At 38.1% G+C, this 144179-nt stretch overlaps 1 protein-coding gene across 3 annotated transcripts; it reads right to left on the bottom strand.

The window, feature by feature from the left end:
* Positions 1–40381: 40381 nt before the first annotated feature.
* Positions 40382–121666, bottom strand: LOC143435228 (uncharacterized). 3 transcript variants are annotated; one of them, XM_076916775.1, is made up of 5 exons: positions 121546–121666; positions 51532–51682; positions 45931–46211; positions 44804–44932; positions 40382–44619 (listed from the first exon to the last, which is right to left on the bottom strand). In XM_076916775.1, exons 3-5 carry the CDS (start codon positions 46148–46150, stop codon positions 44405–44407), a joined length of 564 nt encoding a protein of 187 aa, XP_076772890.1. In that variant the 5' UTR covers positions 46151–46211; positions 51532–51682; positions 121546–121666; the 3' UTR covers positions 40382–44404. The 3 variants fall into 3 exon arrangements, with proteins under 3 accessions (XP_076772890.1, XP_076772891.1, XP_076772889.1); XM_076916776.1 differs by having other exon boundaries at positions 46128–46211; XM_076916774.1 differs by having other exon boundaries at positions 44804–46211.
* Between the last annotated feature and the right edge of the window lie 22513 nt (positions 121667–144179).

The following is a 144179-nucleotide window of genomic DNA, read 5'->3' as shown; positions in this document are numbered from 1 at the left end:
GCTACCCCTGTCTTATTATCCATTATAATATATACATATTATTAATATATGTATGTTATAATATATAATTATTATATATATACACACATATACACAGAGATACACATATACATACATGATATGTACACTTGTCATGTATGTTTGTGTGTGTGTGTGTGTGTGTGTGTGTAGAATATATATGTATATTATAGTATCTAAAGCCTCATAACTTCCCTCTACTCAGTTTCTTTTTGGACAATTTTATGTACCCACAGGAGAAATTCTGCTTTCATCTGTAAGATATAAGTTTGGAAATCATTGCTCCCTCACAACCAGGAAAACTGAAGATAAATAATTTTGCAAGAATTTATTAGGTAACAAAGAGAACATTGCAAATTATAATCCTAAAATATAGAGAAAAAGATCATCTAAACCTAGAGCTGCTTATCGGAGACAGAAACCACTGGAAAGAAACAAAAACAAAGGCCGGGCAGTGATGGTGCACGCCTTTAGTCCCAGCACTTGGGAGGCAGAGGCAGGTGGATTTCTGAGTTCTAGGCCAGCCTGGTCTACAGAGTGAGTTCCAGGACAGCCAGGACTACACAGAGAAGCCCTGTCTCAAAAAACCAGAGAGAGAGAGAGAGAGAGAGAGAGAGAGAGAGAGAGAGAGAGAGAGAGAGAGAGAGAGAGAGAGAGAAAGCTGGTAAAACTGGAATGATTACTTTTAACAACTCTTAGAGTTTGAGGTAGGAAGACCTCCATGAGGAGAAACTTTACAATTGCAAATTTAACACCAGAAAGCTGCAAAGAGTCAATAAAACTATCTTTGCACCTTTGTCATCCAAAAAAGAAACACTGTAAAATCAGTCAAGAGCTTCCTCAGTAACTTTTGTGTTCTATATTATAGGAAAAGACTGTCATGTATACCATCTCATGGAGGAAAAATGACATTTGTCCATCTCCAGCCCTTCTTCCCTTCCTGTCTGACTGAAAAGAGGCAATGAAAGCAGGAAGTTCTGTTGAAGGTGGGCTTGTAGTCCACTAAATCTAATGGTTACACTTAGATCATAAAACAGTTTCTCTCCCCAACACCTTATCACTGCATTAACAGAATTACAGTAGGTAAATAATTCATTAGGTCTGTAAGAGCTTTGCAGCATAGATTCTATATGAGGAATGTGTATGAAAATATGTACATTAAAAATGGAAACACAAGGACACCTGGAGTATAAGATGAAACAAACAAATAAATAAGAACTAATTTTCTATAATGTATTTCAAATCAAACAGTAAAAATGAACTTCATGTTCATGGTGCAGTTAAATGGTCATTTCTATACAAGAGATCAGTGAGACCCATTTCATAGAGTTTTTCTCTGCTTTCCACACACCTATAAATCACATCACCACCATCACCACCACCATCATCATCATCATCTTAAATCACATGGTATTAAACATATATTTCATCCTTTCAGCCATCCTCTTCCCATCTGACAGAACTTTTCAGCCTGTAATGCCAATTTTAAAAACCTAGAAATTATGCTTAATACTTAAGAGTCCTATTTTTAAATCAATTCTAAAATCAGTCCTGTTAATTTTACTTCCACTGTAATCTAAATCTACATGCTGTCTTATTTCCCTGGGGCTCCCACCACCATTCACTCTGGCTTCCTTCCATGTGCAATAACCATGTCTCTTTGTCCTTGCTGTTCCTCTAAGTGCATGCTCTATACTTTAGCAAGAGGACTTGCCACTGAATCAGACTTGTCTCAGAACAATTCAGAAGCTCTTTTTACTACACTTATGTTAACATTCAGTAATACACGTGATCTTCAAATCTCTGCTCATTTCAGCTTCTGTCTACTTCTCTCATGCTATTTTTTTTTTTTTTTTACACTCCAAATTGGACCACATTAAAGTCCACACACTGCCGACTAGGGAAAGCAGTATATTCACCTCAACTTCCATTCACTCCCTTCCCTGCATATCCAACTTTTACTGCTTCTGGATCAGGCTCAAGTTAAAGAAAAAAATTCCTTAGTCACCATTTTTCAAGAACATTCTCTTCGTTTTTTTTCTCATGAACTCAGCCTAGAAAAGGAGAACAAGCTACTTGGTTTTGTTTGCTGTCTGGGGTTGTTTTGGCATCTCTTTGATCCTGTAAGGAATCCCTTGCCCTTACTCCTGTTGGTTACACCAATAAAAACTCATGTTCTGTTGTGTGCAGATGCCTGCCAGTGCAGGTGCTGCTTCTCCTCAAGAAAAATATCTCAGAGGGCACAAAATTAAATTAGTTTTTGCTGTATACAGGCTTACAAGCATCAGAGTTGTTTGAGATTGTGATCTTAATTTCCTCATGGAGTCAAAAGCAGAGAAGAATAATAACCAAAATTCTGAAATCAGAGCCTTGATTTAAATTCACACAAGTGTACCAGCCTCAGTTTCTACTTCCTTTAAAAACATGATGTCATCCTGAGAGATGCTGAAACATACCCCATGTATATAAAGGTCATTTGGTGAAAGAGGTGACCAGTTAATGGCTTCATGAATCTTCCCTTAGTAAACAGTATCTGTTCATTCCTTTATTTAATAGTCTTCATTTACATTTAATAAGCCTGAGTACTTCATCCATATATGATAAATCTGAATAGTTCATCCATATGTAATAAACTCAATCACCTTTCCCACACATAATAAACCCCAGTATTTCATTCATGGAAGCAATGATATTATGTAAACACTAAAAATTTTAAGTCATTTTGTTTCAGCCAAAGTTTATAATGGCAGTTTTGATATTTCTTTAAATTTAAAGTTAGATTCTTTCTTTTTATTCCTATGTATATTTAACTACATTCCAATTATGTGTATATTTACACTCTTTAACACTAATATACATTTTATTTCAATAATTATTTTAAGCATTTATCTTTTATAATATGACACTTCTATATATTGTTGACATAAAATTTTTTACTGTAGTCAGGAAAATTAATATATCATCTGTCTCTTCACAAAGTTACTTTTTAGGAAAAGAACCTGAAATCTGAACAAATTTCCACTATGCACTACATACGAACTTCCTGATTTCCTTCTAATGGTTTCAGCAAATCAGAACAAATTTAAGTACTCAGAACATATTTAGCACACAGTTACTATTTACCATGAGCAAGAAGCCGGGTGGGCATTGTTTAGCTCTTGCTTCAGCTCAGTCTCTGAAGATTAAAATCCAGCATCGATTGAATGAATTCTGTCTTGAGCTTGAGGCAGGAATTTTCTAATCTTACCACAAAACTGTTGGAACTCAGTGACTCATGTGTCCCCCATGTGTTTTCTAGCAGTTGGACAAATCATTCCTCTCCAAGGATGTATGGCATGCATACATTCAGTCAGTCAGAGAATATCTGCCTGAAACCATATACTGGGATAAAGTCAATCCAAACTGCCTGTGTGAACAAATCACTAATTTGAAACTGTTACAGCTTGGATAAGTAATCTAATGCACTATGTGCTTGGTTCCCAAACAGTGGTACAGCTAGAAGGTGGAGCCTTCAGGATGTGAGTAACAGACTGTTTGAGGTCACTAGCAACAAGCTTCAAAAGAGGATAGTGATATCCTGAATTCTCTCTCTCTCTCTCTCTCTCTCTCTCTCTCTCTCTCTCTCTCTCCTCCCTCCTTCTGTCTTTCTGTCTCTGTCTCCTCTGTCTCTCTGTCTCTCTGTCTCTCTCTGTCTCTCTCTCTCTGTCTCTCTCTCTCTCTCTCTCTCTCTCTCTCTCTCTCTCTCTCTCACACACACACACACACACACACACACACACACACACACACACACACCAGATTCTCTCTCTCACCACAGACACAATCAACAGGGTCAGCTGATGATGCACTGATACCTCTAAACCTGTGAGCCAAAATGAATCTTTTCTCTTCATAACATTATTTCACCATCTTGGATATTTGCTATAGCAACAGAAGGTCGACGAACACATTAATCAAGGAATAAATATAGAATTATAGTTAACAGTCAATCAACATCCCATGGATGAAGATTGTATGTAGCACATAAACCAGGTTGTGAAAGTACTAGAATTATTGTAGAATTTTGTCTACCATATTCACTACAAATCTGTTTCTACTCCTGGCCCCTTCCTTACTGATTATTTGTACTTTATTAAAAAGCCCTATCAAAAAAAAATACATAGGTCAGTAAAATGGTTTAGTAAAGACACCTGCTGCCAAGCATAACAACCAGGCTTCAGTCCCTGGAACATACATAATGGAAGGAGAGACACAACCCTGTAAGTTATCATCTGTCTTCCACGCATGCACACACACAGACACAAACATGAACACATACAAAATAGGTAATTTAAAAATACTAAAATGGGTTTAAAAAAAGATTATAGGAGACATTGTCCATCCACGGGGTCTTTTTTGTATAAGATGGTCTGCCAAAGTCATTTGTAGAATAAATGATAGCTTGGCTAAGTAAACATTCTTAGGTCATTTTTGTTTCCTCTCAGAATTTTAAGTACTTTCCAGATGGCACTGAAAGCTGTTAAGAAGAGCTTGTTGCTTTCCTCGGCCCCTCCCCTCACAGAAGACAAGAAGTTTTCCAAGAGTTTATATGGCTAAAGAATTCTGGGATTTGTACCTACAATTTGCCTAGGATATATGTTTTCATCTGTCTAAATTTGGTAGATATTTCTTCATTTTATGTTTCTAAATAGTTTTCCTCTTCGATTAAATAGATTCTCTACTTCAAGGATAGTAATTGTCCTTATATTAGATCACCTCTGGCCTGGGAATTGCTCACCTTCTATAATTTTTAAGCCTCTATGTTTATATTTCTTTATTGAATTTATCATCCTAACTTCTCCCCCAGGGCTGAAATTCAATATTTTCTTCTCTCTTTCTGGCCTCGTCTTGTTTCTAATTTATTTATTAGAGCTATAAATGTTGATGCTTTGAACTTGATTTGTTTTACTAGCTCTGAAATTTCCCCTTTCATTTTATTTGCGTTTAGCGCCGTGTCTTTGACCTGATGTTTTATTGATTTTGGATTTTTATTAAGTTTTTTATAGCTCAAAACATACTTCGAAAGTTTTCCCTTTCTTCGACAATATATTTTCCTGACTGTGTATTTCATCGTCTGGCATTGCTGTATTCCATTCCCCTCTACTTTGTCATTGTATATTTGTCCAGCAATTGGTAACCCTTGGATATCATATTATTTGTTGGTCATGGATATATTCCTAGTATTGCTGTTAATTTTCTCTGAAGTTAAGAGAGTAACTTCTCCTTGACACTGCTACATTTATCCAAACTGTGGCTTCAATGCAAGATTTTGTTTTCTGTACATTTAAACTGTCATTTAGTTTGTATGTTGAAAAAAAAAAAAAACCAGACCTGAAAATAAATGCAAACCTCAGACAGAAGTCCTCCATCTTAGCATTGGAACTCTTCTGAAAGTCTTTGTTGATTTTTCTTTTTAAATAAAATCTCTGCAGAATGGAGAATACGCTTGAGCATCGGATCCTCCTGTTCTTATATCCCAAGCTCAAGAATTATAGGAACATCTAGTTAGTTTATTCCTTGTTTATTTATTTCTGGAGATCAAACCAAGGACATTGTTTGTGCTAGATAAGTATTCTACCAATGGAATTATTATATGCCTTACTCTGAATATCTTTACAAAGCAAAATCACATAACAAGGGCCATTTCTTGCTCTGAAACACTTTGTCTACTGGAGAAAAACCATTTAAGATAATTTTTCAGTTCAACTGAGACTGTTCTCCAGAGACTTATTTGGACTTCCTGCAACCTAGCTTTCCAGACTGCCCAAACCTCTCCATTCTGGATCACTTGCATATTCCTGCTTACTGCTCAGACACAAAGAGTGTGGCAACAGCAGAGCCAGAAGCCAGTGGATGATGGCTCTTTAGTCCTGTCTTGGGAATCTTTTCTTCAACTTTGTTGTGTCCCAGTCCTGGCACTCTTTAGTTACCGTATATCAGGAGAGCTAACGACCGTGATGAGACCTCACCAAATCATCTTTACCTTAGTTCCCATCTCCTTATACTATAAAATGTAGATGTAAAACGCTTAAATATCAGTGTCTAGAAACTGCTGAATAATCTATAGCTGTAAATATAAATAAGAAACACAGATGTGTTTCTCATTAATATCCTTTTATACTAAAACCATAAACACAGACTTCAAAATACTATGGATATTTAGACTTCTCTCCCATTTGGTCACTTTTTCTATTAGGTAGACACTGTTACTTCTAGTATCATGTCTAAAAAGTGTCTATTGATTGTTTGAAAGACATAAAACTTTAAATTATTTATATCAGTGAATAAAATAATACTTGAAACATCTATGTACATGCAACTAGGTTAAGATTTTTAAAATATTCATTTAAAGGAGTCAATGATATACATTCTCATTATTTTTAATAAAAAACACAAATGTGCATATATATGTATTCCCACATATATGGGAGTGTATATATACACATATATGAATATTCATACATTCATACATACATACATACACACATACATACAGGAATGGAATCAGTGGTGGATCCCCTGCCTAGCATTTATAAGGCACAAATTGTACCCTCATTACTAAAAAAATAAAAACCTGTACAACATATAGTTTTTTATAACTGTTAACATAAAAGTTATAGACAGTAATTTGTCATTTCAGCATATGTATACATTGTGTAACGCATAAATCAAGTTAAATATATTTATCATTTATGGCAAAAATTTCAAAAGTATATTCTTTAGCTTATAGAAATGTACACCATGTTATGGAAGCACATGCACACAACATAACTCCATGCCCCATCTTAGTGTAGTTCAGTTCCTATCATTCCTCAGATCAACCTGAAGAACTCCCTACTTTCCCAAAAACACTATTATTATACCCTCAGCTGGCATGAGGTCAAATCTTTCAGAGTCCACATAGGAATAACGTCATGGTAGACTTGTTATTCTATGTTGTCTTTATTTCAGTTAACATAATCACTTCCACTTTCATCGCTGTGACTACAAATAATATGATTTTATGGTCTCATATGTAAATAGTAGTCCATAAATAAAATTTTAATTATCATTACATGTCTTGATAAACACAGAGATTTCTTCAGCTCCTTATTTATTCGGAATAGTGCCACAATGAACACAAAAGAACCAATAGATTTCCTTGGAAGACAAGGTCCCCATAAAAAATTTCCTAGTATATGTGGCACTTTATCTTTCTTTAGGAGCTTCCTTGCTCTATTCCACAATGCCTTAGTACCATGAACAGTTAGTTAGCAAGCATTCCTTTTTCTCCATATATTTGCCAAAAGCTTGCCATCATTAATTCTTGATCACTGCCACACTATGAGGGTAAGGTGGTGACACATTAGCATTTAATTTGCTTCTCACTGATGATCAGTTATATTCAATACTTTCCCATGTACCTTCTGGCCATTTGTGTGGTTTTCTTTGAAAAAATGTGGTTTCCTTTTTTATTGCTTATTTTATTTATTTACATTTCAAATGTTATCTCCCTTCCTGGTTTCCCCTCTGGAAATCCCCTATTCCATCCTTTTCCCCTGCTTCTATGAGGGTGCTCCCCCTTCTACCCACCCACCCACTCCTGCCTAGCATTCCCCTATACTGGGTCATCAAGCTTTCAGAGGACCAAGGGACTCCCTCTGCTATATATGCAGATAGAACCATGAGTCCTTCCATGTGTACTCTTTGGTTGGTAATTTAGTCCCTGGGAGTTCTGGGGGGGTCTGGTTGGTTGATATTATTGTTCTTCCTATGAGGTTGCAAACCCCTTCAGCTCCTTCAGTCCGTTCTCTACATCCTCCATTGTGGTCTCCATTGTCAGTTCGATGGTTGGCTGCAAGCATCTGCATCTGTATCCTTAAGGCTCTGGCCGAGCCTCTCCTGTTGTGCCCATTGACTTCCTATCATACGTATTTTGTAAATTCTCATTCTATAGGGAGGCCCCATATCCCATTGCTGTGCTGCTTATTGCAAAATAGCTTTTATGTTTTATTTTATCACAACCTCCTTCCTGTGCTTTAGGAGTATTTTTCTAAAAAGACAGACAGACAGACAGACAGACAGACAGACAGACAGACAGACAGACAGAAGAAAGGGAAGGAAGAATGGAGGGAATAAGAGAGAGAAGAGGAAGAAGAAGGAGGAGGAAGAGGAGGAGGAGGAAGAGGAGGAGGAGGAGAAGGAGAGGGAGAAGGAGGAGGAGGAGGAGGAGGAGGAGGAGGAGGAGGAGGAGGAGGAGGAGGAGGAGGAGGAGGAGGAGGAGAAAAAGAGAAGAAAGAAAGGAAGGAAGAGAGAAAGAAACAAAGAAACAAAGAAAGAAACAAAGAAACAAAGAAAAAGTCCTGCCACCTTCAATGTACAGAAACACTTTCCTACATTTTCACATCTTCAGACCTCTCATGTCTGCTTTTAATATGTTGTGAACTTATTTTCATAACAGGTAAGAGATAGCAACTCTCGTGTTTTGTTCACTCTTGAAACTGCTCTTTTGTTCTTGAGTTTTTCATGACATTCTGCTGTTTAGCTTTGCATATTTTAAGTTCAAGTCCCTTGACTGTACAATGGTTTCTGCTCACGACTTTTGCTTATGAACCACTATTTCTTTATGTATGCAGCCTTGTTGATAGGTGTAGCTAAGATTTTCATTTTCACTGTACAATTATAATCTGTGAACATGACATGATGCATTCATTATTTAAGCTATTTATAAGATATGCATTACACTCTGTAATTTTGGCTTCTGAGATTTTATGGCAGGATGTGTACCACAAGTTCAAGCCTTGCATGGACTAAACACTGGGGCAGCTCTGTTTCAAGAAGGCCAAACAAGCCAAACTATTGATAAATATTCAAACTAATCTTTTGAATGTTTTCCTAACACTTTTATATAAATTAACATCTTGACAGGGCTCGGTGCATTTTTAGAAACCAAGAAACCAAGCTTATAGGAATAAGCATCCTCAATTTTACCAAAATCCTGATGTCTTTCCAAATTAGCTGCATAAGGGTATGTTGCACACAGTTTCTCTCACATTATATTTTCTGGACTTTTATTTTTGCCCCTTTTTATGTGTTCAAATAATACCTTATTGTGATTTTCATTTGTGTTTATAATGGGTTTTTCTAATGGTGATGTACATATCTTTTGTCCATTTGTATTCTCTCACTTAAAGATTTAGGGGGTGTTTTATTTCTTTTTTCTGTTCTAATAATTTTTAGAGGAATGTGTCTATGTTTTCTACATTTTATATTCTTTGCATAAAGTTGTTTACACATGTTCCTTTGATATAAAATTAATACATGCATCATTTATAATTGATCAATAAATAATATGTGGGCTTTCACTGGAACTGAAAGGTTTTCTATGGCAAAGGAAACCATCATTCAGATAAAGAGCAGCCTATGCATGGGAGAAGAATATATTTACTGCTTACACATTGGATAGAAGGCTAATATCAAAAATTTATAAGGAACTCAAAGAACTACATCAAGAAAATGACTAAATTAAAAAATGAGCTACATATATAAACAGAGAATTCTCTTTACAGGAAACTTAAATGGCTAAGAAACAAATAAATATAACACATCCCAAATCATCAAGGAAATACAAATTAAAATTACTTGGAGATTCAGTCTTAACACCAGTCAGGATGGCCAAGATCAAAAAATAAATGTGATGAGGATTTTACACTCACCCATTTCTGGTAGGAGTGCAAACGTGTACTGTCAGTCTGGAAATCAGTGGATCATTCAGAGTGGATATAAATGAGAGGGAAATTGGGGAGAAACTGGAAGGCATGGGAGGAGGACCTTCATCAGGATGTATCATGTGTGTTGGAAAGTATTTGCAATAAAAGAAAGAAAAAAAAAAGAAGTTGACATAGCTTCACATAGCGGCTCATTCCTTTCACCCCAGCACTTTGGAGGCAGATTCAGGAAGATCTCTGTGAGTTCCAGGCCAGGGCTACATAGTGAGACCTTGTCTCAAATACGGAAATGCCACACCAATACTTTACCTTTTTGAATTTTTCTCAACAGATTTTGACATTCATCTGCCTATAAATCTCATAAATCACAATAAATATAAACTATTATTATTAGTACTTTGGTGAGATTCTTCCATTGTTTTGCTCTAGTTGTAATACCTAATTATATGTCCTCAAATAATACAGTTTAGTTGAAAGTGCTTGTAAAAGTCAAATTATAGTGTAAGGGAGTATGCATAATGTTGTAGATTCTTTCTTGCAATTCACATTTTCACCGCCTTCCATGCTAAGAATGGCTGTAGTTATATTTTTCTTACATTGTTATAAAAAAAAAACCTGTTTGTTATAGAAAGATAATTAATGCTGTATAGAAATTTTGGAAAGAGTATTCTAGTTGGAGAATCTAACAAAGTGTTTCTCATCAAAGAAGTAAACTTCCCTATGCAGTCCAAGGCCAGAGACTTTGAATTAAGTGTCACACAAATGTGGTTTCTGTTGTATGTAAATAAGAAAATACAAAACTTATTTCACTTGTGTGTATAAAGACTATTGGCCATGCTTGCATGATATGATACAATGAGTTAAAATTTGGAAACACAGTAGTGAGTAACAAGAAAATGGAACTGGCTTTCATGGCATTGAAATCTAATTAGCAGATGTAAATGGAATAAGCACAGCAATATCCATGTGATGATAAGCTGTGAGAAACTATATGACAGCTTATAGCACAATACTGAAGAGATGACTGTGCATCGGACTTTAGCCTTGTGTTTAAAGAAACTCTCTTCTTATTCTTTTTACTGTGACTGTCACTCAGGGATTCCAAATGTCATGTGTTTTCATGGAGGGCTGCTCAAAATGACCATGCCATATTATTGAAGGCTGTCAGCATCTGAAAGGGTGAGGCAGGATTGCAAGTTTTATGCCAGCTTGGGCTACACACTGAGACTTTGTCTTGACAGAAAGAAGAGAAGAAGAAAGATCTGAGAGGAGGAAGGAATACGTAGGTAAAAGACAGAGGGAGATAAGTATGACGAGATGTTGGTTAGTTGGTTCTGAATAAAGAACAGGACTTATGGCATGTGTAAGAAGTCTTGAGGAAAGTGACATTATCTTAGCTGGAAAATTGTTAAAACTTGGTGGATATTATGTCATACATGTTTTGAGTAAGAAAAGAATGTAAGCCACAGTACTTTATAGAATATGTCACCATGTATTAATACAAAAAGAATAGACGAATATGGGCAAAATAAGACTGCTGATAGTTAACAGATAAGCCAAGCGAAGTTTTTTTTTATCTGCTCTTAATTTTCATATCTAACCATGATCACTAGAATATCATCTTATACTTTTAAGCATCAAAAGATAGCTTTTCTTTTAGATCCAGTAGAAGCAGCTAAGATCAATGAACTTCATTTTTCAGCACTCTTATTTCATATTACAAGGCTGCAGAAGAGCCTTCTCTTCAGTTTCAGCACAGCACTTGTGTGGAGTTGAGTTCCACCACTCAAATACAGATGCACACACTTAAATATTCACTTTCATCCCATCAATTGCAAATGAAACCCACAGGGATTTAAGCATAGCTTTGCATAGAGCATACCAACACAAAGGGGAGCCATATTGAGATAAGCACTGTCATATTCCACCCTTTCCAGACACTTAGATACAAATGCATGCTGAAGTATTTTCCTGTTCATGCATTGCCCTCCTTCCTGGCATTTGTCAAGATATGATTGAAAACAGCGGTAGAGTATTAAGGTTCAGAGAAAATCCTGACACGTAAGGGATTAGGGAGAAAAATTAGTTAGCTTTCTCATGATCCTCGGAGAGCCCCTGCAACTGCTTATCTTTGACATACAAGTGAGCAGAATTGAGATAAATCTTTATCCTTCCCAACAGTGCACACAAATGTCCATGCTTGGATCAACTTTCCAGAAAGCCTGCATGCTCTGCTAAGTCCCATTCTGGAAACAGGTATCAGTTAGAAATCATAATTTCCGAGTTAGGTACTTAGCTACACAGTAGTTCATGTTGGTATTTCTCTCTGAGTCTTCTCTCTCTCTCTCTCTCTCTCTCTCTCTCTCTCTCTCTCTCTCTCTCTGTGTGTGTGTGTGTGTGTGTCCCATTTGGGTAATAATAATGCTCAGATTTATTTCCCATAATTTAGAGCTTGCCTTATAAAATATTAAAATGCTTATTAATGTTTGGAAACTGGCAGTACTAGCATATCTTGCTAGCAGCACGCTTCTGTTCTTCAACTACATACTAATTAGCACACATAAAAATACCTCACTAGAATTTTGTCTCCAATTGTTTAGAGGCCACACAGAGAAAGGTATAGAGAAACACATTCACATCCTTTATAATATACCATCTCTTACATGCTGAAACACTGACCGTTAACTAAAAGGCATCAAATAATACTTATGAACATATGACCATTTTAAAGGTTTCTTATATTTTCATTCAGAAATAGAAGTAAATTCTCATTCTTTGCCAAAAGCATACATTTTCAAATTATGAATCCTCTAAAGGTTTTAGTTGCTACTGCCAGATTTGGCATTTCACCAGGGAGGAATGAAAAGTACCTTCTGTTTAGTTTGTCATCTCTGATATCTATAGGCTGCATTTTCAAGGTGACTAACAAATTGTAAATGTACCCTCACCCACAGAGGAACAACCCGGAACATGTAACATATCAGTGGATTTAACTAATCAAAACTAAAATTGTTTTGTGAAAATACATGTCATTGTGTGACATTAATACTTTTATAAGCAAAAATCTAGTAATATCTTTTCCCTTTTGCCATTAGTCACTGATTAGGAGTCAATAGAAAGCAACCTTAAGAATAACTTATACCACTGTCAAAGAATTATTCTTCTTAGTTCATTTTAGAAGCAAAATGTTTTTGTACATATGCTTCAAGAGAATTTTGCATATTAATTCTATTTTGGCCTCTTTTCTACTTAAGAATCTTTTGCTGAAATAAAAGGAAAACAAAGTAAGAAAGTGAGCATGAAAAAAAATAGATCCCCACTGCAGGAAATTCTGACATTATTATGCTATTTTCGACAGCAATTTTAATTATGTGAACTAGTAACAGGCAAATCCATCTCTTGTGCTTTGCTGGCCTGGGGACAATTTCATCTTTTCACATAATAGAGCACCTAATTTTTTTTTCTTATTAGTAAATGACAAGAGCAAACAGTTCCACCTTTGTGAACCAAATTTTTCAAGCTAAAAAGTAAAAATAATTGTACTTTCTTCAAATAATAAAGTTAAATGGAACCACTTATTGGGGCTCAGATATTAGCTCTCACAGTCAGGTCAAAGTGAGTGTTGAGGGAGGAATATTGGCTTCTGCTGTGGCAAATCGAGATGTTAAACTTTGACCTCTCACATAACAAAGTAAAGGTATTTGGGGACAGGATCTTCTGGAGGTAATTAAGTAATAATTAATAATAGAGCATATAGCTCTATGGATGGGTTTTTCAAGGAAAAAAATATGAAAAAGCCTGCCTTTCAATTTATTTTCTGCCTGTAAAGATACATTTCAAATTCATCTTTAAACCATCTCCAGACATTGGCTTTTGCTTATTTGGTTCATGGTTTGCCAGGCACCAAAATTGTAAGAATGGAGTAGTTGTGGTTTAAGTCACGTGGCGTCGCATTTTGTTAAACGAGCTCAAAGTAACCCACATATGAAAAGCAATGATTTCTGCAGTTATTGCATTTAGTACTTGGATTGAATTAAATATTGGTAGAATTTTTAGGAAACTATTCAAATAATGATGAAAGGAGTAGAAATTAGGAATCAGAAGAGACACTTGGGTGAGTATTTCCTGCACAGCCTGAAGGGCAAAGCAGAAGTTCTGAAGGTTTGTGCTGACTGTTTCTTTTCATTAAGGAATTTGTTTATATTTCTGAAAAACACCATGTTTTAACAAGATAGAGTACGTAGATAAAGGCCAAGGCTAAAACACAGCGCTTCTCAACCTGTGTGTTCAGCCCCAACAGCCCTTTCTCAAGGGTCAGCCATCAGACATCATATATATCAGATTTTTACATTAGGATTCATAACAGTAGCAAAATTAGACTTATGAAGTAGCAAAGAAAATAATTTTATGGTTGGAGGTCACTACAATATGAGGAACTGTATTATCAAAGGGTCACAGCTTTAGGAAGATGTGAACCACTGCATTAATAGAGTCTCATAAGAATTATAATGTGTTTTTACTTACAAAAAGTAGCAACTCATCTGGTTTTGTTTCTTTTCTCATTGCTCTGTTAAATGCCTTGCAAGAAGCAATTTAAGGAAGGAAGGTTTTATTCTGGTTTTCTTTTCAAACACTCAACACTTATGCATTTGATTCTATAGACAGCTCAGGTTCATTACCAGCACTCAAATGGGGGCTCATAACTGTCCAGAACACTAGACACCTAGAATTTCTTCTGACCTCAGAGAGCATTGAGCATGCACATAGTGTGCATGCATACATGCAGGTGAAACTCTTACACATATAAAATAAAATATTTTAAAGTTATTCTCAGATAATTGACCGAATAGGAGCTTATCATAAAAATATTTTTAAAATACAGTTATTGCTCTCCCAATATGTAGGAAGTCTTTAATGCTTCTCTTTGTTTTTATGTATAAATACATTTAAAATTCAAAGTACATAACTTTGCATGCTCTTTTATTTAAGTCTTTTTCATTGTGTAAAGCCTTCTAAAACTGTTGTTTGCTTCAGGGGTCTTTTATTACTCTAATACTAAATAACAGTGTCCTTCAACATTAAAACCTTCTGTTCTACAAGGAAGCTCTTTAAGACAGAGAATAAACATCTCAAAACAGTTTCAGGAAGTCCCTGAAACTGAGCAGATTCCTAGGTTCAGTTTTTGCCAAAGAAAACAATAAAGACTGTTGAAAGACTCTGAGACAAGACAAACTGCAAAGAAAACTGAGATAAGATAAGTTGCCTAGAAGCAGAAACCTGTCTACCTGCCTGGAAGAGTATAGATCAACTGAGTCACTAGGGAAGGACATGTTAACTGGTTAGGCTGCATGCAGTTTCTGTGCAGTGTGCTTCAGATTCCCAGATTTTGTGGGATGCCTTCCATGACAATGTGAGCCTTGGTGACCCAAGTGTCTTTTAGTCTTTTCTGCTCCTGTAAGTAAGCCCAATAAAATTCATTGGTTCACCAAATTGGGCTTTGGAGGTATCTGTACTTTGGTCTGTTGTATGTTTCTCATCTGTTGTGGTGATTATAGTTGTGTGTTATGTCTCCTCAGGAAACATCTTGTAATACAATGTATAGAGAAATATTTTTATTTATCTTTTTAAAGTTGCTGCGTGCTGTTGAGAGTTGGTGATCTGGAGTGTGCCACCTTAAGAGGTCTTTTTCATAGCATGGGCACATGGCTTTATCCACATCATAGATAGGGAAGGGAGAAGGTAAACACTAATAAGAGCCAGTCCAATAAGTAGGCTAACAATAACACTCACATACTTGCTACAAAGCTAAAGGGTTCTATCATATATTGAAGCCAGGACCAGGAAGACCATGTAAGAAATCTTGATGTAGGGGCTAATTCAATTTGAGGCTACACACACTGTGATAATCGAATGTATGATACTTATCCAAATTGCACCTGTTAATGAAACCTCCTTACATACAAAATAAAGGTAAATTATCTGTAAACTATCTTTCTACCTAAAATTGTCTTGATCTAAGCAAATTATAAATTTACTTAAGAAAAAAACTGTATTTTACATTTAGAAAAGATTAATATATACTATGAATAACATTTTGTAGTTTTAAACTATTTGTCATGCATGTAAACCTGCATGTAGTTAATTAATATAATTTAATTAAAATTACCTGAAGTTTAATAAATTGACAAAAGAAAAAATATTGTTCTTAAGCTCCATGTTCACAGATGATAATCTGAATCATGGTTTCACATGTTTTCTTTTTCAGTCTAGGGTACTTGAGAATACTGACAATAGTATAGCTTGAGGTCAGGGGTGGTGAGTCCCCCAGAAAATCTTTTATTGTTGAAAATAATTCTCACTATCCTGGGTTTTTTGCTATTCCAAATAAATTTAAGAATTGCTCTTTCTAACTCTGTGAAGAATCGAATTAGAATTTTAATAGGGATTGCATTGAATTTGTAGATTGCATTTGGCAAGATGGCCATTTTTACTATATTAATCCTGCCAATCCAGGAGCATTGGAGATCTTTCCATATTCTGAGGTCTTCTTCAAATTTTTTCTTCAGAGATTTGAAGTTCTTGTCATACAGATCTTTTACTTGCTTGGTTAGATTCAGACCAAGGTATTTTATATTATTTGTGACTATTGTGATGGGTGTCATTTCCCTAATTTCTTTCTCAGCCTGTTTATCCTTTGAGTAGAGGAAAACTACTGATTTGTTTGAGTAAATTTTTTATCCAGTCACTTTGCTACAGTTGTTTATCAGGTTTAGGAGTTCTCTGGTTGAAGTTTTGGGGTCACTTAAGTATACTATCATATCATCTGCAAATAGTGATATTTTGACTTCTTCCTTTCTAAATTGTATCCGTTTGACTTCCTTTTGTTGTCTAATTGCTCTGGCTAGAACTTCCAGTACTATATTGAACAGGTAGGGAGAGAGTGGGCAGCCTTGTCTAGTCCCTGATTTTAGTGGGATTACTTCAAGTTTCTCTCCATTTAGTTTGATGTTGGCTACTGGCTTGCTGTATACTGCTTTTACTATGTTTAGGTATAGGCCTTGAATTCCTGATTTTTCCAAGACTTTTACCATGAAGGGATGTTGAAGTTTGTCAAATAGTTTTTCAGCATTTAGTGAGATGATCACTAACCTACAAACCTATGGTCACTTGATTTTTGACAAGGGAGTTAAAATCATTTATTAGAAAAAAGACAGCATTTTCAACAAATGGTACTGGTTCAACTGGAGGACAGCATGTAGAAGAATGCAAATCGATCCATTCTTATCTCCTTGTACAAAACTCAAATCCAAGTGGATCAAGGACCTCCACATAAAACCAGATACATTGAAACTAATAGAAGAGAAAGTGGGGAAGAACGTCGAACACTTGGGCATAGGGGAAAAGTTCCTGAACAGAACATCAATGGCTTATGCTCTAAGATCAAGAATTGACAAATGGGACCTCATAAAATTGCAAAGCTTCTGTAAGGCAAAGGATATTGTCAATAAGACAAAACGGCAACCAACAGATTGGGAAAAGATCTTAACCAATCCTCCATCCGATAGAAGGCTAATATCCAAAATTTACAAAGAACTCAAGAAATTAGACTCCAGAAAACCAAATAACCCTATTAAAAATGGAGTACAGAGCTAATCAAAGAATTTTCAACCGAGGAAACACGAATGTCTGAGAAGCACCTAAAAAAATGTTCAACATCCTTAGTCATTAAGGAAATGCAAATCAAAAGAACTCTGAGATTCCACTTCACACCAGTCAGAATGGTTAAGATAAAAAATTCAGGGAATAACAGATGCGGGCAAGGATGTGGAGAAAGAGGAACACTCTGCCATTGTCAGTGGGATTGTAAGCTGGTACAACCACTCTGGAAATCAGTCTGGTGGTTCCTCAGAAAATTGGATATAGTATTACCTGAGGACCCAGCTATACCACTCCTGGGCATATACCCAAAGATTCTCCAACATATAACAAGGACACATGCTCCACTATGTTCATATCAGCCTTATTTATAATAGCCAGAAGCTCAAAAGTATGGGGAGCCGACAGAAGAAGGCTATTATCCTTGCAGCCATCTTAAGCCATATAACCTGACAAGAGACTTGATTACAACAGCCTACAACAGCTGAGAACACTCTGATAACATCTTGTTTTAGATACCCAGGATCTTCCCTTGGGTGTGTGAGACTTAAAGGTGTGATTTACAGCCAAGACTTAAGGGTGTGCTTAAGGTGTGATTTAGAGATAAGACCTAAGGTCGTGACTTAAGGGTGTGACTTAGAGGCGTAGCTTAGGAGTGAGACATATAAAAGGCGAGAGGCAGCTTGAAACTTGGGGGCACTAGGGACTAGGAACTCAAGACTTGGGACTTGGACTGGGAAGAGAGCCTGAAGAATAAACAGGATTGAATCACACTCTGTCTGGTCTCCATTCTTCATGACCGTCCTCACTCTCTCTCTTGCTGAACCCTGACCCGCAGACCTGAGGAGCTTGGGGTAGTACAAGCCAGAACAATTTAGGCCCCGGGCTTTTGGCAGTGCGGGTTCCAACATTGACAGAGCAGTCTGGACATTTTGATTCTCAAACGTGGGGTAGCTCGGGCCGCAACACAAAAGAACCCAAATATCTTTCAACAGAGGACTGGAAACAGAAAATATGATATATTTACACAATGGAGTACCACTCAGCTATTAAAAACAACGAATTCATGAAATTCTTAGGCAAGTAGATAAAACTAGAAATCATCCTGACTGAGGTAACCCAATCACAAAAGAATACACATGGTATGCACTCACTGATAAGTAGATATTCGCCTAAAAGCTCACAATACCCAAGATACAACTCACAGACCACATGAAGCTCAAGAAGAAAGAAGACCAAAGTATGGGTGTTTTGGTCCTTCTTAGGAGTAACAAAATACTCAAGGGAGCAAATACAGAGACAAAGTGTGAAGCAGGACTGGAAGAGGGGCCGTCTGGAAACTGCCCTATCTGGGGATCCATTCCATGTGCAGTCAAAAAACAGTCAGTGTTGTGGATCCCAAGAAGTGCATGCTGACAAGAGCCTGATATACCTGTCTCCTGAGAGGCTCTGACATATACAGAGGCTGATGCTTGGACCTAACCATTGAACTGATCATGGGGTCCCCAATGGAGGAGGTAGAAAGAAGACTGAAGGAGCTGAAGGGGCTTGTGGCCCCATGGGAAGTGCAACAATACCAACCAACCAGAACTCCCAGGGTCTAAACCACCAGCCTGGGAGCACATAGGGAGGGACCCATGGTTCCAGCTGTATATGTAGGGGAGGATGGCCTTGTCAGGCCTTGATGGGAGAGGAGGTCCTTGGTCCTGTGAAGGCAGGATGCCCCACTGTGGGGGAATTCAAGGGCAGGTAGGGGGAGTGGGTGGATGGGTGGGAGCTCACCCTCATTGAAGCAGCAAGAGGGGAACTGAGATAGGGAATACCTGGTGTGAGGGGGGATAGGGAAAGGAGATAACATCTGAAATGTAAATAAGTAGAATATCCAATAAAAATACATTTAAATAAAAAGAATACTGATGATATAATATACTTGCACTTGAATGAAAGCATATGACTGAATTAACCACTGAGCCTACAGATTAGCTGAACACTTACAAAGAATTGTTGGCAATCACTGATTATTAATGGTGACATGACTTTCCACAGTGACAAAGGAAAAATATGTGATACCACCACCAACCCCAGTAGCCTTCGGCCAATTCAGAAATTTGAAAGGACTTTTCAAAGGAAATTGGAGAGGAGTAACTATATTCCCAATAAGCAAATAAAAAAATGACACAAACACCTTATAATGATAAAACTAATTTACATAAACTGATTATTGTGTATTAATGTGGGCAAATGAGTTACTGTTATTTATGAATAAAATTTCACAGCACAGAATGCAAGCATGAAAGAAATAAAAATTAAAATCTTTAAACTCAAATTAACACACTTCTTACACTCCAAAAAAAATTCATCAGTCTTAGAAATTTATGTAAAATCAACTCTAGCTATAAGTAACATATAGCTTTTAAAATATTTAATTGCTCAAATTGAATATAGCAGAAAATGTAAAAAAAAGTTGTAAAAAATATATTCACCTTTCAAGAAAGAAAAAAACCAGTGGATGGCACAATTAGCATAATTGTGAAGACTTAATAATTGGATTATTACTGAACAATTCCAGGGAATATAAAATAAAGAAAAACTTAAACACTGAAGTTATGAGACAACTATGAAAAGGCATTGAAAGAAATCTATAAAGAGGTCATGTAAATACAAACACATTTTTTTCTCGTGGATACTAAAGCAGACATGTAAAGCACTGCCCATGTGAGTCCACTATTTTACTGTCCCTGACATTATCCTATATTAATGTGGTTTAATGTGGTATACAGTTTATACTCAATAAGCCAATGAGACGCATTATTGTTAAACAAAGTCCACAATGTTTATTGTTTTATTCAATAATATTTTCTGTTCTATGTAGTCATGTATCCACTCCCTGGGGCCTGCAGTATCTTGAGGGTTAGGTGCAACTTCTCTCACTGAGTCAAGACCCAGCAGTCCTCTGTGCTGTATATGTGTTGGGAGCCTCATATCAGCTGATGTGTGCTGCCTGGTTGTTGGCTCAGTGTCTGAGCAATCTTGGGGGTCCAGGTTAGTTGAGACTGTTGGTCTTCCTGTAGGGTTGCCCTCCTCCTCGGTTTCTTCCAGCTTTTCCCTAATTCAACTACAGGGGTCACCAGCCCATTGTTGGGTGTAAATAACTGCATCTGACTTGTTGGACCTTTGGGAGGAGAGTCATGTTAGGCTCCTGTCTGTAAGTACACCATAGTATAGGTAATAGGCCTTGGGGCCTCCCCTTGAGCTAAATCCCTTGGGCCTGTCTCTGGACCTCCTTTCCCTCAGGCTCTTCTCCATTTTCAACCCTCCAGTTCTTTCAGACAGAAACAATTCAGGGTCAGAGATTTTGACTGAGATGGCAACCCTATCCTGTCACTTGATGGATTCTTTATACTGGAGGTGGACTCCCCCTTCCAACGGTAGGACATTTTATCTAAGGTCCCTTCCTTTCAGTCTCTCACCTCCCAGGTCTCTGGTACATTCTATAGTCACCCCACCTCCTACCTTCTGAGGTTGCCAATTTCCTTTCTTTCTGCTGGCCCTCAGGGCTTGAGTCCTGCTCACCACCCACTAATACCTGAACATGTTCTCCTCTTCCCTCTCTGTCTTCTTTCCCACTCAGATCCCTTCCCCCCTCCCTGCCCCACCTGTGATTGCTTTCTTCTTTTTCCCAAGTGGGATTGAGGCATCCTTAGACTTGTTAACCTTCTTGAGTTCTGTGGATTGTATCCTGGGTATTCTGTACTTTTTTGGCTAATATCCACTTATTAGTGAGCACATACCATGCATGTCCTTTTGGATCTGAGTTACTTCACTCAGAATGATATTTCCTAGTTCCATCCATTTGCCTACAAAACTCATGATGTCTTCATTCTTAATAGCTGAATAGTATTCCACTGTGTAGATGAACTATGTTTTCTGTATCTATTCTTTTGTTGTGGGACATCTGGATCATTTCCAGCTTCTGGCTATCACAAATAAGGCCACTATGAACGTAGTGGAACATGTACCCCTATGGCATGGTGGGGCATCTTTTAGGTATATACCCAAGTGTGATATAATTAGGTCTTCAGATAGATCTATTTCCAATTTTCTGAGGAACCTCCAGATTGATTTCAAGAGTGCTTGTATCAATTTACAATCCATCCAACAATGGAGGAGTGTTTCTTTCTTTCCTCCACATCTTCATCAACATATGCTGGCACCTGAATTTTGGATCTTAGCCATTCTGATTGGTGTAAGATGGAATCTCAAGGTCATTTTGTTTTGTATTAAATTTCTGAAAATTGCTTTTTCTTTTTATCACAAATAATATATGTATACTGAAAAGTGTTTATGAATTCACCTATTCAAGGATGTCTTGCTTACTTTCAGTGTTTCGTACTTAGAAATAAAGCTGCACAAATGTTTGCTTTAAATAAATTTTCAACTCAGTTGGGAAAGGGTTAAAAAGTATGATTTCTAAATCATAGTAGTAATCTTATGTTTGCACTTATGAGAAATGCCCAAACGTATGTCCCAAATGGCTTTACTGTTCTATATGCCCATCAAATTTGTAGGGGCTATTGTCCATTCTTCTGTTGTCCCATCGTCTCCAGGATTCTTACTGTCTTTCCAGTAGATACATAGTAGAACCACTTTGTTTTTATTGCAATGTCATTGTTAGGCATAGGTCATATCATCTTCATGTGATAATTTGCTATCTCAGTGTCTTGATAAATTAAAATATTATTCCATGTCATGGATTTGAATACTTTTTTCTCATGCAATAATCCATTGTACATTTTGGATACAAAATTCCTCATTACAAATATTTCACAAATATTTTCTCCTAGTCCATGGTCTGTTACTTTGTATTATCAATGCTCTTTTCAAGACAAAATATTTAATTTTAATAATTTAAAAAATTATTTTTCTGTTCAATTATTATGTTTTTTTTAAATGTTATGTGGTGTGTGTATGAGTGTGTGATTGTGCAGGTATACTACATGTTTGTATAAGCTCATTGGATCATCTATGACTCAAGTTACAGATAATTATGAACTACCATGTGAGTACTCAGGACAAAACTGCCGAGCCATCTCTCTAGTTCTATACCATGCTTTTTATTTTTAAAATTCATTATTTAGAGAATTTTCATATTAGTTTCCAAATTTATGTATTTGTAGTAATTTGCCCTTGGCTATTAGAACTCAATTTGAGTCCACACTTGTGAAACTCATAGTCTCAGGCTGTAATCAATTTTATATAAATGTCCAATCGTCATAGCATCATATGATGAAAAGGATATGTGATTTGTGATTTATTCTTTTATATTTAGGTTTGTTCTGGCATCTCATTTTTATCCTGCTGGTGTTAGTATATCATCTACCACTTAGCACGACAGTGTCTTAGTACTATAGATTCACAGAAAATCTACATATATCAGGCAATGTCCGTCTTCCACCTTTGTTCTTCTTTAATATTCTTCTAGTTAGTGTGAGTAGATAATTTTGCTGTTTCATTTAAACTTTGGAATTAATCTGATAATATCTACAAAATAGCTCACTAGGATTATGTCAAGTATGTATTTAAAGTAATATATTAGCAGGTGTGATGGAACATGACCATAATCACATTATTCTGGAGGCTGAAGCAGAAGGATTGCCAGTTGAAGACTAGCCTGGTTTACATGATAAGTTCCAGGCCAGTATGGATACATATTAAGAGTTTATGTCACTGGGCAGTGGTGGCACATGCCTTTAAGCCCAGCACTTGGGAAGCAGAGGCAGGTGGATTTCTGAGTTCAAGGTCAGCCTGGCCTACAGAGTGAGTTCCAGGACAGCCAAGGGTACACAGAGAAACCCTGTCTCAAAAAAAAAAAAAAAACAAAAAAAAAACCAAACAAACAAAAAAAGAGTTTATGTCAAAATATTCAATAGATAATGTGGGTATTGTGAAAACTGGATAAGGAGATACTTTGATTTTGCTTTTATAAAGCTTATGCCAATTTCCATGTAAGTCTTATACATAGATTTATGATTTATCTTTATGGTTTTATTTTTATACTAATTCAAATATTAAATTATTTTCATTTCCAGTCTTCCTTGTAAGTGTCTCAGAAAATATTGGTTTTTGACATTATGTATGTCATATCTATCAATTTTGCTTCCTAATGAGTATTTTGATGTTGTTGCTGAATTTTCTGGATTTCTAAAAATAGTGATGTTATTTGTCGCCAAAAATAGTCTTATTTTTTCCCAGTCTGTATATTTTCTATTTTCTTTTCTTTGACTTATTGTTAATAGATAGATTTTGTGCAAAGTTGAGTAGAAGGCAGTGAGAGAAAATATTTTTGCCTTGTTACCCACTTTCAAATTAAATATCATCTTTCTAATGATTATGAAAGCTGTAGCCTTGTATAGGTGTTCTTTTCCAAGCTGGGAGAATTACTTTATATGCATTACTTGCTCTGGGCTTCTAATCATGGTTTGATATTAAATTGTCTCAAATCTTCTTCAGTATTTATTGAGATGATTGGATTATTCTTCATCATTAGGATATTGCTGTGGATGTTAGCATTAATTGATTTTTAAATATCAAACTAACAGTGTCCACTTGATATAAATAACATTTAATCATAGTTTATAATTAAATTTATATCTTCAATTCAAATTGTCAATATTTTATTAAGAAGTTTTACAAGTATATTGTGGGATATATTAATATGTAATTTTTTTAGGTAATATTTTTATTTGATTTTAGTATGAGGTTAATGTAACCTTTTAGAGCTAGGAATTATTCTCTTTGGCTCCTTCTATTTATAAGATTCTGTATAAAATTGATACCATTTTCTGTGTTTGAAAGAATTTACTGGTGCAAGCATCTGGGCCTGGTATTTTCATTTTAGTAGATATAAAACTGTTATGTATCAAATTAATCAGAACAACAGAACTATTCTGAGTTGTCTGTGAAGATGACTTGGATTGAGAATAATATTTAAATTGGTAGATTATTTCCAATAAATTAAAGGTCTAAATATAACAATGGGCTTCCATCTCTGAATAAGAAGGAATTGCTCCTGACACTTTGCTGTAGGAATATTAGATTATTCCTGACCTCAGACTTCAGAGACATGAGGTCCTCCTTGGTCACAAGCCTGGATCTTTTCAAACTGGAGTTTACACTGTCAATTCTCCTGAGTTTGCAGATTTCTGACTCTAGATCTTGAGTTATTAAATAATAACAATTATAACATATCTCTTATAATCTATCTTTATATGTATTCATTTACTTGTTCTGTTTCACTGGAGAACTTAAATATACAAGATTAAATATGAGTGACACAAATTGTGTCATTGACATCAGCTTAGTTATTTGTTTTTGAAATATTAGTTTTCATCCTTCAACAAACTCATCCATCACATCCAAGCTGCCAATTTGTGGGTGTAAAGTTGTTTGTTATCTTTATTATACTTTTAATATCTGAAGGATCAGTGTAATACCCTCTTTAATCAATGATATTAATAAATTGATGACTGTTTTTCTTCTGAATTATCCTGGATAGAAGTTTGCCAATTTTATTGTCCTTATCAACCTAGTAATATTGCTTTTTAGGTACATTAATTTTCTAAATTTATCTGTCAATATTTTTATGAATAGCTTAGTGATTTTGTTCATGCTAGCTTTTCTTTTTGACTTACAGTGCTTACGATGTCTGTGTTTGAATGTATCAACCTCTTATGACCTGTATATTATTGTTTCAGAACTTCTTTTCAACCTCACCTCCTCGAAGCTACTCAAATAATCAAATAATAAATAACAGTGATAAAAATAATTTGGGGTAACATTTGACATTTAGACTTCAACCATAACTTGAATGAATGTTATGAAATATATTTCTTCACCTTATTATAGATCAGAAGCATGTACCAGTTAGTACATTAAACATTGTACTAACAGGGACAAACTAAGATTTAGAAATAAAAAATTCAATGTTTCATTCATATATGAAGGAAAAGTTTTGTCACCTAAATAGATAACTTCATTTCTGAGTTATTGAGAATTAGGTTTCAAAAGAACAAAGAAAGAGGGGCCTTGAAGTCCACTGCAATCCATGATGACAGCAACATCCAGCTTGGTACAGACTAGTATCTCACCCTAATGTCACCTTCTTTCCACTTATTCACATGTCAGTGTATACACAAAGCAGTCTAAACAGTGTAATATTTATCTAGAGAGTCTTGCACCTGCCCTGACACAACACAAGAATAAACAAAGAAACACTGATGTGCTGCTAGTTGCCAAATGTGAATGCCTTTCTCCTTCTAAATTCAATTGCTAGTTAAATCTTTATGTAAGGTATATTCCTTCTTCTCCCTGAACTTAACTCTTTTTCCACAGATGTTTGTTCTGTTGGTATAACAACATCATTTCTTGCCTTACAATTGTTTTATAGTCAAGTGGCTTGCCTTTAGTGATATTGGTTTCTATAGCCATTACATTAACTTTTCTTTATTTTTGTTTTAATTTTTTAAATTATTCCAAATCTAAACTGCCAATATTCAAGAGTTATATTCAGGATAGCTTTCAGTGATAGTGAAGACTTTAGAATTGAGAAATCCATTTGATTATGAATGCTTTTAGTTTTCAGAATAGACTTGCTTAATGCAAGTACTGCTGACATTTTCCATGCTTACATACAGCATGGGGGTTGCTTAAGAATCATAATGCTAATCTTTGTATCTATCATCTTCCGCTATATTTTACTGCCATATTTTTATTTCTCCACAAAGTTCAAATATTCATGCTTTTATTCTTTTGGCATATATTTGCCCTCTCTAGAATTTCTTTTTTTTTTTTTTTTTTTTTTTTGGTTTTTCGAGACAGGGTTTCTCTGTGTAGTCCTGGCTGTCCTGGAACTCACTCTGTAGACCAGGCTGGCCTCGAACTCAGAAATCCGCCTGCCTCTGCCTCCCAAGTGCTGGGATTAAAGGCGTGCGCCACCACCGCCCGGCTTAGAATTTCTTATAGTAACTAAATTTCACCAAGGAATATTTCAGTGTAGAAATAGGAACTTTCATATTTTTCTTTTCATTTTGGTATTCATTCTTCATGAAAATTAAGTCACCATGGTTTTGAATTGTTGCGGTAAATCTCTTGCCCATAGGGAGTCCATAGAATAATGACACAAGTCTAGCAAGAGATTTACTGCAACATTGAATAGTCTTTTTCTTTTTTTGTCATGCTTTGTGTATCTGTTGGCATGGAATTGTCTTTCAGTTTTGACTTCTTCTTACACTATTTGTAAGTTGAATTTGTTTTTCCCTGTGACTCTTTCTAATAGAATGTCTGCATAAAGTTGGTCTATGGGAATGAATGAAACTTGGTGTTGATTGTAAAATGGAATCACAGTGGTGATTTTCTTTTGGCTATTTGCCAACAGGACCAAGCATAAACCTATACCCTGACTACTAAGGAGAATGGAGTCAAATCTCTGGTCATTCTTTGATTCTGTGAACCTACTCAGAATAGGAGTCCAAATGTTAGACCTAGTATCATCTGTGTAGTTTCTGTAGATGTGACAAGAACTGCAGGCCCAAAGTATCCTTGGGGACCCCAGGAAATGAGGCTTCCATTCTTCCAGTGACAACTGGTATGCCAGAAATCACTATCTCAGTCTTACACTGTTCTTTGGGATGCCAGGAACCAAAGCCTGACCTCACTGCAGCTGAAGCTCTAACCTGACTCTGATATTTGGGGACATTAGAGCTGAAAGCCCCAGAACATCAGGAGGCCTGGTCTTGAGGTGGTCACTGCACACATCTGAGCCAAAGTTGGAGTCCTGGGCTAGTGGTGATTTCTAGTCCCACCAGATCCAAAGACATGGATGCACATCATTAACAAGGTGATCTTGTTAAGATACTTGTGGTGATCTACTGACACTAAGTTTCTTTATATTTATAAACACATTTAGCTAATACTTAAAGAAACAAGGTATGTGATGTATTATAGATGTTGGTTTTATTTCCTCAGAGAAAGAAATTAGATGAGAACTGTTCTGAGCCCCTCTGTGTCCCCTTCGCCCGCGAAAAAGACATGTGAGGCAGTGTTCGGGTGGTTACTACAGCGAGGCTTTACTTCTTGTATAAGCAGAAGCAGAAAGACGGAGAGACCGGAAAAGGCACTGCTTATATACACCCTAGAGTGATGTGTTCACTTCTGATTGGCTGTTCACTCATTACCCATAATACACCCCGGGATGGGCAGCGACTTTGGCGCATTTTTTGCCTTTTGCACCTGCACAGTCAGTTGTTTACTAGTGGGAGGACAGGATGCCCGTGCCATCTTGGAATGGTGAATGCTCATGCTGCTCCCAAAATCTCCCCCTATCTATATATTTAAGATGGAACAGCCTATTGCCTATCAAGCGCGGCACCAACTCAGTGAGGGAAAGCAGAGGCCTGATCCCCTGTGCAAAATGAGATATTGTAATGGGTTTACTTCCCATACCCATCTCGATGCCTTTTGATGGGGAAAGTGAGCTTCCACCCTGGGGCGCCACCAGGGGAGGTTTCTTGGCATCAAACCTTTGTGCAATCAGGCATACTTTCGGGAAATCTATCCACACTCGTGGAACATTCCCTGTCGAGGACCCACTCACAAACACCTCTAGATATTCAGGTACCACAGTTATTCAGGCAAGGGCTGGCTAGACTTAGATCTCTCATCGACCCAGTGCAATGGGCTGAACCCTTGGGGTGCATCGACTGAGGGTCTCAGTCATCAGCTACTTTCTTAGCCTAGATAGCCAAATTTCAGGGGGAGATGCTTGTTCAAGGCTACGAGTGCTTGGGCAATAGCGACCTTGTCACGTTTTTGTTGGACTCTGAGCTTACAGACCAACCATCATGAACACTAATCCACAACATAGGGTTGCACCAAACAGGTCTATCCCCACCATTTAAGAAAAAAGGAAAGAGCAGAGGTAGGCCAAGAAGTAAAATCACCAGGGGTAACGGGGTCAACTCGTGTTCCATTAAGGCTCGAAATCCGGATCTGCAATTGCTGCTGAACCTGGTCCAACTCCCTAGTCCACTTCCCTTGTAAATAAGCAGAAAGATTATGGCTTTGAATAAATGTATCATTCATAAATCTCAGAGGTGTAATACCTAGATGTGGGGTTGTTGACACGCAGCTCCTTTGAACCACATCCGTGAGCTGCTCCTCATGGGCTTGGAGCAAATCAACTCTGATTGACCAACAGAATGTCTGATGCCAGGTATGCATCCACTTTCTGTAGAATGGTCAAAGCCTCAGAGATCTTTTCTGAAATTTGATTAACAACAGTAGCTGCTGTAACTTTATTAACCAAGGCTATGCAGACTGTCACACCTGTAGCTGCAGAGATGGTAATAGCAGTGATAATGGCTGCAGTAATGCAAAAGTCTCTTTTATGTCTCAATAATGATGTTGCAGGGAAAGTTTCAGGATCAGCTTCTACTGGGATGGGCACAAAGGTAGGCACGTGCACAGCCAAGGCTAGGTCTAGTGATCCATTCCAGAATTGTGCCAAAAGGCATGTAACATTCTAACAATCCAAGATATCAGAATTATTCTGAAAGTTGGATAACATAAAGAAAAATGGGGGGTCCACACACACCAACACCGGTTGTGCAGATGCATTCCTAAACACCTTATAAATTTTAATGTTATTCAAATGGCTAGAGATATTAGATCGTGTAGCTGAAACATTTTGTACTTCATGAAATATACCATTCAACAAGACAAAGACAGATACACCTTTTTTAACATTCTAAACAGTGGCTACAACACATAATTTAATTGTGTTGAAGCAGGGTAAACTCAAGAAAATACACATATGATTTAATTACATATACTGTCTTCTCAATAGATGAGGCATCTGTAAATATAGCAAACATCTTTTCTATGGTCTGCATGCATAGTAAATTTTAGGAAATATAAAAGCATGTATAGAGAAAAACTGTAACATGATTATCAAATTTGTCTAAAATGTTTGTCATGTAATAGGCCAAATATCACTATTTTTCAATAACCAATTTAATTGCTATTTGGAATAAAGGAATAAACCTTTTATCCAAAATGTTTTTAGGATTTTATCATATAATCTTGTATAAATCCACATTAATGGTTTCTTTTATCAAAGGGCTGCTGTGGACATATGAGTAGTAACAACACAAACAGCCAACAATTTATTATAGTCTATATAATTTATCTGTTGATAACTAACAGCTTACTTTATTTTTAGCAAAGCTATCTCTCCTTTATAGTTAATTGTCAAGGGGAATTAGGACTTGCATCCCTTTTAAAATATCAAACAGAGGTTTAAATCTTCCTATGGTAAGCTTAAGATGAGGTATAAGCCAAATAATATCTCTTAACAACTTTTAAAAATCACTAAGAGCAAATCAAGATTAAAAGTAAACCATTTTCTTTTGTATGTACACTCACAAGCCAGAAGATGGCGGTAGATCCCCACCACAAATGGTTGTGAGCCACCATGTGGTTGCTGGGAGTTCAGCTTTTATATTTTAAAAGTCTAGCCTTTAACGGCTGAGCCATCTCTCTAGCCCCAACTTGTCTCAAATATTGAAAAGAGACTGCCTTTGAATCCTTTCTGGAGCAACAAGTAGTCCAAAAAAATTTTTAAAGCAAAAAAATTTTTGGAGCAAAGGCTTGCGGAAAAAACTTCTTTAGAGAAATCCACTAATAAAGTATCATACAATGAATAATATACACTAAAAGATTTAACCTCTTAATTTTTTGTATTAAAGCAACAACAATATTTATATATATAAAATGTAAAACTATTAACCATTTTCTGAAGCAATTATTTCTAACAAATATCGCTTCATGGGCTCTTAAAAATTATGAATAAATTTACTGCCTGGAAACCTTTCACCTTTACCAGAAATGTAAAGGGATGGTATAAAAACATCTTTTATATCGATAATAATTCTATAAGCATTTACTGAAATGGCAGCTGGAGTAGGCAAGTTAGGCTGTATAAATCTTAAATTTGAACTTTATTTTGGATTAATTTAATAACCAGTCTTTTTTTAGTCCAATGAATATATCAGATAAAAGCCAATCTTATTCTCTAATAATTGTTACATATATTAGAGGAATCCAAAGCATCTCATTTTTTAACAACTTTGAATATAAAGGAATTAAAACAATTTGAACGATATTTTATCAGCAGGTACAGTTATACTCATGGAGGGAAGTAGGCATAATTTTAATGTCTCCAGCATAATCATAACTTTTAGCCCACAGACTGTTGTAAAATCTTTGGGTCTTAGATTTATCCCTCTTCTCACAAGAAACAATGAAGACAAAAGACGAATTCTGGTAAGCACATTTCTAGGACCAGGTCGTGAAGACCCAGGACAAAAGGAGTTTTTAGCACCTGAGCTGCAGAGCTCAGTCTGCATTGTCTTAATTCAAATGTAAATGCACTTAACCTCCCTCAGGCCTGTTCTCTGAGGCTTGGCTAGGCCTGAACTGTGTGATTTTGACTTTAACTTTAACTTTAAACCTTAAATTTAAACTGTAAACTTTAAAAGACACGTGTTGTATCTTTTCTCTATAAACATAGGCAAATCAAAAATTTTCAAACTCTCGGTTGAACTACCAACTGTAGCCAATGGAATATTGGCAGTTTAACTATGTTTTTAAGCCTCTTTTGTAATATTAGAGTATAACCATATTTTTGAGAAACAAAGCCAATCTTTAACAACGATGTAAGCAATCTATTTTCTCTAAAATCAACACCAAGTAGATTACCTTTATGCTATAAAGTTTTGCTGCCACAAAACCAAGTGTAAAATTTAATGGAAAACTTGTAGCATTATATAACTCAGACTGTTGGCGGGTGCGCCGTGAAGACGGGGCAACCAAGTAACACTCAATAGCTGTAAACAAAGGCAGCACTGCAGAATTTGAATGTACTGGCATGGGAACAGGCCAAGATCTAACTATGGCCCATAGTGGTATACTTATCCCCAAATCGAACATCAGTATCAGGAGACTCAGAACCGTCATCTTGCAATCTAGCTTCATTCTTCACAATCTGCACCAGCCTCGTAGGGACCCAAATTGGATTGTCTTCACCTGTGGAATAAGCACAAACAGCTCCCCACCCCGGCCATGGTGGGGGCCTATCACTTCCCTGACCTTGGAGAAGGGCCACAGCAAGTCCTGCCTTAGTGAGGAGGCCTCCCTGGCCACAGCAGGCTCTCAGCCAGTCTTGTATCCCCTTGTTTCTACGAGGGGCAATGGCTGCACGGCATTCAGCTGTGGCATTTTCAAAGATCATCTGTTCTATCACTGGCATTGCTTGCTCTGGTTCCCCAAAGATTCTGCCATAAAGGAGGGCCCTTTTGTCCTCCACTCTCTCTCCACCAGCCAGTGGAGGGTCCTTAACCTTAACAGGCCCTACAGTGGCCCCTGTTCCTTTTGAGTACTCTTTCCTTTCTCCAGGCTCTTTGGCCTGATCCCAAGGCTCCTTGGCCTGATCTGTTTCTCCAGGCTCTTTGGCCTGATCTCCAGGCCAAATCTTTGGCCTGATGCCGGCTAACACTCTCTGGTTCTGGTATGCTAGGGTGGCCCTCTCCTGAAACCTCTTGACTTGCACTAATAGCTGAAAACAAAAGCAACGCAAGCAAGAGGCTAGCTAGTGGAGCGGCGGCGGTAAATGAAAGTCCGCTCCCAACAAAGGCTTCCACCCCAGGCATATCTCCCAGAGACATACCTCGATTCTGTAGTCTTTTAACCCGCCCCAAAACTTGGGGGGGTCTCTCCGTGGCGCCTTGAAGATCCCGGGTTTCGACGCCAGATGTTCCGAGCCCCTCCGTGTCCCCTTCACCAGTGAAAAAGACACGTGAGGCAGTGTTTGGGTGGTTACTACAATGAGGCGTTACTTCTTGTATAAGCAGAAGCGGAAAGACGGAGAGACCGGAAAAGGCACTGCTTATATACACCCTAGAGTGACGTGTTCACTTCTGATTGGCTGTTCACTCATTACCCATAATACGCCCAGGATGGGCAGCGACTTTGGCGCGTTTTTTGCCTTTTGCACCTGCGCAGTCAGTTGTTTACTAGTGGGAGGACAGGATGCCCGAGCCATCTTGGAATGGCGAATGCTCACGCGGCTCCCAACAGAGAACCATATCCAAGCTTTATGAATAAATGGCTTTCGCTGAGCCCAGAATGTTTTTATCTAACTATCCCTACACATAAGCCTGGAAGCTACTAGTCTCCACACAATCAAATTTTCTGCAAGTCCAGACCTTGAAGGCTTTAGCTTCCAGAATATGTCTGCTAATCTAGGCCTAGAATGTTCCAGCATACAAAACTTACTGCTGAATGAACTCACCCTTTCTTGCTCTTTCTGAACTCTGCCGGGCTGGTTCAACTCACCTGATCTGCTTCAAACTCCTCTCCAAGCTGACTGATTCAAATTGGCTTTTGCTGGTATCTGACTAAATTGCTTCACCTGGAAAGACTGCCTCTAAACTCCAGGAACTAAACTGCTCTTAACTGAACTGCTCTGCTCCAAACTGAACTCTTCTCTCTGCCTCACTGTTCTTAAGTAGCCTTCCTTTCCTGTCTGTTCTTGTCAGAGTTGGGCATATCTTATCTCTGACTCATTCTGTCCAATCTCTCTCTGATTTGTCACTTCATCTCCCCTCATTTAGACATCACTGTTTGGGATTAAAGGTGTGTACTAAAAGTGTGTCTGTATTTTAGCCAGGGAAATTACAGGTGTGTATACCAGGCAAGTCATATCTTTGCATAGAATCTTTTCCCGGAACAGCCAGTTGCTGCATTAGAATTCCTCTACAATGAATTTTTACCAAAAATCTCTAAATAGCTATAGTATTGTTATTACTGCTGTTTTAATATATGTAAAAGCTTCATGAAAATCATAACTCAATTTGAGAACTATTAATTTTCATATATTATAATTAACATAAATGACTCTGTCCTACAAGTGTAATATTAAAATCATAAATTGCATATGAAAACTTAATTTCATTTATCTTTTTAAAATCACTGGTACTGGGATAGGCAGACATTTGTTGGAAAAGAATCCTTGACACCCAGCCTAAAGACCTGAGTTTGGTTCCCAGAACTCATATGAAGTAAAAGAAGAAGAAACTCCTCTAAGTGGTTCTGTGACCTCCACCCACACACATGCTGGTGAGCTCATACATACACACTAAAATTTTTAATGTAATAAAAAAATCACTTCTACCTTAATGAAAATCTTTGAGCACATACACTAAAAACAAAAATGAACACACCTTCAAGGACCTGTGGGACAATGGTAGATTGTTTAAGCTAAGTCACCAGAGATAGATAAGGAAAAAGAATATGATATTTTTAAAATGTTGAATAATGATTGAAAATATTGCAAAACCAGTGAAAGACGCAAGCCCATAAATTATCAAAAAGAAGGTAAACTGAAGTTCACATACAAAGATCATAATCAAATGGATGAAAACTAAAAGCAATCTTTATTGCTACCAAAGGAGATGGCATGTCACTTACAGGGAAAGAACAGTATACATGACTGTAGATTTGTCCTGAAATAGTGCAAACAGGAAAGAAGTGGAACACTGCAAGGGCTTTAAGAAAATAACTGTGATCCATTCTGTATTTTTTCAGTGTGAGATGAAAAGGTATTTATGTTAATCCGTAGAACTATATTATTATTGTACATATGCATGTATGCACACACACGTGTCACAGTATGCGTAGAGGTGAGATGGCAACTTTTTTAGTCAGGTGTTCTGTTTCTCATTTATGGGAATGAGTTCAGGTAAACTGAGAAAAATTCTGACAAGCATGTTTACTGTTAAAGGATTTATAAATCATAGATTACTATCTAGAAAGAAAAGAATAAAACTAATAAGTGGGGAATAAAAGAAACAATGAGCAATAACAGTGCTTGTCTATGGTACGTATTTATAACAGTAAATAAACAAAACAGTAAAAATCAATCTATTCTTAGTTAATTTTTAAGTACCTATTTGTCAATTAAATACAAGGAAATACAACATTGTTTCACCAGAACTTCAATATCTGTACTGTACATGGTACAGGGAGACTAAAATATACCTATGAGATAAATAAATGACATTTGAAAAGACCTATCCAATGTAAAATCTACATTTTATTTGAAGTGGTAACTTATTGATTGTAAGTAGACTTTCAGATGTTAAATATTCATATTATAATTTCTAGAGCAGCCACTAAAAATAAGCAAGAATTCATAGTCAAAATAAACGACTAAAACCAGAAAGAAAAGATGTTCATGAAGGATGACAAAAAGTTAAATCAAACAACGAAAACAGTTACAAACTTAAACACCTCTGTCTGCATCAAATGGGGATGAAGTATAGCTGTAGAGCACAGCGCACTGCTCTGATGGCTAATCTTTGTTGTCAAGCCAACAACAACTGTAATCAACTAAAAAATGCAAGTTGCTGCTCATTTTAGTGAGAGAATTTGGAAGCAAAAAGACCCACTCTAAATCTGGATCAGTCCTTCTGTTGGCAACAGAGGTAAAAGGATATGAAAAGAAGAAATTTTGTTTTGCCTGCATGCTTTCACTCTCACTAGCAAGTTCATCTATATTAATGGTTCTCAACCTTCCTAATGCTGCAATTCTTTACTATAGTTCCTCATGTGTGGTGACTCTTAACCGTAAAATTATCTTCATTGCTATTTCATCACATTAATCTTGTTTCTGTTATAAATTGTAATGCAAACATCTGATGTTTAGGATATCAGATATGTGACCCCTACAAAAGTGTCATTCATGCTCTACTCCCCCCACTCTGCCAAGAGGCATCGTGACCCACAAGTTAAGAATACTGTTGTTGATGCATTTCTTAGCTGTTATTAGAACCGATATCCTTGATACTTCAGTACAGACAGAAAGAAGATCAACATCTCTCTAGCACTCTTGCAGGATTCCAGCAGCAGATTAAGACTGCTGAGACAGCCGGGCGGTGGTGGCACATGCCTTTAATCCCAGCACCTGGGAGGCAGAGGCAGGCAGATTTCTGAGTTTGAGGCCAGCCTGGTCTACAGAGTGAGTTCCAGGACAGCCAGAGCTACACAGAGAAACCCTGTCTCAAAAAACCAAACAAAAAAAAAAAAAAAAAAAAAAAAAAGACTGCTGAGACATCCAGCCTTGTGGATCAAGAGACTCTCGATTCTTGGCCTTTCTTTTTTCAGACAGCCACTGTTGGACTACCAGGACCACAAATTAAAATACAGTCTACTAAATTGTGGTGTGTGTGTGCGTGTGTGTGTGTGTGTGCGTGTGTGTGTGTGTGTGTGTGTGTGTGTGTGTGTGTGTAAACATTGATAGAATATTTATTCATCAGTTCTGTTCTGTTCCTTTAGAGAATGCTGACTAATATAGATTCACTGGGTATTAAATTGAAATGTATGTAAATACAAATTAAAAGAAAGGCATAGTCCAAATGGACATGGATATTATATAGAAATGCATGCATAGATACAACTTATTACTACTTTAAATGATAAAAACCGAGTTTTCTCTTTGTAAATTTTAGGCTCACATTCTTAGGCAACTAGGTTTTTAGAATGGAAAATCAGTAGAAGACAGGTAACAAGAAAGGAGTCGTGATGGTAGATGAAGAAGGTTCTGAAGAAGAATATATGGTAAAAATATTGAAGAGGAAGAGGAAAATACTAGAAAACCTATGATTTAAAAGGAGATGGAGAAGGGGAATACTGGAAAGTTAGGGTGGTCAACCAAAACAAAGGATGTTTGAAAAAGCCAATGGAAACCTATGATTAATAAGCTAACTAAAAAGTATGATTATTTTAAAGGAGCATGAATAGAAGTGTACTACCTAGGTAGTTAATGTTTTTCCAAGTGTTGGATAAATGAGCTCTATTTATGCACTATTGACCAGGAAGCCCTCATAGGCTCCCTAACACAGGCTATGGCTCTGTTCTTGAATGCCCACCAGCAGTGGACAGAAATGCCTGACTGCTAAAGACACCATACACACTCGATACACAACATGGAGAAATCAAACTGGAAATAATATAGATGTTTTCTTCCTTCTGGCTAGCCAAATGGTATCATGGAGACTGTTGGGAGGGGAAAGCTATCAATGATCACATGCAGCTGTATACCCTGTGTGCTACAAAAAATGAACTACCTGGGAGTTATGCCCATGGGTGCAATAGTGGTATGAATATCTGAGGGGGGGAGTCAACTTTTGCTGATTGGAACAGAGACCTGCACCAGGGGATGGGATACAGGCTTGGCTCTATAAAACTGGCCAAAGCCTGTGGCTAGGGAGATAATAATAACAAGCCCTGTGGGTAAATTAGCTTCTGATGTTTGCCAAGAGGCCAAATAATCAGAGTGCCTACCCATGGAGTAGTACAGCTTTCAGTCTTCACCAGATAAATCCCTTTCAGCATCGGGTGATAGTCAAACCTCCAAGTACTGAAAATGGCTTTAAACAGTACATTTATGTCAGCCAAGGCCGAATAACATTGTGGGAAAGGGAATTGTGAACCAAAGGGTGGGAACGAATATGATGGGGTGATGCCTTCTGGATACAATGACATAGCTACTGCTATCATGAATGTAGAGCAACTGTGACAGCTTGCATGAAGACTGAGGACAGAAACACGTGGAGGCATAGGGAAGGAAGGAGGGAGGGAGAGAAGAGAGGGTGGCTGGGGCAAATGTAATCATAGTGAATTGTACACAAGGTATGAAATTGTCAAAAATGTAATTAAATTTAAAACAATACAGATAGGATTTAAATACTTTCTCTACTTTCATATAAGATGTTATATGTAAAAATCTAAATTCATGTGTAGAAAAACTTCTAGGACTAAGACAATTTAATGAGTTTGCAAAATATAAGTCAACACAGAAAATCAATGCCATTTCCATGTAAAAGCAAAGTACAACTGAGAACTACAGTGTGGAAAAGGATTAAATTTACAATTATTCCAAAAATAAAAATTCTTACATATACATGAAGTATGAAGCATGAGCAAATGCATGATGAAAACTATAAAACTAAGCAGACATTAAGAAGATGTAGACAGAGTTGCAACAGCTTCATGAACCAGAAATCTGAATATAGCAAAGGTATTAAACTCTCCCACCCCATGAATCTATAAATGTAATTTAATTGCAAATGAATTCTCTCACAGAGATTCTGTCAATATGGACAATCTGATCATAAATAAAACAGAAATATACAGAAGTGAAGCAGACAGAGCAATTTTGAGAAAAAAACCTGAAAATGAAGAAAGCTTGCAATACAGATATAATTTACTTCAGGATTATTATAATCAAGGCAGTGTGAGACCAGCAAAGTGTATAAATATAGTCTAATAGAACAGTTCAGAATATTCAGGAATAGACCTCATGACAGGAATACAACTCATGATTCTGTTATAAATAAAATTTCTATCAATGTTAAAAGGTTGTTCAGTGAAGAAGGTGTTACTCTTAGCACAAAGACACTCAGAATCATTGAACAATCATGTGTGAACAAGGAATAAAATACTAGCTTAGATTTCATCATTTGCCCCCAAATTAGCACAAAATAGAGAAACTACACATAAACTTAGTGTATAAAAATTTTAAAAGAAAACATTGAAGAAAATGCTCATGAACTGGGGTTAGATGATATTTTAGACACACTAAGAAACTTAAAAAGATAAATTACTTTATATTAAATTTAAAAGTCATTAAGATAGGAGACAATCTATAAACTCAAAAAAAAACCCTCAAAACACACACAATCAGAAATAAGATATATTTTTTTAAAGGTCTCAAATTCAGACGTAAAATCATAAACCACATAAAAATAGTTAAAAGACGGGGCAGATCCTTCGCCAGAGAGAGTATAGAAAGATATGAAAAGATATTCTTGTCATTAGTTCTTATGGAAGCAAACATTAAAATTCTAAGATAGCACCACATGCTGTCAGGAATCGTAGCATACAAAGCACAGGCAATGGAGGCTGCAGGCATGGCTCAGTGGGTAAGAGTACTTGCTGCTCTTCTAGAGGACCTGAGTTTGGATCTCAGAACCAACATCAGGTCAACTAGTTCATAAGCACCTCTAATTCCAGCTCCAGGTAATACAACATCTTTTCTGGCCTCTGCAGATACTACATATCCATAGAACACACACACACATTCACACACACACATCATTTTTGGATACAGAAATGTGTAAAAACACTTTATTCATTTTTGTCAAAAACTCTGAAATAGCTCATGGGTCCTTGAATGATTCAAAGGTCAAAGTGTGGTTCATTTCCACAGCTCATCATCAATACAAACATGTGTAGATCCCAGATCCTTGCACCAATGAGTTAAGCCAGTTTCAGAAGGTGGTACACAAAATTACCCCATTCTATGATATTCTAAAATAGAGAAACTACAGTCGGAAACAGCTCAGTTGTTTGCAGGAAGTTAGTGTGAAAAAATACATTAGATGCAGTGAAATTTAGCTCAGAGGTTAAATAGTTGCCTCTATGTGCAGCTTCTAGAATCCATCCTCTAGTACAAAACTAAAGTTTAAAACAAAAAAGATACAGGAGGGAGGTTGAGATGGGTAGTCATAAGATTCATCTCTATCCTGATGGTAGTAGTGATTACACAAACCTCCATGTACCTTAAAATTCAAAAGAGTGGATTTTCCTTACATTAAAATCTATTGAAGAACAAGAAGGGCTGAATAAAAGACAAGATCCAGATATTAGATGTGAAAGAAGAAAATAGCCAGTGGATTAAAGTATGATCTCAAAGCTTAAATATTTGTCAACTTTCCTTTTCTGGCCATCAAATAAGAACATGTACTCTGCTTCCTATGAATATTGAATGTAATATTTTCTGTGCCCTGTGGATACCCCAACACATGATACCTGATGGATAGCTATTGTGTCATATATTGTACAACACTTAAACACTCTGGGACAGGGTACAAATTTCTGTTTGGGGACTTTTCTGCCTGCTTCTATGGCTTTTGAATTACAAGGTACAAACTACCCTCATGTCTTTTTCTATAAATCTGGTAATAAATTCTTTTCCCATCTGAGCTGTACATGGGAACAAGAACATAAATGCAATGCATTCCAACACAGGGCATGAGTGGGCATAGACTGGAGAATTACTCATTTCCCATTTCCCTACTTAGTATGGCTAGAAGCAGTAACTGTTGTTCTAGACAAGCTCCAGCCCAATTAATTACTTTCTCCCCAAATTTCACATTGTATTTTTAATTGAACACTTACAAAAATGTCCTGCCTTAAATTATATGCTTATTTTTCTTTTCCACAATTGCCAATATTTGTCTACACTGAGATGAAATTCAAAAGCATCTGCAGGTGACCATTTTCATAGAAAAATTAGTGTACTTCTTTAAAGGGCATTATATTCTCTTTCTAGAAGAAAATAAACTGAGAAAACATATGGTAAGAACCCCCTGGTTTCCAAGGGGAAAAGAGGTAATTGGACAGACTGTAAAATAGTTGATGTTCTTGAGTTTTCCTTGTACACAAAAGTGAGCAAGGCAGAGGACTTGTTAACAATGATGCAGAGGTGCAACATCTGAAGATACATAATTTCTGTCTTTTATTATCGGTGTCTGCTGCTGACCAGCCACACCTACTGCTTTTCAGAAATGTCTAAAGATGCTTTATTCATTCTTATCAGAACTCTGAAATAACCCATGGGTCCACCAACGAATAAGTATCAAGACAATGTAATTGTAAAGGTACTTTTAATGTTTTTTCTTTTTTTTAAATTCAAAACACTTTATCAGTATTTGTTTATACATATATACATATATACATACATATATGAACAATAATTAAATAATAAGATGTATTTGAAAAGTATGAGGGGTTGGGAAGAGTGGGAGGAAGAAGAGAAAAGGAAAAATTATGTAAATACAGTGCTCATATATGAAATTCTCAAAAAGGAATCCAGTTTTTTAAAATGTTCAACAGATAAACTAGTATTTTACAATATGAAAATAAATATGACATATAATTATGTTGAAGGACATTTTAACTCACTACAAACTTTGAAGTTTAAAATGAAATCAATAAAAATTATTTTACCCAGCATACTAACAAAAACCACAATAACGTTTTATAATTCAAAGTATTTCTGAGAACAAGAAAATGGATTGTCAGAAGCTAAGTCAGCAGAGCCAGGGGGACACTGTGTGTTATTTCTTTCTTTTTTTCTTATTATTATCAAATCATAATTTTTTACTTTTTAACACAGGGGTTATAAGCACGAAAATGCAGGATGTGGGGAAGGGGATGACACAGGAGCATAGGTGTTCAGGAGGAGTACAGATATCTTTCAGAACAGGGTATCAGCTGATGAAGGTTCAAGGGTCAGGTCACTATGCCTCTGCCTATGATTCACTTGTCCTTATCTAATTTGGTACTATCCACCAAGGCTTCCTATTTACAAGGTCTATGACTGCTCAGGCTGGTAGATTTCCACAAAAGCTGCCTGTTTACAATATAGACATCTGTTTCAGTGTTTTTCCATAGAGACCCAAGACTTTGTGTTAGCAGGCATGTATGTCAGGCCTATGGCTGATTTTAGGCTTATGGCTGATTTTAGGCCTTTAGTGTATAAGCAGGGCTACCCGTGATATCTCCTCCCTTCTCCAAGTATAGAAGGGCTATGGCAATTCTAATCTTGCCAAGGTGGGGATAGAGGCCTGACCTCCAGTAATTAAAGGGGACCTTGTAATGGCTCCAGTCCTCCTGTCATTGTCTAGTGAGGCATGAGGGCCATACCCATCCCAATGTCTTTTTCTTGCAGAGGGGATACTTTTGACATCAACCCCTATGCAGTCAGGCTTGTCCCTCTGGGAACCCAGAAACATATTTTTAACTTTTATTTATATTCCCTTGCAGTGCTTACCTCACAGCCTAAGCAAAAATTCAGATCGCCAGACAGAGGGGGTTCTGGCATGCACTCACTGGTAGGTGAATATTAGCCCAAAAGCTCACAATACCTAACACACAATGCATAGACCACATGAAACTCAAGAGGAGGAAGGAAAACCAAAGTGTGGGTGCTTTGGTTTTTTGTTTGTTTGTTTGTTTTGTTTTTTGTTTGTTTGTTTGTTTGTTTTTTAGAAGGAGTAGCAAAATACTCAACCAGAGCTCCCAGGGTCTAAACCTCCAGCCTGAGAACAGAAAGGGAGGGACTCATGGCTCCACTTGTATAGTTAACTGAGGGTGGCCTCATTAGGCAACAGTGGAAGTGGAGAGCCATGGTCCCCGAAAGATTGGATCCATAGTGTTGGGGAATGCAAGAGCAGGGAGGCGGGATTGGGAGAATGGTGGGAGCACACCCTCATAAATATTGGAAGTGGAGGTATGGGATAAGGGGTTTTGGGGGAGAAAGGAAGAGGAGATAACAGTGAAAGGTAAATATGTAAAATATCCAATAAAAAAACAGATAATTGGTCTGGCAAAAAAAAATAATATTCTCAAGAGAGATGCAAATTCTAATTTCCCTCAACAATTAATTGACAAAAAAGAAGTAATTTTACAAAAAGTAGAAGAAGCTCTCATTAATTGATATATAGATTAATCAATTGTTGGCTGTTTTATAATAGTCCTTTAATAAAAGAAATTATTAATAAATAATTATATTTCTTTAAATAGTGTCTTCATGACTCTCTGAGGGTGGAAGGAGCAAGCCTTGTTTACTCTTAACTTTCTAAAACTGAAAGCTCACGGCAAATCTGCCGTTGATTGCCTTTGGCATTGCTGAGACCAATAAAAACAATGCCACAACTATGTGGAAGGACCCTTTTACCCTTGAATCGAATGGCCAGGACCCAGTTCCTATATGGGGCCGAGGATTGATATGCCTGTTTGATACCACAGAAGGTATAGCTAAATGGCTGCCAAAGAGATTAATGAATTAAATAGATACCCCCACAAAACCAGGCCCAATTATAAATAAGATGAATAACAGTTGACATCCAGGGAAGAGAAATTTCCCTGAGAATTCCCTTCTTTTTTCCTTTCCAGGTAAAAATGAATCACCCGTGATGTCTGCTGTTAGGAGTTCTAATCCTGATTCTGGACTTCAGACTTACACTACTTAGACCTTCAATGGGCCTTTGACAAGGACATCAAACAGCTAGAGATTGACATCACTAATCTGAAGAAATCCCTCATTTTGCTGTCTGATGCAATCCCCCAAAATTGCAAAGGAGTTTATTAGACTTGATTTTCTCTTTTACAATAGAAAAGACTGTGTACAGCTCTAGACTGTATACATCCCTCAAAGAAGAATGCTGCTTTTACATAGACAAAACAGGGATGATTAAAGAGAGCATGAAAAAGGCCAGAGAAGGTCTTGAGAAAAGACAGAGAGAAAGAGAAAAATGAGAGCTTGCACAAGAATTGATCTTCAACCTCTCCATGATTGTTAACCCTACTTCCTTCCATCTTGGGACCATTAATTGGGTTATTTTTGCTTATTTTCTTTGTTCCCTGGGCCTTAAATACGCTGACTAACTTTGTGAAACAACTAATAGATAATCTGATAGCAAAATCTATTCAGATACATTATCATAACTTAGCTATGGAGGACCATGAGACTCTAGATGAGGATGTTACTCTATCCAGGGTGCTCCCAAGTCCCATCTCCACCCAACCTAAAAGAGGGGACTTCTGCCCCTAGACCAAGCAGAGAGGGGCCACTTTTAATGTTTTTAAAGACACATTAATATAGTAGCTAGATATGACCATCCATTGTTGAAGATGGGTTAGGCCAGCAATTTCTAAACATGATTAATAGTTATTTAAAGCATTTGCTAAAAATACAGATAATATAAGCATTATAATATCTATGTAAGGAGTATGGCCTAATAAAATCTCCCCTCTTCTCAGTGAGATTCAAGCATGCCCCCTTGGACCCTCTTTGTATTTTAGTTTCTTAGGGTCTGTAGTTTCCAACAAAGTTATCTGTAACCCGCGCAATCGTCTCGCCAGCAAGAACGCATGAGGGCACCAGGATCCTTCTGCAGCAAGCATTTATTGTGATGGAAAGAGGAAGACAAAGAACCCCAAACGGTGCCAGCTAAATAGTCCTTAAAGTGGCGTGTACATACTTGATTGGCTGTTCGCTCATTACCCATATGATGCCCCGGGTTGGGCCGTGAGTTGGCGCGCTCCTAGCCCTTGCGCATGCGCATGGAACCTATCCACCAAAATCATCAGCGGATGTGGACGACACCCTGCAATAGCGATTATTCGTAAGCCCGGGCGCGGCTCTCTACATCTCCCCCTTTTTGTTTTATTAATTGGGTAGGGTGAATCAGTTGTATCTGAGTGTAACTGTACAGTGAGGGAAAAAAAGAGGCCTGATCCCCTGTGCAAATGGAGAAATTGTAATGGGTTTCTTCTCTTGTCATCGCACAATGAGTAATACTCCCCATACCCATCCCAATGCCTTTTGTTGGGGAAAGGAGGCCTCCTCTCCATGACACCCGGTGGCCATCCGTGTGCATAGAGGGGGCTATGGCGTCAAACCTTTGTGCAATCAGGCATGTTTTCGGGAAATCTATCCACGTCCGTGGAACATTCCTTATCGAGTGCTCACTTGACAACCTCAACTGGTAATACGGCACTCCTCAAGGGCTCACGTTAGAGGCCCAGTAAAGGCCAGAAACACCTATCCCAGTGCAATGAGGCGAAGCCTCGATGGGGTGCAAAGGCTGTTCGTGGCTAAGCAGTAAAGGCAACTTTTCACCGCTACTTGGAGATGTAGATTCAGTTTTTCCTCAGCATAGATAACCACACTGCTGGATTGGCTCCCTGTTCCATGGCCATAAGCGCCTGGGCAATGACGGCCTTGTCACGTTTTTGGTCTACTTGCAGACCAACCAGAGCATGAACACTAAACCACAGCATAGGGCTGTACCAAACAGGACTACTCCCGCCCACTCCTTAAAGAAGGAAAAGGCCGAAGAGATCCAGAAGGAAAATCCTTCAGTCAGCGACAGGTCAACTCGTGTTAAGTTGATGGTCACAATCGCTGCTCTCAATGACTCCATGGTTTCCTCAAATCCTTCAGACCAGTTTCCTGTAAGATATAGAGACAATTTTCTAGACAAATTGGCAGCTCGAGTAAAATTTTCATACTGTACGCTAGTAATGCAAAGCACTCCAAGCTTTCTTTCTTTCACATCCCAATTGGGCCAATTGAAAGAGGATGTCTAATCTCTCATCCACTAAATCAAGGTGCTGGTTAACAACCATCAGCCCACCTTTAAACTGGGCTGTAGCAGATGCATGGGTATTCATAGCCTCCGCAACTGTAGCTGATAACTGGTTGAGTGTTGTACTTGTTTGTACTGTTGTAGCCATGGCAAATCCAGCAGTGGTCGCAGCAACGGCTGCAAGAGATATAGCCGTTACAATGGTTGCAGTAATTCCGAAGTCTCTTTTCTGTCGAAATAGGGACAAGGTAGAGGGGGTCTCCACTGGAACTGGAATCCATCGTGGAACTCTAGCAACCATGGCCTGGGACGCCCATCGGGTATTCCAGCATGGAGACATTTCACAAGTCTTGTTGGTGCAGTCTATAAATGAATTATTTGAAAGAATAAACAAGAAAGGGGGATAAACACAGACAGGGATAGGTAAAAAATCTGTCTGATTAATCAGGGTTTTATTCACTCCGGTGACCAACTGAGTTACATTTGTTAATTGTGGAGCCTGATCACCTTCCTGCTTCACCATGGTTGATTAATAACTCCCATAAAGGATGGCCTTCCAGCCGCCCCACCTTGAAGAAATACTAGGGGGTTAAGAGCAGTACAACTACCATTAATTCCACAGAGTAGCCATTTGTGAAAAGGGTTCATATTATGAGAGAGGGCCTTCTCTCATTACCGTATCAGCTTTGGGGTCCAACATCATGTTATGAGAGAGGGCCTTCTCATAACATGATGTTGGACCCCAACATCATGCTCATATTATAAGAGAGGGCCTTCTCTCATTGCCGTATCAGCTTTGGGGTCCAACATCATGTTGGGTGAGAAAGAGAAAGTCCTATTGGTATCTGCCCATCGTGTTATACGTGACTGACATTCAGACCAGGGCAGAATTCCTCCCTCATCTTCTACGCTACAAAGAGGGGAGACTTTGGGTTGACGGGGGTGCTCCCCATCTGAGAAGTTGGGTGGTAAAAATGTCCCGTTTAGCCAAACAGCCGGTTGCCAAAAGGATTGTGAGAACTCAGTATGGTTATTGTTTCCCTTAATTGTCAGTTTCACCCATCCTCTCTTATCATAAAACCACCCCAAAGCCCTCCTCAAGAGAGGTATACAGTCTCTGTCCTCAGTTGTTTGAAAACAAAGAGAGCCTCGTTCTGGCAAGGAGCGATTCTCACCTAATGGGGCCCTTGTAGGGTCATATGGCAAATAGGGCAGATCTAGAGTCTTATTTGTTGTAAAGATTTTAGGAAAAACTGCTGCATCATGTCTGACCGGCATAGGTTTTGGAAAGGCAGATAGAATAGCCCAACGATATTCTCCACATATACTAGGAACCCAATTCTGGAGAATCATTGTGAGAACTGGAATTAACTTCCAAGGAATCCATCGGTTCATTTCCAGGTGCTAGGATCTTTCTCGTCAATCTTTCAGGTAACCAGAACGGGTTATCTTCCTCCTGTGGAAAAACACAAACAGCTCCCCTGGATCTTATTAAAATGGGATCCGGGCCTTTCCATTGACCAGTCAGGACATCTTTCCATTTGACCATCTCCTTTGGCCTATCAGGCTCTAAACAATGATGGTCAGCCGCCGTATGGCTCTGACTGTCCAGATTTAGAAAATTAAGAGTAAAGAGTGCTATAGAGATGGTTACTCGTGGCACTGAGGGTAGAGCCTCCTCAACTCCCCCTTTTTGTTTTATTAAATAAGACTTGAGAGTGCGATGAGCCCGTTCTATAATGCCTTGTCCTTGAGGGTTATAAGGGAGACCCGTCAGATGGGTCACTCCCATTTGGCGACAGAATTGTCCAAACTTTTGAGAAGTGTAAGCTGGTCCATTGTCAGTTTTAAGAATTTTAGGCTTTCCCCAGGCACTCCATGCCTCGAGACAATGCTGAATAACATGGGCCGCTTTTTCTCTGGCTAATGGAGAAGCAAATATAATTCCAGAACAAGTATCAGTGGAAACATGTAAATATTGCAATTTGCCAAAAGATGGGATGTGAGTAACATACATTTGCCAAATCTGTAGTGGCCGGATTCCTCAAGGGTTAATTCCAACATGAGGCACAGGTAAGAATTGACAGCAATTTTGACATTGAGTCACTATATCTTTAGCTTCTTTTCTAGTTATGTCAAATCGACGACATAACGTCTCAGCTGTCACATGAAATCTTTTATGAAAGTCTTTAGCCAAGTCTAATTTTGGTGAAAGGGCAATCGTAATCAACTTTGTGGCTCGATCTGCCAGGTCATTTCCTCGGGACATGGGTCCCGGTAGACCTGAGTGAGCCCTAATATGTTTAATAAAAACAGGGAATCTTCTATTAACCAAGGTAAGGTGAATCTTTTGAAAAACTTCTACAAGTCTACTGGATGTCTTAATTAACCCAGCTACTTCTAATGCCTTTACTGCATTAACCACATAGAAGGAATCTGAAACAATATTTAAGGGACCTGGAAAAATTTCCAGAACCTCTGACACCACTAAACATTCCACAATTTGAGGTGAGGTTTTATGGTATTGTTTGGATGTGACTTTCTTATTAACCACATAGGCACCCACTCCTGTTTTTGACCCGTCTGTATAAACTACCATTCCATCTAGGAGTGGTTCCTGAGATAAAATGCGTGGAAATACAATAGCTTGAGTTAAAGCAAGTTGCAAAATGGGATGTTTGGGATAGTGATTATCTATCTGACCATTAAAGGAAGTGACCAACACCGCCCAAACATCAGAGGTAGCAGTTAATATTTGGACTTGATGGGCAGTATAAGGCACTATTAAAACCCTAGGTTCCCTTCCAAAATGGGTAATGGCTGCTTTTAGCCCATGAAGGGCAAGCTGAGCAACTGCATCTGGATACCATTCAATAATCTTTGCAGGAGAAGCATTGGAATGAACCCATAACAAGGGCCCCTCCTGCCATAACACAGCAGTTGGTAAGTATCTAGTTTTAAAAACACATAAGTCAAAGGCTTTGGTTTCATCTATGCGTTTTAGCTGGGCATCTTGTAAGGCATTTTCTACCACTTGTAGGGCGTGGCTTGCAGCCGGTGTTAAGGCTCTTGGTGAGGAAATATGAGCATCCCCTTCCAAAATATCAATCAAAGGTTTTAACTCAGCAGAGGGAATTTTCAGGAATTGTCTCAACCAATTTATATCACCCAATAATTTTTGAAAATCATTCAAAGTGTGCAAATGGTTTCTGCGAATCTCTAATTTCTGAGGAACTATTTTTTCTGGGTAAATAACTGTCCCTAGAAAGGAGCCAATTTGAACCTTCTCAGTAGCAATATGTAGGCCCCACTGTCCCAGGGTTTTTAGTAATAAAGGGTATGAGGTCTGCAAAATAACTAATTCCTTATGGCACATAAGAATATCATCCATATAATGGGCCAACAACAAAGAGGGAAATTGTTTCCTAATTGGCTCAAGGGCCATTTGTTCATACAGCTGACACATGGTGGGGCTATTGGCCATGCCTTGAGGCAAAACTTTCCACTGATATCTTTTGTCTGGTTCAAGGTGATTAACAGCAGGTAAGGTAAATGCAAATCTTTGCCTATCTTTCGGGCATAAAGGAATGGAGAAAAAACAATCTTTAATGTCTATAATTATAATCCTCCATTGCTTAGGTAAAGCAGAAAGTAAAGGTAGGCCTCGTTGTACAGAGCCAAGTAGCCGCATCTGCACATTAATGGCCCTCAGATCATGGAGAAGTCTCCATTTTCCTGACTTCTTTTTTATGACAAAAATAGGTGTATTCCAAGGAGAGGTGGAAGGCTCTAAATGACCAAGCTGTACTTGTTCTTTAATCAGCCTTGTAGCAGCTTCCAATTTCTCAGAGGATAGGGGCCATTGAGGAACCCACATGGCCTCCTCCATAAGCCAGGGTATGGGCATAAAACCCTCAATGGCAACTAGGGAAAACCAAAACCTTGTCTTCCTGTATTACTCTCTTGTGAGGTTGGGCTTAACATTCCTTGTTCTTTTCTGCCAAGGCCTTTTCCTTCCTTATATCCCATCCTTTTCATAAATCAATAGCTTGTTGAGAGTACTCACTAGTTAATGTTAATCCTAGGTCTTGTAAGATGTCTCTTCCCCAGAGATTAACGGGGAGAGGAAGCACATAAGGTATAAAGCTTCCTGTTTGACCTTCTGGTGCCTGCCAAGTCAATGACTGTGAACTGACTGCAGGGCTGGCTTAATATCCCAACCCTTGTAAGGAGTGGGACAATTGTGTAACAGGCCACGCCTTAGGCCACCAATTGGAGGAAATAATACTTTTATCAGCTCCTGTGTCCAAAATTCCGATAAAGTTCTTCCCCTGTATCATTAATTGTAAGGTGGGTCTAGTTTTAAGGTCAACTACCAAGTGAGTAACATCAGTCCCTGAAGAACCAAGTCCCTTGGTGCCTCTAGGCACCCGGTGGATGGGAAACAATTATGCAAATTTGGAAGGACAACCAATTGAGCAATCCTATCTCCAGGAGAGATAGAAAATATGCCTTGTGGACAAGAACAGAGAACTTGAAGTTCCCCGGTATAGTCTTGGTCTATCATACCAGGATGAACCACAAGCCCTTTCAATGTAATAGAGTAGTGATCTAGAATGAGGCCGACACTTCCCTCAGGCAGGGGACCTTTAAAATCAACCGTGATAGGTTGTACGCCCACATGAGGCATTAATAAGAATTGGGAGGTGGACCGGAGGTCCAGTTCTGTCGAGGGTCTTGTAGCTCTGCGGCTAGAGGTGTCCTCCAGTTGCCGACTCGTGTCCCATATTTTTTGGGGACCTGGGATCTGGGGCCTGGAAACCCGTTTTTTGGAATGCTTTCATCTCTTTCCACTGGTGGGGAATCATGTTGAATAAGCTTTCCTTGAATATCTCTAACTCAGCAACACTCATTAGCCCAATGATAACCTTTTTTGCATTTGGTACAAAGCCATGGAGTTCTTTTTTGCATGGAAGCATGACATTCTTATTTCAAATGACCTGGTTTGCCACAGTTATAGCAGACTTTACGGCTGCCAGGACTTGGGCAGTTTTGGCTTTGTAAGATAGCTGCTGCAAGGCCGGCATTAGTAAGCGGGCCTCCAAGTCCTCGGCAAACCTTTATCCAGTCTGTCAACCCTTTGTTTCTTCTAGGGGTAATGACTGCCTTGCACTCTGGTGAGGCATTTTCATACACCAGTTGTTCTATCAGTGGTTTAACTCGCTCTGGGTCTCCAAAAATCCTGCCTGCTGTTTCTGTCATCCTAGCCACAAAGTCTGAGAATGGCTCTTGGGGGCCTTGTAATATTTTTGTTAGGTGTCCCCCAGCCTCACCTTTCTTGAGAGGGCCTTCCATGCTTTAATAGCAGCAGCTGAAATTTGGCCATATGCTCCCCAATGGTAATTTGTTTGGTCATTAACAAACTGTCCTTGTCCTGTTAATAGTTCAAACGTCCACTCTCTTTGATTGCCTTCCGCATTGGCATTGGCCCTTGCCTGTACATGAGAAGCATCATGCCATAAGGCTTTCCATTCCATGTACTGTCCCATATTAGGGAGAGCAGCTTTTACTGTATTTTGCCAATCATTCAGAGTCATTGCCATAGTGGCAAGTCTCTCAAGCTGCATGACTGTGAAATTAGCATCAACTCCATATCTGTTAACTGATTCAGCAAGTTCCTTAATAGGGGTATATTCTACCGGTGCATGGACGCGACCCCCCTCCGAAACCTCAAACACCGGAAAGGCTTGTAATAACTTTCTTTTATCTCCCTTTGAAAGGAAGGAGTCTGAGCAGCGCTTCTCCGCATAAGGCGGAGGGGCACTGGGTACAATAGGTCGGGAGGGCGCAACAGGCTGAGAGGCCGTGCGGTTCCTATTTCCTCTTTTCTTTTACTTTCGATTTTGCAGCGGCGGCCGCTCATCTGGGTGGTACCTTTCCTCCTCATAGTGGGCTGCCTCTTCACCTAAGTCTTCCTCCTCAGAGGGGCTTAGTTCCTCTGACTCAGAGCTATCAATCCCTAAAGCCTCCAGTTCCTCTACCGGATAAAGAGATTTCCTTTCAGAATTCTTTTCTCCCTCCTTACATTTCTCTCCCAGGGCGTGCTTTCCCTTATCTTTCTCTTCCACAGACTGGGCGTCTTTGGAAGGGCCTTTTATCTTAGGTATACTTTTTTTTTTCTTTGTGAGCTCCCAACCTTTTATCCTGCTCTGTTTCTGACATGCTGTCCTGTAACTCTTCTAACACTCCCTGGTCTGCCGCTACAGTCGAGTGGCATTTCTCGTCCTGTAAACACGATCTCACAAGCCTCCACAGCGGTCTAGTTCCAGGCTTTAATTTCCCATTCTGCTATTCTCTAATCAAGTCACCCTCCAGTTCGTCCCAGGAGGCGAGCGTTAGCGACCCTGAGCATATATACCAGAGCACCACGTGGTCTACCTCCTTCAGAAACCCCTCCAATGTTTTTGTAGAGACTTTTAATTTATGCTGTCACAAGAGCGACTGAAGCGCCGTAATCACGGAATGTGAAGCCCCCATGCTGCTCTCTTATCTACAAGAGAAGCTGACACACAGGGAGGGGCACCGCGGCTTATGTACGTCCGTCTAACCACACCCAACGGCGGCAAGTCTCTTAACACCAGCCTTTATGAAAGCAAAATGAAACTAAAAGAAAGAGAACTAGCACTACTAAAACCAGAGGGAATGCTACAACTGCTCCTGCCAATTGAGGTGAGAGATGGGACAAATCAAGACCAAACATGCCTTTCAGAGCTTACCTTTGTCCTGCAGTTCTGAATCCTCTCCGCGATAACCGAGGGTCTCCTTGGCACCGGAGGTGGTGAGGCTTCCCGGCATTCCCGGGTTTCGGCACCAGCTGTAACCCACGCGATCATCTCGCCAGCAAGAATGCACGAGGGCACCAGGATCCTTCGGCAGCAAGCGTTTATTGCGATGGAAAGAGGAAGACAAAGAACCCCAAATGGTGCAAGCTTAAATAGTCCTTAAAGCGGCGTGTACTTGATTGGCTGCTCGCTCATTACCATATGATGCCCCAGATTGGGCCGTGAGTTGGCGCGCTCCTAGCCCTTGCGCATGCGCATGGAACCTATCCACCAAAATCATCAGTGGATGTGGGCGACACCCTGCAATAGCGATTATTCGTAAGCCCGGGCGTGGCTCTCTACAATTATCCTACACTTTATGACTAATATTTACTTATAAGTGAGTAGACACTGTATTTCTGGGTCAGTGCTACCTCACTCAGGATGATACATTTTAGTTCCTTTCATGTAGTTCCAAGTTTCATGGTGTCCTTCTTTTTAATGGCTGATTAGTATTCTATTGTGTAAATGTACCACACATTTTTTTATGCATTATTCTGTTAAAGGATATTTAGGTTGTTTCCAGTTTAGGCTATAATGAATAAACCTGCTATGAACATAGTTGAGAAAGTATCCTTGTTGAATGGTGGAGTTTCTTTTGGGTACAGGCCTAGGAGTGATATAGCTGGGCCTTGAGGTAGTTTCTATTTGTAACTTTCTGAGAAACAACCAAATTGATGGTTTACACTCCTGGGTCTGAGAGGGGTGGAGATGTGAAAAGGAAGAATTTAGGGAGAAAATACTGGGAGACACTATACTGGACTGGGAGAGGTAGGAATCTCTGGAGTGAACTAGAAACCTAGGACAAAGGAAACTTCCAGGAATCTATGAGATTGACCCTAGTTGAGAGTTCTAGCAATGGGGGATTTGGAGCCTGAACCATCCATCTCCTATGACAAGGCAAGACTTCCACTGGAGGAATTGGGATACCAATCTAGACTCCAAATCTTAGACCCACAATTTGTCCTGCCTACAAGATGTGCAGTGGTGGAGGATATAACAGAATTTAAGGGCCAACCAATGACTGTCCCAGCTTGAGACCCCTGCCATAGAGGGAGCCCACCCTGACACTACTGAGGACACTCTGCTATACTTGCAGACAGAAGCCTGGCATAATTGTTATCTTGGGAGGCTTCACCCAGCAACTGTTGGAAGCTAATGCAGAGACCCACAGCCAAGCATTGAGTGGAGCTTGAGGAATCCTGTGGAAGAGGAGAGGAAAGATTGAGGAGGCCAATGGGGTCAAGGACACCACAAAAAAAAAAACCTACAGTCAATTCACCTGTGCCCATGAGGCTTATGGGAAACTGAACTGACAACCAGAGCCATAGGTCCTCTGTGCATATGTAGCAGTTATGCAGCTGTGTCTTCATGTGTGACTCCTAAAGCTGGAACAGGGGCTATCTCTGATTACATTGCCCGCCTTTGGATCCCTTTTCCCTTAACTGCCCTGCCTTGTCTAGCCTAGTGGAAGAGGATGCTCCTAGTCTTGCTGTGGCTTCATGTGCAGGGGCTGGTTAATGTCCATAGGAGGCCTCCCTTTCTGGGGAGTGGGAGGAGGAGAAGGAGTGGTGGCTGTATGGGGAGCTGAGAGGGGAGCACAGAGGGAAAGCTTCAGTCTGGATGTACAATGAATAAATAACTTAGTCAATAAAATAAAACAAAATTATATAAAATTTAAAAGTCTTCACTGTCCTTTCCTATCCATGGACCTTTGTGGTCAATTTTCCATTAACCAGCTCACATCCACATTCTTTCTTCTCAGAGATGTATATACAACAGCATAATGAAATGAGACTTGAAAACACTGTTTTCTCACCCAATTGCAAAACATTCTGACCCAGTAGCTCTGAGAGATTTAGACATTGCCATTTCCACAGCTCTCTAGCTAGTTTTGAGGCACACCAAAATTGAGAGCCACTGTGGGTGGTTCCAAAATAATCTAGAATAAAGGTGATAGTTCACTGCTGGTTCACTATAAAAGTGTGTCATCCCAGAAGAGATGAAATTACTTGAGGGGAAATCCTGCATGACTCTAAACAATGGATCAACATGGATCCTAGATCCAGGAGTTAAAATGTGGTTTTCACTATTTAAAGTCTATCCAATTGAGCCTCACCTTTTCAGTCCTGTAATTGGGGGAAAGAGGTCCATAAATCAAAATAGGTGGACTAACTCCCCTTTCAGACTCAATTTTGACTTGTGGCTTATCTAGACTTTGACATAGCTCCACAAAGTGATTTTTTTGTTGAATTTACCAGTTATCTCTCTTAGTCTAGAAGAGTATCATTCATGCTTATTGTCCTGACATAGTTATTAATTGTGGCAGCTTTTAGTTTCAAAAACCACCTTAGTTTCAAATATGGACAACAACCCACATGATATGTTATTCTGTCATAATTTGACTGAGCTCAAAACTGACCCATTGATTGGACTGATGAGCTGATTCTCCATCCAACTTTATCTAAAATATAGTATGTACACTGTTTATGTGGTATAAATAATCCCACAGCTTAGTGACGTAAAACAATACTTAGTGCTTCACAGTTTTGATGGGTCTAGAATCTAAGAAGGAGTCCTCTGTTTCAGGATCCTGCCCCTCAGTCAAACCATTTGGCATCATAGGATAACAACACTCATGGTGCATGGCTTTACAAGGAGTCCTTTCTCCACAGATCATCAGACTGAGTACCTTGGTTCCTCACTGGCTAAGAGGAGATGTCTCTTGAATTTTTGTCCATGGGGCCTCCCTAGGACAACTCACAAGCTGGCAGCTGGTCTTCATCAGTATGAACAAGAGAAAAGTTAGAAAAGTGAGAAAAAAACTACACCCATTTATTTATAATCTTAAAAGAGGCATCTCCTCACATGGTCATATTCTATGTTTAAAGTAACCACTAAAATGCTAAAGAGGGCAGTGGGGTGACTCTGCAGGTGAAGGCACTTTTTGTAAAACATTATGACCTTAATTTGATCTCCAGAACTCATAAGCAGAAAGGAGAGACCTGAATCCTGAAGGTTGTCCTCTGATGTATAAAATATGACACAGCCATGCCCATCTCACACACACACACACACACACACACACACACACACAAATAAATAAATAGATTGTCAGAGGGTTGTTTTTAAGATTTGAGGGGACTGAATACACAAACACAAATGCCAAAATGTAGAAATAACTAGGAATTATTTTAAAAACTTTTTACCATATAGAAGGACTATATTCAGTGCAATTAAAAATCTCAAGGAGTTAGAAGTAATGATAATGTGGCATAATTGTGTCTGATGACTGGATAGGTGTTTATGTGTGTGTGTATGTGTGTGTGTGCATGCATATGTGCAGTATGTACATTATGTATTTACATTAGTTTACATATAAGTGTAAAAATCATGTATACTTAAAATACTTGGGTGAAAATATTGACAATTTCCTTTTTAGATCAAAGCATTGATCTTTAATTATAGGTGAATACCAATTATAGGGAGCTTTCTCCAAATATACCCAGCTATATTCCAATTAAATAGATGAGAACAAATAAAATTCAGAAAACTAACGCAGAAAGCTATAATGGATTTCAAATTATGTTATCAAAAATACAATTCAATATAAAAGAATAGTCTGACCAGGGGATAAGCCTCATTGCCTCTTAGTATGAAAATAGATAAAGAAACTCTTAACAGTTGTATACAATGAATTTTTACATAGTCATAAAGAGGATTACAATGTTTGCAGGAGAATGATTAGACTAAATATCATCATGTTAAATGAAATAAGGAAGACTCATTAAGTCAGTATTACATCCCATAGGAAAACCAACAGTATCAATTAACCTGGACCCCTGGAAGCTCCCAGAGACTAAGCCATCAATCAAAGACCATACATGGGCTGGTCCGTGGTTCCCCAGCACATTTGTAGCATAGCTTTGCCTGGCCTCAATGGGAGAGGATGTACCTAATCCTGTAGAGACTTGTTACCCCAGAGAAGGGAATGCAGAGATGGAGGTGGGTTGGTGAAGGGGGTGGAATGGTGGGTGAGAGAGCATCCTCTCAGAAGCAAAGAGGAGGGGGGGTGGGGTGAAGAACTCTTGGAGGGGGACCTGGAAGGTTAGCAACATTTAGAATGTAAATAAATAAAACAATTTAAAAGAAAAGAAAAAAAAGAAAGGCAATATTACATGTTGTTTTGCCTATATGGACTTAGATTATCAGAGAACATGTGAAAGGGGACAAGGGCTTTTGGAGAGTTGGAAGGGGACAGTAATGAGGTAGATGAGTATGATTAAGCTACACTAATACATGAATGACATCACAATGAAGCACATAATTTGAACAATTAATATATGCTAATCTGAAAGTAAAAAAAAAAGAAAAAGAAAATTAATTGTCAAATCTTTCCCTTCTACAACGTAACATTGCATGTACCATTCCATATAGAACATGAAGATAGTTTATTTCACTTGGAGTCCATTTCACACTTTTTCACTTTATAGAACTGCACTATTTAAATGTACTACTTTCAAGTACCTCTGATCATGTTTAGGATGGCAAATGAGCATGTCCTCAGGCATCTCAATATAAGTGAGCAGAAGAGAGCCATGGCAACCTCAAATCAACCCGAGTAGCTGTAATGGCTGCTGACAAGCTCTTCAATAGCATTGCCCAATGGGATGTTAAGTCAGAAAGAGATGCAGAGCCTTGCCATATTTCTTTTCCTACTCACGTTTTGAAAAAGTGTGTGGCTCTGTTTATCTTTCCTGAAGTTTCTAGGCCTTTCCATGGGGCTGCATCACTGTCATTGCTTTTTTAAGAGGAGCAGACAGCTCCTTGACATCCCCTTGTGTCAACAGGTACTCCAGAATGCATAGCCTATTTTCTTTTTGATATAGAAAATATATCGCACTTGATCTGACTTGCTCTCCCTGTAGAATAATAAAGCAAACTAGAGCTATCCAGATTGTCTTTATTGTTCTCTTAGGTTTGCCTCAATCACAATCAGACTTATTAATTTATTTTTAAAGCAAGAGTAAGCCATTTAACGTATCAGGCACCAAAACCATAATTATGTTTTCACGGGCTAATCTTATTTTAAAAGATATGCGTTGGGTGCTTGAGGAAGTGATAAAACGTCTTTTTCCCCTGCAGACTAGAACCCAGATTTTATACTAGAGGAAAATGAGATATAGAGAAAGTGCTGACATTTCCAATGTGGCATTAGGCTAAAAGAACGTAATGCTTGCTTGGTTTCCGCAAAGTAATAATTTAATAGCAACCATTCAAGGCTGTTGGAATGAATACTAATTGATAAAATACCACAAAACCATACCACTCTGCATGTAACTGCAAATATTTCTACTACATAAATGCACATCTTCATGAGAAACACATGCCCTCTATTCAATAAAAGTGTGCATGCTGTGAAAGCCAACTAAGAATAGCATATTGTACAGCACCGTAAACGCATGCTAAGCCTGACTAAAAACTGGTTTAGGTACTCCTCTGATTTTTTTATTAAAAAGAATAATGAATGATGGGAAATGAAAAGGGATGAGCTGTTTTCCTTCAGTGAGATTATGGGTAGAACATGAGGCATCCTTCTGAAGGTGATATTCAGAGAGCCAGCCCTGATGCTTTTCTTTGTTGTTTTTGTATTTTGTTTGTTTTATCTATAATTTATTAGAGAAATGGATGTCTGAAAGCAGGAAGAGGGGAGAGACAGGGAGAGGAGGGGAGGAAAGAAGATTGGTGACTTATTAAACTCAATTTAAAAGCAAGCTGTACTGTAACTGTCCTTGATGAGATACTTTCATTGTCTTCCTGATCTTTACCAGGTGACTCATGGAAGTTGATCTCAATAAATTTAGAAAAATATTCCTAACCTTGACATTTTTATGAATTCAGTTACCTTCTTTCTTAAATAGATAAGAAATATAGCGGTCCATTCTATATTTAAAGGTTGAAGTAAGCACACACATGTAAAGCCATAAAACCACTCCATTACTTCTTTCTACTTTTGTTCTTCATTTCCTCATTCTTCTATATAAATGTTAAAAAATTTTAGGCACATGAACACACCTTTACAAAACTGAGATTGCCTCATGTGGCATGTTTTGGTAGTTTGTCTTTACGACTTTCTAACCTTCCTCACTTTCCTGGGTAACTATTACAATATACCGTTCTAAATTAATTTCATCTAAATTCAAAAAGGAAAACCTGGGTCAGCAGACATAAGAATCACTGTGACTTTAAACTTCTCAGCTCTGTCCACTCTCTCTGTTTCTGCTGGTGAACCTCCTCCTAGTTTCATTCACACTGCTCTGCTTACTAATCTTTTCTACTCCCCCACCATGATTTTTGCTGGGTCACTCATTAACATCTGGCACCCCTTCCTGTGCTAGTTCAAAGCTAAACGCTCTCAGGTTCTGTAAATGGGAAGCCTGTCCCTTGCAGGTCACTGACATGATGCCTTAGTTGTGTGTTAGCTCAACCTTTTCTCAGGTGTTACAGCTCAAATCACAATCCAGACAGGGACAAGGAAGCAGTCTGCAGCTGGAAAAAAGTAAGCATCATGGCTCATTGTTAGGATGTATATAATACATTACATTAATCTTGCTCTGAAATCTTAAATGATGCTGAATTGAGGTTTGTCTACTAATGAAGGAGTAAAGCTTCTTGAGATATTGAAAAACAGGTCCACAGAGATTAGCAAGCAAGGTATTGGAAGCATGGGCAAGCTTGCTGGATTTTTTGCTGGGTGAGCTTGGGGTTAACAGATTTGCTATGAGCTGTACTCTGAATTCATTGAAAGGAAGGAGTGGATTTTATTCTGGCTTTTAGTAGCTCCTTGTGAAGAAAACCCTTAGTTGACTAAAGTCCAGGTTGCCTCTGGTCTTGAACTTAGATGCTTTGTAAAGAGTATTTTTTCGGAACAATAGCTCTGTACCTGAATAATTAGATAATGCAAGCCAAGAAGCTCAGGGCTTACATCCTAGGTCTTTCCTCTCCCAGGTAAGTAACCTTCCTGGTAATTACTAAACATCTTTAGCTTCAGTGTCCTCATCTGTGGAAGAGAATGATCATAGCTTCTCACAGGTCACTGTTGGAATTTTACTACATCCATTCATATACTTTAACATAAGGCCTGGCATAAAATTGATTATAACACATAGAACTTCTTTCCATATTCTTTTTTATTTGTGTGACTAGAATTACAAAATTTATCTTTTCCCTTTTCTTGCTCCAAACCCTCACCACTTTTCTTCACATCATTCATGACAAAGGTATAGGCATGTGTGTTTGTGTGTGTGTGTGTGTGTGTGTGTGTGTGTGTGTGTGTGCGCGCGCGCGCGTGTGTGTGTGTGTGTGTGTGTTAACTTGCTCACTCCATATAATGTTACACATGTGGCACTATACAACCAATTGGTAAAGGCCACATCTCCTATTCTCATCTTTCCTCAGATATATACAGTTTGTTGAGTAGGTTTGTAGCCTCATGGGGTTTCCTTGTCTACTTTAACATATCTGTTAGTGTTATCTTTGCTTGGCTCACATTTAGACAGTCATGTTGGTAAGACTTTGAGTGTAGCTTCTAACCTTACTAGGAGACACAATCTCACAGAAAACTTTGATCCTGTAACTCTTATAATCTTTCTGCCCCCTCTTACACAGCATTACCTAAGCCTTATATACAGGAGTGGTTTCTAGATGATATACTGGGAGAGGACTCCACAATTTGCATTCTGATTGGTTGGGGTTTCTATCTGTTGCAGAGAGAAGTTTATTTGATGAGGGGTATGGACTACATTTACCTGTGGGTATAAAAACAAATGTTTATAGATTGCTATTAGGGATTATGCTGGTTTAATGAGCTAGTAGTTATAGATCTTCCTCCAGTATCTATAGCTTCATAAGCACTGGGTGATTAGCTAGGTTTCTAGTACCAGGCATGTTTTTTCTCTTCTTGAGTGGGAAATTGAGTCTTCAGTCTACTTAAAGACCTGTTGGTTCCTGCCAAGGTATTCATGCTATCATTACAACATTAGGGTTGATGGGCCATGCTAGTCACTGATGTGGTTAACAAGCATCATTGCTAGCTATGACTGTTGGTTGTTGCCCTCTTTTGGAAGCTTGAAAAGTACCTTCTGGTGGCATGGAAGTCGGCCTTCAGGGAGAACTCAAAAGACAAAGAGTACAAAAACAAAAGAGGGCAAACATTTCCCTTTGAAAAATAGGCCTGGGATCTGAATAGAGAGTTCTCAAAAGAAAAACAGTGGCTAAGAAATATCTCAAAAACTATTCATCCTTCCTAGCAGTTAGGAAAATGCAAAAGAGCTATAAAATTTCATCTTACACCAGACAAAATGGCAAAGATCAATTGAACATCTGTTTCAAGAAATGCTTGAATGTATATAAGGAAAAAGGAACCCTCATTCACTGTTGTAGGATTGCAAACTGGTACAGCCACTATGCAAATTAATGTGGAGAATCTCAAAAAGCTAAAATATATCTATCATATGACTTAGTTATACCATGCATTGGCATATACCCAAACAACTTGACATTCTACCCCACAAATACAAACATGTACATTGCTCCTCCGATCACAATGGCTAGGAAAAACAAGCAATTTAGCATTTGTTAAAACAAGGCCCAAAACCAATATGGGGGCTAATGAAAATACAGTGTATATACACCATGGAAGACTATTCAGAAATTAAAGAAAATAAATGAAATTATGAACTTTGCAGGTAAATTAATAGAACTAGGAAAAAATCATATGGAGTTAGGTAACCAAGATCCAGAAAGACAAGCATCATATGTGCTCTATTATTGGAGGCTCCTAGCTCCAATCTGCACATGTGAGTACATTGTCTGTAGTCACTACAGAAACCAGGAGAGTAAAATAGGAGAGAGGGGTTAGAAAGCAATAGAGAGAAAAATGGCATGGTACATGTGATCTGATCAGGGAAACGAGAAGAAGAAACTCTTTAGGGGAAATATAGAAGTTGAGAGGAGGGTAAAGAATAGCAGGATGCAAGTGATCTGATGGGGGAATTGGGGAAATAAAGGGCTCTTTAGGAAGTGGGGAAGGAAGTAAATACAGAAGATGGAAGATGAATAAAATAACAATAAACATGTCTGGGAAAGCCACAGGGAATCATACCATTAACTTTTAAACAAAAACCTTCATAATACATATACACTCATGTATAAATACACAAACGTAGCTTTTATGAACATTTCTCATTCGGGTTAACAGTGCTCCCTAAAGACCACCACACAAAACCTCAATGCCAGACATGAGAATCCCTGTTTCTATTTGTCGCCCAGGACTCCAAGAGACTTCCAGAACATGTATCCTATTGCTATTTCCCTTGGTTACCCACTAGAGGTGGAAGGTTATGTTCCTATGGCTGAAGACACCATGCGTGTAAGAAACAGGGTCCAGAAAACCCTGAGCTGGAATAACTTTTCCATTTTCCTTAGGTATTCTATTTTCACTTCATTGGGTTTTTAAATATAAAGAATAATTCATTGGAATGTTATCTTTAAAGTTTTACCATTTATTGATAACCCTGAGTGTTATTTATGAATATAAATATTTTTCATTAGTCTTCTTTTAAAGCTGGCCAAGATTTGTGAAATTTTTAAAATTATTTGTGTTTTGGTGACATGAACCAACTGCAGTGGTTTGATTTAAAATGCCCACCTTCACAGTCGCTGGTATTTGAATACTTGTTGTCCAGTTGGTAGCACTGTTAAATGTCACGATATATGAAACTGCAGCGAACATTTATCACTGCAGGTCAACTTTGATGTATAAAAACCATGTGCCATCTCCAGTTTGCTAGAGAACGGATTGTTTTTAGCTTGTAGTTTAAGACGTGAGTTCAGGTACCATGCCTGACTGCAGTCATGTCTTCCTGCTGCAATGACAATGGACTTCTTGCCCGTTGGAACAATAAGCCCAAATAAAACCTTCCTTCTGTAAGTTATCCTGGTCATAGAGTTTCATCTCAGCCACAGAAAACAAACTATGACACGAATTTTAGATTTAGTCACTGTCCTTAAGTGCTCAAACATCTCTATAGCAGGTTCAATTTCTTAACTGAAGACAGGGAGAAATTATACCTTGTACTGTAAATAGGAAAATCCATTTATAGACATAAGTGTTAATAAACTCTTCAAGGTATAGATAAAAGTGAAGGCATGTAGGTACAGAGGGAATATATGTCGTGTTGCATATTGAGAAAAGCAACAAAAACATCTGTAAAATTAGAACATTCTTTTCTTCAGAAATAGACTACAATGAGCACATTGAAAAATTTACACAATCCCTAATTCAATATGTAATAGAAACAATAAGAAGTTCAGACTCAAAAATGCTCTCTTGTTACCTGTCAGAGGTCTGAAAATGTCACCCTTCGTTTTGTGTTTGTGCCTCTATTAAAGATTGATACGTGTGAAAGATCATACATGCTAAGCTATTATCATCAGGCAACATGCTGGGCCAACTGATTAAAGCTGCTTTAGAGAAAGGCACTCTGGGTAGGACTCTGAAAGTGTAAGACTAGAGAAAGATTTCTGCCATGGAAAGTTATGTCTATATGAGAAATTGAGCTAACAGGCTAGATGACAGAAATGATCATATCTGAGACTAAAGCAATGATGGACCAAGCGAGCAGCACAGTTTTTTCCCTTTCATTTAAGAAAATGACCTATAAGGCACCATTATACCTCTAGAACAGGGCTGTAAAAGCATCCATCTTCCACAATAAAAGAAAAAAAGTCTCAAAGACTAGAGGGTTGGGTAACCTTGCAATCGTTACCACAGCTACAAACTCTGTGATTTATGGGTGTGTTAGGAATCCAAGCCTTCTCCTTCCTGAAGTACCTCACCACACTATAAAAGGACATTCTGAATCACAAGGCATAAAACACCCTTGTTGAGGGCGAGATAGTCCAAGTCACAAATAATGGTGATAAATCAGGAGCAGCAAATATAGCTATATGATTTTATTTTGTTAAATAAAGTCTGCTACACTTTTTTGTATGCTTCATTGGAAACTGAAACAACGGCAATTTCCTAAAACTGTACAAACTCCCCTTTTTAATAAGCATCCCTCAAATTGATGAACTGTGCTGCTTGCCCCCAATGTTAGATTGTTAGCAAAAGAATGTTTCCAAAGGATATCCAAAACCATATTTATTTCCGTGATAAATTACTTGCAATTCAGTCTTATTTTGAAAACCATGGTTTATCAGTAAATATATAAAGATCTAAATTAGCGTAATTTTCATCATTACTGCTTAATGAGCTCTATGTGACTGTGCACATGTTTTAATATCTAAGTCTTCAAAGATAAAAGCACAAATATAGCACAGAGGTTTCAGAGGATAACCTCAGAATCAATGGCAAATGATGGTTAATGTTAGCTTCAAAGCACATTCTGTAGCATCTTCATGAAAATTCAGTCAACAATAAGTTGCTTCATTACTCTTGGGGTGGCTCAGGCTAATTTAATAGGTTCAGTTGCATGTGCATGAGTCGTTATTGGTAAGTATCTGTAACCTTGTTAATCTCCAATAATCCCAGAGTATCGGTGACCATCTACATTGCCATTTGTTTCATGATAATGTAGGTCCCAGGGTGCCAGCATTTTAGAACTAACATTACTGAATATGTAGAAGCAGTGTAAAAGCCCACAACTTAAGGCAGTGTTCTTTGTCTGTGGCACAAATCCCTAGGTCTCAGCTTTCATGACCCATGGTAAATAACATTGCAGATTCAGGTGCAATCAGTTGTAACTCTCATGTTTCATGTGTCTTTATGGAAATTCCCAAGCCCTCCTAGACATTAAATAAAATAAAGGCAATAATGGAGAGAAATAACTTTTTCTTACGTTTAAACTGCACATTTAAAATAAATAATAGCTTTGAATTTCATGTGGCATATTGGTTGTATTTGTTATATTGTTGCATAGCTCATAAAGAAGAAAACACAAAGTGACTTGCAAAACAGGGTCAATATTTCAACTATTGAAAAATTATCTGTGTAGTTGTTCTTTGTCCAGAGGGAAAACTGAAATAATGCAACACAAGTAAGTACATTATGATATGAAGATACACAGAGTTATTAGTGACTCAATGGAAAAAATGATTCATATGACTTTTTTAAAGTATGTTCATGGTTGTGATTTTAAGGTCACAGCAGAAACTAGTTGATAGATCTTTGAGAAATGTCAAATAAAGAATAGATTTTAATTTATTTTTACAGAAGGAAAGTGGTACAGATAAAATACAAAAGCACAAAAAAAATAGACAAATGTGGGGAGCCAACAGAAGGCGGCTATCATCCTTGCAGTCATCTTGAGCCATACACCCTGATAAGAGACTTGATTACATTAGCCTGTAACAGCTGAGCACACGCTGATAACATCTTGTCTTACATACTCAGGATCTTCCCTTGGGTGTGTGAGACTTAAAGGTGTGTGACTTAAGGGTGTGACTTAGAGATCAGATTTAGAGACAAGGCCTAAGGGCATGACTTAAAGGCTGGGCTTAAGGACATGGCTTAGAAGTGAGACATATAAAAGGCGAGAGGCAGACAGAAGAAAGTAACAGATTATTAGGCACTCGGAAGAGTAGAACTATGAATACAACTTGGAGTGGGAATTAGGCACTAGGAGAGTACAACTTGGAACTAGGAATTAGGTTAGAGAATACAACTTAGAGTACAACTTGGAAAGGGTACTTGGAAGGGAGCTTGGAAAGAAGCTTGGAACTTGGAGGCACTAGGGACTAGGAACTAGAGACTAGAAACTCAAGACTTGGGACTTGGACTAGGAAGAGAGACTGAAGAATAAATGGGATTGAATCACACTCTGTCTGGTCTCCATTCCTCGAGTCCTTCCTCACTCTCTCTCTCTTGCTGAACCCTGACCCGTGGACTGAAGCTGCTTGGGGCAGTGTGGGCTCTAACAGTTTAGCCCCCTAAGGCCTTTGGCAGTGTGGTCCCAACATTGACAGAACGGTCCGAGACATTTTGGCCCCCAAACATGGGCCAGAGCAGTTCTCAACAGACAGAGATTATGCCCAGAAGAATAAAAAAAAAAGTTAACACAATGTTTTAGCACTGAAATGCATGCCTTATGTTCTCTGTCCCTGAGACTTCAGGGTTGTGCAATGTACAGTATGTTGGTAAATTGTCAGGTGCTCTTTGAGCTCATGGAGAATCTAGCTCTGGAAGAACAGTGAGCTTCCCCATTTGAGACCCAAGCACATTGGTCTCAAACTGTTCAAGAACCATTCTCTGAAGATAGCCTGGTGAACCTAACTCTGCGATCAGAAGGGAAACGAAAAAGACAAACATCAGAAGGCAAAAACACTAAAAGGTAAATTATTTCCAACATATGTCACTATTGATTATTTCATGATATTAGTACTTATAGTGGGAAAGGAAGACTAGCAGAGTTCATCTATCTATGGCAAAGTCAGTTCTGGGAATCTCAATTGAGAACACCAGGAGACTGTATTACCTTCTCCAGTTGGTTTCTGCAGGATGCTGTGAGGACAAGGTTTTGTGATGTTGATTCTACCTCTGTTTTCTCTTCTTTTAGTTTTTTAGTGTGTGTGTGTGTGTGTGTGTGTGTGTGTGTGTGTGTGTTGTTTGTTGTTGCTTTTGTTTGTTTGTTTTTATAGATACTTCACCTTAATCTATAAACATTTATAGTTTACATTTTAATCTAATTTTACTTATTTGTTAATTGAATTATCTAACAAGATTTAAAAGTTGCTGTTTTTGTGACATAATATTAAAATGATCATTTTGATCACTGTATTATAATCAGAAACTAAATATATATATATATAGAGAGATTATCTTGCATGAATCAAGTCCTAAAATAAAGTATCTTTCCATGAACACTCTATTCCTTACAATGCTAATTATTTTCTGAATAATATGTGCCCATACAGCTCACTGCTATTGATGTGCTATTACTTCTATGTCCTGCTAGCTTATGGAATTAGTTACATAGGTATGAGTGAGTACTCTATTCTACCTGGGACTCTCTCTGCAGAGAACGTCAACTGGTTGCCCAAACGTTGCTCATTTGCTTTCTGCTGGCTGTTTGTAAACCATCTATTGATGGTTTCATCTTTCTGTTGTTATTTGTTCTTTTTTATGGGTAGCCTCACCCAACACTCATTGCTGGAGGTTTTCTATTAGCAACTCCCACAGGCTGCTGTAAAAGCGCTTCCTCAGTTAATTTTTTTGGAACATTTGAGCACCCAATTTAATGATATTTTCTAGCTACCTGACTATCTATTGCTTGCTATTTGATATTGTATTGTGGCTTGCTACCTACGTAGTAAACATACTTAAAACTGAGAGTGTGACTATGGCGGCTCATTCTCCAGAACACACAGAACAGGTCCGTGTCGATACAAAAAAACAAAGAAGAAGAAGAAGAAGAAGAAGAAGAAGAAGAAGAAGAAGAAGAAGAAGAAGAAGAAGAAGAAGAAGAAGAAGATCATAAAAGGTATGCACATAGAGAATCCAATACATGTTCTTAGAAAGAGAAGTGGGATCTACTCAGGTTAAAACAGTTATCAAACATTAAGATTCATAAGTAGACATTTGTCATATATCCAGGATTGGAAGTACAGTTTATAGGAAGATCAGCGATCTCAATTAACCTGGACCCTTGAGATCTCTCAGACACTGAGCCACCAACCAAGCAGCATACTGGAGCTGGTACCAGGGCCTCATATACAGCAGAGGACTGCCTGGTCTGGCCTCAGTAAGAGAAAACGCACCTAACCCTCGAGAGACTTATGGCCCCTGGGAGTGGGGAGGTCTGGTGGGGTGGGGACCATGGGGACATCCCTTGGAAATGGGGAGGAGGAATGGGATGAGGAACTGTCAAAGGGCACACAAAGAGGAGGGATAAAGACTGGACTGTAAAAGAAGATTAAAGATTAAAAAAAAGAAGATGCAGCCATGTCATCACAAATAACAGATTCATTCACTGATAACATAATTCATAAGCCATGTGACTCAATATTTACCCAGAGTAAAAGAAGAAACAGCTTTGAGGTAATGTGTAAAACAAGCATGGCCTTTAGCTCAAACTTCAAAATCTGTTTATTCACTGAAATATAAGAAACATGAACCAAGGTTTTTCACAAAATGATGTTCACAAAATAATTTCACAGAAATTAATGTTGTGTTTGTTTTGCATGTGTAAAAATGGAAGTGCCCCAAATAAAAACATTTCATCTAAAAATAGATTTCGAGAGACACTGCTTTAATTATATATTTAGAGGCTGCAAATAGGGAACTTCAATGGTATCAGAGGATGAGGAAACAAATCAATTCATCAAATTTTGATTATACTATTATAACGTTTAAGATTAACTAAGAATTTCAACTTCAGTCATTACACTGGGTCTATATTTCAAATTATTATTTTGAACTGCTCATATAAATATTTAAGCCTGGCTTGATGGCTTCCATTTTTAAAGCTCTCTTCAACAGAAAATTATGGCTCAATGCACTGACTAAAACAAATTTTCTTCCAGTTGTTAGTAAGCTGAACACTTTTTAGAGCCCATATTCAAAACTGACATTTGCCATCCTTTTAAGAAAATACATAAGGAGAAAGAAAAACAGATCACATTTGTAGAAAATCTCCATGACATGGCTTCTCAGTGTGGATCAATCAGGGAATGGACAGGAGTGATAGGCAAGAATTTGGAGGCAGCACTCTGCTAAGAATAAAATGTGGAGCCACTAAAAAGAACTAAGTCTAGAGATAAGTTAAAATTACATCATATGTATTTTAACCTATGTTAAGAATGACCTTTTATTAATTAACCAAATGGAAGCCATGAGCTGAAAAGATACCAGGTACATAAAATTGTAATGTACATCCTGTAACAGAATGTTAACTGAAACCTCTACTAACCACACAGAAAACAGTAACTGCAAAAATAAATTGTGATGCTCTGTCTCTGAAAGTAACATAATTATTTACCACAAGCACAAGGATATCTTTCATCACAAAAGTGCACCCTTGTTGTTTTGAAGCTGCTGTAATCTATTAATCAGTTTTTTAAAATATTCATTAAGATGTTGAAGATATGGTTTAAATAAACCTCTAATGATAATTTACTAAGTTTTCTTGGTGTTCTGTACATGTTATTGATAGTATTTTATCTTAGTTTAACTTTTGTGCCATTAATAATTATAATAGTTCAACAAAATAGAATTAAAAGATAACCACTGGCTACTATGTCAAGTTAATTAACTAGCAATAACCTTACTTCCACTTTAAAACATTTATGGTGGACAAAGCACAAAAAAAATACAAACAACACAAGGTTAGGCACAATTAATAGCATTTGTGCCTACTACTAAAATTTTTGTCTAATTTTAGGCCAAACTTTTCTGTATGAATGTGATATTTTATCATATGTTATAAATGCCTTCAAAGGAATAAATGTATTCATTGTCATTTAAAATAGCAGTGGTTTGTATTAACATGGAGGAAAGAATTACCATGTTTAATGAAAGAGGTTAACAAATGTTATTTCTATTTCTCAAACACAAAGTGTGGGTTTTGTATGGTATAGAAACCTATTACTTTTTTCCTTCACACAAAAGAGATAGATTAATTCAGTTAAGAGCAATCTTCACACATAGGCCAAAGGATCCTGTTCTCCCCATCTTCTCCTCAACCACATTGTAATAAATACTCCTTTCTCTCCTGCATCATTTGTCTTCTGTGTTTTACTAATTCTTATAGTTTTAAACCAAAACAGTTAACATTTTCTGGATCTTACAATCATATTTTTAAATGTTAGCATTTTGTAGCATCTCCCTACAGTTAATCTCTCCATTGCATTACATGATTCATTTTGGGGTGTAGGGCTTGAAAGATATGTAGGGAGCATGCCAATCTAAAGAGCTTTCTTTTGATGAAATCAGGAAAGCATAATTCAGAATTTTCAAAAGAGACAATAAATTTGGAACAGTCATTGTAAAAACAAGAGCTTATTAAATATGCACATTGGAGTCATTGAGCAGTGTGTATCTGACAGCAACCTTCTCCTTCTAGTTATGTACATCTCTAACTGTACCTAATCCATATATATACATATCTATATCTATACATAGGTATCTCCAATCTATATCTATATCTATATCATCTACATCTATAGAGAACCATGCATGTTTGATTTTTAAAAGATAATTGAAATTAACCACAATGTAATTTTACTGTAAAAACTTTTTATCCATTATTTGTTTATTTCAAGAAATAACTTTGTATGAATATATTGGGACTGGCATTACACAATGTCACAGGTTGAATAGCTAAACCAGAGACATTTATTTTTCTCACAGATTTAGAGACTAGGAAACCATTATCAAGGTTGTTTCCTAGTCAGAGCTCTCTTCCTGGTTTCTGGACAGACACCTTACTCAGTGGCTCTTCCTATGTGCTCATGAGATGTTCAACATTACCTTTCCTCTTTCTTGTAAATTCAGAAATTTGGACTGGGCCACACATGTGTGGGACCTTATTCAATTGCTTCCCAAAAGGTCCTTTCCTCTAGACACTTTGAAGGTTTCAGTACATGACTCTAAGAAATGAAGGGGAGATGCAATTAAATACATAAAATTCTGAATCCGTTTTAACTTACAATCTTATGTTTGAATATACTTCTAAATCAGTCCAATGCCTATTATTAAGCTATTGTTTTCTGAATTTTATAAGGCTGTCTTGAGTAATTTCACTACTTTGTTTCCATATGGACATTTCACATATGATTGTGGCACTTGTGTAATTACACCATTTTAAAATATGTGATTTATGTCCTTAAAGTGCAGCAGCAAATTTTCTGAGTCGAGTTCTCAAAGCTCATTAAGTTTCAAAGAAAACACAGCAGACGTCAATTAAGAAGGAAACACAGCGATTCAAGAGTCATTATGGGATCCACAGAGGGCTCCGATCACTGGTTCCAACCTGTTTCTTATGCAAGTCCTGGCCTTTGGAACACATAAAAACCATCCGTAGACCTTTTTTTTAAACTAAGCTAAACAAAATTCAATATGATTCTTATATTTCAGTTTTTAACTGAGTCACCAGCACAGACAAGATTTTCAAAATGTGGTCCTCTTAAGCCTCCTCCACTTACTCACCTCTCACCATCAAAAGTCTGCAATTTACCTTCTACTATGTTACTTAAGCATCAGGAGACCAAGTTGGACAGCTTTTGTTATGATATACCAAGTTTTGTGCCCTGTAGTTTTGGCTTTGAATGTAGGTCTCTGATATTCTTTTACATTGGCCTCTATTCTACTCTGAGTCTTCACATGAGCCTTTCTTCTGTTCCCACAATACGCCAAGTATGCTCTTCTTTGAAGATCTGAAACAAAACACCCATTTCATCTACACCATGAGCCTCACCTTCACACACAGCTGCACTCAGTCATGTTGACACAGCTAACACTTCATCTTGCACTACTCCACTTTAATATGATGCTCATGGTTCTACCTGTGTGAATTGCTCTCATAATATGATTATATACATATATATACTTCATTATTCATAATGTTAGTATATATATTAATATTATTACAATGTTAATAGATATAATTCCTTCATGTTTCCTCAAAACTTTACCATAATCTTTGAGATGGTAAAGCATGACACCAAAAAGAAAGATGCTATTTCAATTTTATTAATATTACATTGCCTGTGTATTCAACATAGATAATGTTTAATAAATGTCAACATTCCCTAATTTTGACATATGTTTACGTATATTCAGCTGAGGGGTTTTTGTACTCACATTGTCCCTAGCCATGAGGGAAGCATGAAGGATGTAATCACATACCTAATTTGCAGATCTTAAATAAGAATAAACTTGACAATGACTGCTTGTATAGTACTGAAACTCTAGAATTCTGTCTTGAAACCAAATCTGAGGATGGTACTGTGCTCCACAGAATACAGTGAGTCACACAAACTTTTCTTGACAGAGATAAAGGAGCTAGTAGCCATCTATTTTCATATTGGATATCTTTGACTTAGTAAAATTATATGATTCAATTGCTAACTCCATATTTGTCTGCATAATTATCGTGTGGGAATTATTACTGAGATGTTATTCTAAGATATATCATTATTTCACTGGGTTGAAGGAAATACAGACATGAAAATTAATTTCTGGGCTATTCTAAATGTTCTGTATCCTAGATATATTTTTTAAAAAATACTGTTTTCAGCCAATTAGTGGGTGCACGTTAGATTCTTACATTGCTAAGCCAAGGCTCATGAGAACTTATGTCACTGTGTCTAGCTTTGCCTGAAAAGCAACTATGTCACCATCATTATTTCATTTGTGAAGCTGAAAAGGAAAATATTTTTTCAACTTACGTGAATAACTAGCTATTCAATGAAACTGAAACTTGTTTTTTCCCAACAGTAAAACTTAATCACAAGTGCATGAAGCTAAACTTTCGTTATTATTGCTATCACTCCTATTAAGACAGACTAATGAATGACAAAACATTCAAAGGTCACAACTTGATGCACTTTCTCAAATGAACAAGCACCCCATCAAAAAAGAAAGGCTCCAGGCTTAGACATGGTTCCAGAAACCAGCTGAATAATTTCATTTAGATTTAACTCTGGGAAATAGAAGTCAGAGATTTATATCTTACCATGTAAACATCCTATTATTTCATTTAGTTTCAGGGTCTAAACAATAGAAATATAAGACGATTTGGAAATTAGGTGTTTTTTCTTTTATTAATGTTCTAAGTAGCCCCAGGACAGAAGCAAATGGTGTAATCCATTGTGTGTTATTTGAGTTTAGTATTTATTTCCTAGTGGGAAAAAAAAAACTTTTAAAGGTAAAATCCGTTTGGAACACAGTATTATGATATGTAATACAGATACACATCAAGAAGTAAACAAACACAAGCAGCTCAGTCAGTTAACCTTTTTTCTTGCTGTTATGGAGACATTATGAATATTCATATACCTTCTTTGGTCCCATACCCAAGCCCCTCCTGGTTGTAGTTTGTTACTAAGGCCCTTCAGTATTATAACACCATATGTGTAAAAATCTCATCTGTGATGTATTATAAATGTATTATATAAGTATTCATCAACCTAATTTTGCTGTTTCACCCATTATCCAGCCTTGATCCCTATTTTTCTTTTGAAAATTCAATTGGATATATGCTAAGGGCTTTAATTGAGACAAGTTCACTATCAAGTTTGGTTAAATCAGTTCACTGACTCTCCTATGCACAAAACTGAAGTGACCAGAGAAAACTGCACAGGGTACCAGCTGGCTGGTGACCTTCTAAGTTTATAGACACAATAAACTTCAGGTGGACTTGAATGCAGTAATGAATCTGATACTGTTTCCCATCTTCTCAAATTTCTCTCACCTCCTTTGTCCCCATGCTAGGTTAACACTTACTTCCATAGCCACTGAAGTACACAAAGAATAAGCAGAGACTTTTTAGCATTGTTCATTACTGTGCCTGTCCCCATCTGTGTCTTATTTCATTCCTAATATATGAACCATTTGTACCTGTGTCTAAAACCAATCTCTCTGCCCTTGTACTGAGCATGTCCCTTTCAACAGAGAAAGACTTCACTCTGACAATTTCACAAGTTTTCTCCATCAGTGTAATGAATCCCTTCATATTACATTTTCCCACCCATGAACACATTACTTTTATCATCTTTTAGAAAACCAAACAAGGGAACTGAAAGGTTCCTATATCTCATTTAGCACACCTGTACTATCTGCTCATTTTTTGAGTAGAATTTCTTAAAACACTGGGCAGTCCCACCTATCCCTCACTGTCACTCAAACTTGTCCCAATAAGGCTGATCGTTCCAACTGAACTCTACATGATGTCATCAAAGACATTTTTGTCCTAAACCCAGTGGCCATTTCACAACTGTCCTAACACTCAACAATGATACTCCCCTTACCTTGGTGTTTTAGTCAGGGTTCCTATTCCTGCACAAACATCATGGCCAAGAAGCAAGAAGGGGAGGAAAGGATTTATTCAGCTTACATTTCCATATTGCTGTTCATCACCAAAGAAAGTCAGGACTGGAATGCAAGCAGGTCAGGAAGCAGGAGCTGATACAGAGGCCATGGAGTGATGTTACTTTCTGGCTTGCTCAGCTTGCTATTTTATAGAACCCAAGACTACCAGCACAGGGATGGCATCACCCACAATGGCCCTTCCAACCCTTGATCGCTAATTGATAGAGCTGGATCTCATGGAGGCATTTCCTCAAGGGAGGCTCCTTCTCTGTGATAACTCCTGCTTGTGTCAAGTTGACACAGAACCAGCCAGTACACTTGGTCAGCATCTCCTTTCAGGGCCCCACCCATCCTTAAAGTCTAAGTATGCAGGACTCATGCTCTCAGGTCTTTTACATTTCTGCTCTCATTTCTCACTTCCTAGGTGATCTTGAATCTTATACACCATCTATAAATTATTTCCCAATTTATGGTACTATTAAATGTCTCTACCTTGAACCCTAGACCTATAGCTTTAACATTTACTTGACATATTTGCTACCCAACCTGACAAGCATCTCAAACTTAACAAGCATTCCAGAATAAGCCCCCAGGAGTTTCCCCTAAAGGTATTTCTAGTAATAGTCTACAATATCTTAACAAGGACAAGACTTAGCTGATCTGAACATAAACCTAGAATTTATGCTTTGTGCCTTTTGTTTTTCTTTCATGTTCCAAATCAGCCAGTCAAGGAATTCTGCATTTGAGTTCCACACTAAATCTTTACACTTGCCAGTGTGTCCACATGTGCCAGAATCACAACATGATCATCCCAGGACTAGATGCAGGGAGTGTTCTCTGTGGTTCCTCTGCTATCTGTCTTTCCTCCCTCATTCACTTTGCTCTGATCACATTAGTTTATTTGGTGACTCTTCAACAAGACAGGCATGTTCCTGCTAAGTGCATTCGTCCACCGTGTTTTCTCCATCAAGACTCCTTTTCTAGATGTTTGCATATCTCATTCCACCTCCTCCTTCAGATACTTTTTCAAATAAGCTTTGATGGTTTGAATATGAATGCTGCCATAAGCTTATATCTTTGAATGTTGAGACACTATGAATTGGCACTATTTGAGAAGGATTAGGAGGTGTGGCCTTGTTGAAGGAAGTTTGCCACTGGAGGTGGACTTGAAGGTTTCAAAAGCCCACACCCAGCCCAGTGTCTCTTGTGGGACAGTGGACTGTGTCAGGAAACTCGGTAAGAAGGTTGACTGGGTTCAGAGTCCCCAGCATGTAGGCACCCACTTGAGAGCACAGGTGGTTTCCTATTCCCTACCAGATTTAACACGCCCAGAACTTCCCATGTAAAAAACAAAACAAAACAAAAAAAAAAAAAAAAACAAAAAACAAAACAAAACGAAAACTTCGTGAACTTCGGTCACGAAGCCCAGAATAGAGTTCTCCATGCCAATTAGGTCCTAGGGTTTAGCCAATAAGCTTCCCTTTATAGACAGTTCTTCTTGTAAGTGGTATTTAATCTCTGGTATACCCTGAGAACATGGTATGCACACATTTTCCAGGATGAACAATCAATAAACAGTTTGGAATCTAGGACTGTCTCTTCCACCAAGAACTGCCATGGAGAAGGCCTTTGACTATAGAGATGCACCCTAAGTTTCCTATAGAAAGCCTCTCTGGCCTCCAAAACAACTGCTAAGCTAAGGACAATTACAAACTTGCTAATCCAGAGCTCCCCATTACCCAGCCCATGGGCCTCCAACTTCACTCCCAATTTCCCTTGATCCAGTCATGCCTGGATGTCCAGGAGTTCAGGAGACACTAGCCCCAGACTCCTAATTACAGGCAGGCCTGGGGACATCTGAACCTCCATTCCTGACTCCTCTGTGTGGTTTTCCAGCGGTGACTGGATGCCTGGGAGTCAGGGAACCCCATCTTCAACCTCCCACATCCTAGGCCATACTAGTAGAAGCATGGAAGAAAGCAGTGCTAAAAGCAATGTCACCTGTGATGAGCCTAGTTCAAGAAGTTTCAGAGGTGAAGACCATTGGTGTGATATTTTAGCAAAGAATGTGGCTGCTTTTAGCTTGTGTTCTAAAAATATACCTGAGACAAAAATTAAAGAGTTTTGGATTAATGTCATTAGCAGATGAGATTTCAAGATGGTATTGTATGGTTCATCACACAGTCATACTGTCAGACATACACACATATATAATAATACGGACCAAGGTGAACAAAGAAAAATACAAAATGCACAGTTTTAGGAGAAAAGGAGAACCAACGTACTAAGCACTTAGGTACTTAGGTACTAAGGTACTAAGCACAGGGTACTTAGCACCAGAGAGCTAAGTCCAGTGTTCAATGAGATAAAAATTGTAATGAAAAGCCTGATGCTAAATGAGATAAGGGAGTGATGATCTCAGGGCAGGACCACACCCAGCTAAGCTTGCAACTTGTAAAAAGAAATTAAAGAAAAGCTAAAGCATTGAAGGAAACTTTGAACAACAGAAAACGTACGCAAATGTAATTGAGTAAGGGGGCTAAGTTCCATCCCAATCAAACATCAAAATTTGACAGCTTTGGCCATATGCTTCTGATTTTAGAGAGTCATGGAACAAGAACAGGGTTGTGGAATCTGCTTCCTCAGTTAAGGAAAGCCTCACTGGCCAGACATTTGTCAGGGGTGTCTCTGTATGGAGGCTCAGAGAGGCTACTGAGTAAAACTGTAAACATGAAGAATGGATTGAGCTGGAGACTCAAAAGTGTTGGAGATTCCATGGTCATGGGATATCTAACTGCAGCAGTGAATTAGCTCACCGCTTTGCACATTCCCAGGTGCTCTGTGGATTTTCAAATAAAACATACACACACACACACACACACACACACACACACACACACACATGCACACACACGCACACACACACCAGTTAATTTTAATATGCCTTGACTAGAATGGCTGGGTGTTTTTAATCCTTCCTGCTACTAGCAAACACTCCCCTCCAGCACTACTGAGTTAACATCTTTTAAAATCTATATTTTATCTCTTCTATCCCAAACACAATTCGGGGAGTGGCCTGTCTGGCCACTTTCCCTGATTCTCACATGTCAGTGGGCCTTTAGGGTCTGGTTTTTCCCCTATCACAGCAATCTCTGTCTCCTTTCTCTCTCCAAGTTCCTAGCCTGAGCAAATCTAAAGGTCCTAACTCAGTCTACCTGCTCAGCCATTAGCTGTTGGAATCTTTATTTTTCAATCAAAATCAACTAGGGACAGGGATCTGCAGCATCTTACAAGCAAACATGGGAATTCCTATTTAATTTGGAAATTCATTAAGCCAGGTCCCCCAACACCTCACCTTTTCTATCCATTTTTTTTTAAAAAACAGCTCTTCTATCAGACATAAATTGAACATAACTATAACAATATTGTAAATTACTAAGTATGATATACAATTAACATGCAATCTATCATATTTGTCAATTAGATAAAGTATCCTACCATCTATCCTGACTTAAAAGCTTATAATTCTATACCAGAATTATGTTCTGATTTTAGCTTGCATTACCATCTGAAATCCATTCTTTCAAATCTATATCATCTCTCTCAGTGCTAAACAACTTGAGTTTGTTTGTAACTAGTCCTCAACCCTGTCAGAAATCTGAGAATGAATCTGACAACAAGAGCAAAAGACTGAGAAGGGAACCAGCCCAAGAAAAGGAAATATATTGCAATCAACAAAGCTGAATGGAGTTGCAGATCTTAAGAGCACATTGATATCAGACATGGAGATGCAGAATTCAGAGTTTGCCCTGCTGTATGTACTTCTTATTTGGTCCAGCTTTTTCTCACTATTCTCTTTTTCCTCCCTTTTGGAATGATAATGCATATTCTGTGCCAATGTAAGTTAGAAGAATGTGCTCTTCTCTTTGATTTTGATTTTACTGGGAGTTACACTTAAGAGCATGCCATAAGTCTCAGAAGAAACTTTCAACTTTAGACTTGTAAAGGATATTGAGACAGTGATAGATTATGGGGACTTTTGACATAGGACTGAATGAGATTTTGTATTATGATATGGTTACAAGCCTATGCGGCCCAGGGAGTGGAATGGGGTGGTTTGTATAAGAATGCCTCCCCATAGGCTTTGAGTGCTTAATCATCAGAAAGTGGCACTATTTGAGAAAGATTAGGAGATATAGCCTTGTTGGAGTAGGTGTGGCCTTGTAGGAAGTTTTTAACTGGGGGTAGACTTGGAGGTTTCAAAAGAGCACAGCCAACTCAAGTGTCTCTCTCTCTCTCTCTCTCTCTCTCTCTCTCTCTCTCTCTCTCTCTCTCTCTCCCTCTCTCACCCGATTCTTTCTAGAGATCAGGATGTAACTTTTAGCTACTGTACCAATGTCATGAGTTTCAGTATAGTTCTTCAATGATAATGGACTAACCCTCTATGTGATCACACACACACACACTCATTTCATCTATACATATTCATATATACATATTACATGATATTTCAGAGGCTAGTTGCTTTTGGAAGCAAGATAAATAGGTTACTGGAGCTTCCACACATTAGTATGGTCAATTATATCCCTAGGACATCTTTTAAATATTTTTGTTGTTTGGACCATTTTCTGTTTGGATGATTTATTCTATAAATAATAGCTAGTGAATATGACAAAATGCATGGGAGCACTAGTTTTATATCAATTGGTGCAAGCTAGAGTCATCTTTGAAGAGGAAACATCGATTGTGAAAATGCTGACATCAGATTGTGCTATAAGAAATCTGAGGTAGAATTTCTTGATTGATAATTGATGAATGATGTTGGATATGGAAGGGCCCAGCTCACTATAAATGGTGCCACCCTTGGGTTGGTGGTCTTGGGTGCTATAAGAAAGCAGGCTCAGTAATCCATGGACAGCAAACTAGTAAGCAGAACTCCTTTGTGGCCTCTGATTCATGTCCTGCTTCCAGGTCTGACTTTAAGTCCCTGCCCTGACTTTCTTTGATGGTAGACTGTCACATGAAAGTGGAGGTGGAGTGAACTCTTTCCTTCCCAAGTTACTTTTTGCCATGATACTTTATCTCAGCAATAAAAATATTAGCTAAGACAACACATTTAAGAGTGGTACTTCATTAAGATTTATAGAAAAAAACAAAGGGCTAGAAATTATCATAAACTATGAATTCTATTTATTTGGGATCTTAAAGTTTGTTTATTTATTTATTTGTCTATATGTGTGCATGTATGTGCACACACAAGAAGGTGTCCATGGAGTTCCTGGAGACGTCTAATCCCCTGCAGCTAAATTTATACATGTTTGCGAGCTACCTGCTATGGGTTCAGAGAAGTAAACACTCTCCAATTGTCTGTAAAAAGACAGAGAAAAGAGAGAGCTCTAAGGTGCTGAGCCATATCTCTAGCCCAATGTTCATTATTCCTTTAATATTTGAATCCCATCATCTAATTAGCATGCTTATCTTAACCTGAATATAAATCTTAAAGACTCGGTATTATATCTGCTATTTTTCCAAAATACATGCATACATCATTTTAAACAAATTTAAATAAAAATAGTATCAAATTGAGAATCTTAGAAGTACTAATAAATATTTTTTGAAAATGCTACTGATGCATTTTTTTATAAAGCCATCATTTGTTTCTTTAAAACAAACTCACCACAAGTCAGAAAAATGGAAATATTAAGATTTCGTTAAAAGCTTTAAAGACAAAATTGCTAAACAGATGAGTGATCGAAAGTAGAGCTTGCACCTTTCATTGTCCTTCCAGCCGTCTATCTAAACATCTGGCTAAACTGATGCTGGCCATTTGCCATCCCTACATCTTTGATAGCCAATGTGGGGTAGAGCTGGATATCTTCCATCATCAACTCTGCAGCTGATGTCCCTCTGGAAGTCACACTCACACAGCCATACTCATTTACTGTTTGCCAGACAAAAATCTCAGTACCTACCACACTTGCAAAAAAAAAAAAAAAAAAAAAATCACAGCTTTTTTTTTAACTTATTGTTTAGTATCAGGATTTCTCTATGCACTATGCAGGATTCAGATAAACTTAATGCCAACATCTTTCCAAATGATGCAGTTCTAGAACCACATGGTGTTGGGACATATATTTGGTCTTTGCATTATTTAGCCACAGATACAATTTTTAATTTTTCCCATATGACTCCCCATTGTGTCACTTCTAAAAATGGAAATCCAGGAGAAAATGAAGGGAAGCTTTGGAGTGTCATAGAGAATTACATCAACATCAAAGTAAGAGCCCTTTAGAGAGTCAGATTCAAGGGTGCTATTCTTGATTTACTAACTAGATACGCAGCTGAATTTTTTAAACTCCAGTTGCCAACATACAGAAAAAAATCTTCAGATTCTCCATGAGCCTGTACTTTCCACTGACATTTTCTTATTAAGTATGTTTTCTGACTTAAGATCATTTTTCAGCCACCATCTTTTGAAGTTTTGCAAGATTAAAGGGGGCTGTGAGACTGAGAGAGAACTAAGATTGTGTGTGTAGTTCTGACTGGGAAGTAGTTGTTAGTGTTCTCAATTCACTCTCAAATATAACTTGATTGAGAAAAATGAGATTCTGGCACATATGTGGCTTATCTTGCCCTTTTATTTACAGTTCCTGATAAGCGAGAAAGTGAAAAGACAAGGTCTCAAATGAGCACAATACATCACAGATAGCTATCTTGCTGAGCCTGCGCACAGGGTAACATCTGTTTCCTCTGCTACTCATAAACTCTTGGCAAAGTCTCTTCCTTCTTAGAGCCTCATTTTCCCTGGAAGAGAGTCTCATTCAAAATAATGCTATAACTCTGATCCATATATCTTTTAGACCCACAAGTGAGCATAAATGTGTGAATATTGTTGCAAAGGCACACCATGCCTTCCAAAGCATCAAAAAATTTTTGTCACAAATCAGTGATGTCAAATTCAACAGCCTTAAGATGTCACACCACAGCTGTGACATAACAAGGCAGTGACATAACACAGCTCTGACAATGACAGCCTTATTAATCTGAGCTCACACAATGGTAATACAGTACCATCTTCTGTAACTGCTGCCTTAATTCTGATTTAGGTTTTTTTTAAACCTTTGACTAAAGTGCAATTAAATAAAATAAAATATTAAAACCAAAAATTTCTCCATCAAAATAATGAATTGAGTATGAAGTAGGTATTACCCTGGCCATATGGAATTATGAAGCATAGAGCATTCTAGAAGAAGTGTTACCGGGTTAAAGAACTTAAAAGCTTCTGTGACTTTTGGTCGTAAAACAAAGAGTATTCTATATAATAAAAAATAAAATTATTGATTTAGCAACCTTGCCAAGATAATCATGATGTTGGCATACATCACTTCTGTCTATGACATGACATTAAAAATAACATCCAAGGACCTAATTGGAGCATATTAACATTTGGAAGTTAATGAAATCTCAAGATACTGAATTTAAGAATAAATTAAATTTTTTCTTTGGTTAACTGAAGAGAAATGTCTTTGATCATTAGTTATTATTTAATGAGCTTCTACAGTTCTCAAGAATGACTCAAAAATAATTTAGTGAACTTTGGAATAAATATGAATGAAAACATATCAAACTATTTGCTAAAAATGAACATATAAAAGAAAGATATACCTTCTGAATACAACATAATTAGTGAAATAGGATTTCAGAAAATAAAAAAAATCCTCATGTCGTGATGAAAAGGTAAACTATTGAATAAATTACCCTCAAGTGACAGATAAAAATTACCCCAAGTGACAGTGTTCTATAGTGAACACTGAAAATATTTGTCAGACCCAAAGTGACTGATCAAGTCCAAAGCGGTAGAGAATTTTATAGACACGTTTACCTCTTTTGTTAATTATATGGGTTTGCTACTCTGCCCTGTTTTAATATGAGAAAGAATGCTAGTAACCACACCTGTGGTATAAAAAATAAAATCATGAAGAAATTAGAGTTAAGAAAAAATTGAAAGAAAAGATAAAGTAGGCTTATTTCACCCATGAAGATGATCTTTATGGTGGACAACATATAGAGATGAATACATAGACAAAATATACATAATCAGAGACTGTGGATAACACAACCTTACAGTTGTTAAAGTCAAGTTAGAACCTGACTGCTAGGTTTCAATTCTTCACAAGAAAGAGAACATTATTTCTGAAATCTCCAGTCTTGTAAGAATAGTGCTCAAAATAAATGAAAGTGTTCTTCACTTGTGTCTGATACCATTCTTCAGTTTTTTCCATCATCTTCCATAAATGTTCCTACACTTGTATTTTGGAATTAACTAGCACTCAGTGAAATTTGACCCCTTTTATATGTTAGCAACAGTAATTGCCATCATAAATAGTATTCATATTTGGTATCCAAAAGGGGAATTTGCCATATTATTTCTCATATCTTATCAATTCTTCCCTTTTTTAGGTTGTTATTTTTACTCCTAAATAGAAATCACATATGTATATTTAGCATGTATTTATTTAAAATATCTGTCCATTTTGCATTAGCTAGGGCAAATTAATAGATCCATTGCACACAAGAGAAGAAACATAGAAGAGACTCTTCGAATAGGGAAAATACAATATTCAGCAATCCTATTTATGGATATACAAACTGGAAAAGAAATCAGTATGTCAGAGAGACATTACATTCTCACCTTCATTAAGGCAAAACAGCCAAGAAATGAAAACAATCTAAGTATTCAACCCCGATGAATGGATAATGAAAATGGAATACTATTCAGCTATCTTAAAGCCTAAATACCCTCATCTAGAACAACATGATCATTAAGGGTGATGAGCTAGACATGGAAAGACAAATGATACATGAGTAGCCTGGTGGAATTTGAGATGTTCTCCTGTAAGCTGGTAGGAATGTTGGCAACCTTATGCTGAGGTGGGGCAGGGTGAGAAATTAAGCTGCTAAGTCACAGTTAAACAAAAGCAAGATGTTCTGTGTAAAGTGAATGGTACAATGAATGGAGATCCTGATGATATCCTGTATTCTTCAAAGACTTAGAAGACAGGGCTTTGCAAGCATTTTGTCAAAAATTGGTAAAATGTGAGGAAATATGCATGCTTAGTTTGATGTAATCAAGCAAGAAGTACATATCAAACATCATGTGGTATTCATAAATAAGTATAATTCTATGTTTTATGCATTGGCTTAAAATAATTCAGTTCAGATCTCAATGATAATAAGATAAAGTGTTTATTGCTAATGGGGTCAGGAGCCATTGACTACAGAGAGTAGTACCTCTGTTTTCCCAGCTTTTATCTAAAGTACATGCTGAGTGCCTTTATCCACTCACCTAATCTCTTAAACTTTGTAATCTAATTTCTTCTTTTAAATCCTCTTTTCTTGTTTTGTTTGGTCTCCTAACCCTTGAAGTACTCTTAGCCAACTCTAAATTTGGTTGAGGTAATCCCTATTGATTCCTGGACTCCTTATAAAGCTTCCATGCAGGAAAACAAATTCAGAAGAAAGGCTGAAATAAATGTCACTGAGCGAATAAAAACAGGAAAGGTGTTTAATATTTAGACAAACAATGCATATTTGCAGCAGAAAATATATCTTCAATAATAAATCTTCAAACGATTTTGCTAAATTTTCTCGACTAATTTTTATCCATAGCTATGTGGCAGGAACTATTATTACCTCATTTTATAAGTGGGGGAACGGGAACAAAAGAGTTGTAGAGGAAATGGCTGCTCCAAAGTTAAACCACTTGTGAGACATGAGGCTCTGCTTAGAACTAGCGTGCTTCCGATGGATGCTGGCTCTGGAAACTGCCTCCGCGCAGAAGCAAAGCATCACAAATAGCTGGTGAGGTGCAGGGGAGGGACTGGAGGGGAGGGAAGAGGAGAAACTGAGGTCCAGATATAACACATGAGAGAAGAATAAATATAAAAGAAAACAAAAATTAAAAATAATATTCTTTCACTGACAAAACAAAGAAACAAAACAAAAACAAATAGCCTTTCCTGTTTCTTACAGGACCTAGACCATGCTCTCTGTTCTGTATCCAGATGCTTGCACATGTCCCTAGAAACATAACATCCACAACTAAAGTAAAATCTATGATAATTATTCTATCAACTCGCAGAGTCACATGAAAGATGTTATATTATTCATATATGCATATGAAACAAGTGGAAGGGAACCCCCTCTCTATGGGCACATGTGTAAAGCATTGTTAAACTGTTAGCATCACTGTTGATAGTTCATAAATTTCAAGGGTTATGTTGTAAGTGTTCTTTCTGCTGTTCAATGTCCTGTAAATAAGGAAGCTCTGTGGATGAGCCAATTTGACTTTTTAATTAGCAGCTAGCTATGGGAGTCTCCCTTGATGCTTGAACATCCTTGAGCATCCAGGCTGTCAATCAATAAAGACAGACAGACCACCCTATTACCTGTGCTACCCAGCCTGAACATTCCACGGAGCCTTGAGATCATTATGCAAAGATTGCAGTTGGTTGCCTGGCTTCTGACGGGCACAGCCTTCCCCAGAGCTCTGAACAATTTGTAATCCTGAGCCTCATGAACAGTTTCCACCCTGATTAAAAGGGGCACACATCGAATGTTGGAGGAAGTACCGTGGATGGAAGAAAAGCCATTACTAGTCCAAGCACAAACTTTAATGTCTGATTAGCTCTAGAAGCAAGGCTACGTTCAGCCAAACATCTCTTCTGGCACCATGTAAGTAATCTGCTCAGGCTCACCCACCGGAACAAACACTCCAACGTCATTTCCTTTGGGTGGAGGAGGAAGGGAAAGTAGAAATGGAAGCATAGAGTGGCAGGAGGGTAAAAGACTGGGGAACCCCCCCCCCCCCAGAAAACCTGCAGGCTCCTGTTGCAGAAAGAGCTCCAGAGAGCCACCAAGTCTTAGTAGCCAAGAATTCAGACCCCAGGCTGAGCACTGACACACCGGCCACTACCAAAGGCCAGACATCCAAGTAGCCTGCAGGAAGACTGTAACTTTTGGTTAATGGGTCTTGATGACCAAAGCAGGCATGGGGTGCTGCAAATATCAGACAGTATCCCTTGCTGCTGTGTCTGACTGCATAGTGTCATTATTGGCTATTGTCAGGCACTGTGGGACATGAACACTGATGGCCAAAACCAGCATTTAAAGAACTTCTCGCACACACTGATTTCGATCCAGGTAAAGCAGATAGATTGCCTGTTAGACACCATAGGCTGAACACCTGAAACAGGAAAAGAACAGATGAGGAGAGAGGCTAAATCGCCAGTCAGATTTACAATTCCCAGCATTTCTAACTAATCACTATTTTGTGTAATTTTTCATCCATAAACCAGTTTTAGCAACTGTACTAACATTGTGGACATTGTTTGCCAAAATGTCTAACAAAGCAAATAATAATAGCATACTAATAAATAATAAGCAACATAATAATATAATAAATATTGTAATATCTTTTAATGTTAATTCCCATATATTTCAGTAAACTTGAGAGGGTTGCTGCCTGCTTGATTGTGACGAAATGATGAACATGTTGCAAGAAGAATACTTTTAAAACTATAATAGTACAAAGAAGCAACAGGATAGTATACATAAAACACTTAAAGTGGATTCTGCTCTATTGATTTCTGCCTCTGGATAGGCAAGGATCTTCCGTGTGCATTTTGAGGTTCAGTCAAACACAACCTTTAATACCTTATATTTTGAATACACTGAGCTAGATCCTGTAAATGACTGGGAAAAGAACTGAAGGTCTGCTTTTGTGGAATTTTAAGGACCAAGTATTAAAAAAAAAAAAATGACTTCAACACAATGTAAACTTGAAGCTTACATTTAAAAGCTAAGAAAATAAGATACGATACTATCAACTTTCACAAAATGCAAAGCTGCTCCCAGTGAGTAGACATAACTTTACAAGAAAAATAATAAATAAAAGGTGAAAGAAAGGATCTGTGAGCAAAAGGGTTTCTGGAAGACGGAGGGTTCTGTGGCTGGCAGTAGTAAGCATGGCTTCTATGAACAACTGAAGGCCAATAGTACAACAGATATGGGGAGGGAAGACCAATGGTGTGGAGCTCTGACAATAAAGAACACAAGAGAAAGTTATAGGAGTTTACAGAGTCAGAAAGTGATGTGATAAGGCATTTGATTTTAGAAACAGTTGCAGCAGTGAGGCGTATTGATTGGGAAGGCTAGAGGCCAGAGGTGGGAAGAACAATTAGGAAGCTCTTACAGTTGTCTGAGCTATTGTAGTCAAAGTCTGTGCCAGGTCAATAGAAATGGGAACAGGAAGGAGGACAGAAATGCAAAACAAACAAACAAACCTATAGGGATTTTGACTTTTCTTGGTAATTTCCCAAACTTGCCCAAACTTGGTTTCTGGAGAGGGAAAAAAAAAAAAAAAAAAAAAAAAAAAAAAAAAAAAAAAAAAGGAAGGAAGAAAATCTTAAAGACTAGTTTAAAATGTTCATGTCTAGTTCACTGTAAAAATGAAATAAAGGCAATAACCTAGCAAAATCTTACACAAGAAAAGGTTAATGAGAGAACAAGTTTGATTGTAGATATGACTACTATGAGATAAGAGGTCAAACTGTGTGCGAACACACTCACCAAGTGTTAACCTGGGAGTGGAACTCAAGAGTGAGATTGAATGGGTTTACTTCTCTGAATGTGCATAAGAATTTCGTTGCAATTGTGTCAATAAGTAACTCAGCAGACAAAATGATTTGGGAAAGGAAAGCACAGAAGAGTCCCTTAGAGCTTAAACTTCGAAATCAAAGGAGGATACTAGGATGGTAAGAGTTAAAGGCACGCACAGAATGGCGACAACAACATGGAAGCCAAGAGTGTAAATTTGTTAAAAGAAGATAACCAAGAAGAAAACACTGAGATGCATAAAGCACTGTGATTATCAATGCAGTGACATTTGATATACAAACAAAGACTGAGGGGGACAAAAGCTGTGCTGTAGGCTGAAAGGAAGTGTGTATATGGGACTCAGATTTACTGATGTAAAGTAAAAGAACATTGGCTGAGAAGAGTGGAAGGTACAGTACGTACCTTGAAATGATTTTTATATGTTGCTAATTTTCTTTTAATTATGCTAGGCAGCCCAGCTCCTGAACCCTAGTCCGTGCTTGTGGGAGTCCCAATGTACAAATCTCACCGAATAACATCCAAAATGAGAAAAGAATCTCTCTTAGCCAACTCCAGGCAGGCAGAGCAAGAACAAGTGACATCCTTGCAAGTATTTCTGCCCAGAATTTTATTTCTGGAGTGAGCCTCACGGCAAGTAAGGTGAGTAACCATGCCCTCAGTCACACCTTAAATATCCTGTTTCTGGATCCACAGTGCCGAGTACAGCCAGGGTTCGCTGGTGGCCGTGATTGCACCTAGCTATTCCTGTGGCATGTAATTAATTATATCACAAGCTTTACGTTCCATCTTGATAGTTCTTTTAATCTGATTTTTAACACTAAACAACCATCAATCAATCCCTGACTTTCCTGAGCAAATCATCCTGAACTGGTGATTGTTTTCTACAATAAAAAAACAACTGATACAAGAATGTGACAAAATATTGAAGAAACTGGTAACATTAGACTTCTGGATTAATAAGAATATTTGAATGTCCTCAGATAGCAATTCCTCAACCACAAGATTTCAAAGTTCTCCTTGCTGACTTGCTATAGGATCTGGATTCACTTTAAGTAATTGTATATGAGACAAAAGGAAAATTTAAAAATGCCTGGAGAGAAATGAGGCACTCTTCCTTCAGTACTTCCAACCTTGTCCTGGCCTCAGAAGAAAATATCTTTATTTCAGATTTCAGTTCTACTAACATTATGTGTTTAATCTAAAAAACTAAAAATATCACCATGTGTACTTAGTACCAAATAAACCACTGTCACTAATGTTTTGGATGTAGAAATCTCTTAAAAGTAGAACAGAATTACTGAAGGTTTACAACTCTGGAACTTCTATGTTGAAAACTCTTCCCCTATCTATCTATCTATCTATCTATCTATCTATCTATCTATCTATGTATCCATCTATCATCTAGCTAGCTAGCTATGCATTATCCATGTTTGTATCTATCTATCCATGTATCTATCTGTCTATCTATCTATCTATCTATCTATCTATCTATCTATCTATCTATTATGATGAAGTCTGGCTATATACCCCTAGATAATTTGGCACTCTCACTATTGTCCACCTTGGCATGGAAAAACTCAGCAATCCTTCTGCTTTTGGAGTGCTGAAAATACAGACACATACCTCCAAGCCAGCCATTTGTTATCTTTCTTCTAAAGTCCACTGCGTTTGGTTTGATTGTTTTGTTTGGCTTATTTAATTGCTTGCTTGTTTTGGTTAGGGGAAGAGTTGGAGCTGAACATACATCTGTTTCATTTTTTTAGTATAAGACACTATCTTTCTTGTTTGTTTGTTTGTTTGTTTGTTTAGATCTGGAACTGAACCTCTGCATTTGGAGGAAGAATGGAGATAGACATTCCTTTATGTATTCACTTTTTTAAACAATCAATGAAAGCACAAATAAAAGTTCACTTACTCATTTGTTTGTTTCTATAATAGTTAGTTGTAAATGGTCCTTACTTTTCTATTCCACGACAGTTCTGACAGAGAATTAAATCTGGTTGCAACTTACACAAATTTATGCTCATCTGAATAATAACTTAGAATTTTAAAGTTATAAAACTGGGTAATTGTGGAATATAAAAATATATTTACAGTTAACAAATACACATCTGGAAATCAAAATCTGCAATTTCACATTGTAAACATAGCATCACAAGTAAAAATTATATACATGACCCAAGCTTGACCACAGTCAAATAAAGGGCTCTCTCAGAGTACTGCACCAAACCTGCTTCAGCATATGTGCATAAGGAAGATATTAAGAAATCTACTTGTAGTTAGACTTAGGTTTCATTTCCAAGCTACCTTAGCATATACATATTCATAAACATGAAAAGATCTAAAATCTGAGAACACTATAGTTCCAAGCATTATATGTAAGTTGTATCCTATCTATATTCTATAAATCAATTTAAAAATAATTTTTAGGCCAATGAGAATCGCTCGGGGGTATAGATGTTTGCCACCAATGCTAACAACTAGATTTGCATCCCAGAACCCACATAGTGGAACCTGAATATTTATCTGTGACCCCCAGGTGTGTGCTATGGTGTACACATGCACACATAAGATCAGTTACATATACATACACACAAGATAGGTAAATTAAAATGTGATAAAATATTTTGACACAAATCGATTACAAAAACAATTTCATCATGACATGAATATAACGTACTAAAAATGCATCTTAAATTTAAAACTGAAAATCAGATGTATTTCTCCCTCTCATCCAGAAGACAACCATTGCTCAAATGTTCTAATGCATGCATTTAGTGTTAGAAAACTAGTCATCAGGAAGGTCACAATAACATCTACCTTCTGAGTTTTCTTTCAAATCTCTTTCCACCCAAATTTTGTGGGTAAGAGTAGGGAGTGTCTAAGTATCCCAGGCTAGCCTACAAAACCAAAAACACCTTCCTCTACTTCCTAAATGCCAGAGTGACAGACATTCCTATTTCCTAAAATCAAATAATTGATTTTACTCATGTCTCTTTTGTCAAAGAGTTGCTATCTCCAACAATGTGGCTGACATATTTTCCGTCCTCCAGGATCATACACTTCTGAATAAATGAGTATTTTTCCTGATTTTTTGCACTCACAGGTGCTTGAGTTGCTTTTCAATGGAAATGCAGCCCTACCTGTCAGTCCCTAAATGTATGATTTGGAATGGACGCAGCATTCCAGGTATAGGTTTCTTCACAGCAAGCATTTTACAGGATTGGAATGTTCCATTTCTTCACAATCAGCCCGAGAGCCAGCTTTCTTTGACAAGTATTTTGCCAGCTTGGCCTTGTGATGTTCTGAAGCCCTGAGTGTTTTTCATACATTTTAGTCCCAAACCAGGCCTTCCTGCACACGAAGTTTAATGGAGAAAGTGCTAGGCCCACGGTGTGCTGCATTTACCATGTTTCTACCCATCCGTCATTAACTCATGCAAAGTACAATCCAAAAATAATAATAATTTCAAAGACCACAGAATAAGTTACCAGCTTTCACAGGACTGACATAATGAAGCTGTCAACATTTTTTTTTTGCTCAAGTGAAATAAACAGCCTCAAATAATAATTATGTATTTATTTAGTGTTATTGCCCCTCAAGGAATTTTCTCCGTTCATTGATTTGCAGCACAGCTGGTAATATAGGCAGAAATGAAGAACATCATGATGATGGCACTTACTGTGTGTGGAAATACATTACCCTTAACAAAATCAAACCTAAAAATTTCTTCTAGGAAACATAGTTCCCCAGTTGGTAGCCTATGCCAATGTTTCCTTTTGTGATAGCTCTCTGGATTGAGTTTTATGTTCTTTTTCTTGAGTCTTTTCATTCCTAATGCCTTACCAATGAGTGTCTTTTCTGACAGTATCTTCACCTGAATAGTCATAAGGTTTTTTTCTCATGCTATCATGGTTTCCTTGGGAAAATACTTGAGGAGAGTTTTAGTGAACGCCACTTGAGAGTGGGGAAATTTCAGCTGTTGTGTCATGTTTTCACAAGGAGGAGTAACAACACACTATTGAGCAGCACCCCATGCAGCAGGAGTATGATTTCAGGAGTATGCAGCCTGTCCTATAAGGTCTTTTAAGAGACATACTCTGTTTCTTTATGAATAAAGAAAAATGGCAGAACTAACAATCAATGGGTTTAAATGTTTAACCTAATCAGACCATGACTCAAGTGATTTTTTTTTCTAATTCTGGGTCAATTCTCTTCTCTGAAAGACCTTAGATAAGATATGTTAGTTAGAGGAATGCTAACAGTTTGTGTCCCCTAAAAGTTCATATGCTACAGGCTTCATGAATGCCAACGTGTGCCGCTTATGGAAGGTGATAAAATTTTGGAGATAGACCCTCACAGGAGGCATTTGTGCTTTGGGTTAAATCCTCAGAAACCATGAGCTGAAACAAAACTTTCTTCCTTTCAGTAGATTGTTCCATCTACTAAAGATGGATAAGAAATCTCTTTAGGCATCTTACTAAACATGTGGCATGTCCTCTTGTCTCCATCATAGGTTTCTACAAAGAATCTGTTTCATATCCATACAGGCTCAAGATCTTTAAATATAAATATCATTGTAAGGAGTTTCAAGATGAAGAAAAAGAAAAGGTGTTGTATTAAATTTCTGTGCTTAAATTTAGGGGAGGGGAGGGGATCCCCTTCACAAAATTCTGTGGCCTACAAGTAAACTATGCTGATAGTAACAAAGCTGCCAAGCCCAGAGCAATTCTCAGAATGCACACAAACCGGACTGCTTCAGAGATCCTTATGTCAGTCATGGGACTCAAACTACCATGAGCTTTAAATGCTCTAACCTCTCGCCTCCTGCTTCATTCTACTTACACCAAGCTCTAGATGATCAGCTTATCCACGCCATTTATTTTCTCATCTCCAAGGTGGGTTTTGGTGTAGAAGTAAAGTTATGGGGTGATATTCTTTTATATTATCTTTTGCTTTTCATAGGCTAAAAAAACAGCTCTATCTGTTTGAATTTTCCCTATCTGTAAATGTCTAACAAGGCTTCTGCTGTCGATGGATTCCCTTTTCACAGATGGCTGGCTTGCTTACCAGCTGTAGTTTGATAGTTATTACAGTTAATTTACTTAGAAAATGAAGGCTTCACTCTGCAGCACAGGGGTATTTTACACTTAGCTGACAAATCCAATACCCTTCTAATTGCAGTGGCATACGTGGAGTGCCATGCCTGACCTTGCTCATAAATCAGAAGCATAGGCACTACCCTGTGCTTAGAAACCTCTCCTCAAACACTCAAATTAGGAATTCTACTTTGAAACTGTCGCTGGAGAGTTTCCAGATGAAAGGGGACAAGGCAACTTCGATCTTTGGAATAGAAATCTGAAAACTATATTCTAATTCATTATGAGGAAAAACATCATGTAATCTGCTTGATCATATATTTTTACCAACAATACCATAAAGCTTTTACGAACAAATCTATACAGCTTTCATTCAAAGAGCACAGATAGTTTACAAGCTGCGTGGAGAAAGTCAAGCCAGTTGTTCTATTAGACTGTCAGGTTTCCAATAGCATAGGAACTGTTGGGTCTTTATGATGATGTTGTGGAAATATGTAGTTAAGTTGTTCTGACAGCTACAGTGCATGAAGAAATTAGGTGAATCATATGTTTATAGAAACACACACACACATACACACACAAACCCAAGAACTTAAAATGTCCACCCACATGCTGCCGGCCCCTTATGATATTGTTGATCTGTATATATTTTTCTTTTAGGTGTACTTATCTTCCCAGGATTAAGCACAAGCTACAAATGCTCAAACAACATTAAGATCTATTCATATCACCTTTCTGTTGGCAGGGGAAACCCAGAGTTAAGACTCTTGTATGATTTTAATATGGAAATAAGGTTATATAAAACCATTACTTCTAAAGATAAAATATATGTATGGGCACTCACCAATTACAGATGTAACCACAATGATAGACAGTTTCTGAAGGGGATATAATAATACACTAGTAGTCATTGTTAGAGGGAGTACAGATCCTCCTATGCATTGGCTCAGTATTTTCAAATGTTTTATATGTTTTTAAACTAAAATTTAATTAATAACATCATTCATGCTCTTGGAAACTAACAGTTAGCATCCATTTCACACTGCCCAGTAGCTTAGAGGGGAGCCTGGCTGTAAGAGGTAGCTCCTGGTCTGCCCTCTGCTTTGCTCCTTCTATAAATTGCCTTCCTGGCTCCCTGCAGCTGCCAGTGTCCAGGACCTACTCCCACTGCATTGCAATTTTCTTGGTGATATGGTCCCTGACCCGGGTCAGTTCTCAGGCTCTACGTCTAGAGTTATGTCGACAATTCTCAAGACTTGGATTCCCTACAGCAATATTGTGTTCCTCCCTAATGGGGGAAAATCGGTTGTTGCTGCGTTTACTATCCTACTTTAAGGAGCTTGTTTCTTAAAAGAAAGTAGTTAAAATGCACACTCTATAAACATCCATCTACTCTTGGCTGGGAGATCCTTCTTCATTGGAGTTATGTGTCCTATTTTAATAACTGGCTCTTTAGGCGATAGAGAGATGATTCCATGGTAACAACTAGCTGCTCATATTTAGAGGACCCAGGTTTAACTCCGAGCATCCAACATGGAGGTTTATAACAGTCCTAACACCAGTTCCAGGAGATTCGTCACCCTTCTGACTTGCACAGGTACACATAGTGCATAAACACACATGCAGGCAAAACACTCACCTATGTTGGAAACAAATCCAATTTTTAAATATCTATCCTTATATTATGGTGCTGCTTTTCTTTGTGGGGTGAAGATATCATGAAATTTCATGTTGTTCCTTCAGATGTTCTGTGTTTTTCCAAAAGAATAGTTCTGAGGGATTCTTATAACAGTATCGCAGTGAAAACCAAATTCAGCAAGGTCACATGCTGGGTGGTTTCTTAGGCTGCACAAGAGGGCTACTTTAGGCTTGATCTAACTACCTGTGAATGGTTACAATAAAATAAAGTGAACTCATACATTAGAATTTTCTAAAAGTCTTAATATTGAAGGGCCCTATTGATAATTGGATGGCAATGAATTTCCACGATACCTTTCCTCTCAAGAAGTCATTGTTAGTAATTGGCCCCACATTAAATCCGGTATTTGTTTCAAGCGACTGTTAGCATTATGTTTAAAGAGAGAAAAGCAGAAACCAATGACTACAGTGTATAAGAAATCTTACTAAGGCTGGCTTAAGACTTGTGAAATCTTTCCTGAAGTCTCATAAAGAAACTGGTGAGCAATATATTTAGCAGTGTTCAGAAAACCTTCAGGCTATTGAATGTCAAACCTAACCAGAAATCTTATTTTCAGGAAGAGTATTTTTTTCCTTTCAAGATGTCATTATAATTAGGAGAGCAAGGGTGAATTGCATTAAAGGAAGACTATGTGGATTTGAAAGGTATTGTCACCTGGAGTTTGGGGTCAGTGTCTGACTTCTCATCTGATTTGTATTAGGCGTCTGTGATGTGGAAGGATGGTGAGGCTAGCTGGGGCTATGTCACGCAGTTGCTCTGTTTTATTGAGTAGGCTGGGCCAAGAAGAACTGAGAACAGCTTTGGGCCCTCTGGGTAAGGCTAATACAGAAGCTTCACTGCACGTTATTGCTTTTCACAGTTGCCAGATGATGGATTTGCAAGTGAATTTAAGAAAGCTCAGTAGAAACAGGGCCAGTTCTTATTATGGTTTATTCTCATGTCTGTGTCCATTAACATCCTGCTGATACCTGCCTTTCAAGAATATAGCCATTTGTTTATATTTCCATCTTCACAGAATTTCTGTTGATAGATAGTATTTTACAGACAAAATGCTTTGACAATAATTTTAAATAATTTTTTAAAATACTGATAAATGTATTTGATATGGAGTAAAAAGCTACTATAAACAAATCAAAAATCAAAATGATCATATTGGCCTTTGAAATACACTCTGGTTTCACATGTAAATTCTTTGTTATTCCTTACTAATACACAAAGACAACAGACAGCATTTGTTCTCAGAAATAGAAGAAAAGTTTATCGATTATTTTTCATTTTGAATTTCAAACAGCATCTATTCACAATTTTATACATGTTTTTCCGATTCATAGAGAAAACATTTCTACTTTAACTAACTCCAAGGTAGCTTCCTAAACAATAAAAAACATGCCAGGCATGATAGCACTCCTAAAATCCTAGAACTGAAGCCGAGGCAGGAGGATCACAGGTTCATGTCTAGCCTGGGCTACCCATCTCAGAGAGTCAGACCCATCTCAAAATCCTAACCAAGAAAAACCATTAAAGATTAACTAAAACTAGCTATCACCTTGATTTTGTATTGCTTTGAAGTTCTCATTTAGTCTACGTGTTCCTCTGTTTGAATTGCTTGGCGTTATGTAAATACTGTTGGAAAATGCTGTCTACAGTTCCAAGGCAAACTGATGCTTAAAAGCAGGCAGCATCTACAGTATAATTTATCCCTCCTGTATTTCAATAAAATTGGCCCGTGTTTGTTGATGACATAAATTAAGGTGAAACCCAAAGAAATCTTAAAGATTTCTTAGTATTCACACTCAACTGATTACAAAGAAATAAGACGCTGTTGTTGTTGTTGTTGTTGTTGTTGTTGTTGTTGTTTTACAAAGATCTGTATAATCTCTGTTTGTAGTAAGGAGTCATATTCTGTCCTAGTAGGTCCGATTCCCTCCAGTCGCAAAGCACAACACAGACACACATACTCTTAGAGAGTACAGGGAAGACAAAGGTAACATGACAGCTATGAAGAAAGTGTTTAGAAGAAAGCTTGTATTCTCTCCTTATGTGAGCATGGGAGATACATCCCCAGAAAGGAAGAAGGGAGTTACCTTGTCCTGTTTCTTTTAGGCATGCTAATTACAGGCTCCTGGGCAATTTTGCTGGCAGTGTTTCCAAAGGAAAAAAATTTACCAATAGTTGCTTCCATCCATATATATATCTGGTCTGTTTAGGCTTTCTTACAAATAAAATAAAATTTAAAATAATCTTTGGAATCACTGATGAAAATAAATAACATATACAACAGAATCATGTACAGAACAAAAATGTGTTGTGAGTGAACGAAGTGGAAACTTTTGGTTTGTTTGGAAACTCAGTTATGTCAAATGATGTATTGCTGGGGCGCAGAGGTGAAGCAATGTCTGCTGAAGCAGACATGTGAAAGAATGTTTTCCTGAAGCAGACACGGGGGAAAGGATGTTTTGCCATAGCAGTCACGTGAAAGGACGCATGATGGAGTGTAAATGTGACCCACACAGACAGTGGGAGGGCAGCATTGGTTTCATTGGCTCCACCTCGCTATTCTTCACTAACAACATACATGTATTGAACACACACATATTGGTTTGCCTTACATACCATTATTGAGCTCCACCATGTGATAATGTTGCCAATGAGAGAAACTCACCCAAGAACTGCTTATGAGGTTCCTGTGGCAGCTTACCACTTCCACAGTTTCAGGCCAGTTGATGAGACTTGCAGTTTCCTCAGGATTAAACTATAGCTGCTGGTTTGTGTCTGGTGTCTGCCTGCCTAGAGGATTGGCCTGAAGCTGCTGGTGTTTGCTACATGACTGAACTGCTGCCAAAGAAGATGGAGCTTGTCCCCAAAGAACTATTTCTGAATAGGTCTATTTCCCCCATATCCTAATAACTTCTCTCTCCCACTACATCTGCTGGATGGTCAGCAAGAAGAGAGGTTGAACATTTATTAAAATAGGCTGCAAATAAATTTATGCCTATGAGTGAACACTCTTGCTTTTAAATGTGACTCAGTCAATGGGTATCATTTAGAAGACATGACAAATTTTGACCAGAGTATTCAGCAAAGAGCACCCCAAGGAGTGTCACTGACCATGTCAGACCTCCTAACACTACACTAATTTGTCATGCATACTTGTATCTTTGCAGCTATTAATAAAACTAAAAGGTAAAAATCTGTGATATTTCATTTAACAATAAGGTCTTTTGTGTTATGCCACGATTAATAATTTAGTTACCCTCATTTGAAGGTAACCTTCCTGAGAGATCTCTACTCCAATATTCTGTATATTGTTGACATTTTATGGTCTTTAATAGTCATCCACAAACACTGAAGATCCTGGATTACAGAATATATTTGCTATAGTGTAAGCTAAAAATTCCTAATTCCTAACTGTTATTTCTGGAATTTTCCTATTTTGCCAAATAAGCAACATAAGGGACTAAGTTCTTCAATTGTGTTTATTTTATACCAATATTCTAATTTAATTAGAATAAAGCACCTAACAGCTATATGGTATTTAATTTTATATGTCAATAGACTAGGTGAACTAAGCTGGTAACATATTATATCTAGTGCATCTGTAAGGCTATTTCTAAATAAGATTCACATTCAAATCAATAGACTGAATAAATACTACCCTCATAATGTAAGTGGTAAGGACCAGAAACAATTGAGAATTTGAATAAAATGAGCAAAAACGTGTTCTCTCCTCTGGATACCTAGGCATCCACCTTATCTTCTCTCTCTAATATTAACATACAAAGTCATTGGGCATGAACTAGACCTACAGCACCACTTCCCCGAAACTCCAGAAGATGATACAATTATCTCAACAAGCCATGCACAATACAGCTGCTCCTTTTTATTCACTGCACCCTTGGATCCCTGTCTCTGGAATCTTGTACAACATATCTTCCCATTAACAGCACCTTCTCCATGATAGGGAGATCACATTTTCTGCTCAAATCCCAATGACATTTTAAGATGGTATTTCTGAAAAATAAGTCACTTAATAAGGAATAATTCTATGTTGAGTTGTAAATTTTAAGTCAACATTAACCACTTTGAATATTAATAGTGCATTGATATTTCTATTTTGAGATAAGTAGTCTTAAAGCACTTATCTACTCCCAAGTATGTGGTAGGAATGATAGGTATTATGCTAAAAAAAACTATAAAAAATGTAAACTTGATTCTCCTTCAAAAGAATATTTAGTACTCAAAAAAAGTAAATTAAGTAGCAAGGCAACTGTTAGCTTCAGTGTTAAATTCTATGGAAATACACGTGATGGTTAATACTGTCAATTTGGCAGAACTTAGGATGACCTAGATGGCACACCTTGGAAAATATCTGTGAAGGATATTTTACGTCAAGTAAGATGATAAGATACATCTAAAATGTGGGCAATAGAATCATTCCATGAACTTAGGTCAGAGACTGCATAAAAAGGAGAAAACTCACTAACCATCTGTACTCATCTCTCTGCCTCTGGACCGAAGATGGAACACTCTTTCCACCAAGGCTTCTCTCCACAACTAAGTGCACCCATTGGGAACCAAAGACACTCTTCTCCCAGACATTGCTGCTGTCAGATGCTTTGTGGCAGCAATGAGAAAAGTGACCCATAGAACACAGCATGAAATGATGGGCAGGAAAGAATCTACTGCTATCCAGGAGCATATAAGGATATTCTCTTCAATGGCCCACTGTTGATCTGAGTCCAAAAGATCACCACATGATGGATAGAAAAAACATTTCACCAAGAAGGAAGAGCAAACATGCTACCAAAGCAGGAAAGATGATGACGGATCAGAAACAGCTATAAGAAAGGACATGGAGAACCTCAAATTTAAAGGCTTGCCACAGTGACAGCAAGCCTTTTTTGTCCACTATTATTTGGAAAGATATTGCAGTAGATTCAGGTTAAGATCTGTATAATACAAAGTAAGGTAGTGGCAAAGAAGTTTGGTTTTTTGTTGTTGTTGTTTTTGTTTTGCTTTGCTTTGTTTTGATTTTTTTAAGTAAGAGAAAAATAAGAGAATGATTCAACAGGTGCATTGAATAAGATATAATGTGGGAAAGCCATGAAGGGGAATTTACACTGTAATAAAATGAAATTGCAGGTTTATAACTGTGTTTAACATAATGCAAAAATTCTTCAATATAATAAAATACTTAAAACTCAAATCAAGTGAAGGACGCCGGGTGGTGGTGGTGCATGCCTTTAGTCCCAGCACTTGGGAGGCAGAGGCAGGCGGATTTCTGAGTTCGAGGCCAGCCTGGTCTATAGAGTGAGTTCCAGGACAGCCAGGGCTACACAGAGAAACCCTGTCTCGAAAAACAAAAACAAAACAAACAAAAACAAAACAAAACAAAACAAAAAACCTCAAATCAAACAACACATTGAAAGCCCCTATCAGAATAGAGTAGAATTTGTGTCTGGTGTACCAAGGTGCTTTAACGTACCCAAATCATTAAAAGTATGCACATCAATAGGATAGGAAGAAAAGCTGATATCAAAGAACTCAATGATAACAAAATAACTCAATTCAAAAGAAGTAAATACCTGGGTGTATATGTTCATATACAATTAACAAGGCAGACAGTAATGAAGGAAAACTTCTAAGATCAACCTCCACATGCATGTGCACACAAGCATGCATGTCAGCATACACAGATGGATCCACACACATGACAACACGCATCCGCATATGAACACCACACATATACACATGAGAAGAACCCATAAAGGAGAAGTCTAAGCCATAATGTCTTTTGTTAGTTTTCCATCTAAGGCCAACAACTGTTAATGCCTCAAAGGGCCACAAGGAGGCACTCTGACTATGAAGAGATATAGCTGGGGTCATCTTGATTACCCCATGTCTAACTCCTCTTTGAGACTTCACAAAACCTCATGATCGAGCTCGTGACTGCCTGTCAAGATATCTTGTCGTCCCAAACTTAGACAATTTTGTCTTATTTTTGTTTTTTAAACTGAGATTTTTTTACATCAAACACTGGGTTAGTTTTTAATAGTCAGGCTATACACATCTAAGGAAACAGGATTTGGTTCCCTTCTCTCCACTCCATGTCTATATAACACTATCCCAGATTTTCCTGTGTGTAAGGATGCATGCAGTACACATGAATACATTGGAAATCCTAGGGAGAAATAGCAATTTTCTTGCATTTGTCTCTCAGCATCTAAACCATTTGAGGACCTGTTATTTGCTGGCAACTGATGTCTGGATTCTTGTGTTTCCAGTCAGTCCAGTGAGACAAAAATTGATGGTTTTTTTTTTTTTTTTCACTTGCTATCTCCTGCCTTGCTTTTCTGCTCCATTATGCCACAGCTAAAATGTGTGAATGCAACTGACTGTAAAAGTTCATACAATCAACTTCTTCTCTGATGGACCACAATTTGAAAAGCTAAACTGAAAATGGTTTTGATCTAAACTGTTTTAACTATCTTGCAAAAAAAAAAAAATTGTGTGTCCCTTCATGTGAGAAGGTTTCTCAGTCATTTCTTTGGAGCATGACACTTTTTTTTTCCCAACAGCTCTCTCTGTTTTTCTAAATCACTTTTCAGATCTTTACAAAGTGAAAAAAAAAACCACTAGTATATGAAAACTTTGCAATTTCCATTGGGTTCAATCCCAATTAACTCAAATATCAGGGTCAGTCCTGAGGGCTGCATGGCACATCTGTGTTAGAACAAGGTAATACGTAAAACAAAAACATCAACAGCTCACAGTCTGGCAAACCACAGGAAGGGGCCCTTTCCTGAGATGTTTATGATCTAAATGTGAGCACAAATGACTGTGTTTTGATTAATTTCCAGCAGCGATGCCTACCCAGGCATAAGCGTTTCCTACAAGGACCTGCTCAAAAATAGCATTCTATATTCGGAAAACACACACACAATGAATACTGATGGCTATAGCTTGTTGTTGCTTTATTTACACAGGAAACACCTTAGGAAGGTAGTCTATCTCATCCCTCCCATAGTGTCAGCTAAAGCCCGCAAGACAGGAGACAGCTTTCATTCTCTCCCAAACTCCCAAACTCCGTTACTACTGAGACAGTAAATAATAGTCCCTGTTCACTGCATTTTCAATCAGCAAAGAAACCTCACATTTCAGTATATGATGTGCATTTGAACTGCATTGGTTTTTAACTATCCAAAGTGTCAAAATTGCAAATCACCAAAATTGCTTTATTAATTCAATTTTCAAGCAACCAGAGATGACAAGACTTAAAATGCTGGAAATTTCTACTATGACTCCAAGTTTGGATTCAAGTAGTTTGCCCTGGTAAAATTGAGTAATCAGAGTGCAGGATGGGTTTACATATTCTGTAACTATCTGCGGCATTTCCGGGTAGTCACGATTGACTGCAAACTCCATGCAAAACTCCTTAGTCAGCACTGCAATGGGCTGGATATGCCCCAAGCTGTGTTTGACCGTGATGTTTATTACAGCAACAGAAAGACTAGAACAGGGGCCGCCAGACTCATCCCTGTTCAGTCAGGGTTCTAGCCTGGATACTCTGGCCACCCTTAAGAGCTATTGCCCATCAAGGATATTTGAAGATATTTTATACTTCCCTCCTTAATGACTGGCACAAGGGTGTTCTTAGAATGTAAAGTCATACTCTTGAAAAGCCCGTTTTCTCCTGGCACAGAAAAGTTACAGGAAACTGCACTGCCAATTCCACTTATCTTGGACTAGGAAGAAAAATATCCATAATGTCTGCAATGTACTGAACACCATGGTGAACACTTTACTTATTTAGTCCTCCTGAAAATAAAATGGGCTAGCACGCTTTCAATTCTTCATGGTAGCAAACTTCTAAGGATCATAGGATACAATCCAATATAAATTCAATGCAATACAATACAATGCAAATGCAATCAATACAATAGATTTTTTTCTTTGCATGGTGTTTTAGTTCTTAGTTTTTGATTCACTTTTAAAGACTAACAAAGAGAAATGCTATAATAACCTACAACTGTTCACAACACCAGACTGTTTACAACTATTTATTAGTTTTCATAAAAAGACTAAACTTAGCAACCTTACAGCAACACTCTCTCTCTCTCTTTCTTTCTCTCTCTCTCTCTCTCTCTCTCTCTCTCTCTCTCTCTCTCTCTCTCTCTGTGTGTGTGTGTGTGTGTGGTGTGTGTGTGTGTGTGTGTGTGTGTGTGTGTGTCTTTCTCTCTCCAACTTTTCTGATGGACCACGTTTCTTATTCCTTTGCCCTCTTTTATCTTATTTTTTGAGATTATAATATAATGATATAATTTCTCCCTTCTTTTTCCCTCCTTCAAACCTTTCTATATACCCCCTCCTTGCTCTTTCAAATTCCTGGCTCTTTATAAATTGTGTGTGTGTGTGTGTGTGTGTGTGTGTGTGTGTGTGTGTGTACATTATTTTCATTTTTCATGTGAACATATATGTATATGATTCTTCCTAAATTTAAACTGCCCAGTCTGTAAAATGTTACATGTATGAGTATGTTGTCAGTGCTGGCCATTCAGTATTGGATAACAATTGGCATACTCTTCTCTAGGCTAGATGGTTTCTCTCATTCTCCACATCCCTTAGTTACTTTGTGTAGTGTTGAACCTTTTTCCTTTAAACTTCTGCCAAGAGATGGCTCATTCCTGCCCTCAAGAGCATCTGCTGTCCTATGGATCTCCAAAGAACATGTTGGAAAAAAAAGATGCTGTAAAAACAGCTATCTTGTCCTTTCTACTTTGTCAAGCCAATGAATTATCAGGATATTTAAATATACTTGAGTGCTATGAACTCATGTAATAAATTTTTATTTCATTACATAGCACCCTTTTACCATATCCACTTTTTAACTGGCAGAGAATATGCTTCAATTTCAATAAATTAACTTTTACTTAATTACATTCATTTCCTATAACTGAAAGATCCATTGAGAGCACGGGCTGTGTCTACTTCATTCACTGCTCTGTTTCCATCCTGCAGAGACACATTGTATCTGCTCAGTGAGTACCTGGGAGAAGAGGTAAATGAAAGAACCCTGTCTGGGAAAACTAGATTGCTCTTGCCACTTAATAAAATGTCAAGTGAATTAATCAGGAGTGAACATTTGGCAAGGAACTTCTCATAGTTTTGTTCCACTTCTTAACCATGCTAGCTGCCTGGTTGTTAACCACATAAAGTTATAATACTGTAAGATGTTAGCAAAATAAAATCAAACTCTTACTTTCACACTTGGGCCTCTAGATTTGTATTTGCCTTGGCATATCTCATAATTTATTATAGAATTTAAACCACATTCAACAAAACATCATTTTGCTTCTTGACATTTTCTTTAATGCACATTTGTTGGTTCTGATAAATATGTACTACAGAGAGTTACAAAGAAAATTTGAGGTTGCATCAAAGGAAATCTATCTACTTAAAACAGCCGGACATTTGTTCACCTAACAAAAATTGTATTAAATGTAAATAAAAATGATACCCGTGTGTTTGTGCTGTATTCAAAGAGAAGCTCATGTTCTGGTCCTACAGTGTAGGTGGTATTTGGCCCCTTACAACACTGGGTATTGCACACATGTGATTCCTTGTAGCTCTGTACTCTGGATTTCCCTGACTTTGCCTGTACTCTGTTCTTTCTTAGTACTTCCCAGGACTCCCTTCACTGACTTCTACTTGATTGCTTACTCCTGGAACTCTTGAACTTTCCAAGCACATTGGAAACTTTGCCTTGGATCTGGTGCTAACCACATCGTAGAGGTGTGGTGATAAGAAAACCAAGCACAGTGTCTCTCCTCAAACCATTCTTTCTTTTCACTCACTAAATCTCCTTGAAAACTATCAACACAATTTTTGCTGATGTCTACGTACAGAAAACTACCAAGTTGCATCAATTTCTGGACTGTTCTCCAACTCACATTATAATCTGTGCAAGAGGCAAATTCCATTCCAGACTCCAATAGCCAAGCCAAATGTGTCCTTCTACAGCTATCTGTACTCTGTTGTGTAACTAGCTAGTGGTGCAGAATTTAAAATCTCCCAAACAAGCCAATGAGTCAACCTAACTTTCTTCATTTTTCAAATATAATTGGTCCTAAAGCCTTCTGCAGTTAACAGTTTCCTTATGCCTTACTCACTGTCTCTGGCCTAATTTAAGCTCTCGTTATCTCTTTACTGTGTTACAATATTTGACTTACAACTGCTCTTTCTTCCATTTCTCTTTTCCTGTGATTCATTTTTCATGATGCCCGATGAGGGACATTTTGAAACTTGAATGTGTTTCGTGTTTAAAAGCCACCAATGGCTTGCTTCTGCTCCAGGTCACTGCTGTATCAGTGCAGCACTGTGGAGATCTCTTCGGTTTGTCTCTGCAGCCGCCCCTCCTTATCTTCTAGCTGTAATGCTATCACAATATCTATTTCCCTCAATAACATGATAAATTCTGCTCCTTTACTTTCTCTCTGCCAGAAATGCCTTCCCATACATGTCCCACAGGAACCCTAACCACTGAATTCACATCGGATACATTTCTGTAGCAGAATTGGCTCTCAGCAGAAAATGCTGTGACACTATCTATTTTTATTAATTTTTTAATTTTTTGAAATTATAATACAATTACCGCATTCCCCCTCCACACATTCGTTCCATACATCCACCTTTTCCTCTTATTTTAACTGTTATTACATCCATATATGTATATATTCTATCTATAAAGCATAGGACTCTTTACTATGGTTCTATATTTACATACTTTCCACCTCTGACATAACTGTCTTTGAAAACATAGGCCCTCACACTATCAGCCATGGTACAACCTTTGCCAAATATTTCTTCTGACTTAATGAATACACGTAAATAAAGGGTACTAAGAACCACACCACTAACCCATGTCCATAGAGCTTAACCTAATATCTCGTTAACCGTTATAAACAAGAGGAAAGGTAGATGAACTGCAGAGATGCTCTGACGTTTATCCAAAGGAGAAAGAAGTCATCTTTCAGTATTCTAACTTCTTTTTGACCTCAGTTTCCCCTCCCTTCTTTCTACTCAGTTTTTCTCCCCCACATTCCTTCTTCTCCCTCCCCAATCCACTCCTCCTTCACTTCACTTCAGAATAAAGGATGCCTCCATTGGATAGCAACCAGCCATGGCAGAACAAGTTGAAGTAAAACTAGGCACCTCCTCATCTATTAAAGCTACACAAGGCAACCCAGTAGGAGGAAAGGATCCCAAAGACAGACAACAGAGTCAGACATGGCCCCTGCTCCCAGTGTTAGGAGTCCCCCAAGAAGACCAGGCTACACAACTGTAACATATGTGCAGAGGGTCCTGGTCAGTCCTGTGCAGGCTCCCTGTTTGATGGTTGAGTCTCTGAGCCCTTATGAGCCCAGGTTAGTTGATTTCCTGCAGTGTCCTTGATACCTCTGGCTCCTAAAATGACTTCTTCAAAGGATTCCCTGAACCCTGCCTAATGCTTGACTGTGGGTCTCTTTATCTGCTCTGATCAGTTGCTGGGTAAAGCCTCTCTCATGACAATTGGGCTAGAAGTGTAGCAGAATACCATCAGGAATCATTTCATTGATCCACTCCACCCATGCAATTGTGTTTGGTTCTATCCCAGGATCCTAGTTCTCTGGGCTATCCCACCTCTGGGTCCTTCCTAGCCAGTGTCAGGGTTGGGTTCCCTCTTGTGGTATGGGTCTCAAGCTGGACAAGTGCTACTAACTTTAAACTTCCTGAACCACTCATTGCTCCATTCCCAACTTTCTAGGCTTTTCCTTTATGTAGTAAGATCTACATACTTTTACATTGATGAGATAATTGTTCTTATCCAAGCCTTTCTTTCGGGATTTATCTTTGCAGTGTTTACTAATGGTTTTCTATTGCTGATAATCATATTGTATCTTATTAATAAACGTGATATTAGCAAATATTAACTAAAACTTTCACTAAGCACTAATTTATTTGACAACTAATTATAACCGGGCCGTTTGGGTTTTAGCTTTGTTACCTTAAGAAAAGGTTTCTTTGATGGGCATCTTCAAAAATACTCTATAGCCCAGACTAACCTCAGCTTTGAGGTGATCGTGCTGCTAATCTCCATGGTGCTGGGTTTACAGTCATGAAACTCCATGCTCAGCTCTGTTCTTGCTTAATAATTGATATTACTTGTGTGGAGAGAAGAAAATTGTGAGTTGTGGGTCCCTGTTCTGGAGGGCTTCCCACGAAGATCTCCAGCCTGGCTGGGTGTGGGGGTGGGTGTCAAGGCCAAGGAGATAGAGTGCAAACAGGGAGAAGGACTCACCTCTATTGCTGCCTCTGCCTGTGTCTCTGCTGTTGCCACCCAGTTACTCCCAGGTGCTGCACCTGTCTCTCTGTGCTGAACTGGTCCAGGCTGGGCCAGTGAGAAGCTGGCTAGCTATCACGGAGGGAAGGGTCCTGAAGGCGCTACGGGAGAGCAGATCTTCCCCAGTGTTACAGCTCTTGCAACAGAAACTCTCAGACAATGGGATGATTCTCCCACACTTTTACTTCTCCCAAATAGGGTTCTTATATACACTTTTGGTGTGGCTTATGGTCTAACAGCAGATAACCTCTATTGGCTTGGTCTGAGAGTTTGAAGATACCTCATCTACTTGTGGGAGAGCCTGAGGCACTGTTCCTCATAGACCTCTCTGTGGGAGGGGCTGTGGAGGACCGAAGCTAAGTGAAAGGAATCAGGGCCTCAGGGTCCCAGGAGGAAGGCTGAACACCTACCACTGTCACCGTCCCATTAGGGTCCAAGGCTTGAGGCTTGTGCTCAATCAGGTACCCAAATGCCTCTCACAGCCCACCGCCCCATAGCTAGTTAATGTTAAACACTTTTCTAAGTGAAGAAATATTCTCCTAGTTCGCAAAAAAGAAAACTGAGATTTGTGCTAAACATACTCTGAATTAGAATTCACTTCTAGTTAAATTAACTATCTAAAGTTTATTAAACCCATATTTATTTAAAACATCTCTTAACATGAGAAGAAAGTTTAGTTCATGATGCTGAACGTTGTTGGTGGGGGGAGAGATGGAGCAGTGGACAATAAGCTTACTCTAATGGACACAATGAATATTGTTTTACCTAAAATAATATATAGAACCCTAGAAAAGAATATCAAATAAAATGTAAGCTCCATCACTCACATCTACAGGACTTATGAAAAAAAAAAAAAAAAACAGCTGTTGCTGGAACATTGATGTACCCTTTAAATCTACCATTCAGTCATTCTAGCAAGAGTATTGCAGACGGGAGCTCAGGACCCAGTTACTACAACTCATAATTCTAAGTTTAATTTCACAAATACATACTTAACATGCTTTGCCATAATATGAACTCAAGCAATTTTAATGTGAGCTTGCTGAAAGTAATAAGTAATACTAAATATAAACTGAAGGTATATATGTATAAGAGGGAGTTATTCAGTATTCAGAAAAGGTCTGAGTTCAGTATAAGCTTAATGAACTTTGCAACTTTACACTGCCTAAGTTTATTACTAAAGCACTTGAAATCCTCACAATTCCGTTTTTATTCCTCCAGACCCCTTAAGAGCTGTCAGGTGCATCCTTGGAAACATTACTACTTTTGTCTTCCTCAGCTCACATACCCTTGGCATTTCCCCATTGCTTGTCAAAATAATTAATATCTAGAGCTGAAGAAAAAAAGGTATGCTGCATTTAATATCAATTTTTGAGGAAAAATAAGGTTAAAGAAGTGGTCTATTAAAATGAGCTTCCCGTCTCAGACCTTATGTTGTATTGCAAAAACGTGTCTGGTCATCTTAAAAACTTATGGGCACAGCTTTCAGCACCAAGGTTAGTGACAGGTTTCTTTTCGAGAGACTATCCTGCCAAAGTTTGCAAAGTTTAGCTATTGATGAATGTATAGACCATCTCACAGCTAACGGTAATAAATATTTTAAAATGCATTCTGCGTAATAATTCTGAAAGCTAAGAGGAATTGGAAGTGCCTATCACTTTGAATGCATAAATTCTGTTTGTTTATTAATAAATATAATCTAAGCCAATAGCATATTCTTGCTAGCTATAAGTGGCTATAAATCATGACACTTGGTGACCATGAAGTCAAAATACTGTTAATTCCCTTTATAATCCATCATAAAGAACAGTGGTCCACTTTTCTAAAACATATTTCCAAAGCTCTCTGTCGTCCTGCTTTTTATCTTATGGATGCTGAACACATTTGGAATTATGTCACCTTACATATAAAATATCTATGGAATTATGTCATCTTACATAAAATACCTATGTTTTTAGGCCTCATTTCCTGTCCTTTCATACCTTTTGTTCTTGTGTATGATGTCACTCTCAAAACCTACCTAAATCAACACTGTATGCAACTCCCTAACCTGAATACCATACTAGAACCCAAGCACCAAAGAGAATAATGCAGTCACAAATATCTGAGAGAAATAAGGAATATTTTTCCTCTTAATATATTACACTGTTTTTTAAAACCATAACACTTAGGGCTGCAGAGATGGCTCAGCAGTTCTGAGCTGTTTATGCTCTTTATGCACTTTTTTTATAGAGCCTGGGTTCTATTCTCAGCACCTACATGGCAGACCACAGTCTCCTATAACCCACTTTCAGGGGATCCAGTTCCCTCTCCCAACCTCTGTAGGTACCAGGTACACACACAGTGCACACTCATTCATGTAGATAAAGCATGCATACAGATAAAAATAAAGGTAAATAAATCTTAATGAAGTAACTCTTTCAAGACAAGTGACATGAAATTCGAATCCAAACAATGGCAATGGCGGCAGCTTTCACATACATTCTTAGACCATTCCCCAGCATGTAAGTTTCTCTGCTTGAGGATTCAATAAGGTAGGGTCTGATAATCTAAACCATCTCAATTGTATATTGCTTATGATCTCTGCTGAAGAATCTCACAAAAAGCTAAGAAAATGTGTTCCTTAGACCCATAAGACAGACAGCTCAGCATGCCAAGCAGTACACTTGCCTGAAAATCAGATAGGCTGACTTCAATCCCTGCAATACACATGAAGGTTGCAGGAGGAGACAGCCGCCACAGAGCTGTCATTTATCCTCCATATACATCACGCACAGACACATGATAATAGTACATACAAATTTTAAAAGGATGTATGTCTTCTAAATCTTGATACGCTGAATCCTTAAAAACAATAAAGGAGTTGTACATTTTCATAGGTCTAAAATGTTCCTTTCATTGTACTGTTAACATCTGCATGTGTTATTTCCAAGTTTGGGAAAGTTAAGAAGCACCAAGCTGGGCATTTCCTTATACAGGTTTTTCTCAGAGACTTCTAGATAAAAGAAGTGGTCTAGAAGGGAATCTGAAAATCAAATCAAAAGTTCTTCATACTTCTTGTCTACTGTATTCATTAGGTGTTTGTATTTGGGGTCATTCTATAGTTTCTTTTGTTTATATTTTACTTTAAGATTATAATTTAATCACAGCATTTCTCTCTTTCCTTTCTTCCCTCCAAATCCTTCTATAAAACCCTCCCCACAGCCTCTTATTTTTTTAAAATCTAATTTTATTGTATATATATATATATATATATATATATATATATATATCATGTTCGGCATATATATATATATATATATATATATATATATATATATATATATATATGTTTTATGTGTTGGGAGTTGTTCATTTTTCTCCTTCTTTCCTTCCTCTCATTTCCTTTCATTTTCTTCCCTTTTCCAAACTTGACTCAAAATAGAGTCATCAGTGAAAAGGGATTCTCAACTGAGGGATTGCCTCCGTTAGGCTTGATGATAGGTGTGACAGATTAAATGAAAATGGTCCCCATAGGTCCGTAAAGAGTGACCCTGTTAGGAGGTGTAGCCTGGTTGGAGTAGGTGTGGTCTTGTTGGAGTCCACTGTGTATGTCACTGTGGAGGCAGGCTTTGAAGTCTCATATATGTTCAAGCCATGCCCAGTGACACAGTGTACTTCTGGAGCCTGCAGATCAAGATGTAAAACTCTCATGTCTGTCTGGATGTTGTCATGCATCCTTTCATGATGATAATAGACTGAACCTATGAAACTGTAAGCCAGCCTCAAATAAATGCTTTTCTTCTATAAGCGTTGCCTTGGTCATGGTGTCTCTTCACAATAATGAAACCCTAACTAAGATAACAGTTGCCTGTTATCTTATTGGGCATTGTCTATTGTATCTAATGTCTATTGGGCATTGTCTTGACTGGTGACTGGCTTGGGAGGGAAGGCCCATCCCACTATAGGAAGTAGAATCCCTGGACAGGTAGTGCTAGATTACATAAGAAAATAAGACAAACACAACATAGAAAAAGTGAGTAAGCAGCATTCCTTCATGGACTCTGCTCCAATTCCTGACTCCAAGGTTCCTGTCCTGCCTTCCCTTTATTTTGGACTGTAAGCTGTAAGAAGAAATACACTCTTTCCTCCTTAAGTCGCTTTTGGTCCTAGTGTTTATCATAGCAGAAAAGAGCAAACTAGGACATATTTTTGTTGTTGCTGCTGCTGTATTGTTTTTTTTAACTTATTGTTATAACAGCATATTTATATCTAGCCTTCATAGATAGTAGTCATAAAAGTGTTACTTTATAAACAATTTCTAGAACCGTAACAAGTTTTCAAACTAAAAGACAGCTTCTTTATTGTAATGCATTCATTCTATTCTCCAGTTAAAAATTTTACAAAGATAATATTAAAATGAATTCATGGGATTTATAAGACATGGCCTCCATTAGATTTCCACCCTGAATTCTCTTGCCCTGCTAGCTTTCTTAGAGTTTGTAGAAGGTCAGGCCCAGGAATATTTGCTTCTATTGATTGGAATCAAATAACCAGCAGGTGGTAAAGTTGAGTAAAGTTCACAAGATTGCAGAGCAGACACAACAAGACAGCAACACAAGGTGAAATGGATTTGCAGAACAACATGAGCCTGTGTGATTTCCCATGCCCTTTCTAGCTTTCTGTGTGTGAGCATTCTATTCATTGGCAATTAGTGGAATTTAGCATGAACTGTTGAAGATCTATTGAAGCTGAAGTTTTGTGAGAATAACAAAAGTTTTGTATTGAATTTCTTGGCTTGATTGTATAGTAGCTACAAAGTTTTCTATCAAAAGTTATTTGCATTTTTTGTAGGAAAATCATCCTGAACCTGCTCTCTCTCAGGCTCTCTTTGTTCTTTACCACTTCTAACACTTCTGCCACAGAATAGTCCACTTAAGACATTTTCTGAGGATTAAAACTACTTCAAGGGCATCTTAACATTTACCATTTATGATGAGAACTCTTCATTTTCAGTCTAAAAAAATTACAGCTAAAAATAACTAAACATGCAAGACTATAAAAAAAGAATTGATGTGTCTTGACAGTTTAATCTTGCAGGAAGAAATATTTTATTCACTGTGGATCCAGTCTTCTCCTATCAATTGTAAATAAGGTGATCTATTTATGATTCTCCTAGATAATTACATTGTATTTCTTAATAGTATTAGAGATAATCTTGTTTCTCTTACCTTTGTTTATCTGTAAACCCTTTAATTTACCAGCAGTAGGGGGGTTAACTATTTGTATTTTATGGATGACCAAACACTAATTACAATGCATTATTTTTATTTTTATTTTATGTGTATGAGTAGTTTGGTTGCATGTAGGTGTTTGTGCCACATGTATACTTGGTGTCCCTGGAGGCCAGAAAAGGGAATTGGAACTCCTGAAACTAGAGTTAAGGACAGGTATGAGCTACATTGTGAGTGTTGAAAGTCAAACCTGGGTCCACTGGAAGAGCAGTCAGTGTTCCTAACCACTGAGCCACCTGTGCAGCCTCACAGTGCCTATTTTGTAAATCATACATTTAAAATTTTTCTGAAAATAAGCATTTCTTTTCTATTGTTTTGCTTGAGAAAGTCTCATTATTTAATCCTAGCTGATGACAAATTCCTGTTTTTCTTGCCTCCTTTTCCCAAGTGCCGAGAGTACAGACTGAATTGTGGCAGGTGCCACCATACACCACAAGAACTTCTTGAAGGATAATTCTGCTCTCAAAGGCAGAAGAATAGAAAGATAGCTGAGTCAGTCAGCATGCTGAGTGGATAGGCATGTTTGCCACACAAGCCTGAGAATTTGAGTTCTGTCCCGGGATCTCACTGTCAAAAGATAACCAACTATATGGTGTGGGAACACACACACACATTAATAATAAAAATTTTATAATTTTAAGAGTAGACAGGAGTTCATAAATAAGACAGTTTATTGAATTTATCATAGGTGATTTCATCTAGTGTGCTGAAGATATTCTCCAATATCACTGAACTAGAAATGCTTTAGACATTTAGGATGCTTTGACAAGGACAAGTTTTGTTATTGATTATTTTAGAGATAAGTCCAGAAAGACCACTCTGATATAAATTGCATTAGAAGTGGAATCCTGTGCCCAAAATTTAACTTTTAAAATGGTACAATTTGTTGAGAGTGTGAGGATTATACTTGATAAAAATGAACACTCTCTACTAAGATACTAAGTGAAAACTTGATTAGATCCTTTTTACCTTCCTAGGCAGTAGTACCTAAAATAGCTACACTCACTATCACAGAACACAAAGCTTAGGCTCTTCCATATGCATGAAATAAATTTGGGAAGTGTGTCAAGTTACAGTGACTTAAAAAACTGAGTTCTGTAAAAGCACTGGGCTTGGAGTTATAGCTCTGCTGTTATGAGATAAACAGAATCTCTTGACCAATTATCCTCTACGCTCTCAAATGAAGCACTGGACTTAATGAGCTATGACACTCAAATTCCTTTTCTGGAATCAGTAGTTTTGTGCAATTTACTTCCGTTTATCACTTTGTTTGTAAAATGGATCACCAAGCAATATTTGCAATGAAATAAAGATAAATAATAATTTTAATTTAAAAAAAAACTCAAGTTGCAATTCTCCTTTTTATTCACTTATGTTGCTATTAGGTATGAGACAAAGAGCAAGCAATAGTGAGACTGGGCAGGAGGAGCAAAGAGACACATGGTGAGGAAAAAGCTCTTAAAGGTTGGGTTTTGGTACACCAGGGAAATTGATTATGTGTGTAAATACAGATGCCATGCGAGATCCTACATTGTAGGACAGAATTGACTCCCACAATGTGTCCTCCACACATATGCTAAAAGCAAACACATGCATACACATAGAGAGAGGAAGGGGTGGGAAGGGGAAGGGGGAGGTAGAGAGAACTATAAAAACATTAAAAATAAATTATTTTCATATTTACTCTTTAAAATTATCTCCAAAGAGACCAGCAAGATGGGTTAATGAGCAAAGCAACTTCCACTAAACTTGATGCTCTGACTTCAATCCTAAGACCTACATAGTAGAAGGAGATTCCAAACTCCCATAAGTTATCCTCTGATCAGTACATATACACCATGACTTGTAAGCTTCCATGAACACCCACCCCACACACACACAAACACACACATGAACACAAACACACACACACACATACATGATAATAAAGAGAAAATGATGATAAATATTTTTTAAAAATTTATCTCCAAGGTTATAGCATATAATGATGCTTAAAGGAAAAGTCTACACAAAATAAATTTTTGTAGCTGGATACAACTGTAAAGTCTTACAAAAATTCTTAGATATAAACTATTACTCATTTGTAAGAAAGTGTTTTCATAGACCATGACTATGATATAACGAATTTTTGTGTACTGTCCTAATTGTGTGTGTGTGTGTGTGTGTGTGTGTGTGTGTGTGTGTGTGTCTGATGTTTGTGTCAGTTTCTCATTGCTGTGACATAAGGAAAAATATATAAGGAAAATATCAATTTTAGCTCAGAGTTTCAGAGAATTGAATCCATAGTTGGCTGGTTCTGTTACTTTTATTACTGTTGTGGCAGTTTGAATAAATGATGATCTCCATGAGGGTATATATTTGAATGTTCGGTTCCTAATTGGTGGACTGTTTAGGAAAGATTAGGCTGTATCACCTACTTGGAGAAGTTGTGTCACTAGTGAGATGGTGTTGAGTTGTCAAAAGCCCACACCAGGCCCAGGCTCCTCACTTCCTCCCACCTGAGAATCTGCTAGATGTTTTAAACTACTGCTTCACTGCCATGCCTGCTGCTATGCTCCCCACTATGAAAATCATGGCCCTGCCCCTAAAATGGTGTGCAAGCCCTCAATCAAGTGCTTTGGTATAATCTGCCTTGTTTGTGTGTCTCAGAACAGCAGTAGAATGGTGATTAAGATGATGGTAGAGGGTCTGATGGAGGTGGAGGAGGGTCTGATGAAGGAAAGCTGCTCATTGCCTAACACCTATGCCACAGATAGGTCAGGAAAGTGAAAAGATGTATCTACCCTAAAAGGGTCATCTCCAGTGACCCCCCTCCCACCAGGCTTATCTCTAGTTTTCACCACTTCTTACTAGTGCTACTAAATCAATAATTAATCAATAGACTATGCTCTGATAGAGTCAGACTCTTATGAACCAATAACTTCCGAAATGCCAAAGCCTATATCATGGCCACTAAATTTTTATTCACTGCATGGACTTTTGAAGGAGACTTCATATCTAAAGCATAACAATGTCATAATAATAACTAGATGCATAAGAGATAAATGATAGGTAGATGATAGGTAGATGATAGATAGATGATAGATAGATAGATAGATAGATAGATAGATAGATAGATTATTGATAGATAAATGAGATAGATAGATAGATAGATGATACATAGATAGACACATAACTTCACTGGGTAATTGTCTGTGTCTGTGTCTGTTATGTATTCTTACTGTAGAACTGCCACTTGAACATATTTTGCAATCAGTCTTATAGACTTTAGGAATTCCATTAATCCCCTAAGGACATGGAGTGATAGATAGCATTTTTAAAAATTTTATTATGTATATAGGACCACATAGAAGGGTTGTGCATGTGTCTGGAGAGGCCAGAAGAAGACAGCAAATACCCTGGAGTTGGAGTTAAAGGTAGTTCTGAGCTGCTCAACCTGGGTGCTAGGAACTGAACACTGGTTCTTTGGAAAATCATATGTGTTCTTAACTGCCAAGCCATCTCTACAGCCCCATGGTTGACATTCTTATAACACTGCTCAACAAAAACGCACTAGCTGTTTCTAGCACTAGCTGTTTCATTACAGTTAAAATTAAAGATTAAAGAAGCATATTTAGGTGCTGGAGAGATGGCTCAGCAGTTAAGAGCACTGGCTGCTCTTCCAGAGGTCCAGAGTTTGATTCTTAACAACCACATGCTGGCTCACAACCATATATAATGAGATCTGATGCCCATTCTGGCATATACATGCAGATAGAGTACTCATATACATAAAAATAAAAAAATAATTGTATAAAAAGAATGCAAGAAGAAGAAGAAGAAGGAGAAGGAGAAGGAGAAGGAGAAGGAGAAGGAGAAGGAGAAGGAGGAGAAGGAGAAGGAGAAGGAGAAGGAGAAGGAGAAGGAGAAGAAGAAGAAGAAGAAGAAGAAGAAGAAGAAGAAGAAGAAGAAGAAGAAGAAGAAGAAGAAGAAGAAGAAGAAGAAGAAGAAGAGGGAGAAAGAAGAAGGAGAAGGAGAAGGAGAAGGAGAAGGAAGGAGAAGGAGAAGGAGAAGGAGAAGGAGAAGGAGAAGGAGAAGGAGAAGGAGAAGGAGAAGGAGAAGGAGAAGGAGAAGGAGAAGGAGAAGGAGAAGGAGAAGAGAAGGAGAAGGAGAAGGAGAAGGAGAAGGAGCAGGAGCAGGAGCAGGAGCAGGAGCAGGAGCAGGAGCAGGAGCAGGAGCAGGAGCAGGAGCAGGAGCAGGAGCAGGAGCAGGAGCAGGAGCAGGAGCAGGAGCAGGAGCAGGAGCAGGAGCAGGAGCAGGAGCAGGAGCAGGAGCAGGAGCAGGAGCAGGAGCAGGAGCAGGAGCAGGAGGAGGAGGAGGAGGAGCAGGAGCAGGAGCAGGAGGAGGAGGAGGAGCAGGAGCAAGAGGAGGAGGAGGAGAAGCTTATTCAAAGGTAGTCAAATGTTGATTTTTTTTTTGCACCAGCTAATTTGCTACTGCACACAGATGACTAAGCACATCAGTTACACATCACTTTGACTCACAAAAAATGAGCATGTGTTGGTCCTACCACTAAGAAGTATGAAAGACATTTAGTATCTTTCCTCCCTGAACATGTCTAAATACTTTACAATATAAAAGAGATACAATCCTATAATGTCAGAATATTCTGTGGCTTCTCAAAAACAGTTGGGGGATTAGGCACAACATATGGTTACTGTTTCCTCATTAAATTGGTCACTAGTGTGAGAGAAAGCTAGGAGCTGCCATGCTTAGTAAGTAGACACAAAGCCAAACCAAACCAACACTGGAGTGTTAATTGTGATCCACACACATGTTCACTCCCTGAAGTAGCAGAACTCCCTCTCCTCATAATATATTTAAAACAATATATAAGATATTCAAGTAAGCTGTCTTTTATTGTTGATTTTTTCAATTTGTGAAATTCTGATTTTTTTTTTATTTTAGTAAAGTGCCAGGCATTAATCTCTTATTGAATGCCAGACTTCAGTTCAATTTCATGTTAAAAATATTTATATTAAAATTAAGTCAGATTAAGAGGTAAGTCTGAGTGTATAGTATATATGGCATACGGTATACAGTATATAGTGTATATTATAAATTGTATGTAGTCTGGCCCTTGTGTTAAGTGTTCTAAATTGATCATATTTTAATTTGGGGAAATATTTACAAGGTCACAGCTCTTGGGCAATCTTAAAAGCCTGAAGTGGCTTTGACTGATTCTAAACGCTCACAACAGTTGTTACTTAAAAACAGGTCTTAAGGTTTATTTTTTAACTGACTTTGCATCAGCCTATATAAAATTATGACCTAGTTATTGCATAAACATTTTATCTGCCAAAACTGATCTGGAACCTGTGCCCAGTAAACGAGCTGCTGAGTAACCAGCCAGGCGTCTCTATAAGGTAGCGATATCCGCAGCAGATAGGACTGGGATCCTGGAAACTGCATCCTGGTAACAACTCCTTCTTATTTTGGTAAAATAATTTTTTAAAACCTGCGTTAAATATTTGTTTTTCTTTTCTATATTCTTGATATTGTGGCATATTTTTGATTCGCTGAAAGTAGACAGACTACATTTCCAAGCTCAATCAGATTTCAAGAATAGAAAATGGCTCACACAGAAATATGTTATCATTGGCAACACAAACAATTCAGAGCTCATAACCATCAATCAAATCCTTTAGCTTTCAAATACCAAACAACCATTCTGCTTCTGCACCTTGTTACCTAAGCCAACACTCACCTTCCTTAAGTCACCCAGTATTGACCCAAGCCAACATTCCTTCTCCCTAAGTCAGCTCAGTATTACTCCCAGGCAATATCATATTCCCAAGGATATTTCCTTGCTGTGATAAGAACATTCGGACCAAGAGTCACTTGGGGAAGAGAATGTTTATTTGGATCACATTTTACAATTTATTACTGAGAAAAATCTAAAGCAGGGGTCTCAAAACAAAAACCAAACCATAGAGTACAGGGGGGCATTCCTCACCAGCTTGCTTCAGGGCTCAGCTTCATAAATCATGCTCATACAACCCAGGGCTACCTATCTAGGGGTGGCTCTGTCTACAATGTGCTGAGCCCTCCTTCATCAGTAATCAATCAAGAAAATTTCCCCATAGACATGCCCACAGGCCAATCTGACGGAGGTAATCCCTCAGTCAAAGTTATCTCTCTTCTCAGGTGTCTAGGTATTATGTCCAGTTGATAAAAGTTAAGCAACGCATCAAGCCTTGCCATGCCAATGTTCCCCAAGGCAATAGTCCCCTTCCCTGGGTCGCAGCAAACTAGATCATTCCTATAGTTCACAGCCTGCATGTGTTTTTCATACTTAGGATTTCCAGTCTTATGTCTATTCAGCTCCCTCACAGATCCCTACTCATGAAAATCGTAGTAAGCCTCTGAGCCATGCTTCCTGTCACCTCTCTCTACCTCTTGGTCAATTCTGGCTTCCACACATGACCTCACATGGCCTGATATGGCCCTGCTATTTTTAACCATAAATGACAAAAGTATCATTTTTCAGTCAATCATCCCTTCATCTATTGTCTCTCTGTATCTGCATAGAAACTAAATTCCAGGTATACTTCATGATAGAGCAACATTCAGTCAACCTGAGAGACAAAGACAGAGAGATCATGACAAGCCAATTTATGCAGTAGAGAAGATGCCCACTTTTCTATCAACAGTTAATCAGTCCAAGTCTGCTGAGAGTCAAGGGAGCCAAAATCCCAGGCTGCCTATAAGAGGAGATAAAGATGCTGCCACTCGAACTGTGAAACAGAGGAGAAAGAGAAGGTCTTTGATACTCTGCCTTTTGTTTTGGTAAGCTCCTGTACAGACACTCAGACTGACAGAAGTCCCTAGGCACAGAGCCAAAGGACCGACCTCACAGAGTCTCCAGATACAAATGGTCTCCTCACTCAGAAACATCTTCACAGCACACCCCAAATCAACCATTCAACCCGAGCATGCCGTGGCCCAGTCAAAGTGACAGATTAACTAACCATCAACAGAAAGGAAAGGGGTTTTGGATTTTACTGTGGCAACAGGGAACACCTGAAAAGAGGCAGGCCAGAGACCACAGCAAGGTTAAATCTTTCCTAAACAAAGAGCCAGTTGTACAGGTTTGCCACAATATCACCAATTGCTACACATATTTTGGAATTTCAACTAGTGACATTTAGAGGTAAATAGTAGTAACTGTATATTTAGTAATAATTAGAATGTGCAAATTAAAGCATTTGCAATGGAAGGTATTTATATGCAATTTTAAGACCCAATGCCACTACACAATAGATGACTCAGAAACGTATCTTTGTATCAAAGTAAATTCACTAAAGAAGCAAAAGGTCTTTTTGAGATTTGAGGAAGGGCTTTTTACCTTAGAGCACAGGACCATGATTCTAATGGGGGTGACAGTGGCAAGGGGTGGGGGAAAAAGTACCAAAACCAGGTTAAATTGAACTGTAACTACAAAACACAGTTTTTCCACCACAGAGATTTAGCTACTTAATTATCTCTCAGTTGTAATCAATTGTTTAAGGCTTGAACAAAACAGCTATGTAATCTAAATGAAGCCAACTGGCAGATGGAGTCATGATATCAGTTCCTGCCAAACATGCCAGAGGTATTTTGTCAATCCAGGGTATTATAAGAAAGAATAATGTTCCTTATTACTAAGAACTTTTCAGTCCTAGTGAATAGATATCACTTCTTTCCCATTTTAATTTGTCAAATCAAAGAAGAACAACAATGAAGACCATCTAAGAAGAAATCAGATTAATTGATTAGGTGTATTGGCAGTTTGATTCACTGGCCACTCATTTGTATATTGATTTGTACATTCACTAGTAAACATTTACAGAACAAGTTCTATGCTAACCACACTGCTGAGTTCAAGGGAAAATTTATATACAGGCTAAGCATATTCTTTTAAATTCAGAATCTACTGAAGCAAAAAGACATGAGAAAAGCAAAGTCATAAGAATAAGCTAGAATTATAAAAAAGTACAATAAGAAAAACCCTATGAAGAAGAGTAATCTGAAGAGTGGGTAGGCGTAGCCTTTACCAGAGTGGAAAGCTGGTCCGAGAAGTGATTTAATGTCATCTTCAAAAGAACTTTCATATTTAATAAGTATATGCTTCTTTGGAAGTTTTATTGAGGAAATCCATTCAATACAACTGTTCTTCCTTCTTCCTGAAAGTTCTTCATTTTAGATTTTGCTAGAGTATTTTTAATATTTTACTCAACACCTAAGAGTTTGAAAGATTTGCATTTATCATTTTATAGGGCAAGGAGATGTCATGAATTATTCACTCCCTGTGTGCATGTATATTATTAAGGAATTCTAGTACTACTATCAGGAATAAATGTTGGAGGGATTATTTTTCTATCCTAATAAAGGTCTCCACTTTGGTATTACATGACATATTATACATGATGTATCTGGATAATAAGATACATTAGTCTTTCTATGGTGTGTTGACTTTGTATTTTTGTATATGTAACCAATAATCTTAGAAACAACAATAATAAAATTTCCCATAATTTAATACACATTTACATGATTACATACTTTTCCTCAGAAGAGTTCACACAGCATGAAACATACTGTCTTTAGTACAGGATGAACATTATGGAAATATGGTTGATTACCATAGCTTAAGGATCTTGTCTTTTACACCAATAAACTAGTAGTAATTAAAGTCCCTGTGTGTATATTCACATGCATATATGCAAATGTTTAATGAAAATGGTCATGTAATTATGCGGCAGAATGGCCAGCATGTATTTAACTGCTTCCATCTTATTTCACATACGCCTATTAACTATTTCCAACATTTTTTTGAAATTTTTATTGAGAATACTTTTTTCATACAATATTCTGATGTTGTCCCTCCCCAACTCCTCCCAGTTCCCCCCACCTTCCCATCATCCAGCTGCTTCAGCTGCTTGCCTCCCCCTCTCTCTGTGTCTCTTTTTCTCTTTTCTCTCTCTCTCTCTCTCTCTCTCTCTCTCTCTCTCTCTCTCTCTCTGGCTCTCTTTGTGTGTGTGTGTGTGTGTGTGTGTGTGTGTGTGTGTGTGTGTGTGTGTAGCAAACAGGCAAACAAACAAAAAAAAAAACAAACCAGAATAAAAAGAAATAATGAAGAGAAAGTATTTTTGTCTTCTCACAGAAGCCTTCAAAGGCTGCAGTATAATATCCAATATCAAATGGGAGAACTGAATTCCTGGTTTTGAAGACAAGGCTTGCATTATCTCGTTAAACACATTTTGAGATGTTTAGATCAGGATTCAATATTCAATTTTATCAAGTTTGTTTGGTATTAATAAACTAATTTAGGTTTCTTTTAACTTGCAGATAAATTGAGTTGTGTGTTTTTGACTTGTGTTTCTTGCTCATTGCATACACTCCTTTAATAAGTACTGAGCTCTCAGTCACATTATATTATTGGTAAATATTATTAGACTTTTGAGAGGAATTGGTCTTTGGCCTGCTCTTTGTCCTTTCTGAGGCCTTGGTTTTAACAAACTGCCCTTGTGTCAGCCATTCTTATCTACAGCCGAGCTCATAGATGGGCAGACAGAGCACAGAACAGACTGCGCACCCTCATTTCTTAGCCTCTTGGGAAGGCATTCCACCATCCAGATGACAGAAGCCTCCTTCAAATTTGGCAGTTTCTTTTGTGTGTGTGTCTTTATAACACTGGCAGTTCTGAAGCATAGAGGCAATTACGTGAAGGAGTGTTCTCCTTGAATGGTTGAATGTGTGCTTCCGATTTTTCTTCACAACCAGACTTGGACATCTTGGGCCAATAATGCACGTCGATATCTGTTCTTCTCACTCCATCTCATCAGAGACTCCCAGTTCCCATCAGCCCCTGGTGAGGATATCAGTTTTCTGGTGACTGTAATTTGTTTTCTTCATAGCATGGTTACTCTTTTAACGAGTAAGTAATTTATAGGAAGCTGCTTGGGGACTATATAAATACATGCTCCTCATTAAAAATTTTGTCCCTAGAATCTACAAATTATTATTGACTAAATTATCTTTTAATGACTGTGGCTATAAGGTGGTGCTGGTTTAGACTCTATCATTCTCTCTGTATTTTACTGTCACCTTCATACATTAAAAAGTTATCGAACAAAGTAAAACATTTCATTTCAACAGGTTATCAATCTGCTTATTCTCCAGTGTCCTCATGCCCAAAATGGCTTACAATCATTTATCTTAAACTTTCACTGAAACTGAATCAAAATAACATACACAAGAAAATCAACATAAAGCTACTACAAAGTAGCATGCAACAAATATCAATCCCAGATTTAAAAATTTAAATCTTCCCAAAAAGTTTTTTTTTGTCTAAGTTATTTGCTCTAAAAGTCCCCACCTAATTTTGTGTATAATAAACATTTAGGTGAACAACATCTAATATCATTATTTCCATGTTGAAAAAATTAATAGGACTGTTTACAGAAACAAAGGTAACTTTACCTGAGACTGATTTGTGGCCTTTTCTGATGACCAGGTGCCTCCCACTGTACTGCAGCTATCATTGGAAAAGTCAGCATAAAGTCCAGTCGCATCTTAGTAATAGAGTTTGTTGTGTTTTATTTCTGGAAGTTCTTTGATTCTGCTTCCCTTTCTACAGCAGGATGTAATCCTGCCATTCCTGGTATGTATTATTTCTATTCTTTTGCTCAATATTTTCCATTATTTATTTTTCCAAGTATAAAACTCAATTTGTACTAACCCCTGGGTCACAGTTATCAGAAACAACAAGATTGCCATAAGTCGATGCAGGAGATTGGACTCACATACCATATTAATCAGGAGGAAAAAAGCATTGCACTCAGGGGCTGTAAGGGCACAGACTTTAAAGATTCCACAACTATCACCCATAGCAAAAACTCTGGGAACCCCTTTTACGTCCTCTCTGATTTTACGAATAGCAATCATGTTAAGCCTAAAGGGAAAAAAATATCCTTCTCTGTCCCATGTGTCCTTATTCTAAAAGTCTCATTTTTTAGGTAAATAATCTAGCATCCTCTCTTTCTGGTAATGGGATATTTTGTGCCTAAGACATCTTTTTAGCAAATCTTTTCATACTGTCCCATTAAAAGAAGTACAGAATGGCTATTTCCCACACAAATACTCTAAAGTATTACCTGCAGGGATAAACTCAGATTATCAGACTAATTCCACTGTAGACTAACAAAGCTTATTTCCTCTCCCCAATTACCAGTCCACCCTCCCTTAAATCCAAATGAAATTATTTGCCCATTTTTTTGCCTACTGAGATCTCCTTGTATTCAATGGCATCCCTCCCATAAAATTCATTAATGGGCAACATGTTGTAGAATCCAAGGTAGTCCTGCACAAATAGAACCATGGTTGCCTTGCCCTGCTGAGTCTATCATAAAACCCTTTGTAATCACCCCCACTAAGTTCTCCCTTGAAAAGTGTCTCTTTTAAAAGTCAAAACACTTGAACTGGCACTGGCTCCAATCCCCAGAAAAAGACATCTGCACAGAGAAAGTGTTGCTGCTCTTCTTGCTATGACAGTGACATGGCTTCTCGGGCCAGAGCATAATTTTCATCTTTCATTCTCACCTGAATGCTGCTGTGGGAGGCTCTACGAAACTTGGGGAAGAAAGGGTTTATTTTATCTTACAACTTACAGTCCATCATGAAGGGAAGTCAGGGCAGGAGCTCAAGCAGAGAAAGAACCTACAGGCAAGAACCACAGCAAAAGCCATGGAGAAGTGCTATTTACTGGCTTGCTCCCCATGGCTGGCTCAGCTTGCTCTCTTATATAACTCAGGGCAACCTGACCATGCATTGCATCAACCTCCATGGGGTGAGCCTACTCACGTCAATCATTAATCAAAGAAGTGCACCTCACAAGCTTGACCAGTCTTGGGATTGAGGGGCTGTTTTTTTTTTCCTCAACTAAAGTTCTCTCTTCCTAAACAACTCTAGCTTTTGTCGGATTGGGGAATAAAATCACTAACCAACAGAGAGGTTTCTTCTCTCCCAGGAACTGACAAGATCTGGACTTGTGATCTTTGCACCATTTCTTTTACATCCTTATCACTGTCAACCACAAATCAGGTGTGGTGGTTGGGGGGACCAAGCTGATGGCACAAATATGTATCTGAACGTGATTATCATTTCAAGCCCTTCCCACAAGTGCAAATTGAGAAAAGCGCTTAGAATGTGGGTCAGAGGTAGAGCCCTTGGCTAGTTTATAAAAGATTTGATTGCCAGATGATGTTGTTAGAGGGAAATTGAAAGACAGAAGTAGAGAAAAGATAATTAGGCCAGTAGGAGTACACCTGTGAAGGAGTTATTGGCACTTTCTTTGCTTCCTGGCCACCTAACGAGGTCTCATCTGCCATGATATTCTGTGCCATGATAGACATAAAGCAATGGGGTTAAGTGTTCTCGTCATCAGCAAAGCTCTGAGACACTCAGCCAAATTAATTCTTTCCTCTCCTTAACTTGATTATCTCAGGCATTTTGTTATAGCAACAGAAAGATGGTTCAAAGAGAATTAGTTCACTTACATATGTGTCCATGTGGTACTTCTTAAATGGTGGTAAGAAACCCTTAAGCAAGAGCAGTTAAAGAAACAGTTATCTATATCACAATTAAATTGATTAAAAGATTAAATTGATTAAAATACATTTCTGCATTCAGGTTTGTTTGAATGTCTACATTACTACAGTAAAAGCGCAGGTCAGCCAGGTCGACCTGTTAAGAACTGCCTGAGCCTTTTGCCCTCAGGAAGCTCACTTCAACCTTACTTTAACACAAAACAAGCCAGAAACCCATCTTCCAGGTGGGGTAAGCTCTAGTTGTATCCTTTTGAGAGTTAAGAGCTTCCACAAAGTCCATGGGCGGTAAATAAATATTTGCTAAAAATAAAGCCTGGCATCTGGAATTCATTACAAGACATTTGTCATAATAAAAATTTTTAAGGCCATTCCTGGGATGGATATTCTGACTTTCCCCTGGTGAGAAAGGCAGAAAGGCAGCTCTGTGGCTCTAATCTATGGATTAGCCTGAATCCTATATCATCTTTAATGCTGGACACACACTTTGATAGCAACAAAGCTTACCCAGAAAACACACACACACACACACACACACACACACACACACACGCAAGGGCATTGTGATTCTCAGGACTCAAATCCACATCTACATCTCTGGAATCATCTACATAAACTGCAAAGCACTGTATAAACACAAGCCAGCATTCTTATTGCCTTTGTGATCATTATCCTCATCATTATTCATAACAATCTGTCATTTTGCCTCCAGTCTCTCCCTACGAATCACCATTTCCCCCCCAGCAACCCAATCTCTGTCCTTGTGGACTTCGAATGCCTTGTACCTGGATATCATGATCCATCTGTAAACATATTTTCCAGGTCTATGAACTGTTTGCCCCCAATCCCTCATGAAAAGTACCATTAGAGTTAGCTTGCTTTACAAAAGGAAAAAAAAAAAACCCACTCGTTAGGTTTCAAACATTCTAATTCAATTCAGTATTTGCTTAATGAAAGCATAGCATATGTAAATATTAACAGGGGAAGCAGAGATGAATAAAACAGAAGAAAAATATCAATAATAAGGTGTGGGCTACAGAGTAAGCTCCAGGCCAGAGTGAAACACTGCTGTAAAAGTGAAACAGATAGATAGATAGATAGATAGATAGATAGATAGATAGATAGATAGATCTTAAGAACATGACTATACAAATTGTTATAGTAGAAGACATAACTGATAGATCAAAGAAAAATTAAAATATTATGCTATGTTAATCAATTTTCCATCACTATATCAAAATACCTGGCATAATCAACCTAAAGAAGAGAGGAAAGGTTTGCTTTAGCTCACAATTTTTGAAGTCCATAACTTGTTGCTTTGGGGCCTGAAGAGAGGCAAAATATCAGTAACAGGATAAGATACTCACCTCACGACATCTAAAACACACACACAAACAGGAAGAATCAGCAAATTCAAATATGTCATTCAAATCTACATACACCTAATGACTTAACCCCACCATCTCCCTAGGCTGCATCTTTAAAGGCACCACTACTTTGCAACAGTGCAGGAATGTATCATGCCTTTAGCTCATGGCCTTTTGGGAACATTCATCCAAAGCAAAGCAAGTACTCAAGAATTTCCAAGATAGTAGAGTTTAATTTGTATTAGATTTGGAAATGTGTGGTGCAGGGGTGGGGATCCAGAGACAGCACTGAAGGAAAAAAGCTAAGCTGTGAAAGAAAGAAGAGGCATGGAGAGGTAGAGCAAAGCAGTTTCACTGCTGGTTTGGGTGACTAGTAACAAGGTTGAGGATGCTAACTTTCCTTGCAGTTTATTCTCCTTATGCTCCACTTAATACACTGCTATGAGTCACCTCTGAAGACCACTGAGATCAATCATCCCCTTGCTCCACCTCCACTGGCTGCTATTTGCCTGGAAGCAAAGCCAACCAACCATTCGCTTTATTTTGTGCTACAAGTCTTGATTGGAATCCATTCTTTCCTCACTGGACTTTTCCCACTTTGGCTCGAATCAAACCTACTTTTCATGAGAGGTATAACAAGAAATGCAGATACAGAGCGATTCTTTATTTGAATTAGACTTACAGTTATAAAATGAAGAAAGCCCACATAAAAAGGGTTGACATTGGGCACAGAAGAGATAAGAATTCCTGTCTTAGCTCCTCTGAAGTAGAAGCTGACTGCTAAGTAAGGGATGAACACTGTTTACCTACTCCTCAAAAAGCCCAGTATCTCCTCACCAAAGTAGCCAAAGGATTTTATTTGGCTGTCATCTGCTGACTTATCTTGGCTCCCTGTGTCAGCCCTCAGACAGCATCAGCTTCAGGACCCTGCCTTCTTCCCTAACAGTAACACTTAAAACCAAAATAAGTACTAGATTTTCAGAAGTCAACTTATTCTCCTTTATTCTAGGGATTAATCTAATCTACTCCTGCATGTTGAATTTGCGAGGACACGGGTCCCCAGACCTTCAGAGGTAGCACCACTGACTGTGATTGAAATATAGTTCAGGCTTTGGAACTCAGCATGTAAGCAGCACCACCTGCCAAAACAAGAACAAAGAGCTAATCATCAAAGTTCATAGTTCCGATAAAGTCTCTAAATATCCCTAAACATGGCTGTGTGTGTGTGTGTGCGTGTGCGTGTGCGTGTGTGTGTATATTCATACATATTTGTCATTTCTATGCATTTTTAAAGTTTTTCATATTTTTGTGTCAGTGTTACTCTTCTTACTATTGTCCATATTTAAAAAGAAATGCCAACTTACAACCTGTGGCTTCTGCCTGGGCAGATCACTAGTCTTTCTGCTCCTCTGAAGACACCACAATCCGAAGGCCTTCCAGGAGTTCCTCTACACCCAGGGCAACTGACCCAACAGGCTGAAAGCCTCCCTGGAGTTCTGCTGCACACAGGACAACAGAGCCCACAGGCTGAAGGCCTTCTAGAAGAACAACTACATACAGGGCAACAGCTTACCTGCTTCTCTAAAGACACCACAGTCTGAAGGTCTCACAGGAGGTCTACTGCAGACAGGGACACAGGTCTCCCAGAAGACTTGCAGCAACCAAGGGGCACGGAAGGCAGGCTCCAGACAGAGATACTCAGACCAGCTAACACCAGGGATAACCAGATGGCAAGAGTCAAGCACAAGACCATAAGCAACAAAAGCCATTATACTTTGGCATCATCAGAATGCAGTTTTCCACCACAGCAAGCCCTGAAAATCAGGAAGCTGACCTAAAATCCTATCTCATGAAGATAACAGAGTCCTTTAAGGAGGATATAAATAACTCACTGAAAAGAAATACAGGGTAAATATAGGAATATAGGTAAACAGATAGAAGCCCTTAAAGAAGAAACAAATAAGTCCCTTAAAGAAATACAGGAAAATACAATGAAACAGGTAATAAAATTCAATGAAGTGATCAAGACCTAAAAGTGGAAGCAGAAACAATAAAGAAAGCACAAATGGAAGCAACCCTTAAAACCTAGGGTTTCAATGGGAAACCTAGGAAAGAGGTCAAGAATTACAGATGTAAGCATCACCAGCAGAATACAAGAGACAGAAGAGAGAATCTTGGGTGTAAAAGACACCTTGGAAGATATTGAAACAACTGCCAAAGAAAATCTAAAACATAAAAATACTTCTAACTTAAACCATCCAGGAAATCCAGGACACAATGAAAAGACCAAATCTAAGAATAATGGGAATAGAGGAGAGTGAAGATTCCCAGCTCAAAGGACCCGAAAATATCTTCAAGAACATTAAGGAAAATGTCTCCAACCTAAAGAAAGAGATAGCCATAAATGTACAAGAATCCTATAGAACACCAAATAGCTTGGAACAGAAAAGAAAATCCTCTCACGACATAATAATCAAAACACTAAATTCACAGAACAAAGAAAGAATATTAAAAGCTGCAAGAGAAAAAGGCCAAGTAACATATAAAGGCAGACCTATCAGAATTACACCAAACTTCTAAACAGGCACAATAAAAGCGGGAGATCCTGGACAGACAGGTCATGCAGATCCCAAGAGAACACAAATGCAAGCCAAGGCTACTATACCCAGCAAAATCAACCTAGATGGAGAAAGCAAAATATTACACACAAAACCAAAGTCAAACAGTATCTAACTACCAGTCTAGCCCTACAGAGGATTCTAGCATGAAAACTCCAACACAAGAAGGGTACCAACACCAAAGAAAAAAAACAAGGTATCTCACAACAAAGCCAAAAGGAGAGAATTAGATGCATATAATGCCACTTACAACAACAAGCTTAACAGGAACTAAAAATCATCTGTCTTTAATATCTCTCAATATAAATGGACTCAATTTCTCAATAAAAAGGCATAAACTAACAGACTAGATATGCAAACAGGATCCAGCATTTTGCTGCATACAGGAATTGGACTTCAGTGACAAAGACAGACACTATCTCAAAGTAAAAGGCTGGAAAAAAAAAGTCTTCCAAGCAAATGGTCCCAAGAAACAAGCTGGAGTTGCCGTCCTAATATCCAATAAAATAGACTTTCAACTAGAAGTTATCAAGTGAGATGGGGAAGGAAACTTCATATTCATCAAAGGAAAAATCCACCAAGAGAAAGCCTCAGTTCTGAACATCTATGCCCCAAATGGAAGGGCACCCACATTTATAAACAGACAAACAAACAAACAAACAAACAAACTTTACTAAAGCTCAAAACACACATTGAACCCCACAGAATAATTTTGGGAAACTTCAACACCTTATTCTCATTAATGGACAGATCATGGAAACAGAAATTAAACAGAGACACAGTAAAACTAATAGAGGTTATGAACCAAATGGATTCAACAGATATCTACAGAACATATCACCCTAAAACAAAAGAACATGCTCTGGCCCATGCCCCACATTTGGCACCAGATAACCCGGCCCGTGAGGGTCAGTCAACAGGGTGTGCAAGAAAGAGAGGGGGGATGGAGGGGCAAGAGACTCGAAGAATGGAGGGAGACAAGACAGTCTGATCAAGTCCTGTTTATTGAAAGGAAATCCTGGGTATATATAAGGAGAAGCAGGGGAATGCAACTGAAGACACTTTACCATGTGTGCCTTACAACTGTGGGCTCTAAAGAACAAAACAAGATATGTGAGAAAAACAAGGTGTTTATCAGAGTGTTCTCAGCTGTTGTGGGCTGTTGAAAAACAAGTCTCTTGTCAGGGTATATGGTCTGAGATGGCTGTAAAGATGATAGCCACTTTCTGCTAGGACTTGGCTCCTAACATGAAATATACCTTCTTCTCAGCACCTCATGGTACCTTCTTCAAAACTGACACAAAATTGGACACAAAACAGGCCTCAACCAATACAAGAAAATTGAAATAATCCCATGTATTTTACCAGATCACCATGGCCAAAGTCTGGTCTTCAGTAACAACAAAAACAACAGAAAACCCACAAACCCATGGAAACTGAACAACTCTCTACTCAATGATAACTTGGTCAGGGAAGAAATAAAGAAAGAAATTAAAGAATTCCAGAATTCAATGAAAATGATATCACAGCACATCCAAACTTATGGGACACAATGAAAGCAGTGCTAAGAGGAAAATTTATAGCATAGGAGACCTGATAAAGAAATTAGAGAGATCCTACACTAGCAACTTAATAGTACACTTTAAAACCCTAGAACAAAATGAAGCAAACACACCCAAGAGGAGTAGAAGGCAGCAAATAGTCAAACTCAGGGCAGAAAACAATCAATTAGGAAACAAAATGAATGATACAAAGAATCAACAAAACTAGGAGCTGGTTCTTTGATAAAATCAACAAGATAGATAAACCACTAGCCAAACTAACTAAAGGGCCCAGAGACAGTATCCAAATTAACAAAATCATAAATGAAAAGGGAAACATAACAACAGAAACTTAAGAAATTCAAAATATCATCAGATCCTACTACAAAAGCCTATATTCAACAAAACTGGAAAGTCTAGATGACATGAATGATTTCCCAGCTAGATGCCATATACCAAAGTTAAATCAAGAGCTGTTAAACTATCTAAAGAGACGCATATCCCCTAAGAAAATAGAAGTCACTAAAAACCTTCCAACCAAAAAAAGCCCAAAATTCTTCAGTGCAAAATTCTACCAGACCTTCAAAGAAGAGCTAATACCAATAAAATAGAAACAGAAGAAACACTGTGTAATTCATTCTATAAAGCCACAATTACTCTGATATCTAAACCACAAAAGGACTCAACAAAAAAAGGGAACTTCAGACCAATTCTCCTTATGAATGTGGATTCAACCCTATTCAATAAAATTCTTGCACACTGAATCCAAGAACACATCAAAACCATCATTCACCATGATCAAGTAGGCTTCATCCCAGGGATGCAAGGTTGATTCAATGTACTAAAATCCTTTAACATAATCCCCTATATATACAAAACATGGTGTGGTAAGATGAAAGGAACTCACTAACCCATTACTCCCCCCCAATCTGTGCTAGGGTAATAAATATGCAAAACCACATCCAGCATTTTGACATGGGTGCTGAGAATCTGAACTCACTCGGGTCCTCATACTCAGGCAGTAGGTATATTACTCTCTGAGCCATTTCCCCAGCTCCTAACCAGGAAATCTTTCTTATTCTTCAGACACAAAACCAGTTCCAAATAAGAGAGTTTATTAATTACTAGGCAGTGCTAGGTGGAATCTATATTTGAGTTGTCTTTAAGACTGATCAGGTTTTTACAAACTATTTACCAAGTAAGCTACCCTTTCTTCAGGTAAAATGGTAATTATGAAACATCATGTGGTCAAATGCTGGCTACGGAACACTTACAAGGCCATTATAATACTCCATTTTATGGTCTCTCTCTCTCTCTCTGTGTCTCTCTGTCTCTCTGTCTCTCTTTCTCAGCAGGTCACTGTGTTCTTGAGGTCATAGTGCATGGCATGTGTCCACACATGATAAGCTCATCTTAAATCAATGTGGGCATTTGATTCGGTATGTTCACACACACACACACACACACACACACACACACACACACACACAGAACTCAAAGCACGTATTCATGTTAGCTTCTTGCTCACTCAGAACTGGCATGCAGATTTAAGGAAAATACCTACGAAACACCTGCTTGTACTCTATCCTTGGCTCCCAGCTCTCAGAAGCACCCTTCACTTCTCCCTGTGCCAAAACTTGTCTTGGAAAGCAGCCTTGGATTTCTTTTCCTCCAGATAAAATTGTTTTTGCCTTCTCCACCTGGAAAGAATTTTATTTATTCAACAAATTTTGAGCAACCATTGTGCATTAAGCGATGTATAAAGTACCAGCTAAATTGTGCCAACAACACACAGTGAACAACCCAGACAGGGTTGGAGCCAGCACAACTACAGAAAAAAGCTAATTAAACAGTGAATCAATTGTGTCCCAGAGCTGCAGACAAGGTGAGTGTAGTGAAAGAAAGGAATGAGGCTCCCTCCCTATGAGGAGGTAGTGGAGGGGGGAAGGGACCACATAGTGCAGACATACTTGACATAGAATTTTGAGGCAATTCGGGAGAGTTTGTATGAGGAATGAGAGTCGATAGAAGAGGCAAACTCAGAAGAGCAACATGGGAAGAGTCTGAAGGAGAAACCATATCTTGGGCACATGAAAACGTGAACAAGGAGTCTACAGGTTGCCAGAAATATTCTATGTCATTGATCATAGGGCAACTATTTAAAGTCTTTGGACTTGGATACATCTAAAAAATTTTTAAATAAAATTTTAGATCTGCATTTCAGGTCTTTTCTAGAGGACTTCTTAAATTAAGTTCATTTCTAAAGAGTATTCCAAATGATTGTTAGAATCCCTTTCTAATTAGGAATTTACAATTAGGACACATGGAAGAAAAAGCATAGTTCTCCTTCCTCTTAAGTTGTACACAGTCTCTGGAAACACAAACCAAAAAGCATACATGGGCTGGACCTAGGCCTCCTGCACATATGTAGCAGATGTGCAGCCTGGTCTTCATGTAGGTACCCAGCAACTGTAGCAGGGGAGCTGTCCCTGACTCTGTTGCATGCCTGTTCCTCTAACTGAACTGCCACATTTGGCCACAGTAGGAGAAGATATGCCCAGTTCTGCAACCTACTGCACAAGAGTGGGTTGTTACCTGAGATGGGGCTCCCTGTTCTCAGAGGAAAAGGGGAGGAGGACTGGGGAAAGGGCTGTATAAGGGGAGAAGCCATGACTGAAGTGAAGGTACCACTAGACACACTGTATAGAATGTATGACTAAGACAAGTCAGACAGATGAAGAAGACCAATGAATGGAATAGATGATACACAATGATAATAACCCTAGATATACTATAAATTTGAAACCAATCACAAAGAGATCTTCAGGTCAGTACAATTTCAGAGAATGAAATAAAAGATTAAGGACAGAAAATAATTTTAGATAACTCTCTTAGAAAGTAAGCAATAAAACCACAGCTGACAACTCATTAAGTCAACATATATTTATTGTTAACAGTAGAAAATGCATACTTTAATAAAAATAAAACTATAGATGAAATATTTCAAAAACGAAGGTGCACTAAAACCTTCAAATTTATTCAAAATTATTACTACTAAAATCAAGCTACATAAAGAAAGAATAGTCTAGGCATATGCTAAGAAGATAATTCAGTTTGACAATCTTTAAAAAATAATTAATTTAGATAACTATATTAACATGCTAAGGAAAACAGAAGAATAAGGAGTATTGATAAAAAAGGAACATTTGACAAAATTAAAAATTTATTCACAACAAAAATTCTCAACCAGACATACAAGGAAATCTCCCAATCCTATAAGAATATATGTAAAATAACTGTTAACATAAACATTGTGGGAAAATACTGAATAACTTTCTGTAAAATCAGAAAAGAGAAAACAAAACAACAACAAAACCAGGCTGATTGACTCTAGTCACATAAAGTCAATGTCAATGAGTTAGGGTGTGAACTAACACAAAATTTAGAGACTGGAAATAGGTAACTGAAAGCACCTCTTCAGAGACTGCATGGTTATTATTTAGCAAATCCCTGGGTATCTACAATCTTACTACCAGAGACAAGAACAGAACCCAGCAACATGACAGATGCAATAGAGAGCCCAACATCTGAAAACCAAGTATGTTTTTATGTTACATATAACAATAACTAAAAACTCAAACTTTAAACAATAGCACTCTAATTACTTGACCGCAAATGATAAAGAAGACAAGAGGCTTGGAGGTGGGGAGTGAGATATAGTCATAGCTCCACTCTGAGACTTAAATTAGCCAGGTGATCCTTAAAGATATAGACTTTATAAGTGGAGAGTCACACTGTGTTAATAATGAGATAGAAAATGCACACAGTCAACATGTCAGTTCTTCTCTGATTAATCATTCAATTAAATTTAATCAAAATCAACATGCCAGCAAACTGTTCTGAAGAAACCAACAAGCTAATTTCAACATTTTGTCAAGCCACCACATCAAAAATAATTTTGAAGAAGAATAAGATTATCGGCTAAACACTACCTGTGTCAAAGTCATGATGTGCCTGGAAGCATTCACGAACCCCAAAGACCACCAAGGAGCCATTTCTGATGCAATCACATTGATTACAAGCTCAGGCTTGGGGTCTCCTCCAGCCCAGCTCTGACACAGCCTTGAACCTCAACAGGATAAGGTCTTATAGAAAATGGGGGAAAATGGGGGAGGGGGGGTCCTCTATAGTAGAATGACTGCTATAAGCCAACAGGTGGGTGTTCTGCAGCAAGACCATAAACAATCACAATTGGTCTGAAAGTATATTGGAAACAATGAGACTAATCTTTGATTAACTGTTGCTAGAAGTAGCTAGGGAGTAACTCTGGGGTGTGGGCAAGGGGCAAGCAATGGGGTCCTTCCTGGTACTTGGGTGCAGCTTGGGTTCAGCTGCAGGTCAAGTTCTCAGGCTTTTTTTTTTTTCTTTTAAGATGTCAGCCAGTCTCAAGATGGAATAGGTTTGGCCTCCCAGTCATACTCAAAGCAAAACATTGTATTAGTGTGATAAGAAATGTAGAACTCAGTAAGCCAAGGCATAGAGGTCAGAAACAGACCACTACTTATATGAACAAGTAGTTTTCAACACATGTATAAGTGTTCAGTGGAGAAAAAAAAAGTCTTTTCAACAAATTCTGCTCCTAAAATTGAGCTACACAGAAGGATGAATTTCATAGTTCTTAAATATACAAAAATAAATCAAAATGGAGTACAGATCTTAATATGTCAGCTATAACAGCAGAGAGTCCAGAATACCACATAGAAGGAAAATGCATATATGTCCTTGATGCTCAGATGTCTGGAAGCAAAGCATGAATCATTAAAAAAAAAAAATGAGATTTTAATGTCATCAAAAGTTGCAAATTCTCTTATTGAATTATTTGAAGGATTAGAAAACAGGCCACAAACAGCATACCAACAAAACAATAATAAATCAACTCAATAAAATATGCAAATTATTTGTATAGACACTCCACAGAAGTATAAAGTCTGGATTGTAGTTCAGTGGTAGAGCATTTGCCTACCTTGGTTCAATCTTCAACACTAAAAAGGACAATCTCCAAAACAGACACACACACACACACATGGGGTGGGGAGGGGAGGTGTGCATATGTACATTCATAAGACGTAAAAAAATAAAACTTTGTATTACTAGTCATCAAGCTTAAAAACTGTGGTTTTTGTGTTCTGAATCACCACTGGGTGTAGGAACTCTGCAGGGCTGCGGGACTATGTTTACCCTACACCTGCCGGGTGATGCGCTAATAGGAAGTGACAATAAGTATACGGTCCAGGGGATGGGAAAACACAGCCTAAGATGTGGGAGGTCAAAGCTAAGGCATCCAATCGCTGCTGGAAACCACGCAGAGGAGCTGAGAACAGAGATGGGAATTCAGGAGACTGCGATGAGGAGCCCAGGGCCAGGGATTCCCATAGTCCTGCCAAGCAGACCTTGCTGGGTTGCAAGGAGTAGAGGACAGAGTTAAGAACAGAATTGGGAACAGAGTTGGGTCCCAGGGATGAGGAGCACGGTCTGGGTAGAGGGGAACTCTGGGTTAGCTCCTTAGCTTAGCCATGATTATCTGGGAGCTTTGAGGGGCTTCTGAGGAAGACAGCTATGGTGGCTCTGTAGAGAAAGGCCTTCTCCATGCTCCTGTTAGCGGTTTTTGAGGAGACAGTCCTTGGTTCCAAACTGTTTATTGATTGTTCATTATGCATACCATCTCCTCAGAAGTGTGGTCACATGACTGGGGCCTGGTCTGAAGTACCACCGTCCTCTCGGGTTCTGGGGCTTCCAACTCACTCAACCTTACCAAGTTTTCTGACACAGCCCACAAGTCCTCCTTTTCTTTTTTATAAAGAAGTATAGTGAAAAGTTTGGATAGAGTGAAGTGTAAGCATCAAAACAAAACAGAAGCCGGAGGGGAATTGAGGGGTGAGGGCTAGGAAGACAAGAGGGTTATTGAACCAGTTAATTGTTCAGTGGATTGAAATTGAAAGTGAATTTGTACAATTTGTGAGGATATTAACATCAGTTTTAAACATTTGACTTATCTACATAGACATAATATTTTCCTTACTATTATGTAAATTTCCCCAAGTTTGATAGTCATTTGGTTTTGCCAAGAGAGTTCATCTATCGCCGGAAGGTCCCAAGGGTGTCAGCCTCTGCTAGTCTCTGGAAGTCTTTAGTCAGATGATGTGTCTGGACCAAGGCAGTTTTATTCCCCCCAGGCAGGTTCAAGGAAAGAGCTGGTGGGTCTCTGCTGTATGGCCTGTGGCAGCAGCTGTCTTTTTCCCTTTAATAGAGACAAACCCAGAATAATAGAATAATCCCAGCAGGGAATATAGAATAAGAATATAAGAAAGAATATAGAATATAGAATAATCCCAGCAGGGAAACAGAATCCCAGCAGGGGAATGGCTGTACTAGGTAGGTAATGTATATGTTAAGTCTTTACCAGTTTGCTTGGGAGCACAATGGTTGTTATGGTCTTAGAGAACAGGCTTTCCTTGCTTGAGGAGTGTAGTCTGGGAAGGAATCCTGTAAGTGAGGAGTTACCTGTGTGGTCTTAAGGAAATCAGAGGGAAAAGTTGAGAATTTATCTGCTTTGGATAGCTGAGGAAGAAAATACCATGTTAATTATCTATCTGGGATAGGCAGTAACAGCTTGTTTGTAAAAGGAAAGGGGTTGTTAATTTAGGATTAAGTAATGGTAATAACCATGTTGGTTTTATTAATAACCATGATGGTTTATTAATAAACATAGTTGGTCTGACCTGTGGGAGTAGGTTAAATATAATTTTTGAATTTTAAAAGAAATTTCAGGACAATTTTAGATTAGAAGGCACAGACACTGTTTCAGGTGTTCCTGTTAGGGAGAGAAATAAAGAAGCATGAAAATTTTGGGTTAAAAAGCATGAACATTGTTTGAAGTGTTCCTGCTAGGGAAAAGAACAAGCATTTAAACAAAGGAGCATGAAAAATTTGAGGTTAAGGATTTTAGGAGGTTTTTATGTGGTTGTTATTTTGTGTTTTTTTTTCCCTCAAATTCTCAGCAGCAAGATCTTATCTATTGTCCTTGCTTGGCAAGGTCTTTTCACCTAGGTGTGGGGGCAGAGGCCTGCCCTGCCATGCTGCAGCTATAGCTGTGCCTCTAGCAAGGACTATGGTTTTCCTTGGGTGGTATTGCTAGAAGGTGGGGGTGGGGGTTGGGGGATTAGTGTACACCCTAAAAGTAGAGAGTTAATAGCATAGGGACTTGTTGCTTGTTGGCACTGTATTGGCAGGGCCGGAGGGAGTAGGGAGCAGGGAGGAGAAAAAAGGGAGCAGGGAGAGGGGAGTGGGGATCTGAGGTTTTTTTAATGGTCTGTTGGACAGTTTAGATTTGGATAGTGGTCAGTGCAATACCTCCGTCCAAAAAGCAAAAGTGGGAAGAAGACAGAATGTCTTCAAAGTGGGAAGATCTGGGTGCCAGGGGTTACTCACGATCCTTGTTTAATCTGGTGTTCCGATGTGTGTCTGCTTGGGTCACCAGCTGGGGTATGCATAAACTGGCTATGTCCCACACCGTAGGTGCCAGACATGATTCCTCGCCCACAGGTAATTGCACCCTAGGGTGTAAGAACATTGCTAAGGTCAAAGCTCTGGTTTTCAAGCTCCTGGGCTTCCAGTTGCCACTGGAAACCTCATGGGTTAAGGACAACGACAAACCCAGGGCAGGGGAATGGGGAACTCCAGCTTAGCTCAGCTGTCTGGGAGCACATCGGGACTTCCCTACAAGACTTCAACAGTGCAGATTTGTAGACAAAATCTTCCTCCATGCTCCCTATGGCAGTTCTTGATGAAAGAGATGGTCCTTGGTTCCAAACTGTTTATTGATTGTTCATTGTGGAAAAGGGGTGCATACCATCTCCTCAGGGTGGATCAAAGATTAAATACCCTTTATGGGAAGGAATGTCTAGGAAGGGAAGCTTATTGGCTAAACCCTCGGGGCCTCAAGATACCTCATCAGCATGGAGAACTCTGTTCTGATTTTCGTGACCATAGGTATGGAGTCCATACATGACAGGGGCGTGGTCAGAAACAGGTGAAGCTCCTGCCATCCTCTCAGGTTCCAAGGCTTCCAACCCACTCAGTCTTACCAAGTTTCCTGGCATGGTTCACTGGCCAAAAAAAAAAAAAAAAAAAAAAAAAAAAATCAGAATAAAATCTCGCTATACATCAATTACAAATGAATTACAAATGTTAAAATTGAAAAAAATTGCTTTTCCTAATTGCTGGCAGTAATACTATAAATTGTATATAAAATTGTAGTATTGTAGTAAAACAATACTACAACTTTATAAAACACCCTGGCAGTTTCATGTAATAAAACACTTGCTGCTAGTTATTGAAGAGAAGTGAAATACACTCAAATAAAGACCTCTACCCATCTTAATAACTGTTTCTCTGGGGTGGTAACAACACATATCTACTCACTCCAGATAAGGAATCCAAAACATATCAAAGCACAGACACTACCAAAATCCAACTTGGAGAACCAGTGAGATCTATTGAGATTATTTATGAGTATTGGTGAGAGGTCACTTAAAGGAGCAGAAATGGCTCAAAGACAGCTATATCATCATGGGCCACCACAGAACCTGGAATGCATAGCACAGCCTGAAAGCATCTCAACAAGCTGAAAAGTGTCCTTTCCAGGTGCCTCCGATCATCTAAACATCTTCCAGAAAGACTGCCTAGCTTCTGCTTCTCTTAAGCAGCGGGTCTCATCTGAGGCCTTCATTGCAGCTTGGCTTCTTTCTGTCTGAGCAGGAATCTCTGCTTTTTTGTTGGTTTTTGTTTCGTTTGTTGTTGTTGTTGTTGTTGTTGTTGGGTTGGTTGGTTCCTTTTGCTTACTCTGGCAGGAAGGGTCTTAGTGAACTAGTGAATCTGTTCAGTTTCAGAGACTTCCTGAAGCTATTTTGAGTTGTTTAACTTCCTGTTTATGGAATTTGCTACAGAATAGGATGTTTTGATTCCTGGAAGAAACTGTTACACAGCCATGACAGATTCATTTTTCATATCTAAATGCTTGAAGATAGCTGAATGTCCATTAACGGGTGAGAGAATAAACAATTTGTGATATAATAACACAAGAGAATAATCCCCATTAACATAATGAACAATGATACGTGTATTACCATGAGTGAGTCTCAGCTAATATGCTAATGGAAAGAAGACACACTCGAAAGGCTGAGTCGCCATGATTCCTTTCATAGGTCATTAAGAGAAAAGCAAAAGTAAAGTTCATAAACATAGTGGTGTTTGGCAGAAAGAAGTGATAAAGTGACTAACCATAGACACACATGAATGAAATCTTTAGTGTGACAAATGGATTCTATTTTTTGGTTTGACCAAAGGTTACACAACCATGTACAAACTCACTGTTGGGCTTGTGACCCATAATAGAGCCCTGGAGTAGCTTGTGCAAGACCATAGGTGGGTTCAGTCCTGGCAACCAAAAAGAAGAAAAGAATACAATGATCGCTGTAGGAAGGTGAATTTTAGGATCTTCAAGTAGGCTTCGAGAATACAGTTTACAAAAATGATGAATAGAGTAGCCTCTGTAAAATGGAGGTTGCAATTTAGTGTGGAAGATAAATGAGACAACTGTAAAGCGTGGTGTTAAATGTAGTGTTTTTCTAAAGATTTAATTTAACATGAGTTTGTGAAGCCATACTGTGTGTCAAGTATTGTTTGGGCCTGCAGGATAGATCAGGGGAAGAAACAAGTGTTTCTTATTTTATACAGTTTGTATTGTACTAAGGGTATAGTAACAATATCTAAACATTCAATTCATAAAGAAATGAAGGAAAATTATGTAATTAGTATTAATTAAAATTGAAAATCAGAGATAAGGACTATGGCGGAGTTAGAAGTCTTCTCAGTTCTGAAGTAGGTGATAAAGGTAGATTGTATTGAGAAAGTTACATGTGATTAAAAGCTTAGAGAAAGTGGAGCTGGTACTGTTTGCCAGGCCCAGGGTTAGCCAGAGTCCCCTCAGATATAGATACTTAAAAATTGACAGTTGTCTATGCTTTTCAAACCTTTAAGAACTGATAAAAATAGTCACAAGAATAAATATAAATTGAAAAGAGAAATGGTAACTGACTCTTGAGTTTCTCCATACTTAAGAAATAAAGACTAAGACCATGGATTTGAGAGGAAAAGAAAATCAGAAGATTGTAGTGACATAGAAGCTAATTGAAGATGGATATAAAGGATCTCAGTCAACATTGCTCACAGAATGGAAACAAAGCATGACCCACAGAATTAGGTATAACATAAGCATAAATGATCTTTTAATTTTTAATTTAAAAAATTTTAATTTAAAAATTTTTTGCTTTTAATTATGGAGAAATTTAGACTAACAAAAAAAGAATAAGCACAGAGAATATTGCCATAGCACAGAGAATACCATCTCCAAGCATTGTTGGCCACCAAGGTTAGAGTGTTCTCATTTCATTTACATGTTTCCATATTCATAAAGGATATCCTAAAGTTTATCTTTATCACCTAAAATATTTCTTTTTGAATCCCCAGCTGATAAGAGCTTTAAAGAATACCCACAACACTTCTGTCACAGTTGACAATTTTTATGTTAAGTCTTTGACATAATTTGTTACCTAAATAATTTTTTATTTTATTTCTTTGATTTGTGAGATGGACTAAATGTCAAAATGTTTGCATAGTGATAGGGATGATTTATAAGACAGGGAAATTTATATAAGGGAGATAAAAGAAGATACTACTGGAGCAATGTCCTTGATGGACAAGAAGCATGGAAGCTATCACATTAACATTAGTCATTAATGAGTTACTAGCTAATTAGCTACTAATTAAGTCTAGGTCATTGGAAGCACTGTTCACATATGCTGTTGCTATACATGCTGAACAACTCCATAAAACCACCCTGAGACTATGTAGGTTTTTCTTTTGATTTACTTCAGGTTCAGTGAAGGTACCAAGTCACAAATTTAAATACAGGATGACCTGAGTGGTTCTGGGAATTTTCAAAGAGAAGATACTATACCAATAATCTATAATATTAAGAGAATAACTTGTCAGAGCAACCACTCTGAATATGTGGATCCATTTGAAAGTTAGAGACATAGATTGAGACTTAGATTAAACAACCTGTTCAGCTCCTGTATGGAAGAGTAACCTATAGGCTTCTATATGCAACAGTAGGTCTGGCAAGTCCCATAGCACAGGGTAAACACAACATAGGAGGTACAATTACCAAATTTGAACCTAAAAGAATGAACAAAAATTCTTCATAAAAAGATATGTGGTAGAAGGGAGAATAGAAGCACTGAAAAGGTCTTTGGAAATGCCCAAAGCTAAGAGATATTTAGGTTTTAGAAAATGAAACAGCCTGACTTTGCTAAAATATAGACTGTAAGGCATGGGGTTGAATGCACTGCTTAAGGGAAGATGGCCAGTGGGTTTTATACTGCAGTTAGATGAGAGTAAGACATGGTATTGTGTAACAAAGAACAATTGATGTACATCAAGTTACTAAGAAAAGAAAAGGCTTAGAAAAGAATTTATTAAAAAAAAGGTTTAATGTACTTTAAAAAAAGAATAGAACGCTTAAAATAAAAACAATTTAAAAAGTAGACAGAGTTTAGCCTTAGCCTGCTAAATCTTCTATGAACTATTGACAAAATAGTAGAAAATTTATCAAACCTCCTCTACAGCCAGGGCCAGAGATAATCTCAGTAGTAGAGCATTTACTTGTTTGTGCAACAGCCTAGAGTCAATCACCAGAACACCCACACACACACACACACACACACACACACACACACGCAGATAGAGACAGAGTTAGCTTTCCTGGGCCGTTTCTGCCTTCCTTTGTCAAGTCCTTTAAGAACCTACTCTGGCCCTAAGTAGTGAGGTATCTTGTGTCTTCCAATTCTTTGTCAATTATTGAGTATCTTCTGACACACAGTCAGACTCTGAGAATAGGCTCACTACTGGAAGGTAATACTATTTATATTAGGAAAAAATGATGTAGGTTTGTTTTCCCTTGAGGGATCCTTTCTCAGACCTTTACAGCTCTGAGTCACATGGATATACAGGGTGATTAGGCACAGGACCAGTGTGATGCTTTGAAGAAAAGAAAGGAGACTCCTCTTTGCCTATCTCTATACAGTACAAATATGGACACAAGGAAGGATGTCTTTCTTTTGAGGGATATAAATACCATTTCTCAGTTTCTCGTTACTCGATGTCTTTTCTTTCATAATATAAAATATAGCTAGCATACCAAGTAATGAAGTTAATACTTAAAATATTTTAGATGACCAGGATTATAAAAACAGACTAATTCTATTTAAATCCATTTCAGTTGCTTTTCACCCCTATAGGCACAAATCTTTATCACCTTTAATAAGATTATTATGCTAATCCCTGCCCTCTATGGATAAAAGAAAACAAATAAGCAAAGAGATAACACCAAAATTAATGGTAACAATAATAGCAATTACAATACTGACTAATACTGCATTCCAATAGCAACCTACTCACATAAGTCCTATACTGACTTAGTTTATCTAAGTCAACAAACTGAGACTGAAAGTTACATATTCATCATGTCAGAGCCATGCAGCTGATACTATAGAAATGTCCACTAGTCCACTTGTTACTTTAGCCACTTCAATACAAGAGTTGAAGTATCTGCGGTGGTTTGAATGAAAATGCCCCTTATAGGCTCATGTATTTGAATGCTTAGTCACTAGGGAATGAAACTCCTTGAAAGGATTAGAAAGATTCAGAGGTCTCCTTGCAGAAAGTGTGTCACTATAGGATGGGCTTTGAGCTTTTAAAGCTCATGCTAGTCTGCTAGTCTCTCTCTCTCTCTCTCTCTCTCTCTCTCTCTCTCTCTCTCTCTCTCTCTCTCTCTGATTGCAGATCAGGATATATAGCCCTCCTGGCACCTGCCTAAAAGCTGGTATGCTCCCTGCCATGATGAGAATAGACTAAACCTCTGAAAATGTAAGCCAGTCCACAATTAAATACTTCTCTGGTCATGTGTTTTTTCACAGCAGTAGTACAATGACTAAGACACCATGCAAGCCTGATGTGAGTGGAAAGCCCCAGTAGCAACATAAAGGACACAGAGACAGTAATATAAGCATTTGCAATCCCAGCGTACCCCTACAAAGAAATGGGAGGCAGAGACAAGAAAATCTACAAAAGCAAGCTTGTCATATACAGTGGTAAAGAGACTGTCTCAAACAGTAAGAAAAATATGGACTGACACCCAAAGATTGTCATCTGACTTCCATATATGAACTATGAAACATCATGCAGGAACATGTGTGTATCCACACACATACATACACACTAGGAAAGAATGATACACCAGTATCCAGAATAACTTCACTTTACCATGCGTAACTCCATCATGCTTGCAACATGCCCACTATCAGGTTTGGTGATCTGAATGAGAGGCCCTTCATGAGTTTCAGGCATTTGAGTATCCTGTCCCCATTTGGTGGCTGTTTGAGGAGGATTTAAAAATATGGCCTTGCTGGAAGAAGTATGTCACTGGCAGCAGGCTTTGAGGCTTAAAAATACTCTTGACATTTCTAGTTAGCTATGATACCTGTTTGTGATTTAAGATGTGAGTTCTCAACTGCTGCTTCATCAATCTCCTGCCTGTTACCTCTGCTCTGCCATCATGGACACAAGTTCTCAAGAATTCTGTGCCCAAAATAAGCCCTTCCTTTTATAGGTCACTGTGTTTTAGCATATCTAGAGAAAAATAACTAATACAGGTAAAGTGGATATATACTTTCTTATGATAAGGATGTAGACATATTGAAAACCATGATTCTATGTACCGCCCACATGTAACTATAAGATAATGAATTAATGTTCAAGTCTTTACATTTGTGTTAATTCCTTACTGAAGAAATAAAAGGAAGTGTAGTTATCTCATCCTTAACATACTGATGAAAGGCCAAGCATGGTAAACATCAGTAAACTTATCACTTTAAGATGGTGAGACATGAAGAAGACAGTGAGGTGCAGGTCATCCTGACCTACATAGGGAGAACATATCTCAAAACAAAGAGAGAGAGAGAGAGAGAGAGAGAGAGAGAGAGAGAGAGAGAGAGAATGAGGGAGAAAGGTATAGGAGGGGAAGAGAGAAGGGACGGAAGGGGGAGGGAGGGTGAAGGAGATGAGAGGAAGAGTAAGTGAGAAGGCATACAAGAAGAAGAGGAAGGGGAGGGAGAGGGAAGGAAGGGAAAAGAAGCAATGCAAATGAAATAAACACATCTTCATAGAATTTAAACATTTACTGTATTCAACGCATACACCATATTTAAATTGGACATTGGTGTGGAATTAGGTGTACCCTTCAACAAACAGTTGTTGCTCTTGCCCTCTTCTCAGTGACCTGTGATCTCTGGTTCCTAAGAGAGCCTCTTTCTGTTGATAATCCTTAAATAACTAAGCCCAATCTCTGTATAAATTATTTCACAAATACTTTCTCTACAAAGAGAGAGTAACTGAGGGAGAGAAATTTTGCTGAGCCAAGAGCAACCAGTACTCCTAGCAGTTGGAGTAAGAGTAGCTGCGTCAACCAGGAGATCTGAGTCTCGAGGACTGGAGCCTAGCATAATTGTCATTAGAGAAGTTTCATCAAGCACCTGATGGAAAAAGATGCAGAGACGCACAGCCAAACATTCGTTGGAGCTTGGGGAAATCCCATCGAAAATGAGGAGAAAGGATTGTAAGTGATAGAGGGGCCAAAGGACACTACAAGAAAACCCACAGAATTAGCTAAACTGAGCCCATAGGGGTTTCCAGAGACTGACCCACTAACCAGGAAACCTGCGTGGTACTGACCAAGGCTCACAGTTGTGTAGCTTGGTTTTCTCATGGGACTACAAACAGTGGGGGACAGAGCTGTCTCTGACTCTGTTGCCTACTTTGGTACCCTCTCCTCCTATTGGGTTGCCTTAATAAAGAGGAACTTGATATGCCATGGCTGGGTAATATCAATCAAGGCTGGCCCTTTCCTGAAAAGAAATGGAGGAGACATAGGCTTACATTTTTCAAAAAAACCTACTTTAATAAGGGTTCTTTAATGCTTTAATTTCCCTTCTAGACCATCATCACCCACCAGAAGTTGGGGAAAGGAAAAGTTAATAGGGCAGATGGAGATGTGGACCTATTTATAAATAATTCTTTGGGGGTGATTCCAATCTTTGCTGCAAGGATTCAGCAGTAGAGTTCACACAAATCAGCAGTGGTAGCTCAATCCACTCAAAAACACCAGTCACAAATCAGCAATGGCTGTTTAATCCAGAAGAAAGCACGAGACTCTGCCAATCTGGCTGAGTCTGCACGAAAGGACTAAGAAGCCAGCAGAATACTGAGAGTTCTTTCTTGTGTTTCTCTCTATGAAGTCACAACAAATGATGATTAGCAAAGAAGGCAAGGTGAATCAGTGCCACAGCATTGCCCACGGTCTGTTGGGTTATACTTATACACTTTCCAAACATCATGAGTCCTCTGAAGCATTCATTCTAGCAAAATATCACATTCTCTTTTTCCAGGAAGCTTCTAGAAAAATATCATGTTTCTATTCTCAACAAACATTCTCCCATGTGTCTGCTTCAGCAAAAACATTTTCTCATGTGTCTGCTTCAGCAAAACATCCTCTTGTAAAACAGTTTCGAGAAAAACATCATGTGACAAAACTAATTTTCACAAAGCCACAAACTTCCACTTCAAGGGAGTGAAGGAGGTGAGGGAACAGAGAACATGGAGAAAATGGAATTGGAAGAGAATGGACTGAGAAGAGAGAAGGGAGAGGAACACACACACAGAGAGAGAGAGAGAGAGAGAGAGAGAGAGAGAGAGAGAGAGAGAGAGAGAGAGACAGAGAGAGACAGAGAGAGACAGAGAGAGACAGAGACAGAGAGACAGAGACAGACAGAGACAGAGAGACAGAGACAGACAGAGAGACAGACAAAGACAGAGAGAATAAACAGAGAGAGCCAAAACTGTCCACTAGACATGAAAAAGCCCTGATAGATTCCAAATATGTAAATGTATTGTAATCTCCTTGACTGCAGGTGTTCCTCCTTCAGGACAATTTAGGT

The sequence above is a fragment of the Arvicanthis niloticus genome, chromosome 20, assembly GCF_011762505.2.
Source record: "Arvicanthis niloticus isolate mArvNil1 chromosome 20, mArvNil1.pat.X, whole genome shotgun sequence".
Classification (NCBI taxonomy): Eukaryota; Metazoa; Chordata; class Mammalia; order Rodentia; family Muridae; genus Arvicanthis; species Arvicanthis niloticus.
The sequence above is the reverse complement of the archived record's forward strand: the minus strand, read 5'-3'. Positions and strand labels throughout refer to the sequence as shown.

What these genes read in the sequence shown, in the direction of transcription:
- LOC143435228 (XM_076916774.1), bottom strand. Translation starts at nt 45,278, where the DNA reads ATGGTGAAGCAGGAAGGTGATCAGGCTCCACAATTAACAAATGTAACT. An exon ending in TGCTACAGCCCAGTTTAAAG is followed by an intron (nt 44,620 to 44,803) that starts GTGGGCTGATGG and finishes TATATCTTACAG; the next exon opens with GAAACTGGTCTGAAGGATTT.